Source organism: Callorhinchus milii, unplaced genomic scaffold (genome assembly GCF_018977255.1).
Source record: "Callorhinchus milii isolate IMCB2004 unplaced genomic scaffold, IMCB_Cmil_1.0 Scaffold8, whole genome shotgun sequence".
Taxonomy (NCBI): domain Eukaryota; kingdom Metazoa; phylum Chordata; class Chondrichthyes; order Chimaeriformes; family Callorhinchidae; genus Callorhinchus; species Callorhinchus milii.
In genome coordinates, this window is record NW_024704749.1 from 8067306 (window position 1) to 8211484 (window position 144179).

Sequence of the window (144179 nt, forward strand, 5' to 3'; positions counted from 1 at the left end):
CTGTGAATTGCAAATACGAACATTTTCTTAATCCCCTTTTTCACGCAGTGGCTTCGGATCAGCATCATGTAAGTGACTCCCCACTGCTGCTGGCCTCAGAGGTTGTATTCAGTGGAGCTGTCTCTATATTTCTATTCCCACACTCCGGGGGGGGGGGGTGGCGGGGGTTGCGGGGGGGAGAAGGGAGTGGAAATCATCACAGACACACTCTCCACAGATTAGATTAAACTCATTCCGCAAATCCTCTGGAGAAAGTGAGAGATGTAGCAGTTTCTCTCTCTCTCTCTCTCTCTCTCTCCCCCCAGCTGCCAGTTTATCACAAGAAGAAACGCCGGGGAGAAAAATAAGGCTCAGCGTTTTCGTAGCACTTCTTTTACGCTGATTAGGTCACTCTGTGTTGTCGTCTCATCGACAGCGATACATGTTTATAATAGTCAGGGGTCATTCCAATCATAATAATAATTATAATAATACTATCACGAATAATAATCCTTGCATTTGACATAGCGAATTAGCATGTGGTTGAGGCTTCTCAAAGTGTTTCACAGGATGTATTGTAAAGTGTAGTGACTGTGTGTTGTGTGGGCAAAACATGGCAGCCAATTGTGCACAGCAGTGTCCCATAAGCAGTCGTGGATTGAGCAACCACTTTTTTTTGGGGTGGTGTGGGGGGAAGAGATTATTACGCGGCAGCCAAATTTGGCTGGCAATTTTGGCTGGCAAACGCAGGCAATTTGGGGCTGCTCCAGGTGTGAATTGTCTTTCAAAGGCCAGAGCCCGTCAGAGCTCCATTAAACCCAATATCCCAAATATGTGCCTTAGGTGGTGTGAAACCGTAACCCGCACTTAGCCGATTCCTTTCATGTTGGATAAACATCTTCGAAACGCTTCACAGCAAAGCTGATAGGGATCATTGGGCAGGGAGAAAAGAGAGAGTTTGGAGCAAAACCGCAAGCCACCGAGTGAGGTGTCGGCACTCTTTTAAGTCCCAAACAAGGGGAATTGGAGAGAAATTTAACACTGTGCTTGTTTATGCAGTTGTGAAAGAATTCTGTCACCAGCACCTAACCCAGGTGTAACCTGATATCACAAATGCTTGTAAAGCGGACGTTCGCTTCTTTCGGGGCATGTTTTCTGTGAACTAGGAACGAAAACGTTACTGACTGTAATTATTCTTATAAATTAAATCACTTCCTCCGCTCTCCACATACCCCTGGCCCGGTTTTTAGCCCCTGATTTTTTTGTGCAAACTCGTTTCATGGACGTGGGATGCTGCCATTTTAATGATATTGACAATAATCCTTGTATTTGATACAGCGCCTTAGCCCATTAGTAAGACGTCTCAAGGCGCTTCACAGAATATACCGCAAAGTGTAGTGACTGTATTTTGTGGGCGAAACGCGGCAGCCAGTTGCGCACAGCAGCGTCCCCACAAACGGCCGTGGCGTGAGTGACCAATTTGTTTTATTTTAATTTGGGGGATTGTTGGCCAGGACACCGGGAGAGAGAGGAACTCCCTTCTCTGATTATTTTACACACGTTTGGTTGCTCTGAGAGGCAGTGTGTGGCTCTCTCTTGAAATGGCTGCAATGCTAATCCCACGATGGTGTTAGGGCAGAGAATTCCAGGATTTGGGACCTTAATATAAATTGGATTGTACTGGAACATCTGTTCAAGATTATTACTCGCGCATAAAAGAGGGAGCTTTAACAATCCCTAAGGTTGTGGAGTGCAGTGTAAGTGGTGGCTGTTAAAGCCAAGACATTTTAAAGGGCGTTAGTTAAACACTTGTTGAACGAGTGTTATAAGATGGTTTGGGGAGGGGAATTAAAATAAAAATTGTTGCGCATCAAAACGTGAGTTGCGACGTCCTCTCGAGGTGAAAGGCGGATCCAAATGTCCTTTATTTATGTTGAGTTCAGAAAGTTCTAATAGTTATAATCCTTGCATTTGACATCGCGCTTTTTATCACATCATCGAGACGTCTCAAAGCGCTTCACAGAATATACCGTAAAGTGAAAGCCTCACCATGAGGGCAACTCATCATTGTAACCACTTGGGTAGTGGCCTTGTGTCTGAAATTCCTCTCTACAGAGCGCTCTAAATGTCAATAATAATCATAATAATATTCCTTGCGTTTAATGCAGCTCCAACCTCCCCCTCCCCTCCACTCCGTGAGATCCAACCGTCTCAAAGCCTCTTTACAGGGCTACGGGTCTCTAAGCGCTCTGAGACGCTGCCCGGTGTGGAGGATGCTATGCAAGTGAGAGTTGTCGCTGTCGTCGTCGTTGTTGCTGTTGCCGTACGGGCGGTTCCTGTCAAGCCGGCGACTATGTATTTGTGGGCCAACGCGGCAGGCGGTTTGCGGTGCGACAACGTCCCACGGACGGCCACGAGGAGGCGAGCGGCCAGGACACGTCCTCTTTGCCATCCACCAGAACGGGCAGACAGGCCTTTGCTTTAAGGTTCGTTTCATCGGGAGCGTTAGATCACTCGGCACTTCTTAAACAATTTTGCTGACGGCGTTCTCTCTCTCTCTCTCTCTCTCTCTCTGTGTCTGTCTGTCTCTCTGCCTGTGGTCAGTGGATGTATTTTCTCCGCACAAAGGCACGGTAGGAACCCTGGGGTTTCTGTGCACATGTTTTGATGCAACGCAGGAAACGAAAGCCACTCATCTCGAGAGAAAAGAAATGAAACACAGCAGCGATGACTGGAATCCCATCAAACCCACAGCTCCCCTGGGACTAATAACCTCTTTCAAAATGTACAGCGGTGTATGTGCCTTGCCTTGTTGAAAGGAACAGTTCCTTGGTTAAGACTAAATTTCTTCCCTTTCATTCTTCTCCCCTCGCTCACGCTGAGTTGCATTCCTATCAGTCTCCAGTGAGCATTCTTTAGCTGTGTGTTCCTCAGCGAGTATCGGGAAGCAATTCAACCGCGAGAGGGGATTTATTTACTGGAGGGTTGTTGGCCAGGACACACACACAGACACACACACACACGCAACAACAACTTGCATTTTATAGCACCACTCACGCAGGCTGGTGTCCCAGAGAGCGCACACACACGCGCGCACGCACGCACACAACACACACACGCGCACACACGCACGCACACATACACACGCACGCACACATACACGCGCACACATACGCACGCACGCACATAACACACACGCAGACACACGCACGCACACATACACGCACACACGCGGACACACACATGCACGCACACATACACGCACAAACATAGGCACACAAACACGCACACACAAACACACACACGCACACACATACACACACACACATACAAAGGGAGAAAGTCGCTTCTCTTTTCGAATAGTTTGATAAGAACTTTGTTTAACTGAACAGGCAGATGGGACCTCAGTAGCTACAGACGCCCCCACCCCCTCACCCCGGGAAACAGCGCTCCCATCCCCACCCCCACCCCCCGGCCCCCACCCCCTCACAGTAATGAGCTGGTTTCTCATCCTAGACTGTAAGCTCAAAGTCTCCCATGTGGGGCTTGAACCTACAACCTTCGACCTTTTCGAGATGAGAGCATTACCCATTAAGCCAAGCTGACATCCTAATTAAATACAGAGGCGTGCCAATGATCCTCAGCAGTCTTTGATCCCCTCTCTGTGGCATCTGCAGGTTGTTGTGATGAGGTGTCAATGACAGGTCGGTGGGTGGCTGCCGACAGCCTTTAATCCTCTGGAGGTTCCTCTTTAGTCCCTTCCACCAATCCCACCCTCGCTCAGTGTGAGGTGACATCAAGCCCTCAATCCTTGTGTTTGGTCCAGCGCCTCTCAGTTTGGGAGGATGTCTGGGGAGCGCTCCACAGGGCTTACGGGAAGTGTGGTGTGTCCTGTCGCGACAGTGGTAGGCGAAAAGTCCTTGCTGTTGTTTTATGGCCCAGCAAGTTGTCGCTCTTGTTGTTTTCCAGCACCGTTATATATTTCTTCCTCACCTCGGGCAGAATTACACGCTCCCCCGAGCGAACCAATGTAGCTACCTAATTGCCCCCTTCACTGAAACGCTGGACACACAGGGTGTCGATACCCAATCTGCCGCTCTCGCTCAGCTCCCAGCGATAGAATAATAATCATAATAATCCTTGCATTTGAGCTAGAGCCTTATCACGAAACACGGCAGCCAATCGTGGGGCAAAACGGTGTCTCACCAACAGTCGTGGATTGAGTAGCCACATCTTTTTTGTGTGTGGAGGACGGGGGAGGGATTATTACCCACTAACAATCGGGTTCCTACTTACTGCCAGGAAGATGATACTGGATCAGCATTTGTGTGTGTGTGCGTGCGTGCGTGCGTGTGTGTGTGTGTGTGTGGTGAGGGAGCAAGAGAGAGAGAGAGAGAGAGAGTGCGAGAGAGAGAAACAGTAAGCATTCTTGGCATCCCACAGCTGGATGAGCTGTGATCGATGTGAGGAAGGCAGCTTTTAGAGAGCGTGTCAGGCTGTTGTAAAACCACTTTAATCTTTGCCTGGGAGGGAAGTGATGGGACTCTACAGCCAATCTTGTCAGGCTACCTTTGAAGCTCGTGAGGAGGAAGAGCGGGGAAGAGATCGTAAAAGTGTTTAAAGGACATAGAAAGATGAAATGGAACAGATTGGGGGGAGTGGAAGGAGAGGGAACTTTAGTTTTGGTTTCAGTTAACATACGGGCAAATAATGAATCTGACAACAGTAACCCAAATTAAACCCTGTGGCTTTGCAAGGGCAGAGTTCAAGTCTGTTTTAGATTCCGTCAAATCCGTTTTCCTTTGAATTCGGTTTTGTCCAATTTATTTCTTGCAACGAGCACAAACCAGAGAAGAGGTGGGGGGTGGGTAGTCGTGTCAACCCCCAAGCTCTTGGGTGCAAGAAAAAGTTGGGGGAGTTGTAGGGAATGAACAACTCTGCCGAGACTATTTATTCTCTCCTCTGTTCGATGTGCAGACATGTCATGTGCCGTGTTTCTTAATGGGATTCTTTAAGGAAGCTGTAGGTCCGAGCCCCACGTCAGTCCTTGAGCTCAAGGTCTATCTTGCTCCCCCTACCTCTGTGACCTCCTAAACCCCTACCAATCTGTCCGTTCCCTGCGCTCAGCGAGCTCCGGCTTACTTCACGTCCCCCGCCATTTCGGTGGGCTGGCCTTCGGCCTCTTTGCCCCCACCCTCTGGAACTCCATCCCACAGTCCTTCCTCTCTCTTGCCTACTTCAAGACCCGTCTCAAGACCCTCCTCTTCGACCGCGCCTTCGGTCACCCTCTTACCCCTACCCTTCTCCACCCTCCACTCCTCCTGATCACAACCACCGGCTCGGGTGCGGATCTCCGACTGTCCAGCGCCTTGGGACGTCCTCCTGATGTGAAAGGCGCTACACAAAGTGTAATTTGTTGTTGTTGTTGTTGTTGATAATCCTGCACAGGCACTGGGGACGTGTTTCACAGTGTTCCAGATGCTGAGCTTCGGAAGCCATGTTAAATCCGAGGTCCCTTCTACCCCTTCAGGTGGACGATAAAGAAAATATTGGGAAAGAGAAGGGAGTTGTCTGATAGACCCACAACCCTCAGATACACTGGTCAGTCCCTTCGTGCATTTTGCTGTGTGAAATTGGTTGTTGTGTTTGGCAATAAATACAGTCACTAAACCTGACTGCAATTCCCTGTGAAGCACTTTGAGACGTTTCATCAAACGCAAGGATTATTATTAAGTTTAGATTCACTGAATTGAAGGGACGGGGAGAAGATTAAGGCGAGAAAGTTGTCAGTGAGCAGAAAATAAGAATGAAAGGCTTACTGACACCTTTACTGTGAAATTCCAACTAACTATATGGAAACCCTCTATTGTACTACAATGCTGCGCAGTATTTTCAGAAGTTATTTATTTTCTTCACAGGAGGGCGAGAGCTACCTTCATGTTGACAGGCTGAGAAACCCTATCAAAATCGCCACGGAGTAGCACTCGCTTAAAGTACACGGAAATCGCAGGAAGCATCAAAGTGCCCGGCTATCCTGGACTCCCCTTCAAGAGGTACATCAGAAGTTACTCTTCACAAACTGCCTTTCTGATGGCTCCCGGCAGGTCTCAGCCAGGTTATTAAATGGGCCACATGTGACTCAGGAAAGTATAACTCGTACTATCACCACCACCATCATCATCATCATCATCGTCATCAACCTCGCAGACGTGTGTGACGTGCATACTTTCCCGCAGAGCAATTAACAGTACCAGGTGTCAGCTTGGCTTGGTCGGTCGGGGTGGGATGCCCTGGGGATTGGAGGGAAAAGTTGGCCGAATGTACGGTTGAAGAGATAGGTTTCGAGGAGGGTTTTGAAGGTGGAGGGGGGTATGAGTAAAAATTATATGGCCCATCCCATCCCATCCCATCCAGCTCCAGAACACTCTCCTCGTCACTACATCAAGCTGCTTGTTAAATGAGTCCCGTGTCCTGGCCTCTACGACCGTTCCTGGCAACCCGGTCCAGTCATTAATTCCCCTCCAATTAAAGAACGTGGAGTCCTATAGCTCAGTGGTTAGAGCACTCGCTTTGCAAGCGGGAGACCTGAGTTCAATTCCAGGCAGGTCAGGGCAAAACCTTGGGCAAGTTTCCTTACTCCACACACCTGATAATAATCCCTCCAAAACAAAACAATAATAAATTGGTCATTTTCAATCTACGACTGTTTGTGGGACATCGCTGTGCGCAATTGGCTGCCGCGTTCGCCCACAAACATACAGTCAATTCACTTTACAGTGTGTTCTGTGAAACGCTTTGGGACGTCCTCCCGAAGTGAAAAGCGCTATATCAAATGCAAGGAATATTATTATTATATCTGGCCGCACACTTTAATGTACCTCAAAACAACCTTCTCGTGTTTCACGCCCCCCCAGGCATATTTTAATCATCCAACAGAAATGAAAGCCTCTCCGTTAGGTACGCATTAAATAATTCAAATGAGAATTCACAACGAGCAAAAGAGTCAAACGTCGATCCTCTCCCATCACCGCAGACTCCTTGGCTCTTTCAAGTTCTCTCCTTAGATGAGCTCGAGCACAGTGTGACTGCATCGCGAAAAAAAAACAGCAAACTGCTGCTTCCACCAGCTACACAGCGCCACCGAATGAACAGTCGATTAAACCCCGGTCGGGGCCAGAGCGGGGAGAAAACAATCCCCCAATTACAACATTAATACGCCCCTTAGGTTCTCGGTAAAATACGCTCCAGTGTAAAACCGTTCCCGGATGAGAGGTGAGGGAGAGCAGGTGCCCAGGTTTTCATTCCGAACCTTCAATAAAGCAAAACTGACAAATTGGTAGAATTCTGTTTGGTACAATATCTGTAATACGCTGGAGATTACAGGATTAGCAGCGAAATGTCCTATTTGGTGAATCAAATTTGATACAAAAGCTGTATAAATAGTTTGGTTCCTTTCCTTTATAATAATAATAACACTAATAATCCTTGCATTTGATACAACGCCTTATCATGTCTTCGAGACGTCACAAAGTGCTTCGCAGAATATACTGTAAAGTGTAATTGACTGTACATTTTTCATAGTTTATAGCCCTGATCCTGCACTCACCTCGTGTGTAAAAGCAGTTCTTGAATGCAGCAATGGCCCATACAGACAGAAATGTACCTATGAATGTAGATACCACATTTGACAGAGGTTCCCGGTGAAGTTCTTTGAGATCTTTTGATGGTATGGGTGCTAAGTCAAATGAGAGGATTTTTATTAATGAACCCGACAACTAACTAATGTTTTACCCACAACTTACAGAGTGAATTACTTGACAGTATATTCTGTGAAGCGCTTTGAGACGTCTCGAAGACGTGATAAGGGGCTATATCAAATGCGATGATTATTATGATTATTATCAAGGTTTTCCACACGGATTTCCCTCTCTCGACTCGGAAATCCCTCTCTGTTTGAAGTGCCACGATGGGATCGAATGATACTTTCCCATCAACATTAAACAGGATGGAAAATCACTCAGTGGTTTTCAGGAAGCACGTTAACCTTGGCGGGCTCAGATAATGAGGAGAATTATCCGAGCTGATTTTTTTTAAAACCATTAACATCTGTGGCGTCTCTCTCTCTCTCGCGCTCTCTCTCTCAGGTTACAACCTTGGAATCTGTCCCAAGGATCCATTAGTGAATTTAAATGGCTTATAATCATAATAGCGCCTATCTCCCCCTTCCATTTATTTTATTAATTGGCCATATTATTTCTCTCTCACAATAATTCTCTGGCTGCTGAAATAATGTTCCGTTAATTTATTATTTCTTATGTGGTTATGGCAATGTTCATCGACAGATACACAGCTGCTGCACTTTACAGTTAAAAAAAGGACCCGTGAAGCGCTTTGAGACGCCGTGATGATGTGTTAAGGCGTTGAGTCAAATGCAAGGATTGTTATTTAACGGTGAGGACATCTGATTTAAAAAATGGTTCGATTGCCCTCTTGTGGGAGGTGGAGGCACCACAGCTGCAAAATAATAATAATATTACTCCTTGCATTTGTTCCGGCGCCTCGTCACGTCTTCGCCACGTCTCAAAACGCTTCACAGGATATACTGTAAACCGAATTGACCATATATATTGTGTGGGCGAAACGCGGCAGCCCACTGCGCACAGCAGTGTCCCGCAAACAGTCGTGGATTGAGTGACCAGTTTGTTTTGAATTATTTTCGAAGGAATTATTACCCCCGGAAAAGCTGTCCTCCAATCGACTAACGACTGGGTTCCTACTTACTGCTGGTAAGCAGAGGCGTGTGGAGTAAGGAAACTTGCCCAACATTTCGCCCTGGGAAGAGACTTTCACCTCCTCCAGCGTAGGAGTGAGTGTGAGAGCGCGGGAGAGAGACAGATGGGTTTCCAGATAGAGGCAGAATTAAAATCCATAGCAGGTCTTACTTTTCTAACTGTGTATAATACCCATGCTATAATAATAACAGTAGTACTCTATCTATCTGTTGTAGAGGCTGTAACACTGCCTACGTTCCAGGAGTTACAAATGACTTTGTTATGCTTTGTTGTAATATAGTCCAGAATTAAGAAATGTCAATAACATCTTGCATTTACACAGCGTCTTAAGAGTTTTACACAGAGTAACATGTCAGGAGCGCTCTTTACAGAGACGGAGACTGAGCAGTGGGGTGGGGGAAGCGAGAGTAAGCACGGTCAAAGGGTGGGCACTTTACCTATCACCACGTGAAGCAAATTAGCCATCTTCCAGGTTAAGACTGAACAAGAATTTGCCGTAATTTTGCAAGTTTCCTAAATCTTAAGGCAAAATAGTCCCGAAGGCTATATCGTGGACGGGTATGAGGACGGTAGTAACAGTAGCTGATAATCCAGCAGCAGATAGAACACGGTGGCATTTACCTCCGTTGAGTGAAAGACCCATCACATGTGGCGTATTAAATTACTGCTACACTGAGTGGTCTGCTGTTGTTTCACATCCTCAAACCACCCCCCACCAACACCCCCCCCCCACTCCTCCTACCACTCGCCCTCTCTACCTGCTATGCTCTGAGCTCTCAGTTGTGTGGCAGAGGCTGATGAGTGTAGGCATCGGAATCTGCCCTTCCCGCAGGGAGGCGAGAGAGATCGGGAATCAGAGAGAGAGAGAGAGACAAGCTCCTCGGAGCAGAACTGCATAACTCCTTCTGGGGAGACGTGGAATAAATATTTTCTAAGATCCTAATCCTCCAAAGGTTCGACGCAAAGGCTGACTTTTCTGCTGTTTCTCCAGACAAAAGCACAATGTCATAACAAATCATCGGCCTGTGTCTGTGCGCTCAGTGCATTTTGACAGTGAGGCCAATTTACTGAATGTCAATAAGACCCAGGGGATACATGCGTTAACCATCAGCCCACCATTTTCAGCAACAAAGCTGAAGGGTTTAAATTAATTTTTACCGTCATTTATCTCGCTGCTTGTCCGTCAAAGGTGTTGGTTGTTTAAACTGTGATACTTCAGTTGCAGGTTAGAAAACCCGTGAAAATCTACGTTCAATCGTCACAATTTGCAGCAGTGAATAAAATGCTCAATGGTGTTGAGAAAGTAAACCCAGAACAGCACTCCCTGATACGTTCAGGCAGCAGACAAAGAGGGCACAGGTTCGAGCTCAAGTTTAGGACAAGCACCAACCAACCAGTAAGTAGTTGATTACACAGAGAGGTAATGGACAATGGGATCAGGTTACCAGTAAAGGTGATAAGAGTTCAGGGATCATTTAAGAAACAGCTTGATGCTGGAAAGAGAACTTGGTTCGATGGGATAAAATAGGCCAGAGAATCTTTCTCATCCGAATCGCTCATGTGATCAGAGCAACCCAACATTGGCTGCATTTTTAAGGTGAAAGATTGCCCAAATTCTGGAGTAAATCTTGAAGGTGGTGGGGAGCGGGTAGAGGTAAGGGGGGGAACAGGCTGTTTGTCAGTGCCCCACCGCCATGATTCAGTCCACGTGGGTGGCCCATGTAATTGGCTCCTGAATATCCCACACATGCACCGAGCCTGGATTATATCACCAGGTCTCACTGTAAATGAGATGCATAATTGGTGTAAGGTATCAAGCCTCGAAATGTCTCACTTGATCTCCTGCCAATCTCCTTCCCTCCCACTCCGTTCCATTAATTCAACTCCTTTTGTGTCTTTTATTCATCTGAGCTCACATCTTCACAATTCTGCTTTGTGTCTTGTTGATGGGTCGATGTGTTCGTTGTTGCACATGCCTTGTGTATGGTTGTTTCGTGTGTTATTCAGCACATCACCAGATGAATTAAAAAAAATGGATTAAAAATCCTTGCATTTGAGAAAGCATCAAGTTGGCTTAAAGTCCTTCGCCGTTCATTGGGATCAACTATAATGATTGTATTTGTTGACAAATGCCTCAGACACAAACGGCCATGAAGAGAAGGATGAATTTATCTGGAGGATTGTCAGCCAGGACACAGGGAGAAACCTCCTTCTCTTTCCCAATAGGGTTTGGGATCTTTAACAACCACCTGAACAGGCAGACGGATCCTCAGGTTGTCATCTCAACCATAACGATAAGGTATTTGATAATGCAGTGCTTCCCCCAGTGCTGCACAAGGTTGTCAGCCTAGACATACAGCTTGATTCCTAACGTGGGGCTTAAACATACAACCGTTTGACCCAGACTCACGAGCACTGGATACTATGATCTGAAACTGACAGCAAACAGATCCCTCAGGACGCTTTCTTTCCTCTGGCTGCGCCAGTATAAATGCTAAACCCTTGGTTGGATTCCTGCCAGTGAAAATCCTGCCATAATTATTATTACTGGAAACAAGGAGGGAAGTTTAGAGGAATCGCCTTCACACATACTAAAGGCTATAAAGATATGGGTCGTGACCCAAACGGCTGTTGCCTTTGAGTCGATCCCATAATTTAAAAGATAAACGGGTTGCATACAACAATGACAACAACAACAAATCACATTTATATAGCGCCTTTCATGTTGGGAGGATGCTGGATGAGGCCCTGAATAGCCTCCTCCTGTGTTGAAAAAGCTGAAAAGTGTCCGAATTTCAATCATTGAATCCAATCAATCCTCCCATTCTGCCTGAAATATTCCAGAAGTTGGGAACACCAAATTGTGGGGCTGTGGGAATCCTTATAGAGCTGAGATCCAGAGTTTCAGTACCATCTATGAACCTCATCAGCCTTTGTGAGCCATTAACACATCTTTGCCAATTCCCCATTTGCTCCTCTGCCCTCAGAACATGACCGGCCCCTTAGACAGCAAAGGCTATTGATTGATTCGCAATGTTTTATCCCAGAGAAGGGGCTGAAAGATTCATTGCCTGTCAAAGCTCCCAGTTTTTTTTTGAAGTTTGCAGCAAATTAATATCCACAGCTAATAATTATCAGCTATTACGGATGAAACAGCTCATTCATCATTGCAAAGCACAATAGCCCGTCGATAGAATAATAGGAAAGAACACATTTTGCACATCAAACAGCCTGAGGAAATTGAAAGGAATATGATAAGAGGCGTTTTCAGATTCTGAGGGGGCACAAACAAGGCGAACAGGGAGAAACTACCGTATTTCCTTTTGTTGGGGAGTCAGTGCCAAAGATGAATAGCCTTGGGGATTGTGATCGAAAGAATTGGGGGCGAGGTGAGTGTTAGGGAATTTCCTCACTCAGAGAGAGGGATGTTGGTGTCTGTCGAGACCTGACCAAAAGAATCATTCAGAACAGAGCCGGATAAGTGACTGAGAGTGACAGACAGCTTCTGACAAATGGTGCAGCAAGATCTGCAGGTGCACAGTGTGGCTCCAATGTTGTGCGTACAGGCAAAGCGGGTCTTAAGATTGATCTTAGAGGGGGTGCGGAAGGGAGCAGTGAATTCACATGTCATTCAGTTGAATACGTTGGTCTCCAATTCTTCGTTAAAAAAAAAAGGGGACATAAATCTGGCAGGTAGGCACCACAGCAGATTGCTTTAACAAAATGTTCAGTAGAAGCCTGGACTGCGAAACTTCAATTTCAGTTCCAAAATGGTACTGATTGACCTGTGGCTTTGCGCTGATGAGGGTATTGGCAGTGCGGTGGTGATCAGCGCGTGAGTGCACTGTAAAGGAACACAATCACAGAATGTTAAACACTCCTATAGCAGAGAAAGAGCCCATTCAGTTGATTGAACCCATTCTACTTGTTTATTGGATCTCGGCAGATATTTTGGTCCCAATGCCTCACCCTTTCACCGTACCCTTTAATATCTCTATGACCCATATGCCCTGTATCTCTCTCTCTCCCTCAAACATCCCTACTGATTCCCAATCCCGACCCCCCACCCCCACCCACCTCGGTCTCCGAAACTCTGTCTGTCCAGCGCCTTGGGATGTCCTTCCGACGTGAAAGGCACTATACAAATGTGATGCTGTTGTTGTTGTTGATTCCACCTTCACTGCTTTGTGGGGCAGAGGGTTCCACTGAGTCACAACCCCGTGGGTGGAAAAAAATACTTCCTGACTTGAGTTCTAATTGTCTTACATCTGATGTTAAGGCTATTCCAACCCGTTGCAATGGCTCCATCACCAGAATAGTCACCCACTCTTCCATCTAATCGACTCCGAAGCCAGGAATGATCAGGTACTGTTCTGTTGACTGATATGAAGAGCTATGCACACTTGAGAGCGACTGGGACAAGCGCGGCTTGTGAAATTAATGCAAGGACACGCCATACACATTTCATCCGCTGGGAACAATCTGGCTTATTTACTGTTTTATTAACTATTCCAGAATTAACACATTTGTTCTTGCAACACAACATATTAATGTGTGTTGTACAGACATTAATGAAAGAATCTGTCTTCTTTCAGTATTTATGGTATACATAATTTTACAGGGGATAATTCAAGTGGTACGGAGGGATCAATCAATCACCGAGGCGACAATTTATACTCATTACAAAGCAATACTCTTAAATACATGTTCAGCTTGGGGGGAGAATCACTGCCTCAAACATCCACCTTTAAGAATATCCATTCTCAATTATCGTGAAAGAACTGGACACAGTTGACGGATAGATTCAGCACAAGATCACGTGCCACTCTGCAACAATCCAACTAAGGAAACACACCGTAGATTTAGAATTAAAGTTATATTCCCCTGTACATTACCGCCACCTGATATATTGAGGTAAAAATAACAATTCATGATGCAACACATCATACCACATTTTCTCTCCATAAATAAATACACATATTTATATAAACACACACGCACTCACATGTTATATATTATACAAACAAATATATATTCTATATGATATATAATCTATATATAATTTACACACACATATATATTATATACATATTTTCCACAAACCTTGCTTTTTTTTAAACCAGCAGCAGCATTCTCTGTCAATGTATGGCTTCCCCCAAATCAAAAATAATATTTCAGCTTCCTCTGGCATTATTTTGTATTGTAGGACCATCGAGGGGCTGATAAATGACCTGTACATTTTTTAACTTTGGGATTTTTCTGTATTCCAGCCTGATACATTGCCAGGTCTATGATAAGTGTCCAGAGTGCTGCCCGTTTCATCTCTCTAAATTACTTGGTGTCCATCTATCTTACGGCCGAGCTTTTTAACGAAGGCTATATTTTTTTTTAGTCCAAACATCAAGCCCTGACAAATAGCAGTCTGGTAGGATGTGGGTGAGTTATGAGTGTCAGAGCCAGTGCTGAAAGTTAATGAAAAGAAAGTTTCGGCCATTTTTCAGGGGCTGCTTTTGGTGGGACAAATTATGGCCTCTCTCTAACTGCAAGGTGCATTTCCAATATTCAACCCACTGGACACAAAGTCCCTACTACCGAGAAATAAAAGTTTATCAAACAACTGGAATTTTCAGTTAGGATTGTACCTTGTGATAAGAATATGAACATGACTTGACTACCATCTCAGGGTGAATGGTTGAGTAGACTCATCAGACGTCATTGATAATGATAATAATAATAATAATCCTTGCGTTTGATACAGTGCCTTATCACGTCTTCGAGACGTCTCAAAGCGCTTCACAGAATACACTGTAGAGTGTAGTGACCGTGTGTTTTGTGGGCGAAGCAATTGATGGGATTGATTCATCCATTGGGAGCTAGCTTCAACTGTAAACCTAATTTCCTTTGGTATTCTCCCCCCCCGCCACTCACCCTCCAACATACAAATGAAGGTGGAGAAATGGTCTTTCCTATTTACATGCCCACATTCAGCCCAACAAACCTGAATGGGTCTAATATTCCCCATGTAACCAACTGCTCTAGTCACATTCCCTGCTCTTTCCCCCACTGGGTCATTGCTGTTGCTATCTCCTGCTCTGGACCTACCTATCCTAATCCCCTGCTTTTTGCCCGTATCCTTTTATATATCCCTTCTCTTCAAACGTTTATCCACTAGTTTTTGAAGTGGATCCATGAAACCAGCTATCGCTCACGGTTTTATTTTTCAGATGACTCTGAGGTATTCACAAAAGAGAGATTAATCTGCGAGGGCAGGTTGCATTGTGCTGCTTCATACTGTGAGTCAGGAACTAATTGATTTGTGAACGTTTCTCTCAGGTATGTGCTTCTTAGAGACACTCAATACATTGTAAAACACATTGGAATGCTAACTCACTTTGGGATGAAAGTGGTGAGTACTTTCTGAACATTATCCACGGCTTTAGCACGTCAACAAAATATCCAGAAAGCTAACAAAAGGCGTCAGGGTTGAAAACATCCGTTTCAGGACAATTTAAAACGTGAAATTGTATGTCAGAACATTTAACAATTATCACAATAATAATCCTCGCATTTGATACAGGGCCTATGAAGTCAGAACGCTATAAAAGGTAATTGCTGTCAAGTAACTGTGTGTATTACTGGGCAAATGCAGAAGCGAATTTGCACACAGCAATGTCCCACAAACAGCCAAGAGGTGAATAACCAGGTTATCTGAAGAACTGATGGCCAATACAACTGGAGAAACTCCCTTCTCTTTTCCAATAAGAATTATGAATGTCCTCCTGAACAGGGAGATGGGACGTCTTCTTAAGGTCTGACCCAAAGGACAGCACCCTTAACAATGCGACATTTCCCTTTTAAAAAATAATTCAGTCACTCAATCCACGACTGTTTGTGGGACGCTGCTGTGCGCAAATGGCAGCCACGTTTTGCCCACATAATATACAGTCAATTCACTTTACAGTACATTCTGCAAGATGTCTCGAAGACATGATCAGGCGCTATATCAAATGGGAGGATTATTATTATTATGATTATTTTTATCATTAACCTAAATAATGAGCTCAGTGTTCTGATGCGGAGCATGAACCCTCAACCTTTTGACCTAGAGCCACTACTGACCGAGCCGAAGTGACAGCTGAGCAGAGTTGGTAATAATCCCTTTGTAGAATTTATCTTTGCATTGTTAAAACTTTACACAAACAGACGGAGAGTCTCTTCTCTCTTCAGAGTATCAATGATACTCCGGACTGGTCTTTTGTTCAAGGGATGTTGTTCCATGTTCAACCTTCTTGCGCAAGACAGTGCTGATCAATCTGTCCATTGGCAAGAATTCAGGGCTTGAATGTATTGCGTTGGTTAACAGCGTAAGACATCAACAAAGTGTTTGCTTGTGTGGAACCGTACAGAGTTATTTAATGGGTGTGAAATTAGAAATCGTTCATGCAAACCCACCCGCCTTACCTCCTGCCATTGACTCAGTCACTCTTCTGGAGTCAGTTAACCAAAGTGCCCACCAGATGGTGGTGTCAGATAGTGAAAGTCGCATTCTAATTGTACCGCTAACGTACCTTTCTTTGTGAGTCGCTTAATTCAAGCTCTAGAAAAAAGGTCATGAAAACAAAACGATTTCTGGGGATTTATTGATCGTAAATTTAGTCGGTTGGCAAAATGCGGCTGATTAACCAGTCTGACAAACTGTATTACTGTATAAGTGGAAAAGCTCTTAACAAGAACTATTGTTTTGAATGTGTTACCTGTTAATCCCTAGTGATCTAACTGAAGTCATAGTTACAGCCAATTTCAATTTCAATTGCACGTCAGCTTTCCACAGTAGTAAATCACACAGTTTTTCTATAATTTGTTCAGACTTTAAATGGGCCGGGGAAGGGGGAGTCCCAAGCTCTCTGGGATTCTACCTTGCGTGAAGGGCGCTATACAAATGCAAGTTGTTGTTGAGGTTTTTATTTCTTACCAAAAACTCAATTACACCCGAGGAATTAAAAACATAATTTGTTACACTTAAGTGTCTGAAAGCTAAAATGTTATTAATCAGAGACATTACAGCACAGTATGCTAATTTCTCCACTGGACTTCACAACAACGCTCTATAAATTCTCTAACCCCTTTTTTTTCTTACCCTTTTTATATTGTCTTTACAACTGTTTGATCCAATTCCCTTTTAAAATGTCTTCTGGCCTTAGATTCAATAGCTGCTTGAAGTGAAACCTTCTATGTTCTAATAGCCCTATCAGAATCCTCTCAAACTGCCCCTTAACTCTTGCCGTGACAGTCCTACATGTGATCTATCCCATTCCGTTCTCTTCCAATAAACCGCAGCCGCAGAAGGTTACAGATTTCGACCTTCTTTTCTCTCTCTCTCACTTTGCTCGCTCACAATCAATTCTGGTCAACACAGGTCACCAGCCTGGATGTAATTTGCAGTCTATTTGCTCGGGATCAAATGAGATGAATGAAAACACAGGCGATTTATATCAACCCTGTCTAATGTGCCTTTATAATTTATAAAATAGGCTCGTGTATGCTTTCAGAAACTTCCAATCTGCAGGAGGACACAGGAAAGTGCACTCTAGCTCAGGCTGCAGCGTATGCAATAATGTGCTCACAATTCTCATTGTTTCAAAGGAGAGAGAGAGAGAAAAACGACGCCAGTCTTCAGCAATCACAACACCTAATAAAACCCCCCTCAAAGATTTTGCTTCACGCACAAAAAAACAAGTAAAAATAAAATTCACCTGCACAATATCCAAAAAGAATAATGTGTTCTAAAGCATTCTTGATACTGAGACTCCAGTTTAGTTGGGGTGGGGGCATAAGTGAGGATCTCATGTTTACAGTTTATTACACCACAAATCTCAATAATAATAATCCTCGCATTTAATATAGTGCCTTATCACGTCGTTGAGACGTCTCAAAGCGCTTCACGGGATGTACTGTAAAATGGAGTGACTGTGTGGTTTGTGGGCGAAAAAATAATAATCTCAGATTAAAACAGATTCTTGACCAGGAGGTATGGCTAGAAACTTCTGAAAAGCTCTGACTGCCCAGTGAGTAAAGGCATGGGCCAGTCCATCACCAGGTAATGGGATTAATCCCTGGTCTGTGCTAAATTAGTTGATCCAGTTGAGGCTACAATTGGCTTCAAAGGGCTTGACACAATGCCGTCCCCCTTTAGATGGAAGTTGCACCTATAAGGACATTGAATGAGTGAGGGCATGATCTGCCTTTGCCATTCCTTTCCCGTCTATATCAGCAGTCGAATAGCCAATTGTTATCGCTCACATATGAATAGCCATTTGGGGCAAGGTGTCCGAGTGTTGGCGCTCATAGAACCTTACCCCAGTGCAGGTCAAACACCTTACGTATCAGAAGGAACTGTGAAATATCAACAAAGAAAAGCCCCTGAAAAAAGAGTGTTTTGTGCTTCGTGCTTCCTTCAAGCACTCTGAGATGCTGTCTGCATGAAGGGCGCTATATAAATGCAAGTAGTAGCTGTCGTCGTCGTCGTTGACCACTTTAACATGTGATGGCTGCATGCAAAACAACCTTAAACGTAATTAGTTATAAGAAATGCCCACTCCCCAATTCACATGTAAGTTGAAAGTATCGCTACAACATATCTCGTCCCTCCGCCTCCAATGTAATTAATGTCCTTCAGACACAGGTTCACATACATGGAGAATGTGAATGCTGATGGTGAATGGTACTCAGCTGAAGGGGGAAATGAAACGGAATCTAATTTTCCAGAACCATTAATAGTAAAAAAAAGACAAGGATTTTCCAATTGATATAATACACACAAGAATGAAACAATCTTTAGACTTAATTTAAAAATGACATCGGAAATATCTATTGGGCATTTCTATCGTTAGAAAAACAGATGCTGGTGAGGAAATTAGTCTACAAGCATAATGAGTAATTTCATTGCCGATGTAACAATTCACACTTGTGGATAATAAGATAGAGAAGTGGCTGTCACAACTAGAATGTAGGTGCTTCCTGAGGGTTAACTTTCTTCCCCTTGCTCTTCATCACCTGAAGACAACAACAACTTGCACTTATATAGCACCCGCCATGCAGGGTAGCGTCTCGGAGCGCTTAACTGTGAGACACCATGAGAGGTTTGGATGAAGAAGGCCCCTTCAGCACTTTGTGATCTCATCTTCCAGTATCCTGCCCCCACCATCATCCCACGACAGAACGGAGTCTTTTCATAAGAGTCCAATGTCCCGGTCTCAAACCAGCTTTCCTTGGTGACTGACCTCTGTTTACCTCTACATGTGACAAAATAGTTCCTGGTGTCTGTTCTGAAGCTCCCGTTGTCTCACAGTGTCCAGCCAGTTTGAGCTGCCTGCAAACTGTTTTGCAATGAGACTTATTGATTGAAGTTTGCTTCTCTCCATTGTTTTTGGAATGCACTCACTATGGTAGAAAACTAGAACTGCAAATGGCTCCATAACTGTGTCCAGGCCGAGTGATTTTACTACACTATCAGTTATACGCAGCTCAGAAGCGGTGGTTCTGCTATGTTGAGGATAAAGGAAATCAAAAGTGTGCGTCTCCATGCATTCCAACAAAGGAAACGTAAGCAAACTTCCGAACAGGAAAAGAAGAATCTTTTCCTTCTTACAACTGACGTGAACTGGAGTGAGGCATTAATCAAAGCACAGTTTTAATGCGCCAGAACATTGCACACACATCCATCATCGATTAATTTCAGATTAACTCAAGGGTAGAATCTTCACATTAACCAGACTTAAACCAGCTGCGGACGGCTTGTGCTCAAAGTGTTTCTGTTATGATTTGCACTTAGCAGCTCTCAGAAAGCTCTGTGGGGGTGGAGGGGTAAAATCCTAACCATTTCACAACTCTTCAAGATAAAATTGGAACAGTGAGCATTTGGACGAGGCTGAAAATTGTTAAACTACCTCTTCACTAATCACTTGTGGCTTTCAGTGGTGTGAAATGATGTTTTTGAACGGCTGAGGTCTGCTCGGAATCTAAACTGTGGAACACAGCACACTTCAAAGCACTTTATTTTTTTCCAAAAAGCGAACGAGCAAGGCACGATTACCAGGCAACCACATCTGTCTCGGTTGTGCCATTAAAGCCTTAGCGAGATGGAACAGGGAAAGGTGGGGTCCACCCACAGAGGAGAAACCTGAGCACAGTTAATGGGTAAAATAGGTGCCAAATACATTTTTAGAAACTTAACCAGTTCCAAAGAGGTTTCAAAACCTCCAGAACGTAAAGCGACATTTCACAGAGTGAGTAAAATCCATTGATGATTAACAGTCGGGTCCATTTCTGTGCAATAACACCCAATTTAAAAACTCCCAATTTTAATGGGATTCCGGTTTTGATAAATACTCATTTTGCACGTTTCTGAAATTGTACCTATTATATTTTGCCCACAAAATAGTCGATTCACTTTACAATATATTCCGTGAAGGGCTTTGAGACGTCTGAACAACGTGATAAGGCGCTACATCAAATGCAAAGATTATTATTATTATTATTATAATAAATGCAATCAATCCCACCTTTATACCACTGAAGTCCTGTGAAATCTAAGCATTCAAATTTGCTCCAGACAAGAAGAACATAGTGGTAAAAAATTTAATTGCTAGATTGAGCAATTAGCTTTTTTTTGTAAATAGAAAAAAAATCTCCCTTTTATTTTGCAGAAAACTTTCATTTTTGAATGGGTGCAAAAGCTCAGCAAAGAAAGTAAGTTACAACAGACAGGTGGAATTGGGGAATTTCCAAATATCTGTGATTCACTTAATTCGAAGCAATGCATGCAATAAATTGCAGGATAAGACCCAGGAACAATGATCCGTTCATGTCTCCTTAATAGAATTTATTTTTTAAATTGTTTTTATACAATGCTGCACCTGAGTGACAAGTAATATATATATATATATAATTATTTGAATATCTTTCTTAGTCAGAATCAGAAGATGGGACTATTTTTAGACTATTAATTTGATCCAATTGAATGGCTAAAATGGTTAGGGCAATTTGCCACTTGTATAGCGAGAGCTAGTTTGGCAGTCGGACATTAAACAGTGGGATGCCATCAAAGACAATATGGAATAAAGATTTGGGGTGATGAAATTACTCTGGACAACTTAATGGAAAAAAATGCTAGGATCCCTGATCAGGCTTTAAGTAACCAATTTCTGCAAGGATGCTTTCACGTTACGTGACAAATCGCAGATAAAAGTCAGCGCTGTGCATTGAATTGGAATTTTCTGAAGGTCAAACAAGAGAGCGTGCTGGTCAGCCGCTGAATCTTAAGTGGGTAACCTTTTAGCCTTAAGCCCACGTATAATAAAGGAAAGGAGCTTCTTTTTCTCTCACCCCTCTGACAGGCCTGTAACCTTTTGCACACTTTTCAGCACCCCCCCCGCCCCCATCCAATAACCCTGTATTGAAAAATGTCTATCCATTTGTAAAGCACGGTCTAAGCTGATCAGTGCATTCACAAATCACACATTTACAATACAACAAGCCGGACTATTAAACTCTTGGCACAATACACTTGGCTCACATACAGAGCAGAGCATGGTATCTGGACTTAGTTTTGTTTAATAATGTGATCCACAACTATTTTTAACTCTTTTTTTAAAAAAAGCCACCTTCAGCAAGGTCGGTAATGATTTAGTGGAGAACCTGTGACTTACTACTACTCATTCACCTCCACCATTCACGCCACAATTTGCTTTCCCCTCCAGTGTCACTGTCGACAAAGGACATGTTGCTCCCTATTGGGTCTCTTACCAGCTCCCACCCAACTTATAAAACAGTCATGTCATAAATGTTACATAACAGCACTAAGTGGATAGGTTATTTGCTATCATGACTAGTGTAAGTGAGGTCTATGCCTGAAAGGCAGGAACCCAAGTGTGTTGCACTAGAAATGCTCAGTTATCCCCCAATAATTAATACTTGGCAACCTGCAAACATCTATGTCTTCCATCAGACTGTGTAAGCAGAACTTGAAGACACAGGAAATATAAATGCACCACTGAGAGTACGCCAGAGTTTAAGTGTAGAAATCTATTAGTTAATTTGTATCTATCAACTGATTTGGATCTCAAACATGAACACTCTCACCAGCCTCTGCCAGACTCTCGTTTTCAGTGTCTTATCACGTTGTTATCTGTTGGGATCCACAAAGAATAGGTCAGAATAGGATCATCAGCCAGTCAGCCAGGATTGTGGTTGGATGGCGTTGCATCACATGGAACAGATCCAAGTTGACATCTCTATTCTATTAATTACACCCTAGGGAATTACACAATCCAATCTGTGATTGAAGTTTTGGGAGGGAGGGGTAAATTCAGAACGAATCTGCGGAAATACTGCTTCAGTGAACGAATAGTAAACTTTTGGAACAGGCTCCCTCAGGGAGACAGTAGAAGCAGAAAATGACGTTTGTTTCAAGAACAAATTAGATTTCTGCTGGAAAATAATATCTCAGGATACAGTAGATAGTATGGGACAAGGCATGTCAAGCGACTGCCAGGATGGTGGAAGGCGAAGCAGATGGGAGTTTGATCGTCCTTCTCCTAGCAAATTCTCACGTTCTTACTTGCGAGCATAATTTCACGCAAGACACGTTTCACTACGCTTAAACACGTAATATGGCCGAACCTCCCGCTCTGTGCTGCCTCATACAACAACAACAACCTGCACTTATATAGCGCCCACCACGCAGGGTAGCTTCTCAGAGAGTCTCACACCTCCGGCTCCGCTCTTCTACGTGACGGGAAGAGAGCCGGAGTTGGAGGTACGATTCATAATTAAATACAAAAATGTGCTATATAAATTTAAATAAATTGCTATAGAAATACAAAATTCATGAAATCCAGCCTGCATTTCTTTCTACAGAGGCTTCAATAGCGTTATTCTGTATTTAAATTGTAAAAAAGTGTAATGTAGCTTTTTTTTTGCACGCCTAATTTTTATTTTTTCTGGGTATAATTCTCAGGAGCGTAATTAATTTGGTTGTTCTCTAAGGGGTTTAATGCAAATGTACTCACGCTTCATCTCAGGCATTAAACCAGCGAATTGCCACTAGATGCCTTCGAAGGCTGGCATATGCTTCCTAAGGTTGGGCAACCAAATTAGCTTTTTCGGAGAAGTGTATAAATGCTAATTTGATATTAAGTAATCCCTCCAAAACGAAAAACAATAATAAAATTAGTCAATTTCAATCTACGACTGTTTGTGGGACATTGCTGTGCCGCGTTCGCCCACAAATATACAGTCAATTCACTTTACAGTGTATTCTGTGAAGCGCTTTGCGACGTCCTCCCGACGTGAAAAGCGCTATATCAAATGCAAGGATTATTATTATACTGTACGCAAAATGAGTTTTGATTAGCACCCCATATAACTAGTAGCATTTCCTTGCTTCTACCTATATTCCAGATCCCTTGTTAAAGTTCAACATCACATTAGCCTTTGTTTTATTGCTTTCTGCACCTGCGAGCGAGTTCTCTAATTTGTTTCCATCTGTGCACTTTTCCCTCTCAGATTCCTTCATTTATTCTAGATTTCTTTTTCAACTCGTTAATGAAAAAAACAGAAAGGAAAAAAGTTATCCTGTTCATTTTTTATTTATAGTTTATTTTTAAATTATAATAAATCTTGTACTTTATTAAAGTAATTTTAGTTTCAGAATCAGCAAGGAAATGAGAAGGGTTTCGCCAACTCCAAACAGATCATATATATATGGTCTTTGAATATTTCATAAGTATTTTATTGCTGACACGTCTGTAGAATTGGAGCAATAACACTTTAAATGAGCACATGCTTTACTAACTCCAGGCTATAGGTCTTGTAGATTCAGCAAATAATACATTTGTAACCCAGCTATAAAATAAATCCCAAATAAACTACGATCCCATGAATATAACAGTGATATGCAGTTTGAGATAACTGATTTTGTTCTACTTTATTTCTTAAAGCTGAATTCAGAGATGTGGTTAACAATTCATTAGAGAGATTTAAGACCAGTTCCCAGGATTTGCAGCTTCAAACAGCATAATTCATGTCTTATTAATACAGAATAGCTCATGTGTGTAAAAGAACAATAGCCCAAAAGCATTTGGAAACCAGAAAGGACGATGGTACAAGACTTTTGGGGGATTATCCGAATTTAACGTTTTCTTCCGTCAACAATCGACAGTTAGATCCTTCCAAGCAGTGATGGTTCAAGATTAAACATTCACCCTTACACGATGTACAAATAGATCCTCTCTCTAAAGGCTACAGGGATATTAGTTTCAAAATAATCTAAGGTTTGAAGCAAAGATCTGTGCACATTCTTAGGAAGAATAATAATTAGCTAAATGTCTTTGAAATTGGGGCAATGCGTTGTACCTCTAATCTCAAATGTGTATGTATGCCAAACGAGTCAAAATAAGATGTCTTTTTTTAAAAAAAACTATTGTCAAAGACAGAAATTGCAGTATGGCTTCATGGAACACACAGACCCAGTGTTCCCAGGGAAACAGTTTCCCAAGAGAGTTACAAAACCAAATGACATGTATTCTAGATCAGAAACTAACCTGTGATTGTTCCGCCCAGAAAAATGTAACAGGTCACACAATGGTATTTTACTCTACTAAAGTTCAATATTGCTGGAAAAGATTATAATTTTTGGTACAGTTATTTATTCATATTGTATTCACACAATACCAGATAACAGTAAATAAGCAGCCATTATTATACTGTTTTTTGCATGACATACATTTGAAAACACATAAATTATTGTCTTTTGTAAAGATACAATTACAAAACTCTACCAACCCAGAAGGCACAATTCTCCACCTCAAAAAACACCCATAAACCCGAGTTTATTAAATACAAAAATGTACACTGCTTCCTACAATAGAATTTTTTTTTACACATAGTGCAAAACAGAGCATTTTCACCAGGCAGTTTAACACACCATGTAACAATCATGGAAATATATTGCACTCATAAAGAGTCCTATTACAGCATTAATTGGGCAACGATGCTGAATTGATTACATATTTGTTGGTCATGTTGAAACATTTGTTCACAATTACATACTCTAAACAATTCCTTTATTTTCACTCTCAGTCTTTTTATATCGGAAGCTAATGTCTTATCCAGTGAGTTAAATGTATCAAGAAAAAAGACTTGTTACAACATATGAGCAGTGAACAGTACTAGTTCAATACCTAGATAGCTGTTAGCGGTGTCCAACACCAAAAGAATCAACACCTTCAAAAAGGTATTACAATTTCTTAAGAGATCTCTTCATTAACTGTGAGGTTTACAGGTCAGTCTACATATTCTGTGAAGTATTTGCAAGACACACAAATCATTCCTCTACCACCTGAAATTATAATGTGCAAAAGTGTACTTTAATTATCCTCTCTGAGACTCTCTTCAGTTTATACCAGTGAATACTGGCCACATATAGAAAACTCTCATCGATTCCAGGTGATTATTCACTGGTTCAACTAAAAGTTATCCACACATTCAAGTTGTGAATTGAGAATGGCATTATCGATCAGTGTAAGAGATACGCCATATTGATTGCAAAGTGGGAATAAATGACAGGTTCATAATTTCTCTGAAAGCCATATTATTGTCTGTGGCAGTTGTCAAGTCCTGTGCTCAAATTGATTGAGCATTTTTCTCTCAGGTCCTTCCCATTGCTTCATCATAGTATTTTGGACTGTACAGTGTTCTGGAACAGAAGGCAATAATTGTGCAAGTCTCAAAACACTATTCAGTGAAGATAATATCTCAGTTCTTTTTAAGTATAGAAATATATATCTAACTGGAGGAAAGAACAGCCAATTTTTCATATATTTGATGTTTGGGAACACATTACTTGCAAATCTGCATGGATGTACATTCAGAAGGAGTGGGGGAGAAGGATCTCATTACTAGTTATTATGTAACTTGTAGCAACTTACAGTTGTTTGTTGTGGGAATACAGTACTAATTAGAAGAAGTTAACTTTCCAAGTCAATCATTAGCTCAGTATCTGTTCCCAGCACTCCTCTCCTTTTGAAATAAACAATAGTAATAGGCTGGATTATATGACCCATAAATACTCTAAAGTAGATTTTCCAATCTCAATTGGAAACAATGCTATCTCCCAGTTTTACAATATCCTTTGATTGTAGCGGTAGTCAACCTAGGTTCTTGGCATGTCAAAGGTAGGTTTGTAAACTGAGTATAAAGATAAACTTAAGGGATAGATATCAAGGGAAAACCGATGAATAGTGTTGGGCGATGATTCGCAATAAATTCAATTCAGTGGCTCACTAAATGACACCTTGTTTTAATCTCAATGGTGATGTGGGGTTTTCATGCTATCAAGGAAGGAGAAAGAATATCGAAACGTACATTATTGCTGCACTGAAACAAGCCAACAGTTAAAGCTAGAAAAAAAATAACCTTCCTCTTGTTGAACTGCATTTCTTTCTGACATACATTGCAATGTTTACTCAATACTACCTTTGCAATTGATACAAATTGTGTGTATAAGAACCCTATACACTGCTCACTAAGTAACTGGCTGATTGTATGGGTATCAAGAGAAATGATAAATATACTGTTGAGTGGACAACAGGCATCATCATGTATGCCGCTGCACTCATCCACCATTAATTTTTTGCCATGTGACCCACAGATCACTTAATTGCTCTTCCCCCATCCAACACACAGATTGCCGAAAGAATAGAATCATATTCTTCTGCTTTCTTTCACTGGCTTCAAAATCAATTTGAAAAAAAAACAAGTTATTTCAATCGAAATAGATGCTACAGGCCACAAGAAAGCAGATGGGGGTGTACAGTGTTCATAAAGTTGGAGAAATTAAGATGTAAAGAGGGAAAAAAATAGGAACACCCAAGGAATGGATTAAGCCTTTTAAAAGCTCCAACACCGAAGGAATACAAAGCTGTACCACTGCAGACTAGACAGATAAATCTGATAGTCTGTCATGCAAATCTAATCCCATAGGAGCCCAGCCACTCGGGAGTAAAAAAATGACCATTTAGCTTATGTGACAGTCTAAATAATATTAAAGCTGCAAGTCATGAAAACAGTAAGTACCGTGCTGAAAATTATTCCCTTTGAAAATCCATTCTCGTAATTCTAAATAAAAGGTTAATTTCAAGGAAATAGCTCCTGCTTAGCAGAAGCTGGACATGTAAAATATTGCACTCCGTCATCACTGGTTGAGATGGTTTAAAGCAAGCCTGTAGTGAGTTTCTGGTAAGTTTCCTTTTCGGCTTGCCAGGAGTGGTACTCCTGTACATAGTCCTTGGCTTGGACCACGAGTCTCTCCTTTAAAGCAGTGTCGTTGATCAGTAGTCTTGACAATTCAACAAATTCCTGAGAAAAGAACATAGAATAGTTAGAATCAGAGAATGAAACAAGCTGACATAAGGGAGTCTGGAAGCTATCTATTCAAATCTTATGTTGAGTTTATATAGCTGGGAGCAATCCCACAACGCTTTCAGTAAGTCATAAAAGTGATTTGAAGTGGGATCCATACTTCCAGCTCTTGCCCAGGGCTAAGGACACAAAAAGCAAGCATAGAACTTTGTTGAAATGATTTTTNAAAAAAAATCATTACAGATCTGTTGTGTGACATCGCTCTTGATAACAACAAAAGTCAGATGGTCAAATTTTCAGATCTTTTAAAAAAACTCATGTATTTTCTCTCTTTTTTTTATAAAGTGTGAAGACCCGCGCTCTCCCTCACATCCTGAGAAAGGAACGTTAGATATGTACATTTACAAAATGTAATAAATAGTTCTGTAGCAAAATAACAGGGAGAAATACCTGCAATTATACATCATTATTACTATTATTATTATCATTACTTTTTGCAGGAAATGCAAAGCCACAATTAAGTGAGGTTGTCATCACATTATTCAACTAATGTACCAACAGCTTCTCAATAGATTTGAATTTAGTTTTATATACGCACGAAAAATAAGCATCAAGGAATATTCCATTACAAGATGTAGTTATCATAGTACTAAACATAATTAAAATGGTCTCTTGTAATGATACAGCATTTTCTTCTTATTGAAATGCCTTTTCAAAAGCACTGAACACACCCAGCACCCTCTCCAGGGCTCATTATAAAAGGTCTATTCTAATTGGCGACAGTGATGTTGGAATAGCCACAAAAGATATCCATCTTATTGATGGAACATATTTGCGTCATGTCTAATCAAATCTTTGCCTAATGGAGTTCCAGGACACTACTGCCAATGGTTAAGTGCTATTGAACGTAGGCTGTTTTCATTAGTGCAATTCCATCCAGTATTCAAGAGGCAATAATGGTTACAGACTATGCTCACCCAAGCTCAAGAGAATTTTACATCCACATATTACATTACATTCAATTGGCCAAAAATGTTTTATTTTTCCATTTTGTCATTTCAGAACAAGATGAGTAACCGTTAAAAAAAAATATTTGATAGAATTCAACACAGGGAAGGCTATTTGGCCCATCACGTCTGAGCTGGTGCTCGCTCCTCCTTTGGAGCTCTCTATTCAAATCTAATTTCCCTGCTCCCAAGGTGAGAAATCATTTTAGTAATTCTATCGCAGTTCATGGGTACCAATATCCTTGAGGAGATGCACTATTCTTGAGAAACTGTTTAATTGCAAAGATACAATCAATAGCTGGACTGACTATATTTCACCCCGCCACAAATCTTCACGCACTGAACAATGCTTTAGGAGGTTTTCCACACATATTCTTGCTCTGCACACCCTCTTGAACAGATATCAATAACAAGCCATGTCTCTGTGAAGCCCCACTGTTTAAGTGCATTGTAAAATCCTCGGTGTTTTGCTGCTGTATATGGATCAATTGGACAGGCATGTAGAATCTTATTGCTACCCTGATCAGAATATTAAATATTATTTGGTTGGCTAGTTTGCTTCCCAGTACTTTTTAAAAAAAAGTAAGGTTTATATTCACAAAGACTTATTTCCTTGATCAGCTTCAAACGTTGATTATTGATAAAAACACATAACTAAACCTCGTCACTAGATGGCATTGTGATATAAATGATTGCATAGTGTAGCTGAAATGTAGAAGGATGCCGATTGACTAGCCACAACAAGGACTCCATTTTATTATGGATAATTAATGGCGACATTTGCAGCACATTTATGAATTTCCATCATTTCAGCTGCACAAATCCTCCAGGAGACGGGGCGGAGGAAAACTCTCAGCTGTGCAGTCTCTGTGATTCTTGGAGTGGAAATTAAGGGCTGTAATTTGAAAGTGACAGGAAAACGTCTCTCACCCTCTAACCTCAAGGGGGTTTAAGAATGTAATCAAATGCAAAATCAAAAAATATTCACAACTGGAAAAAAAATTACAGCTCGCACTATTGCTAGATAATACATTTGAGTTAGAGAAAGTTTCTACTAATTGGCCAAAAATCAGCAACAACACTAGAATATAATCTACAGGGAATGGGAGGCAGTAAACTGCTGGGAGAAGAGAGGGAATAATGCATATGCGAGAATGACTAGAAGACTAAATTTGTGGATTATGTCACCGGACTGACCCTTTGTTTAGATTACTGCTTTGCAATTAATCAAAAGGGATTCAGAAAAAAATTCAAAATTCTTATGGGATAATTTTTGATTCAGAGGTAGGTCTGCTCTGGTAGTAAAACCAGCTGTTGATAACAAGTGTCTGTGATGCATGACAATGAACTGAAGGATATGAACAATGCAGATTTATTTAGAATCATGTAAATCAGGAGGCCAGTTGGACCATTGAACCCAAACGACACTCTTCATAGCTTAAGAAATATGTTGCAGTATGCAGGTAGCAAGATAATTTTGTAACTAGTACGATCAACACAGGGTATAATCTTAGAATTAGAGCTAAATCATGTGGAAGGGAGTTCAGGAAGCGTTTCTTCACAGAAGATTGCAAAAACATGGGGTGACTTCCCCAAATGAACATGGAGGCAGAATCGATTGAAGGAGGGATGGATAGATAGATATGGTATTAAAGGATGGAGAAATGTTGCGGAAATGGGATTAAAAGATCCACCATCATCGAATAAAATGGTGGAACAGCATCAATGGGCTGAATGGTTTCCGAATCATCTAAACCTAGTACATTATCCACAAAAGTACAATGTCATTACAATAAATAATATATAACCTTACTTCTACTTCACATTATTTTGTCCTCAATACCACAACCAAATCATAATATCGAAAGCAACAAACAATTTTGGAAATCAGTGCAAAAAGATACATTCCAGTAATATGCTGATTTCTTTCCATTTGATAACGGGCATAAAAAATGTCATAATGTCAAAAACATGCTGTGGCTACAAAAAGAAGTCAGGCTAGAAGTAGTAAAATTCAATTTGTACACTCGAACAAACAGATACCTGTGCAAAGGCTTGGATGAGTAAAGCATGAAAGCTTATTTAAAGGTACATTAACACTCTGGATTGAATTACGGCCTGACAAAATATACAAGCAACATTTCCTTGTAATATGCAATTAAATCAATCTTGATATTATTTCTATTCAAATGATATATACATTTTAGAAAGCTACAACTACATATCGCTGTTCCAAGTCATCAAACTCACTCAGTCCTGTGACATAATTCCTTGATATCCCCTCCAGTCAAAAAAAATACGACAGAGACTTACATATATTGGAAATTAATTCACAATTCTCCTGTTGTTTTGGGTGTAATCACTGCATTATAACAAAACAATCTTTGCCTTATTCTATATATAATTTACCTTTCAGGGTGTCCATTATTATATACTGTTATTTCTCTATTTGGGACAGTTGTGTGTTCATTCACATTACATTTCTATTGCAGGTACTTTGAAAAAAACAATTTTAAAGCATTTGAACAGCTCATGTTTCTGTGGAAACAATGCTGGCAGGAAGATTGTACGCATGGCCCAATTTTATGATGGGTAACACTTTGAAAGTTCATGTATCAAATTCAATAGGTCAGGCCTCAACTTTAATATTTTTTAAACTGCAACAAAATAATGTTTGGTACAATCAAGTGGGATAAAAAAAAGGTTTCCAGGTGCATTTTGAAAAAAAATTGATTTTGTAGTTGCACTACAAAGTGGTCAAGACCTCAACGCAAATTGATTTGAAACAACCTTTGTTGGCTGCCTGACTGAACACTATTATTTCTACCAAACTTTACCATTGAAGGTTTTGATGGACAAAAACAAATAGTTTGTGCAATTGCTTTCCCTTCACTGTATACTACCAGTACTATAAGTGGGATAAATTGCTTAACCCGTCGGATTCCTTCTGCCAATGGAAATTGTAATTCTGCCCAACATGAGTTTGGCAGTCTTTGTGTGTCAGGAATTAGCGCGAGTGCCTTGTTGGATGTGTCATAGTCCTCTAAGTAGGAGAGGGGATGAGAAAGTAAACTGATCCATTTTGCCCCAGCATGATTATTCTTTCTGTTAGTTTATTACTCCTACAGGGAAGATTTCTACACACATTCAGTCTGCCAACAAGGTAGAATCAACAGATGGATAAATGTGGATCTAATTTCAATAGTTACTGTATCTATTGGAAATACTCAAAAGTATTCCCACCTACTCGATGACCCCCAACATACTTGCCCTGTTCTTGTACACAGACTGCTTTACTGAGGAAACTGAGTACAATAACCAAGATTTATAACATTCAGTATGAATGTTATTTCTGGATATGTTCAACAATATCGCAATATTCCTCCCACCCACCTGAGCAAATTTTGTGAGCTCAGAAATGGTTCCATGTTCCATAGATTTCTTTAACAATCAGCATTGAAGAAGTTACACAAAGATCTATAATAGCTTTTTTTTAACCAGACTGAAAGCTTTCATTGTGTTCTATGTTGAAAAGAAAATCCAACTCCCAAATATTAGAGGGCAATTTCAAACTAACCTTTGTCCTGTTGTTTCACTGCAAGGTGTTTTTATGTAGCTCTCTGAACTGTCAAAACTAGCTGTATGCTGAGAAACCAGGAGAGAAAGTTTTACGAATCAGTCAAAAAGGAGTCCTGTAGCTCAGTGGTTAGAGCCCTCACTTCACAAGCGAGAGGACCCGGGTTCGATTCCCGAGTGGGTCAAAACCCAAGGCAAGTTTCCTTACTCCACCCACACGCCACTGTTTATCTAGCAGTAAATAGGAACCCGGTAGTTAGTCGATTGGTGGATCGCTTTCTGAGGGCAATAATATCTTAAAAAAACTAATAATAATTTGGTCACTCACACCACGACTGTTTATGGGACGCTGCTGTGTGCAATTGGCTGCAGCGCGTTTCGGCTACAAAATACACAGTCAATTCACTTTACAGTATATTCTGTGAAGCTCTTGGAGACGTCTCGACAACATGATAAGGTGCTATCTCAAATGCAAGGATTATTATATTATTATTAAATTAGCAATCCCCCACACAGGAGCAAGTTCATTTACACAGAAAGTGCAGGAAGATACAGCTCGCTCAGTGTACAGAACACCCAGCAATACATGTCAATCACGCCATTTCTTTTAAAAAGTGGTGGAGCTGAAAGTGAAAATAAGATTGACTGACACATTAGAACCGACAAGGTTGGTTATTTGGGACCTCAAACAGCATCGAGCACACTTAGTGGTTAAGCACTGATAACTGATTTGAAACAACCTTTGTTATGATTATGGTAGAATTCTCCCTCCTTCACCCACTCAACCCCATGAATGTTGTGAAAAGAGCAGGTAAATACAGGTGGCTGCTTTCTCCTGTCCCATCCTCTAGCTTGATTCACACAAGATGACATAACGGAAAATTATCTTGTCAGTATTTACTCTTCTCTATCTGTGTTTGGATGTACAATACAGATAAAGTGTCCCATTGGTCTATGAACATAAAAGCTAATCATTCAACAGAATCTCTTAATTCTATCGCATTTAATGTGCCAAAGCTTGTTATGTGATATATATTGGGTAAAATAAAACAGATGTTGTCATTAAATTGTCACTTTAGCAGTAACTGCAGCCTGGGTTCTATGTGACATTGTCTGCTCTAAACACTTGAAACTGATCCAAGCTGTAAGCCATTGCTATATTATTCATCCTTCCATAAACGATAGTCAAGGCACCATATCTTTATCCACAGGGAAGAGTTAGTAATCATTGCAAAGTGTATTGGAATCAGGTTCGAGACCAGCAAAGTAGTGGCTGGGCTCATGTTCGTTTTACTTCCATTTTAATACTGTTGAAAGCAAGAACAAATGACACTGCGATTGATCACGGTCGAGCACCAGCACAGATAGGATGCTCAAATGGCCATCCATTTCAATAATAATAAACCTTGGATTTGATATGCCGTATCAAATCAAAATGTCTAAACGCGCTTCACAGTAATCATTAAGTGAAGGGCCTGTGTATTTGTAGGCAAACGCAGCAGCTAATTTGTGCACAGCAACGTCCCCCAGTTTAACAGAGAGGAGGGGGTTAATCATGTTCATCGCTGGATATTTCATTAAAATACAGGAAATATTTAAGAATATAATATTAAAGGGAATGGGGAAAGAGCAGAAGAGTAGAATAGATTAGGTGCCACAACTGGCAAAAAGCACCACCACACACTTGATGGACTAAATGGCCTGCGCTGTTCGCCAATAGAGCCAGAGAGGGGGAGGGGCCCGGCTAAGAAGTTCTTTGAAGAGAAAATACTTTTTTTGGACTTTTCTTTCAAGCACTTCAGTAGTAATTCTGGGTCATGCTTCAAATCTAACTTTTGGGAAACACATCAGTAAAGATGCAAGCTGCACATAAATCAACCAGGTTCATATTTCTTTATGATCTAGTCATTACATAAATCTTAAGGTATTAATAGTAACTAATGAAATTGTCATCTCCTAAGTGCCATTAAATTTGAGAAAGCCATTTAGTCCTGACCGTAAACTTATCTTGAGGAATAGTAGTATTGTTCCCATTAAATCATTAGTTCTGAAAATTATAGCCAACATTCTAGCTTATTAGCATGTGAACCAAAAGCTTAGTTGGTATTTTCTACAAAAATTGCATCTGATTGACAATTAATTTTTTTTTGGACTATTACCAATAAATAAGATCTCTAAAATGTAGGTCAATGAAAATGCAAAATATCTACTTTAAATCCAAGATTTTGCACCGATTAAGACAATAATTTACAGATTCATTAGGCTGTTCACTCAGACAGGCTAATTTAAATTTTTTTCCACAAAATAAACCCCAGGAGAAAAAAAGTGAATTCGCACAAGTACAGGACTCCATTTGGTGTTAATGTTTTCTTTTGAACATAATATTTCAAAAACAGGTATAGAAATGTATACCTATAAAGATACATAAATTATTCACTTTACAGCGGTTTGTAGTTCTTTGCTGTGTGCAAAATAGCTGCTGTGTTGGTCTACAAATAGTCACTACACTTGATAACAGTTAGCCTTGTTGTCCTCCCAAAGTGAAAAGTTTTGTCTTGTAATTACCGTGAGCACTTTGGGACATGCCATCAAAAGTGCTATATCAATTGCAAGGTTTATTGTTTAAGTTATCTTGCAAACTGAACTGTCAAGTAAGAGTATCAGAAGATGGTACTGGTCTGACTAGGTAGGTTTTATTTGTAAAATTCTGTTGGAGACATGGCTGGAAAAGCCAAGGAGCTCCGCAGTAATCCAAAGCAATAGTGATGGCCAACTAACACATCGGCTGGATCAATGAGACTTGGGGAGGAGAAAATCCTGCAAACCAAAGCCACAACAGATAGGAAGGTCCAAGCACCTGGAAATATACTGCCGCTCTGTACTTCTAAACTGGGAAGTAACCATTATTATTATTATCATGATCTAATAGTACATTCTTGTAACATTTAAAATAGCTGATGATTTATTACTTCTAGTGTTCCCTGCGCATTGTTTCCCCAAGTACCTTTCTATGCAGTGATTACCATGTTAAAAAAGCATTGACACATGTGCAGATTAAGTAAAACAATGGGGATATATAGCAGTGATTACAACTGAGAGGTTCAGATAATATCATAAACCCTGAGAGCAAAGCTCAAGGGGGTTATGTTAGCCACCTGAATCCTGACATTCAATTACAAGTCTGAAATTACCCCAGCTAAAAGTTATTTATAATGTGCAGTTTCAATTTTGTGTCAGGATTTTATTCTGTTATTCGTTTTTTATAAAACAATCTGCAGCTAAGAGAGAAATTCCATGTCACATGTGATGCATTTTTATTTCATCCAGAGTAACTACTTTAGCATGGCAATAGTGGCAAAATGCTATCCTTTTCTATCCTCCAAAGGCAGCTTTGCACAATTCCACACACAAGGTAAGGTGGACTAAGAAGACAATAATCTCTTGCAAAAAGAATCAAGCATTCATTACTGGCACATAAAATGTTTATCTAACTTGAAGAACCACTTAGATTGCCTATCCATTTGAGGAAAAAGTAACTTGTTTTCTTGTGCTACAATTAAAGGAGTCCTTCCTCTCCCCTTTGAAAATTTCCTTCAAATGGTTCAATTTTAAATGGTATAGGGAAAGAGAATGGGATTACACTAGATAGACAGTGGGAGAAACAAGGACCAGCAAAAAAATGACGGCCAATTAGTCTCCTTCAGTTTTGTAAACTTTCTATCTTTCCATGACAGATTCCCAAAAATCCCATTGGTTTTGTGAATGCAGTAAAAGCATTTCCATTTATTTAGTGATGCTGATTAGAAATTATACATTCACATGTGAAAAAAGCAGTTTATGCATAATAGTTTCTCCTCCAGATCATACTTTAAGTAGACATTTCTGCATGCTTTACACGCTTATTGCATTTTATTATAGTTCTGCTTTACAGATCATTTGAGCAATTACTGATATTAAAGTTCCTAAATCTGTNAAAAAAGTTTATAATGCTCATTTTTAATGTGTTCCACTATTTTCAAGATCTGCTTTATCAAGATAAGATTTTAAAAAAGGAATTTGTTAACCAAATGACTGGTTTGTTCACAGTATGTAATGAATTCTTTAGCAGCCATTTATCAGAAACCTTCTTCATGCAAAACAATCTGCGCAACAATCTTCTGTTCACTCTCCCTACTTGCATAAATTAACACTTGGATTACACATTTTTTAAACTCCATTTCCAAATCGAAATTGCATGAAAAAATATTGAACTTACAATAATAATTTGAAAGATTGAACTAATAACTTAAAATTTATTGTTTTAGTGGCACAATACTTCCATTAAGGTTTAGCCAAACGCATAGCAAATTCTTCCACTATTTCAAACATGCCTTGCCTCTAGGCAAGCAGACACAACTACAATTTTCACTGTATAGTGTCTTTCAAGCAGAATGAACATCTCAAAGCGTTTCCTAATTATGAAATAGAGCACAGAGATCGAAGAGTCAGGGATCGTGATCGAAAGCGGTTAAAAAAATTTTTAAGACGGGTTTTGAAGTCAGTGATAGAGGAAGCTTGGAAAAGTGATTTTAGAAAGTTTTAGCGGTCAAGAGAGTAGTCACTGAAGGCTCAGCCATCAATGATGGACAGAGGAATGATTTCTCTTTTACACCCCAGGAGCAGCACACAGCAACATAAAACTGCAGCAACCAAAGACGGCTTAACAGCAATGCACTAAAACATTTCTTTTTTCAGTTTTCCACTTTTCTTCCTTTCTTGTTCCTAGGTTTCTCAGCCACTTTACAGCTAGTTGTTTATTTTATCTCCCACAACAAATTGGAATGATACATTTATGTAATTATACAGGGAAATGTCTGTAAGTGCTGAATATCTGTAAATAATTCATCCACCTACTAAAACAATCAGATCGGACGGCTCCTCAGAGGGACGAAGATAATGAAACCAGTATGTCTTACTCAAAATTAGGCAGCGACTCAACGGCAGTGTTTTTTTAAAAAACAACCACTTCGCTTAGAAGACTGAAAAGCAAAAGTCTTATTTTATAATTACTTGCCCAGGTTCACTACACAGCACTACACTACAACAAATGGCAAGAACATGAAGCCAGTATTTTGCAAGGTGTATCCTGTCCCCAATGTTAAGACCAGCAAACCAGTGACATTTTTCCTGGTTCCAATTGCAAGAGCTTTATGAAGTCAGTAGCAAAGAAGTATAAAATCCCATTTGGATGAATCACAGGATAACTCTTCTTGAATTTGCAATAATGTGATTTGGTTGTATCAGGTATATATATTTAATATTTATGTGTGCACACACTTTCATATTATTGCGTTGAGATCAAACCCATAACCAGAAAATGCAATTCATATATAGAATAAGACACAAAGAATATTAAATCAGCCTGCAGTTTCTATCCTATGCAATTCCATCTATTGTTATATTCAAAACATCTTGTCCAGGTTAGTTCTACCAGTCAGATGTATTATGTTAACTGACCTGAGGATTTGAGAAGAGAAGTCCTGTATGTTCATGTCTTATTAATTCCTTGTTTCCAGGTATATTTCTGGCCAGCACAGGTACTTTAAGGTCCATTGCCTAGAAGAGATTAAAACATTTCAATGTTTGTTTCCCAACAAGCAGGGAATGCACACATATTAATTTTGGATGGTTTCCATTTTAATCCCTTGTCTCCACAAGACTTCTTCCCACTGCAAGCAATTCTAATCACATCCCACCAGCTAAAGGTGTGACTTGTGTGGGGAGAGTAGGACCGTCAATTCATACAGCCTTCTGGAACTCTTGGGGTCTTGCTAATAATGGAGCTAACATTAATGTTCCCCCTCATCTGGGGTACATAAAATCAAATAGCATGTAGCCCTGGGATTTGTAGTTATGAAGCTCTTTGTTGAAGTTAAACGCTAAATGTTCTTAAATGTATTTTTTAAATGGATATTGTAAACAATGGTAAACAAAAGATTTGTGACTATTAAAGGAAGTACTGGACCTCTAGAATTGCAGAAGACATTCCCTCAGAGATGGAACTGTTCACAACAGCAAAAGAATCCTTCATAGCAGCATGTAATTCTTCCTGGGATAGCTCTGAAAGTAGGTACACGCCACAGGATCTGAAAAATAATCAGTCAGTCAGGCAGCTAAAAACATCATAAAACAAAGATGAACCATATTACATAACATCCAAATGAATTTCAAAAGCAAAGACATTTTACTTAATGGTTTGATTACTGTGATTTTGAAAAAGAGTATGTGTCAGACATAGTTATCTTAGAACAGAGATATCTCTAGTTGAACTGAATTTTGAATAAAAGTTACCTTTTTATTTTATCTTCCACCAGTTGGGCAAACATTGGGTCAATCTAAGAGAGACAATTTTGTCAGAAATGCATCAAACATTTCTCTTTAGGAACATAAGAAGTAACTACATTTATCTGTTTTTTTGATTCTAAACAACTATTGAGCATGACTCAATCGTCTGTTAACATCCTTCATTGCAATGTCCATTTCAAGTTCTGAGCTGGCTGTCCTTAATGACAAGCACTCTAAAAATGGATTACCTAGAGGTGCCCATTGAATTCTGCCGCAAATAGAAGTTGCCACCTTTCAGACAATATAGGTAATGGGAGAGAAACTGAAAGAAAAGTGAAAGGGAGGAACATAACACGTGAGTTGGCCTAATTACTGGGTCATTACATTTCTGAAAGAGGCCATTATGGTAATAATAATACATAAACAGTTGCAAATTATTACTTCGGTATCCAACCACAAAATGCACCAAAAACACTACTCGCACAAAACTAACAAGCATAAAGGAAACTTTAATCTGCAAAGATTGGATATTACACCTTGGTTTGAAATGTTGATGTGGAGGTACAAATGGGGGGAAAATAGCTGTTCAATGTTTAGAGGCACAGAAATAAACTTTCATAAATTAGACAAACTATTTCAGGCATACATTCCTAGTCAGAAGTTTAATTATTCATCTCATCCGAAGTCTGATCTTCAGCCTCATGATAAATAAAATTGTCCAATCAACGAATATGTTAGGTTTGATGAAGCTTTATAAGAATTATTTTTGGTATGTTATGGTTGGACATTTATGTAATTATTTGCAACTGTTTACATACCAATACTATAAGGGTCTCTGGAGTGGGGTGAGGGGGGGACCATCATTTTGTTATGCCCAAGTTTACCCAGTTTATAAAATACTTGGTAAGTCATTAATCCACTCAAACATGTCGTCTTGTTCACTCGTTGTAGAAATAAAATACTTTCCTAGGTTGACAGACTGATCAGATAGAACTTGGGTCAGTTCCTGAATTCATTTATAACAGTCAAGTGACCCAGTTTGCTTAAAATAGTCTCGGCAGAAAGTGGTTCATGTTAATATAATTTGTAGAAACCTCACTAAAACTTCTGCAGATTTGTGGAGGTTACTGAGCACTTTAAATGTATGCCGATTTAAACAAAATTTCTTAAGATGTATCAAAGGATTAATTATCACTGAGGGGAGGAGAAGAAAAAAAGACCTTCCGAATATACTTATAAAACTAATTCCTCCTCCTTGGTGAAAGTATTAATCTAGAAATTAACTACATTTATCCTACAAAACACGAAGTAGGCAGATGAGACTTTTCAGCAATAGCAAAGGAGACATACTATATTTTGTTTATTCAACCATACTGCTGCTCAACTTGCATATGTAATTTATATTTAATAACAGTATATGGTAAATTTGGTACACAAAATCCTTAAAATTGCTGTTAAAATATTTCCCTCTGAATATCCCCCACCCCCCACATCCATAAACACTGCTGGAACAGAACCAAGTGATGCTCATTTACAATGAATGATATTCATGCTGGAAGCTTTCCCTTCCAGGTTGAGAAGGCAAAGTCCTATGTTAAATTATACATAAATTAAATAAAAATAAATTAAATTTTTTTTCAGAAAATCTCCAAAATTAAATGTTAAAACAATTCACAATAACTTTAACTTGATAGATTCAGTAGTGAGTGCCTCATATATTTCAACAACAACTTGCATTTATATAGTAGCCCTCATGCAGGATAGCATCCCATTTCCTTCCCATTAACCTTTTATTGTGGGATCACCACACAGACCGGTAAATAAGAGAACACAAAATATTTGGTTGCTGAAGTACTGAAGAATCATCATTTACCTTCGGTCCAATAATAATCAAATACACCCACGGTTCCTTTTTGTGCCATTCTAGGAAAGACAAAGAATATTTTTGAAATTGGTTAAAACATAAATATATAGTTTCAGGGCTATCCCAGTCTGCAAATTCAGCAAATTTAATCCACGTACATAATGGATTTTTGCCACACGTTACTATAGCACTGAATTCTTAATAAGGAAGCTGCTTCATTTCTAACAAACTCTCATTCAGCTTCATTGCCCTTTCACTCTCAGATCCTGTTTTCTGCTGGTTAATGATCCAGATCAAATAGCCAAAGTCTTAGAATGTGCGATAAAAGGTGAGAATGAAATGCTGAGACAGTTTACTTCATTAAGTATAGGGCTTTCATAATATATATGGATGCTTTCTTTTTACTGAAAAGGATACATTAGAAGGTCAAGTGCTTAAATGGAGCCTGTAAAGAACGTGGCAGATTGTGACAATATTTTTAAAAATGCTTTTTTTTAAATAAAAGATTTTTTAAAAAAATATAAACTTTCTACCCCTTTTTCCTCCCTCCCTCTTATTGATTCTCACACACAATCTCCTCTCTGGGCAGGAAAGTTAGACAATACTGCCCCATGTCATACACTAAATCCAGTTCATCGCCCATAAAATGTACAGTCAATTCACTTTACAATATATTTTGCGAAGCGCTTTGAGACTCTCAACAAAGTGATAAGGCGCTAATACCTAATTATTATTATTATTATTATTTCTGTGCTTCCAACTTTACCTTGATTGCCTTGAGAGAGCAAAATAGGGTAGAGCTCGTTTCCTGAAATTCTAACCAGGAACATAGGCTGAGATTTAGATACCAAGGCTCAAACTTGTGTTCTTTTTAAATGATTACAGCTCAATCGTCAAGCATTACTGCTAATTCATCACCTTTAGTTCAATCATAATATAGTTCATCAGTTAAAATCAGTAATTTAACGTGAACTCAATAACATACAAAGGGGCAAAATCCATACATTACATAACAGAAAGTAATTGTATTCTGTCCCAGCACAAAGCAAGTGACCCGAATCTGCCTGACTTTTCATTTCAGCTGACCCACAATACGCTTAAGATTCAAGAGAATGGTCTCACTGGAACTACCCAAACATTAATAAATAGGTAACCATTAAAGCAATCAAATAATCAAGAGAAGAGCCTCTCATCAATTTTACATTGGGGTTGCTGCAATATAATTCTCATTAAAAAGAATGAAATTAATCTTGTTCTACAACACTGTGATGAGAGGTTACCCTCAACACAGTACAGTATTATGATGGAATTAATTTCTGTTCTTTTTAATTGCAATCGCTTGGGACCAGAAAAAAGAAACTCGACTTGTGATTATTAGAAACATAATTAAAAGTAGTTATTATTTTCCACCATTGTAGCTTTCCAAAGCTGTGCATTTTCTGTTTCCTCCCCCCCATCAATTCTACTCTCTTGAAAGTATCCCTCAAATCCTGTTGAGCCCTCTGATGCCTCACTGCCACTGAAGCCCATTCTACTTTAGATTTAGAGCTTTGTAAGTTCTGAAATTAAGTCCTGTGGAAAAGTATATTCAAATCAAGCAACTTTGACACAGTATTGTAAATTTTACCACTAAACACAATTTTATTACAAAGTGACGCTGCTATCTATATCTGAAAAACAAACTGAAGCTCCTTCAGCAATCTATTAAAAAGGTAGCAAAATTAAAGCAAACATATCCTGCACCATTGCCAGTTAAGGCTTTGAATGGTTTCAAAACTAGTTAGTTATTCAGCTAGCAGTAATTAGGACCCCGGTTGTTAATCAATTGGCAGATCGCTTTCCGGGGGTAATAATCCCTTCAAAAATAAATCATTATAATTTGGTCACTCTCTCCGTGACTGTTTGTGGGAAACTGCTGTGCACAATTGTCTGCTGCTTTTCACCCACAAAATATAGTCAATCCACTTTACAGAATATTCTGTGAAGCGCTTCGAGACGTCTCAATGACGTGATAAGGTGCTATATCAAATGTGAGGATTATTATTATATAAGCAGATATATTCTAGTATGTTATGTAGCTTCTGCCCACTAGTTCCTTCATCTGGATGTGATTGTTAAGTAGCAATAATAATAGTGACAATGTTTTAGTGACAAATGCAGAAGTTCCTTTGTAGAAGGAAGGTCTAGTCAAAGAAAACAAAACGTTCCATCAGTTCATCAATGTTGAAAGTATGGTTAATGTCTTGCCAGAAAAGTTTAAATTATTGTAGAAATTATATCTTAAAACCTCATCAGTATTACATAAAGGTTAAAAAGGGAAAATGCTCATTAAGATGCATTAAATTTCAATAAATTGTGGCAGAACGATAATTATGCATGTCGTTTTCTAATGCGAAAAGGACAGAAGTAGCACCCTTAATAAAACTAAATTATTAAACGATATGCAAGGCTTCCAGTCTGCACAAGTCCTTTCTTCAGACATAAATTACACTTGCAGAAAGTAATGAGCTTTTGATTAACAAAATCATTAATAAAAGGAGTGAACAAATCAGTGTGGATTATGCACATTTCAGTTAAAGATGCAGCAGAATTTACACCACTAAAGCAAAAACACCACCCCATTCAAATGGGGGAATTGATGATGTATTACACTAATACCTGAGAAAATGTCCACTAAATAAAGAGGATCTTTCACTTCTCGAAGTCCACACACCAAAAGAAAAACGTACAGATCAATATTCTCTTTTCGAATCCCTGTAAACAGAATACAGAAGACATGAGCTATTGAGAAAAATCAAATCAATCAAGATACAATTTCATTACAAAAAATAAGGTGTTAACTAGCAGCCAATGTTTTCCTCTCACAATTTTAGCATTTCTGTGGCATGTTTTTTCTCTATTTGTACATTTTATTTTAATTAATTGGATTACTTTATGATGAACTGTCAACTCAGCAATGCATTATGATTCAATTTTGATATAGAATTGAGAAAAAGGGAAATAAAGCCATTTCCAGTTTCAAAAGGCCAATTTTTAAAGAAATTTTCTGACAACAATCCTTGAAGACTGATCAATCTCCATTTTGTTCCTGGATATTCACCCTCTCATCACAAGCTTCTACCTCCAAGTAAACATCACCATTTCTTATTTTGAAGTGGAACTGCACTAAGATTTACACAGACGTTTCATTCCACAATCTACAAATTGAGATCCACAATCTATCATCATCTTTGATGTCACTTGCAGATGGTACAATGAAATGTACAATTCTTCATAAAAGGCAATCCACCTTTGTAGCACCTATGGTGATAGAATGAGAATTATTCACCTTTCTGCAGGCAAACCACAAGTCAGGAGGATGCACATAATGAAAATGAAATGAACTAGACAGTGATAAAGCAGCCATACCAGTGTACAATGAACTAGTTCTCTAGATGGAGGCTACATTTAGTGCAGTGACACTGGATATACTGAACAGTTAGTTATAGAGTAGATGGAGGGCATTGCATTGTTTTGCAATTCAACACCTTCTTCCCTGTGTCATCAACCAGATATTATGAGGACCTCGGGCACAAGATAACACTTCTACTAGCAATGGAAATGGAATACATCCCATATGAAAAAAAATACTGGATATATGGGTCAGAGGACTACATGCAGTAAATCAGTTTCAGGGTTCAGATAACTGGTAAACTACTCGAGCATCACTTTTGTAGCCATCAAAGCCCTCAGCTGGATTAGTACTTTGTGATATAAAGCTCTACCTTTTGGATGCAGTAGCAGGATGGCAGGATGGTATATAATAACTGTGAATTTTACTTTTTTAAAAAGATAATGACTGCCTGGCTTGATTCACTCAGAGCAACATAACTTTCAAGTATCCGTCCACATCAACTCTGAACTATTTCTATTTCACCTTCTGCTTAAATTCCAATCTTTAATGCCATGACATATTATTCTTAACCGAATCTAAGGGGACTTGTTACCAAATATAAATTATTCACACTTCAGCTAGAAGCATGATCAGTTGATCTACTCTAAACAAGCAGTACATTAAGTTATTTGAAGCTATAATACTCAAGAGCTACTTAATACGTGGTCAACTTAATATCTGCTTGCTATCATGAATTAAATGCCTTTCATAGTTATATATATTTTCAAAGTGCATAGAAATCAGTTATTAGACATTGTGAAGCATTGGTTATAGCTTCACCTGCCCACGTCCAAATATTTGCTGTAGGAAATCTAGCACCAAGTGAATTCATTTGTTCCAAATGAAGATGGCCATCAACAGACAAAAAAATTGTTCTTGAATTGGCAGATTTTTTTTTAGATGAAATACAACTTAAAAAATACAATAGTTCTGTTTGACATCTGTTTTGAGTGTGAAACATGTTCCCTCACTGACAAAGTTCACACTAATGAGCAACAATTGCATGGAACCTAAAAATCAGGATGTACCGTATGCCTTCTCCTATCTGGTTAGGAAGCTACTGCAATGGTCTATTTTGAGCATCCACTCCAACAGTGGGCTGATTTATATAAAGCTCCATAGGGGAGAATGCAATTATGTTTAATATGTACACAACTATGGCTATTTAGGTTACTGTTACTGCATGTGGGTCTAGGTTGTTATATGCTGAATTCAGAACAAAGCAACTCTGAACCAGACTTACTNGGGGGTAGGGTAAGATTAGTTTCACCTTGGAAATGACCTATTTATTCTCTGTGGGGACTGAAACGTAGATGTTGATTCAGTGCTGGATGTAACTGAGATCTGGCAAGTGAGACAACCCAATAACATCACACTCTCCAGAATCCAACTGTTCAATAATTTACATACAACAACAATTTGCACTTATATAGTGCCCTCCACGCAGGGTAGCATCTCAGAGCGCTTAAATTTACATACAATAAATGCAGGCTCACAATACAAATACATGGCCACACCCAAACATTTACTGGGCACAATGCTTATGCTAAATAGGAGTACGTACTTTGGATCTAAAACAAATATGTATTTCAGTTTGTTCAATTGAAGAAATACCATAAACAAGCAATGTTATCTCCTACAACATGGAGTCAGCATTAATATCTAACAAGAGCATAATCATTGTGCAATTCAGAATCTATTTGGACAGAATGAACAGTCCGCTCTATATCCGTTTCTCTACAACAATCAAGTTGGCAAAATCTAAAATAAACATTTCGAAGATATGATGAAGTAGCTTCCATATGTACAATACTGTCAATCATACCATGCAAACCACTGATAATGACTACATCATTGTACCACTGGGGCAAAAAAAAGGGATCGAGTCTGATGACAAGACAAATGAGAAGAGACATTTGCTCGTAAAACCAATCCACACTGAATAATTTGATACCAATTGTCAACTTAATTTATGAATTACATATGCCAGAGGATTATTGTTCCTTTTTATTGGCAGCAGAAATAATTTTTCACCCTCAGATTAGTATGTGATGGAGTGAAATCACTTCTGCAATAACTTTTTGTTAAACTGAATTTCTCTCATCTGGAAAGCTGCACTACAGAAATGACAAATTATGGCACTTTACATAAACCATAAATCTTAAGAGTTTACTTTCAAAACATGATTTACAGAGGAAGACAGTCACACAATACCTCAGGAAACAAACCTTAATGTCATAAACCGGGCAAGTCATACTATTTATCCAAGAACACATACATTTATATGACATATAGTGGTACTTAATCTGATGGGAACCATCAAAATATCTTTTCAGAAATATTTATTTAGTTTACAATCTTCAAATAAGACTTCACTGACGGGGGACATATATTATTAGATAACAACGTGTACTTAAGCAAGCTCCTTTCACAAAGGAACACGTCCCAAAGAACTTTAAAGACAATTGGGGAGAAAGGACTGTTGAGCAGAAACAGTGTCTTTCTCAAATATGACAAACCAAAGATGTGGGAAGAATACATGTTTTTATAGCTTGGCTAGTGGGGCTCGTATGTGATTTAATCACACCAAAACCATTCAAATGTATACGGGTTACAAGAACACCAAGTTATTTTTATAAAGTGTTTTATTAGCTATTGGCTCAAATTAACTTTCCCACTTGCTGAATTTAAGCAGTTGAAGGGGTCAGGACCCGAGCATGGGGGAGGGGTGAAGGAAGACAGAGAGGTGGGAGAGCGACCGAAGGCACGATCGAAGAGGAGGGCCTTGAGACCGGCCTTGAAGGAGGCAAAGGAGGAAGCGAGGCAAAGGGACTGTGGGATGGAGTTCCAGAGTGCGGGGGCAGAAAGGCTGAACGCTCGGCCGCCGATGATACGGCGGGTCGGGCGGGAGACATGGAGCAGGCCGGAGCACGCTGAACTGAAGGAGTGGGCAGGTTGGTCTGGAGTCAGCATGTCAGACATGTAGGAGGGGGCAACGCCATGGATGGCCTTGAAAGTGAGGATGAGAATCTTGAATTCGATCCTCTGAGGGATGGGGAGCCAGTGGAGTCAGACGAGGGTGGGAGTGATGGGGTCACGGAGCCTGGAGTGCGAGAGTACACGAGCTGCAGAGTTTTGGATGATGGAATTAGATTTTGGAAATAGTCAAAAGATGCACAAGCTTAAATGAATCACAAGAATTTTGCAGTTTTTGACATGACAATCAAGAACACATGAAAATGTCAATCACAAGAGAGTAATTAATTAGATAGTGTTACATTCACCTCAATGAGTTACGTTACACTGTAATCACAATCAGGTTTAATGATGGTCAGAATATACAGCAATGCACAGTAACTTCGGAATACCTGAATTTATTAAAAAGACCAAATCTGTTTCACATGGTTGCATGGATATTTTCTTTCTTCTACTGAATACTAAAGGTTAGAAAGTAACACAGGAACATAAGAAGGTAGGAGAGAACATAATTCAGACCAACTTGCCTGCCTCACTGTTAAGATATGAGATCATTCAATTTCTACCCAAAAAATGTTCATCTTTTAAAAACTAACATCATACGTGTATTTATAAATTACACAACATGAATTTGTGTTATCATATTACAATCATAAAAGTTATAAAGATTGTATTAAATAAAATGAAATCATTCAACTTGTCTCAAATAAATAGACACACAAGGTCTTTAAAAACGTCACAAAATAATACCTGAACTTTGAAGAAATTCTCTCCAGTTGAATTTTTCACAAGGATTGGTCACAACACCTGGATGTCACAGAAGGGAACACCACACAGAAAACACAGAGCAAAAGAAAGTTAAAGAGAGATTACAACAGTTTAGTACTTTATATTCCAACTCGCTTCCACACTCTAAATTTAGGCAAGTCCCTTTTCACAAATTATTTCTAAATTTGTTGGCCCAAAAACAATTAAAAGTATAATTCATTGAATTTTAGGAGGAAACTTTTTTCGAAATTTATTATGAACCGAGTGACAAAAACAGGAACAAGTTAAACTGGTGGCAGGTTAGCCTGAATTCCAGCCTTTTCTGCCTGCATTTCACCTTGGGATAACTAGAAAGGATTTCAAACTTGCAGTTCTGCGATGCTGCAGCTCACCCCCTCACCGGAGAATTATAGCAAGCCACTGATAGCAGTCATGGAACCAATGTCAAGATTATCCCACCCTCCTTGGGCAAAAGTGTGAGCAATAAAGAGAGAGAGAATAAAGAGAGAAAATGGGAAGGAAGAGAAGAAAACAGAATTTAAAAACATTGTAATTTAGTATCTGCATTTTGCTTTAAAAAGTTACATTCTCCAAGCTTATTCTTTGTTCAAAATAAGCAGTTTTTCTTTTTGAAACTAACAACTTGAATTACAGGTAGCAAAGACAACCGTAATTCATGACATTGATCAGTTCTGCACTTACTAACTTTTTCACTTAACACTTAAATCTTGAGCGACCCCCTCATGAATTGGGGTCATCGATCAAACAGATGAACTGAAACTCTTCTGTGGTTACTGCCAACGAATAACGCAGAGATACACTTTACAAGTCGGTTTGCTGGCTCCCTTTACCCATGACAATGTAAAAATGAAATTTCCAGGACTTTGCACATCAATAGTGCAAGCAGTGTAGTTTCATTTGGTTTGTGAATTGCACTGGACAGGCATTTGTACAATGCAATAGAATAGAAGCTCTTTGCAAATCATATTTTCAGTCAGTTAGCTTTTACTTTTGGAAAGGCAGGACACAAATTGATTTAACAATTCCTTTTCAATTCTAAAATGAATACTGAAATGTTCTCATGCATACAGAGACTTTTAAAATGTTAAAAGTGAAAAAACAGCTGTGTTATGTTGTACAATACTTCATCTTGATTATTAAGGTGTGAAAAATGTCTACATAAGTAACCAATCTTAGTTGGAGTTAAATGTGGATTTAATGTTTTTGCATTTTGTAAGTTCCACTGAAAAGTACCTTGGTGCTCAGAATCCTCATTATTGGATGGTATACCTTTGTGCTTGAAATGTGAGAAAAGTGTGGGCAGAAAAGGTGGGAGGTATCCTAATCAGAATGGCATTTTCAGGCAGATGAACAGTGACAGCTATTCACTGCCTTAAATACAGACACATGCACAGACAGACGCAAGAGTTAAAGTACTGAAGCAGACTCAACTGTAGCACACAAGCAAGTTTAAATGCAAAAAATACATTGGCCAAATGTAAAATGGACGCTTACACAAACTTGGGAGACAGTATCACACTTCTGGCTGAATAACTCTCCTATATTGAATTATTTGTTTTCAGTATTACCATCAAAAATCATAAACTCAATCACTAAAGAATGACATTTGACACCGTTCCCACTGTAGTATTTGATCCCAATGTTATGGCAGGAGCCATTTTNAAAAAAATCAAAATGAGTATCTTCAATGAAAGAGTTAAATGAAGGAAATGTTATAAAAGAAACACTTCATCCCGATTCTTGTAAATTCCCTTTGAGCACAATGGAAATTTCAATAACCCAGATTACATTTTGATACAATAAGAAACAAAAGAAACTATAGAGTCCAGTGAGCATTCTATATAGTTAAAGCATGCATTTAATAACCCTGAAATTAAATTTGTGATCTAAAACGATTTACACTTTTAAAAGCCCCAGTAGTACGTTATACTATGTGCATGCAACAGGCAACAAAAGCATAAATTGCACAGCACCATGCAGACAAGGCCACCAATCCTGCAATATGAAGCAGTTTGCAAACCTTACCTTGAGGCTGTACATGTATCTTACTGCTAGCGAATTGCTTAAAAATAGGAAACAAAATACAACATGAACTACATACTCTAATGGTTCACATATCACCTCTTCCATTCACCATTAAAATGGAAGCTTTGTGAGAAACCAAGAAGGTCTTAATAGCAAAGGATGGAAAAATGTTTTCTGGTCTTCTCAACGACTAAGCCTTTACATGGAGACCATGCAGAGCACTCTCCTATAATTGACTAACAGAGCTTAAGGGTAGAGTGATGCTCAGAGTGAAGTAGTCACGTTAAGTTTGGCCCAGCCTCTCTGATATCATAAACTTTCTTTTTCTGATGCTGACTGACTCGCTGTGCATTTCATGTTTTTATTTCAGCCTTTGTACAGTTGTGGAAGGGCTTCGTCTGGACTATTATATTACCAAGGAATATATTCCACCAGTCAAATGCATTAAGTAACAAAGAGAACACAGCAATACAACAATACTGTCTGCAGTTAAGGATTCTTTCACGTTGCTATTATTCAGCTTTTGTTCAGTATATAAAAGTTAGCTCTATCAAAAAATGCCTTTGGCACTATGTATTCAAGATAAACATTGCTGAGACAGCTGATCTTTCAATAAGCCAATAAATCTACTTCAATTTTGTGTTATTGACAGCTGAAGTTAATACATTAAAACTGCATGCTTTTATAAATTAGATGCTTTACAAAGGATGCCAAATATTGCTTTGAATTAGTCTTTAAAGTAGAGTGAAGTACTCCCAGACTGCTACAAATCCAAATCAGAAGCATCGTTATCTCAAATTGGATTGAGTGTGTTTCAAAACCCAAATCTCAAACTTTGGTGCTTCAGGGCATTCTGCATGGGAGAGTTTAACAATAAAGTACATTTTACTGTGAAACCAAAAGCTTGACTATTCAAGAACATGGCTGCAATACAAACTTTAGAGTTATAAGCTGGTTTGCAATAAAACGTTTGTAAAAAGAAGTCTTGTTTATTTATATTGCTGGAGGAGCAGATCAGCTTAAAAACAGGGAGGAGGATTTATACCTCCTCGCCTACTCACTCTCACCTAGGCTGAGGAAAGTAATATGAAGCTTATGTGAAGAGCCTTTGCAGCAGTACAATAAATAGATTGCAGGATTATGGAGGGTAAACAGACAGTTAAGCATGCCCAATGTCAATATATCTAGTGAGAGTAAGTAGGTGGGTCAATTACTTCTGTTTGTTCTACCTTCCTTTTTCTTCCATAATCTATTTTTATTAAAACTTTTCCCAATTCCACAAAGCCCCATCAGAAAGCAACTTTACTTCTCTTAACCGAGTTTTCCCTCTGTCAGCCAGATCCTGTTTCATGCACATTTTGTGAGGAACAATCAGAAAACTGGCGTCTCAATGGCTGTAAAATAGATCCATTTATTGTGTTTACAACTTGTCATAACGAGTTGTAAAGAACAACATGATCACATCACAGAAACAACCAGATCAATTCTTTATATCTTATGGATGATTGTATAAATTGGAATGAGTCCATGATGATAAAGTACATGTCATCCTTTCCAGACAGTTTTTCAAGACTTTCTTTCAGCAGTAGTTTTGGACATGTGGATTCTTGTACTCTATAAAATGAATTTGTAATAGATATCCCTGAAAATTGCATTATGCCAAAAAACAACTTGCTGCATACATCTCATACAGGGAGTATACACAGATGCAGTTCACGTAGAATTTAATGGAAATAAGGTTTGACAATGCTGATACCAACTCTTGAATGACACATCATTTACATTGCTGAGCTAAAACTACCCATCCCATTCAGGCCGTTACTTTACTATATCTTGGCCACATTATTTATTATTGCTTCTGGAGTGCTGTAAAACAATTATATGGCCTGCACTGCGAAGTGTTTATTACAGTTCTTTATAATATTAATATCAATATAAATAATGAAGCTTCCAATCCAGTCATTAAAAAACATCTTACTCTAAAGACCTGCAATTCCTGGAACAAGTATAATTATTATCAGTTTTCAAGACCACTTAAACTAAATCAAAGTTTTCAAAATTCTGTAAAAATTACATTTTAGTGCAGTGAAGGTGCTGCAATCATCCTTTCCTGTAGGCTTGGGAAAATGAAGATCAGCCAGGGCTTAGTTACTCTCCCTCCATGGTTGAATGAATCGCTTCAGCTGATTGTGTATTAACACATGAAGAGTGTGTGCTTGGATGAAGCACTGGAAGGCTCTCAGGAAACCAGATCCTTAACCATAACCTCCCGGAGGGGATGGGAGAGATTTGGAGTTGGAGGGGAGAAAGGTGGGGGAGCGTGTAAATCAAATCACAAGCAAAACCCACAAAACATTCTTTTTGTCAAAACACAAAGGTATCATTGGTGTAGCTGATACTATTGTTACCGCATGTAAAATGAATGTTTCGCATCAGATATCTTAAAGGGTAGAACCTCATAAGCAAGGGAAGCAAATCATATGCCAGCACTCACGGTGGAAACAAATCTACAGAAAACTGATTGTGTGTCAAAATCATTTAATTTTAAAGTTATTACTCTGCCTTATATTGGGTTCAATTTTCTGACATAAAAAAAAGCTTGATAATATTTGCTTTTAGAAAACAATTCATTTTAACTGGGCAATGGGATCATTTTTGTATCTATCCTAGTAATAAAAATATTTGCGAATTATAAGAAAGTTGGATTTTAGCTCTTGATCTAACATACTATAAGCTTACAGAAATAATCATAAATATGCGGTCAAAGTTACAGTATAAGGACATTTACCAAAATGCATATTACTTAATTGCTAAAACAGTGTATGGTTCCCATGGTGTAATTGGTTTGGTTAAAAATCACACTTGCATCGAATTGCACGCAATACAAAAACATACCCAATGTAGTTCTGCTGTTTTCTTTAACTGGTCTGTGAAAGCCACCAAAAACCTGACAATTAAAAAGAGGGTTTCAGTGAAGCTGGTAGAATGGTTTCACAATGACAAGTTGCTTCATTATGATCAATATATATGTCGACATATTAGGATAAAAGAACTTTAGAAAGTGTCAAACAATCCGGGAAAACAAAAAAGTAGAAAATGGAGAAGAAAATTTAACAAATGAAAATACACTGCAGACAGCTCTGATGTTAATAAAAATTCAAGTTTAAGCATCTCTCCAGGGAGCTGTCTACAGGAAGGCATCAGGAAACTATTTAATCAAATTGTTTACAGGGCAGATAACTCCACTAATAAACCCAAAAATATTGAAAAAAATTCAACAAATGACCAGTAGATGTCAATACAAAGGCATAAAGGCAAATCACTATTGTTCCCTCGCTGAACTATAATAATAATAATCCTTGCATTTGATATAGCGCATTTCACGTCGGGAGGACGTCCCAAAGCGCTTCACAGAACATACTGTAAAGTGAATTGACTGTATATTTGTGGGCGAACGCGGCGGACAATTGCGCACAGCAATGTCCCACAAACAGTCGTAGATTGAAAATGACCAATTTATTATTGCTTTGTTTTTTTTGGAGGGATTATTATTAGGCGTGTGGAGTAAGGAAACTTGCCCAAGGTTTCGCCCTCTGCCTGGAATTGAACTCAGGTCTCTCACTTGCAAAGCGAGTGCTCTAACCACTGAGCTACAGGACTCCACCTCTGAACCTCTGAAGAGTAAAATAATTTGTCTTGCTTGCAAAACCCAATCTTATCTACTATGTCTGCTTTAAAACTAACCTTCTCCAGCACTGCCGAATAGGGAGGATTTTAATCAGGCACAACATTATCTGAATTAATGAAGTATCGTTTGTTGGTGAAACAGTATTATTCAGGCACTCAGTACAGGTCTTGATGGAAAAACATGGGCCAAGAAAACATTCACTTTAATTATGAACAGTCCATTTTTATGAATACTAGAATCTCAGTCTCTTAGCAGATGTTCACTTTCTATGGGGTTTTGCATTAATTGACATATACCATATGGATACTTATTCTGCAAGCAAGGCTAAATATAAGGCTAATAAGGAATTTTTGGTTAGCCGGGTGTCTGACACATGCAGAAACCCATCACCATTGGTTTGCAGGGTTAACAGGATTTAACAGGAGCTGAGTGGGAGGATTCCCTGCCCGCAGTGACTGGTTGCCCTGACAAGTCCTATCTATGAGCCAGGCTGGCTGTGCTGGCCTCAGCTGTGCTTAGTTATTATTTGTCATGAAGTGCTGAGGGATCAGAATCTGTGATGGAAGAGGAAGAATAGCTATGTGATCTATGGAGTAAAATTGTAGCTTTCACTCTCAAACACTAAATAAATTAATACTATTTCACAGCTGGATTCTCTAATGGAAACTCTGCTTTGCAGCATTATCATAGAATCATAGAATTATACAGCACGGAGGGAGACCATTCGACCCATCGTGTCTGTGCCTGCTCTTTGAAAAGAGCTGTCCAAGTCAATCCCACTACTCCGCTCTCTACCCCACTATAGCCCTGCAAACTTGTCCTACCCAAATAATTATCTACTTCTCTCTTAAAAGTTGTTATTGAATAGGCTTCCACTACCCTCAGTCAATGCATTCCAGATCCGAACTCGCTGTGTGAAAAAAATGTCTCCTCACGTCCCCTCTATTTCTTTTAACAACTATTTTAAATCGGTGCCCTCGGGTTACCAACCCACCACTAGTGGAAATAGTTTCTCCTTGTTCACCCTATCGAATTCCCTCCTAATTTTGAAAACTTCTATTAAGTCTCCTCTTAAACTTCTCTGCTCCAAGGACAATGATCCTAGCTTCTCTAGCCTCTCCTGATAACTGAAGTTCCTCAATACTGGTACCATCCCAGTAAATCTCCTTTGCACCCTCTATAATGCCTTGACATACTTCCTCAAGTGTGGTGCCTAGAACTGAACACAGTACTCTAGCTGAGGCCTAACCAGTGTTTTATAAAGGTTCATCATAACTTTCTGACATTTGTATTCTATGCCCCGATTTATAAAGCCTAGTAATCTGTATGCTTTTTAACAGCTTTATCTACCTGACATCTCACTGCAGTCATCAGTATGGCCTCTGTGAGCGAGATTATTGCTGTAGTGCATATTTCACGTGGAAGAAAGTTTCCCAAGACCAATCCCCAGCCTCTAAATTAATAGACCAAGAAAACTATATTGCAGTCCCTCTTTATTAAAGCTAAATCAAGCTCCAGGTAGACTCAGTTATATTCACTGGGAGGGGGGGGTGTGTAAGCTTTGATGTTACCTGGCTTTTTGAAGCACAGCACGCATGACTTTAGATTTCTTTTCATCCTTGATATCTTCATTGATATCCGTTCCACCAAATATAGCTCCAAATGGAACGCTGCTCTCTGGAAAAAGTGAAAGTTTCAAATTAAATTTCATCTTGTTACAGTATTTCTTTCAAGTTCTGACCCGAGGATTCAAAATCTGCATTAGACAGTTAAGTAGAAAACAGTTCTTCCATTTTCCTCTTTTTTTTAATTTTAACTAATGGAAATATTACAAAACAAATGAGTATATGGGAGAACTGTATTAAGAGTTGTATCTCCATGCCACTGCATAGAGGAGATCTTATTCTATAATGAAAATGCTTGTCACTGGAGTGACTACACTCCTTGGAATCTCATCACATAACTCAGCACTTTCACATGTATGTAAAATATCATTACAAACTGAAATAAATAAGGTCAGGATCAAGGTTGTATGATATTCAGAAGCAATCCGTGGCTTTTGTACAATTATTTGGAGATCATAAAGTTAGGTTTCAAAGTAGAGCAGTTTTTAAAGAAATAAATGTAAGTAGTTAATTAAGTACATATTAGGAGGTTTGACATTTGGTTCTTTAAACCTGGTTTCCTAATATTGGAAATGAATAAACTAGACCAGGAACTCTAGTCAAAGGAGCAATTTGTGCCCCCTATGTGTTTGTCCGTCTCTCATTTTAAACTTGATTTATTTTCCCCATTAGAATACTGAACTTTTGTTAGAATTGTGCTTGGCTCAGCCTGCCTGGTGTATTCCAAATCTGCTGAACTGACCTATAAACACATTAGGAGAGCCACTAATGAATCATTGTTCAAACTTATGCAGCATAATTGACGCGTATTAAACACCACTGTTAGCAAGTGGAAAGAACACACAAAACAGATTCGATACGAACTGGATCGGTGCACATTGCAGGTCAGTTTATACAAACATGCACATTTTTGCTGAACTAACCATTCAGATTGTCTTTGATGAATGAATGGCCTCTGTATTCCTTTATGGTTGGTTATTGTGTGAACACTTTCACATGTTCTTTCCAAATCATTTATTCTTTCCTAGATTTACTACTTTTCTACTTTTTCCTCCTTGCCGTTTTTAGTCTACACCTGTTCTTTTCTAAGGCAACATCTTTCTAGAATATTTCTTTCAAAATTCAATGACATTAACACTATGAGGGAATTTAATTACCTCCCTTTTGTAAAATTAATCTCTCAAACTGTGACACTGTAACACCTCTCTCCCACCCACAGGCAAACTTAAAAGAAAAGAATAAAATAATGATAAAGAAATCATTGAACAAACTTTAAAAAAAAAGTTGCTCAGCTCTGCACGGGAAGGACTGCTCTTTGAAGTCCTTTGCAACATTAGACTTTCACTCCTTTGAGTTAATTATCCAGCAGTGTAAATAAAGGATCATCATTTCCTACACCTCAAGGGCTTGCATGATACTTCCTCCAGTGAGATCAAAAAGCTTCAGTTTTCTCAAGCACCTGATAATCAATTAAGCCAAAGATAATATTCTCTAGTTATGAAACAGGAACATAGAATCATAGAATCTTACAGCACCGAAGGAGTCCATTTGGCCCATCGTGCCTGTGTTAGCTCTTTGAAAGAGCTATCCAACTAGTCCCATTCCCCCACTCTTACCTCATAACCCAGCACATTTTTTTTCCTAGTCAAGTACCTATCCAATTCCCTTTGGAAAGTTATTATTGAATCTGTTTCCACCACCTTTTCAGGTAGTGCATTCCAGATCATAACAACTTGCTGCGTAAACAAAGTTCTCCTCGTCTACCCTCTGGTTCAGTCAATCCTACTCCGTGTATATCCGTGTATAACAGGGGGAGGCTATTCGGACTATCAAGTCGGTGCTACCATTTTATTAGATCATGATAGATCCTTAAATCCCAGTTTTGTGAGTTTTCCCAATATCCTTAAATATTTATCTTTCCCAACTATGTCCTCATCTCGCTTTTAAAAATCTCAATCGGGACAGAGCACTCCACATTCTTACAGCCCTCCTTGAAGAAATGTGAAATTGAGCTCAATATCAGGCCATCCTGCTTGGCTCCCGTCAATGCCTCCTCGCATCAGGCGCTGATAGCACCACTATTCACGGAAGCACTCTCCACCTCACCAAACCAGTATGGAATTTTGGTGTCTTGTTCGACCCTCAACCATCCTTTAAATCCCACATCTGTGCCATGACCTTCCCCCCTTATTGATTCAATTCTTCTAGTTTAATTGATTTAATCAGATTTTTTTCTTCAATTTATTTTCAAGAAGCTAAAACAAGGAGTTGTAAGATTCTGACCATGTGACAATGCATATTTATAAACATTTATGTAGCACCTTTCACATCAGGTGGATGTCCCAAGGTGCCTAAAACACTGCTTTACACTGGATACACTGCTGTGTAAAATTCAAATTACAGTATATATACATTCCTACTGAATATTAGTTGAGCTCAGTCTTACTCAATCTTCCATAATGTATCACATACTTTTTCAGAAAAGTAATAAACTCCTGGAGATTTACTGAAATCAAATTTATGCTTAAATTTAATCGGCAGTTTGTCATTTGTAATGCAATTTTTTACGCAACTTTTACAAAATTGAAACCTGGTACTGCTTTCTATAATGCAAGAGCTCCCATACCTAGTAGCAGTCTTCCTCCTTTGTAGAGATGGATGACCAACCCTGCTTCAAATTTTTCCTTAGAGATTAACTCTGAAACCTGAGAGGATGATTTAAAATCTGCAACATCTCTCAGAACACAGATGTGACCACTGTCTTGTATATATTCTCTGCAGAATAAGACAAAATCAAATTACACTGAATTCTAGTTGAAGGTTTTATTTTCCTAGGTAAACAGAATATTCACAAATTACAGTGTTGAAGAAAAATTTGCATACCCAAAGATTGTTTAGAATGCAAAATATGAAGCAATTCCCAGGTTATTAACTTATTGGAAGAAATGAAATTGCAAGTGAAATAAATTTCATTAGTTATATCATATTTCAAGTCATGAAATCTATAGTACCACAAAATCCCCCAGTGTGAGAACATAACTTAGCTACCGAAACTCTCTCAGTTACTGTTTATATTGAATCTGCATAAGTTAATGGGTCAGTCATGCAATCATCTGTCTCTGTTCCTTACTGAGGTTAGTGACTTCCTCCATGCTTCAGTCAGGAAATACAAATGTATGCATACTGACATGGAACAGAAAGATCCCTTGTAATATGGCAGTTGGGCATGCAGAGGGGTGCTGTTAATTATCTAAAGTTTCACTGAACATTTGGCGAGAGGTTAAGAAAGAAAAAGCAATTTTCCATGCCTGAACACTATTCAGTGATTCAATGCTGGCAAATACACGTGTGAACTGGATCAAACTCTGATGGAAGGTGTGTGTGCAAGGACTTTCCAGCGCCTTGGGGTGTCCTCCCGACGTGAAAGGCGCTATACAAATGTAAGCTTGTTGTTGTTGTTGTTGATTGAAATACAATTGCAGATCTCACCATTCACAGTCACAAGGTGAAACCACGTCCATCAGGATTCTGCATCAGATGGTTGTGAGTTCAAGGCCCAAATTTGATAAGAGAAGAGTTTCTCCTGTGCTCTGCTTAACAATACTCCAAATTAATGGGTCATTCACCTCATGGTTGTACATGGTACCTTGATGTTGCAAGTTTGCGTACAAAACTCACTCCCCTTGACAGTATTTATACGTGAAGTCCTTTGAGATGTTTCGCTATGATACTATTTCATTTTTTCTTAAAAAAGCAAGTTAGTTTACTGATGCAACATGCCAGTAGGATGCCACATGTCCAACCTTTTCTTCCCTTTTGATGTTAACGTGATACAATCAAAATCAAAGCAGTGCAACAGGAAAAGGAACATACTATTCTAGACCAGTCTGTGTTAACTGCTCCCCTAAGCGGTTTCAATCCTGAAAAGAAAATATTAGAATTGAAAAGTCTGAGCAATTTGCAGATCAAAGGTCCAAAGTTCAGGACAGCTAAAGTAAATTAAATACAAGCTGATGCCTTCATTTTTCTCTCCACCGTTTCGGATAAGAGCACTAACCTCCAATACATTGACATGTTTCTGACCTGATGAGGTTAATAAACATGTTGTAACTCGGGGAATAGGCAAAGAGTATGGAAGGACTGCGAAACGTATGAAGACACACGAAAAGAGAAATAGAAAAGAAATTCCCTTCCATCGTCCATAGAAGCTAAAATAAAAACCAGTTACTATCGACGGTAGAGGAAATCTACCTGATAGCTACTGCAGTAACTGGACTGTTCAAACTTCCTCCCCCAGAGGAGGGAATGGTCACTAAAAATCCAAGGCGACACGAGTGCGTATTCTTTGCGCGCTCGCTTTGCGCGCCCGAACGCAAGTGCTTATTTTCTTTAAAAAAAAGTAAGAAAAAGGGTGAAAGGCACATGCAACAAAGTACCAGGAAACTACATATAAAAAAAGAAAAGGGAACTGCGGTATGACCAAGTGTTTCAAAAGAAAACTGGTCAAGTTCCTGGAAATTAAAAATAGGATTGATCAGAAAGAAGTGGTTGGAGTGTGGAAATCCCCCCCTCCCTCCCTCCTCTCCTCCCCATCACAAAGAAAGTTGTTTGAAGAAGAGTCCTTTCTTTTTGGAAGGGAAATAAGATAAGTTGGATGAGAAGAGGAATGTGAAATAAAGGAGCGAGGGACCGGGCTCGTTGGGAGGAAGCCGGGGCTTCGATGAATTAAACAATAACAATAATAATCCTTGCATTTGATATAGCGCTTTTCACGTCGGGGGAGGACGTCGTCCCAAAGCGCTTCGCAGAACACACCGTAAAGTGAATCGACTGTGTATGGGTTTGTGGGCGAACGCGGCGGCCGACTGCGCGCAGCGGCGTCCGATTGAAAACGACCAATTTATTATGGTTTTGGGGGGTGTTTTTTGGGGAGGGGGTTATTATTAGGGCTGTGTGTGTGTGTGTGTGTGTGGAGTAAAGGGAACCTGCCCGGGGTTTGGCCCCTGACCGGCCTGGGATTGAACCCCGGGGTGTCTCGCCACTCCAGTGCTCTTAACCACTGAGCTGCGGGGACTCCCGCACACGGCCCTGTTTCTGCGATTGCAGCCCTCCGTGTGGTTGGGATGGTTTTTTTTTGTGTGTGTGTGTCAGTACATTAATAGGTAAAATAGCCGTCGAATGCCCCGCAGACGTTATCAAACACGCGGGTGGCGGTGCTCTCCGGTGGAGGTCGGGCTCCAGGTGAGGAAAGAGCACTCCCCCCCCCACCCACCCCCCCCCCACCCACACAGCCTCGGTGTGCAGCGCCTCTCTCACCTGATCCTCGCCGCCGTCGTGCAGTTGCCGGTGCTGGGGCTCAGGCAGGCGAGGAACAGCAGCTTCATCCCGGGGGGGGGGGGGATGAGGTGACGGGGAAGCCGGTGATGGGGAAGCGAGGGGGCGCTCTCCTCTCTGCCTCACCTCCCCCCCCCCCCCCACTCCTCCTTCCCTCCCCTCCTCCCCTCACGGCCACTGCCCCAACCGTCAATCACACCCCCGCCGCCGCCTTCTCCTCCGCGCGCGCACCCAACCGTCACTCGCACCCCCTCCCCCCGCGCGCGCGCGCTCCCAACCGTCACTCGCACCCGCTCCGCGCGCACGTGCGCGCGCCCAACCGTCACACATCCTGCTCCGCGCGCGCTCCCAACCGTCACACATCCCCCTCCGCGCGCGCTCCCAACCACCTCTCTCCCCCCCCCTCAACCGTCACTCTCCCCCTCCACGCGCGCGCCCAACCGTCACACCCCCTCCACGCGCGCTCCAACTGTCAAAGCCACGCCCCCCCCCCCTCACCTCACCCACCGCCCCACTCCGGTGCTGATAACCAACACCCTCGAAAGTGTGGCGTCGCACTCCGGGGGGTGAACGCTGAGCGATTTTTTTAAAAAATATATATATAATCTCTATAATTAATACTAAAAAAAAACCCTCCGCGAGAGGTGGGAGGAACGTCAAAAGGGCGGTGGGTGGGACGGGCTTCCCCGCGAGGAGGAGGTCAAGGGGCGGGTGGTGAGAGCGTCAGCGATCAGGCGCTGTAAACATCACGCGGTTTGGCGGGTCGGTCGCTTTTATTTCAAATTAATTTGAATTTGCTTTACCCCCACTATCCCCGAACCCCTCAAAAAAAAGTTGTAGGTGTTTCTCTCCCCCTCCCTCCCTCCCTCCCCCGCCGCCCCCCCCTCCCCCATCCCCCCATCCCCGCACCCGCGTTAAAAATGGGAAGCCGCGAGGAGAAAAGGCCGCTGCTCCGCCGCGAATCCAGCAGCTCGGGCTCGGCCTTCGAGGGCCGGCGGTTGGCCTGCGCCGCGGTGCTGGTGAGCGAGTCCCTGGAGAGAGCGGCCTTCTACGGCATCACCTGCAGCCTGGTGCTTTTCCTCAACAGCGACCCGTACTTCTGGCTCGGGACCGAAGCCAGCCAGACGCTGCTCATCTTCATGGGCATCAGTTACCTGGTGTCGCCGTTCGGCGGCTGGCTGGCCGACGGCTGCCTGGGCAAGTTCCCCGCCATCGCCCTGAGCATGGCGGTGTACCTGGCGGGCATGCTCCTCTTCCCCTTCCTCTCCTGCGAGTCGACCAGGAGCGGCCTGTGCGGGGAGTTCAGCAGCTTCCCCATCTTGGACCGTCGGTGTTTCGACGGCAACAGTACCGGCACCGGCGAATGCTCCTTCCGGCGGAGCAGCTATTGCGCACCGGTCGTCTACCTGGGGCTGGTCCTGGTGGCCCTGGGGGTTGGATCCCTCAAGGCCAACATCACTCCTTTCGGTGCAGATCAGGTATTCGATTTGGTCACTAAACCGCCCACTTTCGCCCACAACGTAGAGTCGATTCGCTGTGCAGCACGTACTGTGTGTGATAAGCTGCGAAATCGCAGGCCAGGGTTATTATTAATATGCCTCGGGATCTTAAACTACCTCCACTTGGCCACAGACTTTTAGGTGGGACAAGACCAAACTTTCCCTTCGCAAAAGTCTTGAGTTTCTTTGACAGCACTTGGGGTCAGGTGAATGTGTTTTTTAAGCCCCCTTTTTGGGGGACTTCAAGCCAACTAACTCACTGTGTGTGTGTGTATATATATATATATATATGAGGGTGATAATATTTTTTATAAAAAGGAGAGGGTGGGGGGAATGGTCTCCTCAATGAGGCACTGGGCTTATGCCATTGTTGATGGTTTCAGTTCATGAAGTCAGAGCAATTTGAGTTTTATCACTTTGGTAACATACATACTGTGCTTCCAAAGCGGAGAGCTTTCTGTCTGAGGAGTTGCCAACCATGACTACTCGTTCAGGTGAAAATTTAAAAATCCTGTGACACTATTGGAAAAGTGAAGGGAATTTCTCCTCATGCCTTGACCTCCTGATCAATCTGGAGGTGTACCTGTTCTCTCGATGTGCACTTGTTTGTGGGACATTGCTATGTACAAATTGCTACTACATATAATTCTAAATACCGTAACTACACTCGACACCAGAAGCACTTTGAGATGTTTTGACTGTCCAGTATATGTAATTCAATGTTATTCTGCTATAATACCTGTAATTGTCAAGAAGCATTATTTTTTTCTACAATTGTAATCTCTATATTTTTATAGAGTTTTTTTTAAGTTGCAAGTCCTAGTAACTGTGAAATATAGCCCCGCAGTTGTTGTTTGGAAGTATGTAACCAAAGTGGTAAACTCAAATTGCTCAAACTTCATGAACTAAAGCCATTGATAACTTGCAGTTTTTAAAGTTTAAATGAATCTAATCACAAGATCATGTTGGAAAATTTGGCAACAAAATTGGTACACTGTCTCAATGGATATTTTATTCTTGAGTTTATCATTTAAGAAATGGCTCAATGCTGTCATTAAGGGTAGTAGGGTGGGAATTCTAAAGGTATGAGGTCAGAAGTGCCAAAGGATCTTCTTCATCCCAACTAATCTTCTGTAATTCAATGTTATTCCGCTATATTACTTGTAATTGTCAAAAAAAATCCACAAAAACCAGAGCACTCTGAGTGGACGTGCTTATTCGATGAAGCTTTAATGGAGTGACTTTGAAACATTTTTGCAAAGAGCTGCTTGAATACAAATATAGTAATTTTGGATGGATCTTGTGAGTTCTAGTGCATGCACTTTAGTTACTGCATCTACCCTTTTAGAAGTCTGCAAAGCATGTGTTTAACGGAGGCTGAAAGGAGGAGTAATATGATGTTTTCCCAATCCTTAATTTTCTACTCCGGTGAAGCAGGCTATTGGCTGATGCAAGTAGCAGCTGCAATTTTAAAAAGTGACTGATTTCCTTTCACAAAATTGTGTTTTTTTTAAAAAACGTTATACCTATTTTATTTTAATTTCTTAGAACCTTATTTTGACAGTCATACTTGATCCTCAGTGATTGGTGCTGCATTGGGAATGGCATCTCAAAGACTTGTTTGTGCTTCTTGTTTTTAGAATACACTGATCTTATGACAATCATGTGTTTAACTTGATTTCATAAAGCGAGTAGAGCACTTTCAGGGTATCTAAACCTATTGAACCAAAACAGAACTGAAGTACATTTTCTAATTGCTGGAACACTTGTATTAGTGTTTCTTAGCAGGGAAAAGGATGTTTCTTTTATTTGTGTACCATTTAATAGTTTTACATTGTATTATTAAAGCTCTATCTGAAGCAGGAAGATAATTCAGCATTCATGGCTATTGACACAATTGTTTTCAATATGGGATTAGCTTGAAATTTAGATCTAAATATTTTTTACAGCCAAAGTAAAATAATAGAACTGAGTCCATATCCTTTTCTCAGAAACTGTTCTGGTAAACTGGGTTGGTGAAGATGGAGAACACTGCTCTTCTATGCTGCTATTCATATGAGATATTCAAGTTCTTTCTCCAATAATACTTTTTAACCAAACCCAAAAATGCGTTTGAGTGGCAAAATGGGTTAACGCAGTGTTCATTTGCCAATGCCTATGATACAGTATTGACTGGTGAGATTTGGTTGTAGTAGGTGCTGTGTGAATAAGATTGATTTGTTATAACATCCTCTGTGAAAACATGTCAAGGTGCTTTGCACCATGAGTTACTTTGAAGTTTAGTGTCTGTTGTGTCGAAGGTAATGAAGCAGTTTATCTGTGGCAGCACAAGCAGAAATGACCATTTTGATCTGATTTTAATGATTTTAGATAAGGGAGAAATATGGACAGGACAGTGGAGGAACTTTGAAATTGTGCATTGGGTTCTATTTACATTGCCATGAATTGCAAGAACAGACAGAATCTGAGTTAATATCTTACTCCAATACTGTGACTCCTCAGTTGTGCTTTGATTTATGGGTAGTCTCAATCCACAGCATAAAAGTCCCTAATTTGGCGTGCAGTTGGCAATCTCAGTGAGACCACAAGGCCTAATGTGGGAAGTAGAAATGTCACATTGATGCAGTATGTAGTGCTCTTCTGAGGCTAGGGCTAAGACGTTCCAATGCTGTGCAATCCTTGGAGCTTTATGCTGCATCTAACTCATTCTGTGCATGAGCTGCGAATGCTTGGTACTAGGTATATTAAGTGAAAAAAAGTGTTTTTTTCTTACCACTTACATCCTTCATCTTGAAAGTACAAAATCCCTTTAATCCTCTTAACTTTCTATAGGAAGATTTGATGTTCAATAGAAAGTCCCATTCTGAATGGATTTAGTGTTTCACAGCAGGTACAGAATAGTTTTAGATGATATCACTATACCTATTATGTAGTTAGCTGGTTTACTGCAGAACCTTCACCTTAGAGAATCTTCAAGTCTACCCACAATCTTGAGTTTGCTTTAATTCCAATAACAATTAGCAATTGACCAATGTTTAGGAGTAACTTGTGCAGTTACTCTGTTAAATGCTTCCAGTGTCATTTGAAAGAAAATCTATCAACTATGTTTTGTTATGCAGTGCATTATAATATGGTCCTGTTTGTTGTATATGTGGTATGTAGGTTGCTTCCAGCTGGTCATGAAATGTTTCACATTTTTTATTTTAGGTGAAAGACCGGGGTCAAGAAGCTACTCGTCGTTTTTTCAACTGGTTCTATTGGTCCATCAATTTGGGTGCAATTGTCTCATTGGGTGGCATTTCATATATTCAACAAAACTGTAGTTTTCTCCTCGGATACATCATCCCAACCGTTTGCTTGGGAGTCTCTTTCCTCATCTTCCTGTGCGGAAAATCGGTCTTTGTCTCAAAGCCACCGGATGGCAGTACCTTCTCAGACCTGTTCAAGATTCTGTCTTATGCATGTTTTTCAAGAAAACAAAGCAATGAACAAGTAAATGTCAGGTAACGATGAGAATATTTCTTAGACGTGTATGTGTTCGTTTTAAATACTTTTCTAGTTGTTGGATGATTGACCCTTTTATTTAGCGTACTTCTTCGGAAGTATAGTTAGCATTATGTTAAAAGTAGTTTAAAGTACTCCGCTATAAGTCATGCTGATTTGTACAAATGTAGCTGAAGAAAACAATTTATTGAAGGGATTAGCTGTTTAAATACTGCATTGTAAACCTACAGCATTAAACATAACATTTGTTTTGCTGTAATTGCATGTTTTGCTAGTTCCAATATGATATAATCATCTTACTTTGTTGCTATTGAAGAAATATTGTGAATTTGTCAATTTGTTTCAGCCACAGCCAAAATGGGATCTACCCACCAGCTCCTCAACCAAGCTTTTTGGATTTAGCAAAGACAATCCATGGTGGTCGATTCCCAGAGAATAAGGTGGAGGATGTGAAGGCTTTTGCCAAAATCATTCCAGTCTTCCTAGCTCTAATTCCCTATTGGACAGTTTATTTCCAGGTCTGATATTATTTTGTTTGTTGCTTGTGGATGATGTATTAATCCTGCTAAATATTGGTTAATATTTGAAGTAAGAGTTGTTCATTTATACCTTTGCAGAATGCTTGAAATATTAATGCGCCATACACAGTTAGGATTTGTGGAAAGGAAAGCAGTGTATGTAACTAATTCATTTCCATCTCCTTAGAATATTTTCTTTTCCTTTATAGATGCAGACCACATACGTTTTGCAGAGTCTGCACTTAGAGATCCCAACATTTTTTAATAAGAATTCTGGAAACGTAAGCACCTCATTCCTGAGTTGTGATCATAAGGTAAGATGCTATTCTCACCAAAATTTTAGATTGCTTGATAAGGTTGGTGCTACTGTAATCCTTTCTATACTCTGTATTTGTTTTATGTTCATTTGGTTTCCAAGTTGCTTTTCTTTTTATAAAGGTACGTTAGTGAGCATTACTGCTTATCCATACTTGTTGCTTCTTGTCTCTTCCTCACCTCCCTGTCCTTGATAAGAAAAAGATAGTCCTTCATTACCCTTCTATTTGCTAAATGTCTATAATGCAGGAAATTTGTGAGGTTTCTAATAGAATAGTATACATTACAGATTAGAAGGGGACTGTTGTCATTTAATCATGTTGTACAGTACCAAACAATACTCTGTTGGAGTACTGTACGATAAATAGCTGTTTAGTCTACTTTCTTTTTCTAGAAATGAAACCTAGGTTTAATTTTCTTGGAATGAGATTCATAATTTTTGCTTTATTTTATACTTTTAGTTGTGAAGGTGTTTTTACAGCCATGTTAACAGTTCGCCTGCCAGCATGTAATTCATTTGGAGCAAGACTCGCCACTACCGTGTTCAAATAAATGTTTGTTAAAATGTGTTTATCTTCTTAAGGAGAGTAAGATATTTGTCACTGCCCCAAAAAAGTTGCAGGAAGTCAATGACTATGGTCAGCAGGTGCACCTGCAGATTTGTTGAATTTGTGTACTATTGATAGAATTCACTGAATAGTCTGTGGTTCTCTTATGAGTTAACGTGTTTTACTTAAGTCAAATCCTGGTAATGCACTGCAGTAGGTTAGAGAGACGGATCCAATTATAACCACGGGACAGACTTAGAACAAATGGGAATTCATAGCCTTTTTGCTGTATACAGACTAATCCAGTATAGTCAAATTGACAGTAACATAATCGAGTCAGTTTCTTTGTCAACTTTCTCCTCATCTCCTCCCAGAAAGTGACAATGTAAAGCACCAAAGTCTTTACCTTTGTGATCTTGCTTGGGGACCAATATGAATGGCTGATGTCAGACCATCAACTTTCATAAGAACACAGTAGAGGGCCTTGTTCTATGGTTGAGATTAAATCTTGAGATGGAGAGTGTTATTTTTGGTAACATTTTCCTGATGCTGTGTGCTGAAAGTGTCCCTTTTTTTATCACTCAACTTCAACTTAAAATAAAAAATTACTATTGCTCTCCTATACACTATGAGACTAGTTTTATATAGTGTTTTTTTGTGATTTAATGCCTTGTCCTACTTTGTAGATGTCTGTTCACTAGTTATAGCCTTTATTCATGTAGAAGAGAGACCCACAGAACTTCAGCTGGTTTATGTTCATTAACTAACTTGATGCACTGTATCTTATAGGAGAAGGGTGATCAACTACAGTGGTTATGTTAGAATAGGGACGATTGAACACAAAGTCTTGGAAGCCAAGTTGCTTTGCTAATTTATACTTCATACTTTGCAGCATGTTGGTATTATAAAACAAAAACCCCTAATTTTAGTGATTTGTACAGTTGTGAGTCAGTGAATGCACAGATCTGTGAAATCTACATTTGCTTATAGTGATATTGGAGTGCTGGTTGCATAATCGTCTGGGCTTCAGTGGACCCTGGGGGAGCAAGCACAGTGTTTTCCTGGTCATACAGGAATGATATTTCAGTATTGGAGAGACTAAATGTGCGCAGCACGAGGATGTTACCAGGGATGAATGGATAGTTATCAAGAAAGAATGGAGGCTTGTAATTTTTCTCTAGACATAAGATGATTGAGCTGTTTAAAATTCTGAAAGCATTTGATAAGGTGGGCCTTAAAAGGCTAGTTCACTTGTTGGCGAGTCCGAAACAAGGCATAAATATAAGAGTGATTTAAAGGGGAATTTAGCAGTATTTATAATGTGGAACTCACTGCTGTAAGCAGTGGTTGAAGCAGAAATCAATTGAATTTATTTCTTGTATTTAAGAGGAAACCTGATGTATATGTAAAATAAAAGGAATAGAGGGATTAGGAGGGGTGGAGGCTGTTGTGGAGTATAACCACTGCCCTTGACAAGTTAGACCAAATGACCTATTCCTGTGCTGTAATGTTCAATGTTTCACACCCAATCATGTAATATCAACGCAGCATATTTGATCCACCAGTTATTTTCACCATCGTATAAAGAAATAATCAATATTCTGCTGCTTCTACATCCATAATGAATAGCTTTTTGCTTTGAAAAAAAATGACTGCATTCATTAAGAATAAACTGCTCCCAGGATTATTGTAAGTTATATTCTGTATTTCAACTTGCTTGTTTGAACTGCACACTGCAGTCAATAGATTAAGCCTGGTTCTATAACTACAGTACTGGAGATCAATTATTGAGCTCATTATTTTCTGTCAGCAGCAGGTAAGTGAAAAGTCAGGTTCCTTTGGGATGGCTTGCAGGCCAAAAGTCATGTAAACTCATTGTAAGTAAATTGTTCTTAATAATACTGAAAAATATTCATGCTTAGTCAGCCAAGTCGAAAAAAATCCCAAAGCATCATACATCAAGTAAATTTATTTGCAGAGAACTGAAGTTATTTAAGCAGGAGCTGAAAGGAAATTAAAGTGGGAATTGTTTTTTAAGTTTGAGTACTCAAACACATTCATTTACAAATGACATCAGTTGTTTAAGTAAGAGTACAAAATAAATTAAATTGGGATTAGTTGTTAAAGTGCCCTCTGGAAGGAGATTAATATTAAACTGTTGTAGCTGACCTAATGTATTTTAGTCCCAGTAGAAAAATGGCACTTGAAACTGTTTTGTTTGACTTAAATGTCTAGGGACTTTTTAAAAAAAATAATAATTGTCAGATTTGTAAATTAAACCTATGGTATTAGAATATAGGATTAAAGAGGAAAATACAAATCAAAATAACAAATGAGGGTACGTGAATGAAGAACAAGGTTTTGGACATGATATTTCATCAGGATGGGCTGCAGAAGCCCCCGATTGGGATAAAGTATCACATTGACAAGTTTAAAAACACATGACGGTTAGAAAATGATTACATTGGGAGGTAACTGAAAGGGCCATTAATGGATTGTAGCACAGAACTGATTTCAGGAATGCAATATGTGTAATCCTTTGTGACTCTTCTCAAACTGATACGCTAGTGTGTGTGGCTGTGATGTCTGCTTAAATGTAGAAAAACAGGAATGTTTCTTCATGGTGAGCGATTGAGGTTTGCAGTTCCCCTAAAGGAAATGAGGCCTTGGGAAATGCACTTTTATTTGTTTAGGATGTCATCTCAGAACTTTATGTGGCAACTAATATCAATAGATTTGTGATGGACTATGCAGAGAAATAAGAAATTACAAATCTCACATGTTCATTTTTATATCAGCCTTGTGGTGGCTAATTTAGTTTTGGGGGAAGTTTTATGACGTTGAGTGGTAACTATTTTTAAAACTCAGAACAGAAGTTGGCCTAGATCACAAACTGAGAGTCCAGTAAATAGGCTTTCCCTCCAGCAGAGTTCAGTGAGTTGTTGCTAACTGTTTTGACATTAATTTATGATGTTTTCGTACTTGTAGCTTGCATACTGTAAAATAGTTGTTTGGGTTTGAGGTTGCATTGTACATTGAGGATTTTAGTAACAAAATGGGTCTGAAAATATTACAGTCTAACTTTCTGTCTTGGCACATAAGTGGTTGCCCATGACAAAGCAAGCAATGAAAATTGGCCAAATTATGATAATGCCACACAAATAATAATTTGTTACAGTGCCTTATCATGTCTTCGAAATGTCTCAAAGCACTTCACAGAACATACTGTAAAGTGAATTGGCTGTATATGTTGTGGGCGAGAAATAGCTGGCAGCACACAATTCAGCCCGGCAGAGAAGAATTCAAAGCCGAACCAATAAGAGGGTGATTTGACTATCCGGATGTGCTGATGATGTCTCTATAAGATGCATAGAATTTTCTCTCATGCATGGGAGCACAGGAAAGCAGTACAGCCACAATTCTGACAAGTAGGGAAAACTTAATTTGCATGCATATTTTTAGGAGGCAAGGATGTTGAAACGAGCAGGCTTGACTGTACTTGATTTCTGTTAATGAGAAGCCTCTGTAAAGCTTGTTCACAATCTCTAGTGGGTATGATGAAGTTGTGAACTGTAGTATTGAGCCATTTTGTCTTTAGATTCAAATGGTTCCATCTGTCAGATTTTGAACCAGTGAGGCCTCAGGAAACTTCTATCACTGTAGTTAATGATCTTTTAATGGCAGTACTGTAACCATTTTAGAAATGTAAAAAGTCCTAAGTGTAAAAAAAAATGCGGTTCTATTTTGTAGTTCTATGTGAGTACATAATGCTGTTTTTTTTTCTCTCCCTCTTTTTGTTTAAATAGCACATCTCAATACATTACTAAAGACTGTCGGTTGTAAGCTCTCACAAAAGAGTAGGGCATGAAGGGAAGGAGTTTAAATTGTTTATTTAAAAAATAAAAATGTAATGTTTGATTTTGTACTGAGCTTGACAGAAAAAGAGAGAAGTGAGATTCAGCAAAAGAGCACAACTTATTAAAAAGAAAACATCATATAGTTGTTACCAAAATTGGGAAGAGATACTTAAATATAAATATACACAGATTTTTTAAAAACAGCCCAGATCACATTTTTATTTTAACACTTTATTATCTGGTGAGCAAGAATGCACTCACTGTTTAACACGGGAAATAAAATTGCTTTATGTTTGTTTGAATTAGTGCTTCAATGTACTCACTTTGTTCTTGTAATTATTCTTGTTCACTTGATAATCTGTTGTATTCCCACTTTCATTGTCCATAGCTTCCAGCAGCCTGGTTCACCATGTTTGATGCAGTGCTTATTCTGATCCTGATCCCAGTGAAAGACAAAGTGGTAGACCCCATTTTAAAGCAAAAAGGGATACTCCCATCGCCATTGATGAGAATTGCTTTGGGCATGTTTTTTGTCATGTGTTCTGCAGTGGCAGCTGGTAAGGAAAATCTTTTAAAAACAACCATATTTGTCTTTAGAAAAAGGTCATGGTGAATGTTATGAAAGGAGAAATGTTTGTAGAATACAATGCTAATTAAAATCTTGTTTTTAAAATAATGCCTTAAAGAACAAGAGACATTTTGGAAATCTTGAGGACTAAATATAAAAATAACAAATCTGTTGCAAAGCTTTTTTTAAAGTTTTTGTAATTTATTCAAGGAACTGCCGATAATATTTAATACATTATCAATTTCTCCGACCAAAATAAAAATGTAGATTTCCATCAAATGTTTGAAAAAATTTTTAACAATTAAATTGCCAATTTGGGAGATCCATTTTAAAACCATAGTAGTAATAATTCCCAGTGTAGTTATGTTACCTTAAACTACTTGAGAAATATATGGGGGAAAGGAAATGTTGCGTTCCACATACTCAGATGTTTAGTACTTTTTTCGGAAATAAGTACTGAAACTCATAGTGGTATGGACTGAGATTCATCATTTTAAATGTGGCTATTTTTATGTTAGAAAAGCCTATTGGATATGGAAATATTTGCAGTTCCGTAAAAGGAATGCGTTTCTCAACAGCTTTTACTTCCTCTTCTTCTGCCCCGAACCACACGCGCAGATGTTAGGATTTAGGTGGCTTTGCTGAAGGTCAAGGCTCCTTCTGTCTTGCACCACAGATGGATGCTTTTACCATAGTCATTGGATAGTAGTTTTAAAAGTTCTTCTCCCAAGATTGTTGTATTGTACCTCACCTTAATTCATATTGGAAGGTGAAATGTTGGAAGAAAAAGGCATTGTGCTGATTGCTGCCCTTTAAATAAAAATGTTGCCCTCACTCATGGCACGTCAGTAATCTGACTGGAAGTTGTCCCACTGTAGCCAGCAACCTTTGCATCTGTCAAAAGAGACCTTTGTGTTCGTAAGGCTAAAGGTAGATTCTGCACATTATTAAAATATTTATAACAGTTGTGAGATCCAAAGGTCACAGCTGTTGATGATGATGTATTTTGATAAGATTCTCTGTCTGCTTCATTCTAAGCAGATATGCTTATAAGATCACTTCAAGTACTGACACAACCACAAGGCTGCAACCCAAATAGAAGAAATCCTTTTTTATATAAAATGAATGCTAACAACCAATTTAACATGCAACCTTATTACAAGCACTGCTACAATTTAAAATTGTTCCTGTGAAGTGTGCAGAGAGGACCTCATCAGTTCATTTTTCTAGGGTCTAGACCAATGACAAGACACATTAGGAACTGGGTTAGCCAAGACCCAAATCGTACCTTAAAGCAATAAAAGAGATGACTTTAATCTCCGATCCCCGAAAAGCAAAACATGCACATCAACTATGATCCCAATCTACGTTGCTAGTGTTAGTTGTTTGGGGAGGGAGAAATTATAGCTAAATTCCAAAATTCAGCCATTGTTTAGAGATTTCTCCACTACCTGCAGCCCACGCCATAGGCTGTACATTCATCAGATTACAAAGGGTTGTACAACATTTAAATCTTGCAAGGCTTATGGAAAAATATTAACTTTAAATTCCAAGAATTTTTCACCAAGCAAATCTGGTACTACAAATGAAGAAAATATACCAAAACATTTTAATTAGACTGTCCTGCAGTTCTGCTGTATTATTCATACACGTAATTTTCTATTTGATAATAAAGTCAAATGATCCAGATAAACCAATTTATCTTTGTTGGGGTTGAACCCTCTTCATGTACTTTTTCCATTGAGTTTGCGTGCGCTGCACTAGGTGGCAGTCTACTCTATTAATTAACTTGTGTGCAAAGTAGTTTAAATATTGCATTTAGCTCACAATTCCCTTGAGTTACATAATTTTCTCGTTCTTTTGTCCCAGTTTCTCAAAAACAATGTCTTGGTGTCCACCCCACAGCAGATCTCCCACGCATCTTTGAATGTGCGATCTTACTCTCTTCCCTTCCCTCCCTTGACCTGTTTCCCTTTCCCACTCTGAAGACACTCCCATAGCTTCTTATATAGCTCATTGATTGCCAACCCCTTCCATTGATCTAGTCTTCCTTTTTGAAAAAAAATTCTAGTTTCTAAAGCTGGCACAATCTTCCATGCCCAGTTTTTACCTCTTTTGTATTCTCTTAACTGACATATTCCTATTATTAGCGCTGATGTGCATTAATCTATGTTAAATATTTCTGAAAACAATTTTCATATTTTTCTGCCAAGTGGTAAGTTCTTTGGTCTCAGAATATCTAATAAATAGAATCATGTTATTAAGTATTATGAGAAAAATAACTATAATCATAGAACATCATTGGTATTTTTACGTAAGTCTGACATTGCTAATGAAGTAGAAGTGCTCTTTTTGTTTCACCTTCGTGTTAAATGTTGTGCTTGTGACTTCAAGCTTCGCTCTCCAGTTAAATAGCCTAATTAATTCTACATAATTTGTCTCACCATTTTAAAAACTTGTATTCTATCCCTTCTCAATCTTTCCTGCAATGAAAACAAGTTTGGTTCCATTAGCCTCTCTTTATAAAACTTGAGTCCTAAATCGCAGAATCAATAGTCCTTGTCACTCTCCTCTGAATCCTGTCCCATACATCAATATCCTTTTGAAGGTAGTGTGCCCAAGTTTGCATAGTGTTCTAAATGAAGCTTCTCCAGTGATCTAAAACTGTTTGGGCTTCTTGTGTATTCTTGAGATATATCCCAATATTTGATTAACCTTGTTGTTAACGACTTCAGTAAATGGATAATTTTTAAGTGAAACAAAACACAAAATTTTGAAGTGAATGATCAATCAGCATGAGCAGATCTTCTTTTCCAAGGAACGGCTCTTCATTGGATAGACAGTTCTTGTTTCATTGTTCGTTACCTTTCACATCAGTCTGAAAATCTGTTTGCAAATGGAATATCTTAATATGTGAATATCTCATATTGTGAGAAAACAAAGTGTAAGATGCGAGGTATTCATGTCAGATATTACTGAAATCTTATGACCACCATTCCCTAAAAATTGCTTATTGATCCAGTTTCCTTTGAATGCTCTGGACTCCCTCACCCTTGCAGCTTGATGTTCTCAGTACGTTTTGAAATATTTCTTATAGTATCCTCTATTTTATGAACAGTAGGGATCCAAATCCGAGTCTGAAGGAACACCACTAGTCATTGCCCCAAGACAGAGAATTTTTCATTTATTATAACTTCCTTTTCTACCCCTCCATTAGCTCTTTGCTGTACAAGAGTTTAAATAAGAATGGCTCCTTTTTTCCTGTTATACAAGAATCTCTTAGAAAAAGTAGCGATTCAATTTATTGGCTCTTTCGGTTGCAATAGTTCACTAACCATTTCATTTTCCACAAGACATTTCCTTTTTTTTTCAATTAGTAATAAATACAGACCTTAAACTGAAATGGTTTTCCAAGTACATTTTCATAGTGCGAAACCTGGGGGATGATATGATTGCTAATGTTTCTAGCATGCCTGTTGAAATGAAACTGTTTTAAACTATTTCTGTGAAAATGGAAGGGAGTTATCTTGATGGGCACATAATCGCTGTCTGACTAACAAAAAAGGTCATTTTAATTGACGTTATTGGATTCCAGGGGTAACTGTAGAGTGCATTTTTAAGTTTGAGAAAGGTGGTTACTCAAACCAAATAAAGGTTTTTCTGAGGCTGGGGGAGGAATAGCCTAACATACTATTTAAAAATAAAAAGACTGGCTATGGAAGTGGAATGCAATGCTGTTCACTTCAAGGTCTGAGAACTGACTTGAAGCAGCATTTTCAACCTAGAAAGCTTTTGGTCCTTGAAGTACAGTAATTTGATACTTTTAGCTCTACATTAGCTCAATTTCAGAGTAGATTTAGTGGAAGTATTCTAATATTGTTGATCTTCTACGTCTACAATTTCATAATGTTTGGTCATATAATTACAACAAAAAATTAGCAAGTGAATATACAGTCCTATATTAGTCACTAAGGAGCAATTATAATACAACAAAGTCAAGTTAATTAAAACTGTAGAATTCAATTTTCAGCAATTCATTAAATTCAAAAGAATCTAGCCATTGGTTCCTTGTGCTCTGGCAGTTTAGAAGTGGAGTTCATCAGTAAATGTATTGGTGCACTAAAATTAAATTGACATTTTCTAAATTATTGAAACTAATAGAAATTCAAAGCCAATCTCTTTCATTCTTAATCAACTACAATTCAAGTCCTCTTTTTGAAAAAAAGATTATGAAATACAATGCCACAATGTAAAGCTGGCTAAATACATCTTTGAAAAGTTTTTGAAATATATTTGTACTATTTGGTTAATTTAAATTGAATTTGCACCAGACCATTTGCTTATAGGTGTTTCTATAAGCTTATACCCATTTGTTTATATCCTTATCCACAAAATAAATCAAATTAGCACTTGCAGTCTTTTTTACTTCTGTTCAGTCAATTCATTCTTTCAGAATTCAGTATAAATTTTGCAGTCAAATATTGAGCATTTCTAGAGGTTAGCACATTTAAACAGTATGCAGCTTTCAATTCAATGAATAATACATAGAATCATTCAGTAAAGGATACTCGTCCGAAGAGTAAAACGATAAAATGTTTTTTTTTCCTTGAAAATCAGAAGGATGGGGAAAATGTTTGTGCTTTTGTAGGGGCAAGAGGTGAATTGGAAGAATGCATTTGGAAATCATTTTGATCCTAGCTTGTAAGTGATTAAATAGAATTTGGAAAAGATTGGTTGGTTGTAGGGCATGTTCTGACATTATGTGACTAAGTGGCTCTGTTAAATTTTTATGAAGGTTTGCAACCCCAGTTTAAAATATTCGGTTCAGTAGGCTCTTTTCTCTAATTTATATGTGTGGAATTTGCAAAGAAGGATACCGTTTAATTTTGTATTCCAAGTTCTCTCATATTCTGTACACATTACTGGCATTGAATTGTAAAAGAGACAAAACTGAATATCCAACCATTTTTAGAACAAAAATATTGTTTCACATGTTTAAACAAGAAAGATGGGTTACATATTATAAATAGAAGCAATCAAATAAATAGAAGACATTTTTGTTATGTTTTAATTTTGACAGACTAAGCATCAGCAAATGTGTTTAACCATCCCATAATATGTTGTTAGAAGCGATTATCTGTTGGTCCTCAGGAATCATTTACTGTATGGAGGTGTTTTTATTGTAGACATATTAATATGGAAATAAATAAGGTTCAGCAGGGAATTGAAACCAGCAAAGTGTCTACACTCTTCTGATAATTTCCATATTTTCCATATCCTTGATTTTCTAAAGATAACTGAAGAGAAAAAAATGAGTTATCATCTCAAGATTTATTTTGCAGTATATGCTTTAAATAGAAATAATGCAATGTTGCGATTATGCTTCAATTGGCCCCCTTCTGTGTAGAACATGTCTGTGGTCTATATTTTAATTGTATTACTGGAAGGGTTTGAGTTTATGGCCAATATTCTGTTGTCTATGTAGACCGTTTAAGCTATTCCTCACTGAAACAATCTTTCCACATATTTAGTAAATAGTGTGACTTAATCCTTTCATATCTTTGTAACATCTTTCTGTTGTCTCAATTTTTTTTGTAATAAATGACTACAAATGTCATCTTTGTAGCTTTTTTTTCTATGAAGACATATTCTAAAACTACTGAGAATTGACAGTGATACGAATTTACTAAATGTCCATTGCTTGGAGGCAGAATTTTTTTTTCCTTCAGCAAATTCTGATGTCAGGATCTCACAAAAAATGTTTCGAATTGCAGGTAGCTTCACTATAGTGTGTGTTAGAAAATTGCCACTGTTTTACATCACAAGCTAAGCTTAAAAAAAATCAAGTCATTTAATATGTAAGCTTTCTCCATCATTAATTTAATTTTGTATACACTCATGCTGAGGCACTTCAGCTTTAAGACTTTTTCTACAACTAAATCCAGACTGACAGCCGAACATGGGGGAATATTTTCTAGCTACTGAGCAAGGCGTTCACTGCTAATGTAGCTTGCCTACGATAATCTGTTTTAATCTTGTGGTGTACAAAATCTCTAGTGTAAATTCTAGAAAAAATCAAGACAGGGATTTATGTTAAAATGTTTTATTGGTCTAATTATAGGGAAGAAAAGGCTATTGTACACTGTCTCCGGTATGGTTTTATAATCATTTTTTGTCATATTACTTTGTATGTGTAATGTAATATGGGAATGGTTTTTAATTTTTTATTTTAAAAAATAAAAAATCTGAAAATATGTAATTGATTTGTATAGTGCGGAAATCAAAACTAAACTAAGGAATTCAGGCCTGAAATTGCATCCTAAATATTTTCACAGGATTCACAAAATTGTATACAAGTATATTTTTCCTCCTTTTCAGGAATCCTTGAAGACCAGCGATTGAATAGCCTACGAAATGGAACCATTCCACAACAGATTGGAAATGTATTGTACAATGCTGCACCCCTATCAATATGGTGGCAAATTCCCCAGTATGTATTGATTGGGATTAGTGAAATATTTGCAAGCATAGCGGGTAAGTGTTGGTTAATGTCTCTATGCATTATACAACAGTCTTCTAAAAACTTTTTTTTTCCCCTTACGAAAATGCAGTTGCATAGAAAAAGCATCCTTTTATCTGGTTTTGTTCCATTCAATCTATCACAGACATCAGTAATCTTTTCTTTGGAATTTGAGGCCACAATCTAGGCTAATATTCCACACAGAACTTGGGGAGCTAGCTAGCTGCATTATTGTGAGGTGCTGTCTTTCAGATGAAATGTCAACTGATGTCCCATTTGCCTGTTCAAGTAGATATTAAAGATCCCATGACAGTGTTTGAATAGAGAAGAGAGTTTATTCTTGTGTCCTGAACAACAATCGTCCAAATTATCGTTCATCTCATGGCCGTCGCTGGGATCATGCTGGGATAAATGCTGTTGCAGTGGCTTACAAAGCACTTCATGGTAATTACACTTGAAGCACATTATGACGTGACAACGTGATGAGGTGCTATAGAAATGTGAGTTTTTTCACAATAGGGCAACCTAAGGGATTACAGTAGGCCTATTTTGTTTGCGATTAAAGCACCAACAATTTTAAAAGCACAAACTCTATATCGGCCTCTACATGCACTCAATTATGTGTATGTACTGAATTCCAATATTAGGTGTTTGTGTTTTAATGGTAGCTGTTCAGCCGTCGACTAATGTGATGCGGAGGGTGAAGTGTAAATGCCTGCTTCTCCCTTTTCTTGCATAAATAAATCTAACTAAAGTGTCTAGTGTTTGTTTTCTCTTTCTAGGATCTGACCCAATGGAAGCAGCAGTACACAATTATTAAATTGTTTGCCTGACACTTTTAATGTTTAAAGTAAGCTACAGTAAGCAAGTACTTACTTTTCTCTTTGATACATCCATATTATCAATCAAACTGTATACTGTCTCTTCGATTATCTCATTGTTCAATGAGTTTAAATTCTTTCAGGATCACGTTTTTTAGTTATCCCCATGAAGAATGTAATTTGTTACCTTTAACAAAACTGCTTGGTAATGACTGCATGGTGACATCAATCAGGTGCAATTGATTTAAAAGCCAATAAGACAGCACTGAATTCAAGGTCAGTGTTGGGTACAGAGGACCAAGTGGTGGTAGTGGGCTCACCTAGTAACATATTTGGAGAGTTTTGGTGTCCTGTTGCTCTGTAGTAACAAAGCCAATTACAGGTATCTTTAAGATACCTTCTGTAATTGAATCTGTACTCATTTTTCCAACAGCTGATTGTTAAATCATTGTGCACTGCATGTCCTTTGGAGCTTCTAACTTGTTTTGCAGCTATAACGTTTCTTTTCAGTAAGTTTATTTATTTTTTTAAAGAAATGCCTTGGAGTCTAATTTGAGGCAATTCTTAATTGAAATTTATCCAGGACCACAGGAACTCCTCTTCTGGAAGTAGATGGCGTCAGAGTGGAGTTTGCATGTGTTGGCATCACATACATCTGGTTACCAAATGTATTTGAAAATGACTCCATTTTAATTAATGCTGTTAGGTATTAGCCCTAATTTAGACTATCTTGTCAGTAAGCCACACTGAAATCCACCTATATATATATATATATATACTGAAGGCATTGGGTCCCTTTTCTGAGTAGATTAGTAGAGTAGAAAACTGCTTAAAGTACAATGAGGGGAAAATACTAAATTTCTGTTTATATTTTGGTGAAGCTCATTGCCAATTCTGCATTAAGCTGTCTCCTAGAGAAACCATGCCCATTGCTTAAGAGTTAATAATAAGAAAAGTAACTAAGAATAAATGCCTAGCTTTGTTGAACGTGAGGAGAATGTAGTCTTGTTAGATTTATCTAAGGGAAGTTGGTTAACAATGGATTACTCTAAAGGAAAGTACAAAGGGGGAATTGATTGGAAACATCCATTCTGAGTTATTGATGCTATATGTATGCCTAACAAATGCAGTACCATTTTCCAACTTTCTCACATCACTGAAAGACGGAACTGAAATGAGGTCGTGGACCCATGCATCAACATGTCAGAATCCACGAGCTATGCATCTTTGGAGAGTTCAGATGCTGTTAGGAGAGATGGATTGACACTTTGTACATTTCTAACCCAAATGTAAAAGAACATTATTTGTATTCTCTCTGGCACATATACTATTCACAAATAAATGCAGTGCTTTTCTCCAGGTTTACTTCAATTGACTATTTGAGTGATGGACATGTCTTGTTTTATGCCACAGCCATCATTAACCTCCTGCCATTTCAGGCACAGTTTCCCCCCCCCTCCCACCCCCACCAAAATACAGCTGTATTCTATTCTTGTGCCTTCCCCCTCTTCCCCCCCCCCCCCCCCCCCCCGTTCCACCACATACACACAGGAGTGGTTGGCTGCTGCAACTCAGCTCCTGTGCATTTGAACCTGTGTTAAGTTAACACAACTGATCAGGGACACGTGTGGCTCCCGGGACATGCTAGAGCAGTCTGTGTCAATCAGATACGAAACAGTGGGTCTCCACAATTCACAAGACTCGAGGATATTTTGATGATGGTAACATATAGAGTAATATATTTTCTCATGAGGGAGAAAGTGCTTTGAATAGGAAGTACGCTCTTCAGTTTTCCCTTTTCAACTGCGATTGGCTTTATTCTTCACCTACAAAATAGTGAGGAAGGTTATTAGAGGACGCAGAGAATTGGGATTAGGATGGATGGCTACTTGGAGAATCAACCACCCACAAATTAATGGGCCAAATGGCCTCCTTCTGTGTCACACATTTCTACCGTTCTAAGCTTGCCAGAAGAAAGGAAGTAAAGCTTCCTCTCTCAAATTTATGGTGCATTAGTAGATTGCAATGAAGTTATTTAATTGGCCAAAGAGTGGGCATTAATAATAGTAAGATCCTGCATTTCTTCAGTGAGTTTACTGCCACCATTCAATAGTTTCATCACATTTAGTTTCAACACACATTTTATCTGCTAATGGCTGTAATGAATATTCTGATATGTGTTTTGCTGGCGGGAGGGGCTGGGGGTGGAAACCTTGGGCAGATTAAAGCACTCTGCTATGTCTTGAGCTTCAATCAGCTGTCCACTCACTGTTGCCCAAAATAAAACTTGCTGGAAGATTAATTACTATAATGGTTATAACTGAAATCCAAATACAAAATGTGTAGAAGACGATATCATTCCTCTTCAGGTAGCTGTGCAGACATTTCAGTTGACCTTGGCACAAAAGCTCCCTGAACATTCTTTCAGACACTCTTGGCAAAGATTATAGAGCAAGTGTTTTTTTTTATTTATATATATATATATATTAGTACCTTCAGAGAATTGCACTTAAAGAAGCCTATTTTTTATTCTTGTTGATTCATTCTTTAGTATATTTGGTGAAAATCCATTTATTTTGTATTCTCTGCATTTCTAACCGTGCTTTTATAAGAATAATCCTTGCATTTGATGCGGGGCCTTATCACAAAACGCTTCATGGGATACACTGTAAAGTCGTGTGATTGTGTGTATTTTGTGGGCAAACGTGGCAGCCAATTTGCAATATCTCACAATAATAATGATCCTTGCATTTGATATAGTGTTTTCACATATTCTAAACGTCTCAAAGCGCTTCACAGAATATATTGCAAAGTGAATTGACTGTATATTTGTGGGCGAAATGCGGCAGGCAATTAGGCACAGCAATGTCCCACAAACAGTCGTGGATTGAAATGACCAATTTATTATTTTTTCTCTTGAGGGATTATTATCAGGTGTGTGGAGTAAGGAAACTTGCCCAAGGTTTTGCCCTACCGGGAATCGAACCCAGGTCTCTCGCTTGCGAGGCGAGTGCTCTAACCACTGAGCTACAGGACTCCACAGTAAAGCCATGGAGCGAAAAAAATCTCACTTTTGATCTAAATGTGAGACATTCTAACATTTGCAATAAGTTGTGTTTGAAGAGTGAACCTTTTTAACTTGTAAATAATTTTACTTTATTTGAAAGTTTCACTTATTTTGAATGTCTGCACGTGTTACTGTAGCTCAGTGGTTAGAGCACTCGCTTTGCAAGTGAGAGACCTGAGTTCAATTCCAGGCAGAGGGCGAAACCTTGGGCAAGTTTCCTTACTCCACACAGAGCCTAATAATAATCCCTCCAAAAACCAAAAACAATAATAAATTGGTCATTTTCAATCCATGACTGTTTGTGGGACATTGCTGTGCGCAATTGGCTGCCGCTTTCGCCCACAAATATACAGTCAATTCACTTTACAGTATATTCTGTGAAGCGCTTTGGGACGTCCTCCTGACGTGAAAAGCGCTATATCAAATGCAAGGATTATTATTATTATTACCACGTCTTTCCGATGTGAAGGGCTCTATACAAGTGTCATTTGTTGTTGTTAATAAATGTAATGTATTGCTCCTTTATTTCTAGTCTTCTGGAGAGCAGTAATTGAGAGGCAGACTAAAATCTTCAGTGAATGCAGAGTAGATTTTATAGTACATCCTTTTGATAGAGGAGGAAAAAAATGCTGCCTAGAGCACGAACGAGCCGTTTGGCTCTCCAGAGAGCATTAAATCTACCCTATCATGCACTTCAGGTCTCCCCACTTGTATCTCCTGGGTAAATAATCTGCAGAAATATTTCTGAATCCCCAAAGGTAATCCAGCCAAAATGGCATTTATAGAGTATTCTTCCATCTTTCCAATTGAAACCTGACCGTCCTTTCCTCACAAAACATTCCTCTCGCCCTGAGACCAGGAGCACAGAAATCGTGGTGTCCTGTGCAGATCTCGGTCTGTACAATCCCTTTAACTCTCTCTAAAGCAAATACGTTTTAAGATCTTGAAGGAGTTAATCGAAGCAGCATCAAAGTGCCTTTGTTGGAGTCAGTGTTCCATGTACAGAATCCGCTGCTCTGTCAAAAACCCCAAATCTCATATCTGCTCAAGGCTTTTTCATTTTGAAACCATGTAACTCTCGTTCTTAGGCTTGCAATTTCATTTAGTCTTAACATCTAACTTAATTTTGATGTAAAATTTAAGATGGCACAGAATTGTAGAAAATTCTTCAAGATAACTGGCTTCCAAACTAAGACTGGATTGAAGAATTTTTCGTAATGTTATCTGATCCTAAATTTTAAGACTAAATGGACTTGGAATATATTTTTACCTCTTATTTGCCTCTCGTCTTTTTAAAGACCCGGGTCATGTATTTCTCCCCCGCCACCCCCCCCCCCTCAGAGACGTTCAGCTTCTCCTTGAATCTTCCATTCCCCATGGGCATTGACCTAGTGATAGCTTTCATGACATCAGGTCTCCTGTGTCTCAGAAAGAAATTGCTTTGGCTGAACGATTGGAAATTGCCCTGTACCTAAAATCTTCATTAACATGTTTTTTAATTATTCTACAATGAGGTGGGTGAGATGTAAACTTGTATGATGCCGTCTAAAAAAATGCAAAGCCTCTATCTGTATTACTGCCCACATTATAACAACTCAACTCATGTTTTCTTAAATGTATCAAATCCATGTTGGGATGTCAGAGAGAGAAGATGCACATCACTTTAATCCATCGTAATATTTCAACACGGAATCCTCTTAGTTCACTCTTATTTAGCCAGAGACTTGTAATCTCTTCCTCCACGATAGGACAGCATAAACATTTGACTTCAAACGAACTGTGTTTGAGTTATTGAGAAAATCTATCGTTGTCTGCCATTAGTGAGTACTGTACTTTCTCTCGGCCAAAAGAGATGTAATCAGGGTGTTCAAAATTCTGAAGAGATTTTGATAAAATTGATCCGTTACTGTGAAGCGCTCTGAGACGCCGTCCGGCATGGAGGGCGGCGCTATACAAATCCAAGTTGTTGTTGTCGTTGACATGTGGGAAACCCATGTGGAAAGAATCTCCAAACTAAACTGCACAGAGTTCCAGAATTGAAGGTGGTAGCAGCCGCCCATAAAATCCCATTCAACCTTATAAGGTTCGTCGGTCTGGGTTTCTAAATAGCGATGAGATTGGTGACGTCACTGTGCATGGCGGACAGCTTCCATTGCGCTACAAGGTGGCCAAATTCTGAGTCATCAGGTCTCAGCAGATGTCACGTCCTGTACGCTGAGACATGGAGACAGACGACAGGCTAAATGACCTGGTTCTTCGGCTGCAAATCCTATGAAAAAAAATTCCATTTCAGATTAGTATTAAAAGGGCTTGGAACGGATACCGAGGGAGGCCAGTTTGTGGCCCGAGTTTGATTTATTTCACTGCACAAGAAATTGTGGTGTAATGTTACACCAATTATTTTTTATATAAAATACTGCTCAAGTCTGACTAATTTATTCATGCAAGGAGAAGAGATTTCAAAAACGCAATACATTTTAATCAACTTGCCCGTGATTCTGTTCCATTACATTTCTTGATTATATTTTAGATTTTTCTCTTTAACCAACTTGAAAAATGTTATATTGCGTGTTTCCATTGTGCTGCTCTTTAAGGCTGGTGCAGTTAATGAACCTGTGAACCCATATTTGATCTTGCTTCTCAGAAAAAGGTTTCAATAGTTATCATTTTGAGATGTTCAGAAGGCAACCAAGAGGGCAAACTTACATTTAAAGTATGTAGATGCAAGAGAATTTAAAAGGAAACTCTTGATTACAAGTTTTTTTCTTTAAATTGTATTTTTTTGGCACTACAGTTTTCTGCCAGACGAAATGTAATACTTCAAAATCATATTAGTAACTCTGCACGTCTGAGCTAAATGAAAAGTGGGAGCAACTGTTATTTGTCTGCTGTCTTGTGTTGTTATAGTCGCTTGTCATACTTAACCTTAGAATTTAATCCTGCTTTATTAAAATCCTACTTCTACAAGCAGCATGGTTATCTGTGCTGGAGGACCTGCTTATCTCTATGTTCTTGTAGCGAGCGATGTCGTACTCTAATCCTGAAATTCTTTTTCTGGTCTGAAATGCCAGCTGCATGGATTGCGCATTCATAGTGCAGCCCATTTCCAATTAAAGTGTTAAAAACATCTTGTTGTGCTTTACTGATGGTAACAGGAATTCAGAGTAGAATATTGAATTTTTTTTGACCAAGTTTCATGTATTGTTTTTAATTTGTAAGACCATTTGTGATCAAATAATGTTAGACAGAATATACTGTAAATAGAAAATTGTTGCAAGGTCAATTAGTGCAAAACCATGCCTGTTGCAAATGATGTCAACTGTGTAATCGGGAGGGAACAATACTGATGCATTATGTAAGAATTATAACTAGGAGATGGATATAAAGGAAAGGAAATTGGTTGACCAAAACCCAAATTGAACCTGATTGAACCACATTGCATTGAAAGTCAGAAAGTATAAAGGTTTTGATGCAGTCCATTTGAAACGCTTTCAGAATGTCTGCTCCTAATGAAACCTTAAACTACAAGTCATTCTGCTTGCCCCGATGAGCATGACTGATTTCTAATTGTGTAGAGGAGAAGGTTGGAAGTTCAACCCAAAACGTCCAACCCAACATCAGTGTGCAGCTTAAAAGCAGCCCGTTTTATTTATTAGGCTGACCTAATTAACCATCTGGGCATTGTCGATAATCATGTTTCTGAAAATTATTATTTGATAATTATTTGGGGAATTTCTTTGCTCTCAATGCTAGTATTGGATACAAGATAAATGTTACACACTGGTCTGAGTTTGGAAGCTGCTGCTACCTTAAGTATATTGTGTGTATGATAGTTTATTTCTTGAGTACTTGCATATACAGTGCCATTGTTTCCATCAGCAGTAAAGCAATGCTGAATGCCAAAGAACTGCATTACAATGCAATAAATCTTAGTGATTTCCCTGGGGATAGATTGCACAATGTATCTACCACAAGACATAATGGAATTGGGTTCAAAATAATCTACAATTGTAAATGCCATGTAAGTGTGTCTTTAAGTAAACTGAATTTCTAATTCATACTGTTTTGTGTGGGTGAATTCCATAATTTACACATGACAAAGCTGCAATTCTGAGATGCTTGTTTAGACTGAACATTCTGGTACAGTATCAAAGCCAGAGAAATTATTATTCACTTGATTGTAAAACAACGGAGGAATATTGCTAATGCATTATTCAGAGTGACAAGTGAAAATGGCTGTTAAAAAATCTGACCTGTTTTGATATCTGTCTCTTAAAAATGATTACAGCTCCATTGTTTCAATGAGTCTGCAATCTGTGTCAATCTTACCGATTTCTAAATGCCATTCACAGTGTTAACCTGATGTTGACAGCTCTGATAGTGAAACTTTCATGTAAACTAGTCATCCTTTCAGTATAGAAGAAAGATTTCTGAACCGGTATCAAATGTGTACTGAAACCAGAGCAACTTCCAGACCACCAATGAATGTGTGCAATTTAGTTCAATTCATTAGAAATGTGTTGTTTTAAGATTTCCATGTCATTAAAAAAAATGTGTTGCATATGCTATTTACAAATGAAGTATAATTTCATTATACAAAAGGCTTAATCTGTATAAAATTCTCCTTTTGATGGAATTGTGAGTTATGCATATCACTATGATCTGCTTCTTTCTTAGGTCTCGAGTTTGCCTACTCAGCCGCCCCCAAGTCTATGCAGAGTGCCATCATGGGATTGTTCTTTTTCTTCACCGGTGTTGGCTCATTTGTTGGTTCGGGGCTTCTAGCCTTGGTATCCATTGACTCAATTGGATGGATGAGCTGCCAGAGTGACTTTGGTGAGTAAACCTGATATTCCAGTATAGCCACATATTCCAGTAAAAAAAAATTCTTGACAATTGGATTTCTTCATATCAACCCATTAATACGATCACTACACTTTATAACCTTTCCTTGTGCAGCCCTTCAAGATATTTCCAGGTTATATGGGTGCTGTATAACATGTAAGGTTTATTTTACACTCCTCTTTTTCTTGGACCATAAGTATTCTTTGCGATTGACCAAAATACATGATAAAAATAAAATGAAACCTTTCAGCCTAGGAAACCAAATTAATTCCACTTGTGAAAGTATTCGCTTGTGGGTGACAATTGCACTGATGCCAGTGTCATCGGTGCATTCATTCCATTTTATTGTAAAGCAGTTTTCCAATGATAAATGTTTTGTGTTGGTCGTGTTTTGAAAGATCTCTGCAGCTGTCTCCTTAAGGCAGGTTTTGCTAAATTCTCATTTCTTTCATGATGCTTTTTAGCTGAACTCTTATCATTCTAATAATAATAGTTCAGTTGCCCAGGAGGTGTGCCTACAGCATGATCTATGATAGATGGCATACTTTTTAAATTGCGTCTTCATCAGGGTTATTGCACAATCTGTTAAAGCCAGTATAATGATACACTCTTAAAAATTCTATCAGTTGTAAGATGAATCTGAGAAGCAGACCTGCTTGAAATGTGTAACAGTAATGACTGCAGAGAAAGCTGATTACAGTAGATGAACACTAATAAAACCAAACAAAATCCAGAAACGATTAATTTCTGATGCATGAGTTTTTAAAACTGGTGTCCGTGTTCATTTGCACATGACACATCATGTGTATTAACGCTTATGATAATGCATATTCACACTTCATATGCTACATTTTCCTCCATTGTTTCCAATGTATGATCTCTGTAAATGCCTAATACTGATGTAGCTCTCAAAGTTACAATTTGTATTCCTAAAAATAATGAGCTAAAAAAGCAGTCTTAGTTTTGAAATAATAAAATATCATGGATCAATTGATCATGCCCAGATGGCCAAATATCTAGAACATATGGAAGAACTAATTAAGGACTAGAAGTAGTTATGTAATGAACATTTGGGGGAAATTTCCCAGGCAATAACATGGGCTGCCGTGCATTACATGGGTTGTAGATGAGCTCATAATCTGCATGAGCAAAGCTTGAGCAGTTCAGCCATGTTGTGAGAGACTTTGACCTAAAATATACAGGTTCACTTCACAGAGATGTTTTTATTGCTGCTATTGCTGGTAGTAAGTGACAGATTCCCGTGATTTCACTGCCTGACGTAAATTGCAGACATGGGAGATTTTATTTGAGGAAAATAGCTGCAGATAGTGTTTCAGCAAGTGTTCTTTTACAACATGTTTCAGCAGACACAAAACTCTGTCACAGGAGCACTAAAATTAATGAGGGAGAGAAGAAATTAGGAATTATGTGAAATAGTCAGATATATGCAATTGCTAGACTGCCATGGTCACATTTTTATCTGGGGAATCTTAACACATTCTGTCCACTAACTATCGAACATTTTATCCTATATGGGACTTCCTATTAGATGTACTGCTAGATTAAATACCAATAAACCATCATCCTACATTTACACCAATATACATCCTTTCATTCATACCAAGATGATTGCACTTTTCTATTGGAAACAATTTCTTTAGTTCAGTGTCTTCAGGAAATATTCACATGTTAAGGCCTACATGACTACTATGGTGTAATCTTCTGTAAATTAATAGTTTTTTTTACTGATAAATTACTATAGGGTGACAAACCATCTGCTTTGAGCTAGCTAGTCTTAGGCTGGTGACTATTCTAAATTAAAAATATTCAATGTTTCAACAAAAGTAACATTTTACTATTTCTTTATAAAACAGCTATTAAGTATTTTCACAGAATATGCTGCTCTCTTTTTGCATCCAATCTTATTAATCAAATGTTCCTAGTGACTGACCTTTTTCTGGTCATACTTGCTTTCTCTGCACTAATGGATATCGTTTTTGAAACAATAAGGCAGTGATAGATCAGACATTATGATGGTGATGTCAGGACATCAGTAACTTCACTAAGGTTGGCAAGCGAACTAAGTTAAAGCATTTTGTCACTGCTGTGAGGAAGTATGACAGAATATAATTTCCTTCAACCATTACACTGGTTATTTATAAAAAGGGTCATTACTTTCAAAATGACTTGCTGTATTTGCTGGCTACGTGTAGACTCGCTGTTCTTGTATTAATGTATTTTCTCTATCTTCCATCTGCATCAGTCTCTTGTAGCCTTGCTCATGATCGCAGGACAAATACTTCCTCTGTCATTCTGTGTCAGTGCATTTGACTTTGTTTCCATATTAGTGTTTGTGATTTTGACCTTAACAAATGTTTTGCTGAAATTTGTACTCGTTAAAGAGAGGGGTTCAGGGTTTGAGAATACGATCTGCTATTTGCATGTTTTTGGGATGGGATGAGTTCACCCTTATGAGCGGACGGAAAGCAGAGGTCAGACAGCCCTGTAGAGCTGGCACGAGGCATTCTTCGTCTCCCTGCTTCCTGAGATGCGGAAACAAACCTTCCCCAAAGTATGGTCCGCTACACTTCCAGAAACAGCAATCCCCGTGCAATCTGCAGCACTGCCACAGAAACCATGCTGCCACTAGCAGCAGCAAGCCTCAATGGTAAACACAAGGTACTTCTGCATCACTTGTGGAAGGTCAGGCTTTAAATTGAGTTTGACTGGTTGGGGGGTGGTTGGGGAGCAGAGACTTTCGTTCTTAAAAATCCAACAGGATATTCAATTAATACTTCTATGCTGAATGAAGAAGCAGTTAGGTTGCCTGTTGTTTAGCACTTGCTTCCGTTGTGCTGCAAAGCAACACATTTGTTTTCCTCTGCAAAGGCAACTTTCTGGATCATAAATGCAACTGAATGGTGCACCGGGAAATTATTGAAGCACTGACTGATAACTCAACCAGAGCCAGCAGTACCATTGGTAATTGTGTCAAATTCTCTGTCCTCGTGAAATATTAATGCAATTTTATTTGATCCTGACATGGGTCAGGAATGCGGGTGATCTCGACATCTAAGCGAGCTGTAATGTTTAGTGACTATTTAGCAAGCTATCACATGCCTTCTCATTCATAATGAACAGCACTTTCAAATAATATGGAGTTACCTGTCAGTCATATTGTCAAATGCTATATAAATTTCTGCTTTCATTCTCTCCTGCTTGTTGGGCTGCTAGACAGATTGATAGTAGACAAGCAGGGCTTCGAGACATAACTGGGTTTGGTTTGTGCAATAGAAGGCATCCTACACAGGAGCATTTAGAAATTGTGCTTTCTATTTGCCCAGCAAAATATTTAAAATAATTTATTGCAATTTACATAGTAAAGTCAATTTTGATTAGGTTAATTGATGTTTAGTTTCCACTTGGTTCACAAATTCTTTCCGATCATCTATTGTATTGTAAAAAGGTTGTGTGCAACCCTTTAAAAGATAATAATAATTCTTGCATTTGATATAGCACCTCATCATGTCATTAAGACGTCTCAAAGCGCTTCACAGAATATACTGTAAAGTGTATTTTGTGGGCAAAACACTGCATCCAATTGCACACAGGAGCAGTAATTATATGAATTATATGAACTGTGCCAAAGCAATTGAATTGAAAATAACTAAATGAATTTGATCAAAGCAACAATTAGGATTTGGAAGGTTCAGTTATAACGAGTGGCTCATATAGGGCCCATTTTAATTAAGAAACCTTGGTGGAGACATTTAACACACTGAAAAGAGTAGGCAAGAAAAGAAGGTAAGTTACCATTTTTGTATTCTTCTTAGAGTTCAGGACATTTAAGATACAAGGAGAGTAAATAGGACAAAAAAAACATATTCCAACAGACCAAGCTCTATATCCAGGCATAACTACTCCTGATGTGACGAGAGCGCTGTGCTGTGCTTTGGTGTACTGATTGTGTTTTCATGTTTACCCTATTTGACAAAATACCCAGAGGCTAATCACACATTTTTGGAGAGAGCAGTTTTTATGAAGCACTAAATAACGTCTTTACTGAATAAGAACAAACAGCTATCTGTGATTAACATTGGTGCAATGCGTTTGATTTACTCTGCACACCCTCGTAATAACCCTATCCTTGGGAGGCAAGTATGTAATGCACTGTAGTGAATGTCCCAAAAAGCTAAACTAACAGGAGAAAAATGGAATTATTATACAACTTCTTTTTTTATGAAATGCTCTATATTTCTTTATAGGTTTCCTATGTAAATAAATGCTCGTTTATACTGGATGTAGTTACCATTGTAATGAATATAATCAAGAGTATGTGCTTAAAAATAATGGGATTCTTGAGAGTGCCTCTGTGGCAATTCTTGCAAATATTTGAAAGCAGAACCACAAGTTAAATCACAAAAGCAAAATAGCTTGTTACTTTGCTTCCAAAAGCAACTAGTCAAGTGAAGGGCACATTGGAATGGAAAACCAGAAGTAAACTTATTCCAGTCCAATACAATCTTTATCTGGTTGTAGTTGCCTCCGAAGGACAGTAACAAAATCATTTTTAATTCTTGTGAAAAGAGCCAAAGACTAATAGTTTGTTTCATATAAACTATTCTATACTGCGTGGTATTCTGCTGGTGGGCAAATACATTCATTACCTTCTGATCTAAATTGTGAGCAGGTCTATATGACAACTGATGTGACTTGGCAACTTATAATTTTTTTTTAATAGGCCCAGCAAAATGCTCTGTTTTTCTTGTTTTCAGGGTTGCTAATGTTTATCATTAGTGACTTGGTTGACAGGTGATTCATAAAATAAGTTGTATTACAGATGGAAAAATTCAGTACCAGTAATGAAAATGGATTTTTTAAAAACTCTGTAGAACAGTGAGTACTGTGTCTTTTGAAGCTTGGTGAATAGAAGGCAATTTTCTTTTACTACATGGATCTATACATAATCATTTTTTTATGTTAAAAAAAGTGTAGGATTAAGAATACAGTGTGAGGGAATTAAGAGTATGTAACAATGCTGTAAGGTGATAGTCTTTTTTTTTGGCTTCTACACATTCAGCAAAGCTGTGCTTGTGTTCCAGCTGTAACACTGTTGGATATCTGTATAATCCAATTGTGCTGAATCTTTTTAAGCCTTGCCTTGTGGATTTAAATATATAATTTTTGGTTCCAGGTTTTCATTTCTTCTTCAGGACTAGAAGAAACATAAATGTACACCACAAATATATTTCTGCCATTGTTTATTACAGTGTGTGCATTTTACTGTATTAGGGTTCAGTTCGCTAATTGGGACTTGTGTACTAAAGTTCTTACCCAAACCAATAGGGATACACCTTTAGTAATCTCGCAGTCCAGCCCTGACTATGCCACATCTAGTAGGACCTACATTTGTTATACTTTCTGGTCTGGTGAAAAGAGGCTGTTTCCAAAACTGTACACACTATTTCTAGAACCAAAGAAAGAGTACACAGAAAAAAATTAACAATAAATTGCATAAAACAACGCAGCCTTGTCCTTGTCCTTGCTATTCTTTGCTTAAATTGCTCACCTACAATCTATTAGCTGAAATAGTTGCACTGCAGTTCAAAGGGTTTAATAATAATAATTTGGTCAATCCACGATAGTTTGTGGGACACTGCTGTGCCTAATTGCCATAAAATATACAGTCAATTCACTTTACAATATATTCTGTGAAGCGTTTCGAAGACATGATAAGGCGATATAATAATAAGGATTATTATTTATGTGGTCTAAATTTTTATTTGCTTAAGAATAAGAATGAAACAAAATCTCCAAAGCCTTTTAACTTTCAGGCAACAGGGTGTTGGTGAATAGGACCTTCACTTATGGCTAGACTTGGATTGCTCTGATTCAGATAATCACTTCTGACAAAAGCCTCGTGTCTCTGCAGACCCGGAGGGCTGCATGTAATTGGAATTACTGTTATATGTGGCTGCCTTAAATTTATCTCTGCTGCTTTCCATCTGAATTTATTGCCTGATGTGAGGGGGAAAAAATCTGCCTTATGTACTTCCAATTTGCGGATGAACACAATTATACCCACAGGCAGGTAAACACATATTGCTGGTTTGTGTTTCAGAAACGGTTTCTTAAAATGCAATTGGAGGAGAGGGCCATGGTATCTTTTCATTCTGTGCATTTTCAATGCCAGAACAGAACAGCTGTTACCTTTGGATAAACGTGACAACAATTTTATACTCTAATGTTCAGTGCAATTACTTTCTTGTTACTTCAGTAATTCAGGACACTTTGGATTTGTTCTATTGTAGTTGTATTTTGTCACAGAGAGGGCTTAAAAAAAAATGATAAACCTACTTGCTTGCAAGGCAATGCTCTTTCTGGTAGATGAATACAGAATTCGATCATTTCAATCAGTGGGCTAAGATCATCCAGACGAGGCAATTAGGGGTGAATCCAATCAACTGAAGTAATGTGCTAGTTTCAGATGTTCTAAAAGCCTAAGGACAGGATGCCCACTGTGAACAGCATTCTACAGCGGCAGCAAACAGCAGGAGTGTCCACATGAGCAGTTTGACAAGGTGAAGGGGGGAGAGGTTAGTTAGGGTTCCTGCTCATGATCACTATCCAGCGCCCCCTCGTCCCCGCCTTGCTGGAAAGTACACGTGCGTAGCTATTGGGTGAAGACGAGAGCAGTCTCTGCCCTCTGCTCACAATATCTCCATTCGCTACTAGTTCCATTGTACGCTCCCATTCAAAACTCGCACGTGAATAATGGCTGCTTGGGCAAGGCACCGGAAGGCAGCTGACACCTGCGGGGCTGAACCAGCCAGGAGTTGGCTCTTTTGGACACAGAGGAAGATCCGGGGGGGTCACTAGCAAGAAGAAAGAAACATAATGAGGCACTCTTAACTGTTTCCCTATACTTGCTTTTATCAGTCGAACAAAGGAACCATATTTTGCTGAGTATATTCTACTAATTGCATCTTAAATCAGAAAATTTCATGTAATTGGATTGTAAATAGACTGCATAGACTAGCTAACCTTTAAAACAAAGGTGAATATGTGCTTTCTTTTAAAAGCTTTAATGATGTTTTGGCTTGAGTATTGTAGACTAGGAATGTACAGATGGTTTGATTTAATTATAGCGTATATCATGTGCATAACAGTTACCGGCGTATCACCAGGAAAGAGAATAAACGTACTCTGATCTTCAATCTCAGAACTGCGATTAAAAAGTCATTGTGGCACTATGTAGCACTTTGCTGTATACTTATAGTACTAAGGCTAATTTCTTTCCTTCCTTGATTCATGTGAAATTCTTGTTAAGGTTTTGCACATATTTTATCCTCGTTGGAAGACTGACAACTGTAACACTACAATATTATTGGATCTTGGCTGCCTACTTTAATTGTAAACATCCTGTGTAGTTTATACAATATTGGACTTGGAGTCAAAGATTCTCAGTTCAAATCATAGTGGGTATGTTCACCCTTTTAAAGTTGATAAAATGAGGATTACGTTTTAAGCTTTCCTTCCCCTAGGGCTGAAACCAGCCTGAAAGAAAGATGCCTGCCAAACACAGGTCTCCTTGGTTGACCAAACTGGCACATTGATGAGGCTTTGGGCTGTAGACTTGTACTACCAAATAGTTCAAACAGTTAGCATGCTCCGAGCTGCTTTTCTCTATAAGATGTCCTGCAGATGAAGAAAGTGACAGATCGTTGAAGAAAATGTAAGAGGGTCTTTTTTCTTACTCGAGAGCAAAGCGCTCCTGTTTTCCAGCTCTCTGGGACGCTGATGGCAGAAAACTCATAAGAGCAAAATAAAGGTACATGGTGCACCACTGCTCAATAGCTCAGAAGTGGAATCCTCTCACTATACAGAATAATTATTATAAATGGGGGAAAGAATACAGCAGAGTCCTTCTAACAGTAAAATGGGCCACAAACTGATCCCTTCACCAAGTCACTCAGTGATGTGGGAGACTGGTATCTTTTCAGATAATCTCTCTGTTAAGTAGGTTGCACTTTACATTCCTTGACAGGAAGAGAGTGATTGGATCCTTATTAGGTACATTGCAGAGCAGCACACCGGTCAACTGCTCCCACCCGCCCCTCATTCCTTATCCCGTTGCCTATTAATTTCTACGCCGCAATCCGGGGCACCTCCTCACACATTAATTTAAGCATTTTCAGATGCCACCCAGCTAAAATGGCCCCTGATGAATTCATGTTCTTCTACACACATGCTGATAAGTCACACGTGAACAATGTAAGGCATGCAGATGTTTAGACATTGTCACATTTGTTCCTCTTTCCCTCTCCCCCAAATAGACAAAGCAACAGCTGTTAGGATCTCTGTATGTGTGTGAGCTCTTTAATGTCCCTCTGAGAAAAGTGATTGCTTTTACTGTCTGTCTTATGGCATTCACTTGAACATTATTTTTACCCTTGATACTAGCTATTGTGTGCTTATCTTGATGGCTTGAAAGTTGCCATTCTGGTCTCAACTGTTGTCAGTTCCCTGCTGTTTCTCATTTATTAAAAAGATATTTTGAATTTGCTGCTGTCGCACACTGTATTTATGCGAGTCTCGTTTCAGCAGTTGAAATATTCATTAACTGTTTGTAGTACTGGGGTTTCAGCAGGTTAGTCAGAAAGATTCGTTTCCAGTTCCATTGGAATGCAACTGTCTTATCCACAGTATTTAGGGCTGGATGGTCTCTAGGGTTCCATCAAGTGTGCACTTCACACCCTGAAACTATGCCCTCTTGTCCGCACCAGTTATCCTGGCTCTTCTCACCAATTAGACAATGAAGGGGTTCATCTGACCACTCTCTTGTCTATGCTTCAAGAGAGAGAGCCTCAAAGAGAAAGAATGAAAAATTCAAAGTTATCCAAGTACCAATGAGTGTATCTGAAATGGTACTTATGAAATAAGATGTCACTTAATAAAACTAATTAAATAGTCTTCACACTTAAACGTAGGATTGACCTCAATAAACCACCTTTTGTGCTGCTGTCATCAGAAAATCCCCTTTTGTGTGAGAGATAAATCGATTTCAGAGAGTATTGAATAGCCGAGACAAATGGGAATCTCTGACAGACACTGAAAGATCTTTTCCTTTACTGTCTGCATGCATGGAGGCGATGAAGTTAGATTAGTAGTTTTCTTCCTTTTAAATCTAGAACTCCCATTTTTTTTAAACATTACAGTCTGCATGTAAAGCGAGTGCCCTGTCACTATATACACCATCCCATTTCTGTTAGAAGCAAAGGTTCACAGAAAGCCACCTCATCACTCAACCAGCCATCTAAACCAGGCATAATTCTGGTAAATATTTAGGCATCTTCTGAAAGAAATCCAGGATAAACCACTGTTTTAATAATTCCATTTCCTGCATAATGACACGGTGGAGCTGTCGACGGGCAATATGCAGGCTCTGTGCAACCAACAGTGATTCTGAAGATGTAGCCATGAATTATGTGCCGTTAAGGAACATTCTTGTTTTCTTGTATTTAAATTGAGTTTTTCAGTTGTAACCCACATGAACAGCAGAGTGGGGTTGGAATTCAAATTGTAGCACAGGAGGCCTTTCAGACTAATGGAGTCTTGAAGCTCAGTGGTTAGAGCACTCGCCTCACAAGCGAGAGGACCTGGATTTGATTCCCAGGCAGGGCGAAACGTTGGGCAAGTTTCCTTACTCCGCATGCCTTTGTTTACCTAGCGTTAAGGAGGAACCCGGTTGTTAATCAATTGGCCAGGGGTAATAATCCCTCCCAAAAAATAATAATAATTTGGTCACTCAATCCATGACTGTTTGTGGGACGCTGCTGATTGCAATTGGCTGCCGTGTTTCACCCACAAAATATACGTTCAATTCACTACAGTATTTTCTGTGAAGCGCTTTGAGACGTTAGATGATGTGGAAAGGCACTATATCAAATGCAAGGATTATTATTATTATATTATCATTGAACCTATGCTGGTGCTAGCTCCTCTGTGGGATCAACCTACTCTAATCTCAATTCCTGATCTTTCCTATACTATTTATTACAAGACCTTTTGGAATGCAATTTTGTGAAGGAAAACAATCATGCCTCTTGAATACTAAAACCAGTTCAATGTATCTGAATCTAAAACGATTTTGACCAAAGTCAAAGAGATGAGTTTTCAGGTTCTTTTTGAAGGCAATAGTGAGGAGCAGCAAGATCAAATAGTTTCGGGAGAGATTCCAGAGGATGGAGTGATGGCTGAAGGCTCGGCTCCCAGTGGTGGTGTGAAGGCAGGAGGATGAGATGATAAATAGACCAGAGTTACAACAGATGGTAAATGCTGGCTTGAGATACCTGGCAAATATTCAGTGATAAGTCAACAGTTGCGTTTTACTGGTTGTTAGACCTGCTCACGAGTTCCACATTCAATGATTCCGAGTCTATATGAAGGGGCATGAACCACATCTGCTGGATGCAATGTTATTGTTCTTTTTAACTGCTAATCGGTTTTCTATGTTTAATTTGTACATATTTCACCTAGATTCTAACCAAATCTAATGATTTTAAGACAATTTAAGACCAACCATTTTTTTTTTTCCTTCCCAGGTAATATCAACAAATGCCACATGGAATACTACTTCTTCCTGTTGGCAGCCATACAGTGTGTGACGCTGCTCATTTTTATTATTGTCTCTGTGACGTACGACAGCAACAAATCCAAAACCAATGTTCAGTCTGTCAACACCAGAAGCTGAGACAGATTGGAGCCGTTTATCAGGTCAGCAAGTAAAGTGGAACCGTTACTAGCAACACATCATGTTTGCCAAAGGATTTGTAGCTGCTCTTGTCATTTATGCAAAGAAGGAAGGAGGTGTACAGCCTCCCCTGGGCTCGCTTCATAGAGACTGAGTTGTTAAGCCTGGGGGTTTTGTGCCTGAATCACGTCTGCTTTATTTTGCATATTAGTTTGCACTAAGTGTAAGTTCAGCATTTCCTGGCAGGCACTACAGATTGCTCAAAGCCATTGCATTTCTGTGGATAAGCCAGCATTCCTTTTAGTCCTACAATTGAAGTTGCTAAAAGCACTGATGGAACTCCATGTGGCAGTCAGTGACTCATTCTAGTAAAATGTTTTGTAGTTTTCAAAATTCAGCAGAACATTGTTTTTATTATTGTAATGTAAGTGGATATTATGGCTTTATATAGTGATCCAGGAAAGCTACTGGACTAATCTTTACTTGTTAGTATTGTTAGACTGTCATTTCCAAGGAGATAGGCTGATTATTTTTATCATTTTGTATAAAAATACAAGTGGAACTTGCAGCTTTTGAGAATTGTTTTATACAAGTCAAAATGAATGAAGAAATGCCATTAACTTTGTAACTAACTAGTTCCTCACTGATTACAGCCATGGATACCAGGGTTGGTCTTGTACATCACTGGAGTTGAAAGACTTGGAATATGTTAACTGCTGATCATATGAACCCACTGAATCATAGATAGTGTATTGGACACATCGCTCAAAGAGTTGGTGGCTGGCTTTAATTGTACGTAATTTCTTCTGACTTTTTTTAAAATACATTAATAACGGTATTCCTGTTTTAACCAGGGTATCAGGCAGACTAAAGGACTAGATTGGCCCACCCAGTCTCATTTTTAAATTTTATTTTTTATTGAGAATGAATTGAACTCCAAAGAAATGGGGAGCTGATGTCCTGGAAAGGCACATTGTCAGAGAATTGTACTGTGTGATGCCAAACTAATGTAGATTCACTTTAAAAGGAGAGCAGGTCCCTTGCCCTGATGGCTGAAAAGATCCAGCCAGATTTGCCGTGTGTGTGTGTGTGTGTTTATTGGACAGTAAAATGATTCCTTCTGCAAACATGGTTTGTAGTGGGAAATACATTTTTGTTGCGGATTTCTTGGTCCTGTTTATTTAACTTATGACACTGACTTCCTCCTGTTTTTATGTTTTTTTTTCTATGATGCTAAAGAGCGATATTTATATTCATTTTAAATGTAGTTCAGCTGAACTAAAAATCCACAAGGAGCAGTTGCGTGGTGTGACTTAAGTTCTGGATAAATGTCAACAATTTCTAAATTAAGCGCATTAAAAAAATTATTATGCAATACTATTTGAGTTGTTTTATCATTCCACTGCTCATCCATGTACCTCAAAATTTATCATTAACTGTAGCTCACTACTGACAAAATTCCCACAGATTAATATTTAAACCATCTTTCTGATTAACAACTTTCTGAAGCACAAAGCAAAATAAATAAAAAAATCAGAGCATGTGCTAAACTTCCACCTTCAAGCAGTGCATCCTTGGTTTGAGTCTGATGCTGCATCGATGCGTAAAGAATTCCTCAAACTGCTTGACTTGTGCTGGTCTGTCAGCAGGAAGCTCAACATAACCTAATGTCAACAGGCATTAAACAGGAGATTGGGTGCAGGACTCTGGCTTACCAGAAATGTAATTCCACACTAGAAAATAATAAATGCAAATTGCATAAGTATCATGCAGAGTCCTAATGCATGAGAGATTGCAGCATCAAAGTTCCAGTGGTAGACTCCTCGATTACAACTGAACCAGATCATGTGGTGTTGATAGATTTGGATCCCTTCAATCAGATTGAAAGAACTTGGGATGTATGTATGGATCTCTCGACCCTGTTGCTTTGAGCATTTGTGACCCAAAGAAATTTTTTTTTCAAAGCAATGAAATATTAGTTGGGTCTGGAATGGGCACAGAAGGGGTAACCCACGATCACCTCATTTGGGTCGATGCTCAAGATCTAAGTGGTTTGACCTTTCTTTCTCCCACGAGCTCTCATCATGGCTTTATTTATTCTCCAAAAGATGAATTTTTGGCCCACCAGCTCTTAGGCAGGCATCTGGTATTCCTCGTTCCATCTTACTTTCTTTTGAGATACAACGAGTTGCCAAATAAATAAATCAATAAATCACAGACCCCCTTTGACGAAGAAATAACTTTTCTGCTAGTTTCGAATGCAAGGCAACAAAGCATGTTCCAGCTTGTAGCAGTTACCTTTATTGGATTGTTACACATTAAGGTGTTGCCCTTTGCTGAAAGTTGAAATTGGAGTGCAGCACATTGAAACTAAAGGTATTTTAGAAAAAAAGCACAATGCCTTCTACAAGCAATTTACTCCAACATGATCCAAAAGCTCGGTGCTCTCAGGTAATTTACTTTTTACACTATATCATACCTGACTAAACAGATTCCAAATACACAATTCTCATTCTGGTGCCTTTCACAAGCTCCGTGTTCTTCCCCTGAGCTCGTCTGTTTGCAGCAAGTTGTCGTTTTGGCTCAGCCCATGCCTTTGTATCAGACGGGTACGGGTTCACATCCTACGTTAGGACTTGATCTCACAATCTAAGCTGACAGTCCAGCGCCGTGCTGAGAATGAACTGTTTAAGTTGCCATCCTTCATATGAGGTGTTTAGTTGAAGGCCTGCCTACCTGTTCAGATAAATGTTGAAGTTCCTGTGACACGATTAGGGGGAAAAGACTGGATTTTCTCTCGGTGTCTTGTCCAACATTCCGCCACCTGCATTGAGCATTCATCTCTTGGCTGTTTGTGCAGTTTTGCTGCTGTAGTTGCCTTAAAAAAACCTTGCCTGTGAAGATGATAATAATAATCCTTGCGTTTGATATAGTGCTTATCACGTCTTCGAGACGTCTCGAAGCGCTTCACAAGATATACTGTAAAGTGAATTGACTATGTATTTCCGGACAAAAATATCTAACGAAAAGATGCTCTAAAAATGCAAGTTTGGGCGTGACATATGATTGGATTTTTAGATGTTGAGAAATAAGAGGAATGTGAACCCATGGAAAAGACTGCTGGTCATCAGACTGTGCCAAAGTGTTTCTTTTTTAAAAAATCCTACAGAGTAATCAAACCCAAATTATGAAGCGAAGGACCTATTTATTGGATTGTAATAAGAGAGGTTTGGCCCATTTAATCTCAAACTTCCAGAATCCCCACCAACTCACCTTCCCATTAATCCAGTGGTTACAGCAAAGAATTAAACTGAGCCCACATGTTGCGTGTTCATTCTAGTTCAGAATTGATATTCACAGATCAGCAGGTGGAAGCATATTTTAATGTGAGTTGCTTTAATTATTATTACTCTGTTGGACTCGTGTTTTCAAAAAGAAATGTAAGACGTGGGTAAGACTGGCTGTCCCTGGCACACATCCAATCCTCTGTTGAATTAAATGTTTTTTCCGTCTAAAGATGTGAATCCATTCTCCAGATGTCCTTAGACTTCACTGTGGGAGGACTTTCTCCTCGTTATAAATCTCCTCGCTCACACGAGCAAACCGTAAGTACTCTGACAGCTAAAAATGTTGCACTGAACTGAATCTGTTTTCGACACTCAGGAGAACATGCTGCCAGTGCAGTAATTTAATTTTCATTTGCAATGACTTGGCTCCAGCCCAGGCACTTTGCAATTATGGCCGTTTATGAAGATTAATCTTGCACTTTTCATCAGATACAGCCGACCATTCACAATTGATGGACTAAGCAAACTGCCTTGCACAAAACTCTTTCCAGTCCTTATCTCTCGCTAGTCCAGTGCTTTTGAGACACTTGGATTAGTCATTTTACTCAATGACTGAGCACCACAGCTAATTACAGTCTCCCCTGATGTGTTTGCCTTTAAAGTGAATGAAGAGTCACTGTGCCAGAAAATAAGCTGTCGTTTTTGTGGACACGTTTTGCCCTTTCCTGTTTGTGAGCTGTGTTCGAAGCAAGCCAGCAGGCGAATTGTCCTTTTGTTTTGTGGCGGCTGCTGTGAAAGTGGAAATGTAAAAGCCCCTTACAATACAAATCCTGGAATTAATGAGATCGCGTTGGTGTGTAGTGGAGAAGAAGAAAAGGCAGTTTGCACTTGACAGCTTTTGAACTCATCCCAAGCAAAAGCTTCAGAGTTAACAAATTAATTAATTTTTGCTCTCGAGGGAGATGTTGTAACTAAAAAGGACAATTGGCAAGTGAAACATAAGACTTCACATCTGTTTCAAACAGGAAGTGTAAGCAGTGTCAAAGCCCATCCTCTGGGGGTGGAAGCGTGGCTGTGCACTGCTCACATCCTCTCGTTTAAAATAAAAAAACATTAAAATAAGGAATTGTTTTTTTCTGAGGGGGTGTGCGAAAGCACTTTTAGAAAATGATATGAGAACATAATCTGAGATTTTTCTTCATTTGTTTTATGTAAAAAGATTATTATAAGATGATAATCCCTTTTAAACAACTAAATAATAATAGTTTGGTCACTTAACCCACCATTGCTTGTGGGATACTGCTGTGCACAATTGGCAGCTGGGTTTCGCCCACAAAATATGGAGTCAATTCACTTTACGGTTTATTCTGTGAAACGCTTTAATGACTCTTGAAGATGTGATGAGGCGCTGTATCAAATGCAAGGATTATTATTATTGTATCGGATTTGCCACTGGTGCTGAAACACCACGTTAATCTGAAATAACTGATGTGGAGAGACATTGCAGTTCCACCTCTGTGTTGGAATCCAGGAGGACTGACGGGATCGAGATTCAATTTACATATCGAGCGCGAAATAACATTAGGGTAGCCTCGGCCCGGTAAATGGTGGAATCAAAATAAAACTGCCCACCATTCAGCACAAATTGGCAATCTCTCACCAAAGCCGTGAATTCAAGAGCATTATTGGGTCAGAGCAGAGGAAGATCATAGGCGTAATAATCTTGTTAATGAGAGTGGATGGTGCTGCTCACTTCTCCAAGCTTCCTCAATCGCCAGCAATGACTGATGAGCAAAGAACATTTAAGACAGCCCTGCTGTAATTATTTACTTACTCAATCCCATTAAACATCTTCTACCTCTCCTCTCAGACATTTCTTTTCAAGAGCACTTGCTTAAACTTCTCGAGCTTAAAGTGCATATCTCAGCATTTGAGATGGTCTTTGAATTTTGGAAAACAATCTTAAATTCGTTCTGCATTTGGACACTGCGGTTCTTTTTGCGCTAATGTGTAATTTTAAGGGCACAAAGTTTTTAATCCTAAAAACTATTGGAATTTCAGGCCTTTGGTTTCAGATTTTAAGGAAAGCTTGTCATTCAATGTGTCCCTGTGAACTCCAAACTCTTCCAATTATAGAGACATAATTCCAAACCAAAATCACTGAATGAACAGAAGTGTTTTGGGGCTGGAATACGAACACTTAGTCACCTGGAAGCCATTGATAAAAGGGTTGCAATGGATGCTTTTTTTTCCCCCTACCTCTCAGGTCAGGCTGTTTCCAACTTAGTTGATAAGAATAAATGAGAAATTTTACCCAAGGAAAATTCTAATTACATTACAGGCTTGGGGCTCCTAAGAAACGTTTGCTGTTGAATGTTGCTTCTAACGTATTTGAAATTTGAAGCTTTCTGATCTTGTACATTGAGTTAGACTTTTATGGAAATTTCAACCCTTCCAGCTATCTTAATATTCCAGCTGGTATTTAGCAGTTTATACCATGTTCTTAGTTAGAGATACGCGCAGTTTAGCTTAAGACGCAGATTTGTGACTCTTGTGTTTAACATTCACGAACGTGAATTTTAATAAGGTGGCTGAACCAGTGACCAGGTCAGTAGTAGCCCTGACGCTGTTAGATTTGATCATTTTGAGAGGTATCAGTTCGGGCTGGATGTCTTTTTCAAAGACTTTGGTGGTTGCTTTAAGATGTTAAACCAAGGTTCCGTCTGCCTGTCCAATTGGATGTTAAAGATCCCATGGCTGTTCAAAAAGAGAAGGGAGTTTTTCTTTCCTGGTGTCCTGGCCAACAATCCCTCAAATAAAATCAATCACTCACTCGCTCGCTGGCTATTCGTGGGCCATTGATGTCCGAAATCATGATACTGCATTTATTTGTCTACAAATCCACAGTCACTCCATGTGACTTTTGAGAATTCCTTCCGACATAATGAGGCACTATACCAAATGCAAGGATTATTATTATTATATTATTAGATTGTATATTACTCTTAAGTATGATATAATTTTCGAGGTGGGAAAGGGAGAGCTCAAATTAAGACTTCCCAGTGTCAGCACCTCAATTTTAATTAATCTTTAATAATTCCACAGTCATTAATTTTAACTACCTGGTAAAGAAAAAGTATTCCATTCAAAACCTGGATCACACCAAGGAGGACAAAGTTCAAGAGTTAATGGAAGCAATCAGATGCTGGCGAGGCCTGTGTAATAAATAGAATTTGCTTTAAGCCCGAAACTAATACCTTCCAATTTCAGATGTGAAATGCAGTACACATACCTCATCCCTAAATCCTTTCTAAGTCCTGGATCCCATGCTGCTCATCATTTGCCAGAGAAAATGTGCCAGAATGCTGTTTACTGGGCTGTGTCATACCATTTCACAATCCTCCTCTGCACGCAGGCTCACCTCAAACAGTGGCTGCAGCATTTGCCTGCAAATACAGTCACTGCACTTGACCGCGAGTCACTTCGTGACCAGGCAAAGCCCCACATTCAAATGGCAACTCCTACGGTCGGATACGAAGGGCCTAGAATTCAAGCTGAGACTCCAGGTTTGTCCTTTCACACAGTTCTGTGCAGAGCAAACACTGGGTTGTGAGCAGATGTTTGCTTCGATATAACGAGCAGATAAGTCAACCGATCTGTTTTTCAGTTTGTTTGTCGACACGCTGTTCTGTTGTCAAATGCACTTCACGAGCATTATCTGCAAAGCGATTTCCAATAACAGGGAGACAAAGGGGAGCATCTGAAACCATCAGCGGCTATTATTTTAAGAAACGGGATTGTGGATTCTTTGTGATATCTCCTTTCCCCTCAGAGTCAACCTCTCCGTGAGACNAAAAAAAAAGAAGCACGTTGGGAATATTTAGATCTGACAGCGTTGCTCTCAACGCACAACAACTGGAGGGGCCGGACGGAGCACGTGACGGCGCAATTTGCAGAGCTGGAGCTTGCTGTTCAGTCTGAACGTAATAAGCACAAAGCAGTCATTATCCTTTGAAAGTCTTCCATTCTTCTTGACGAAATGAAATGTCTTTTTGCAGATTGCCTCCCGTCGGGGACCTTAAGGCAATCAATGAACGCTGGAGAACGGAATTTGTCCACTTTATGCCCACCGACCGTTCGACAGGCTCGCGCACCGGTTAGGCCTGGTCGATTGACGCACGGACTCCTCCTCCTCGCGCCTATCGAAATCTGCTGTCGGATTCACTTTGTCCTCTCCCCTGAAGATCTCCCGAGCTGAAGGAGCTTTTCACAATTATCCTCTGTATGCCCGCTCACGGGAACGGGAGTAAGCCATTCAGCCTCTCGAGCCTGTTCCGCCATTCTATAAGATCATGGCTGATCGTGTACCTCAACTCCAATTACCTGGCCTTGCCCCACATCCGTTGATATCCTGACCTAACAGATATCTGTCCGCCTCAGTCTGGAAAACTTGATCCAGCATCAACAGGGAGACAGAACTCCAGCACCCCACTACCCTCTTGATGAGACTCCAGACAGTAACGTACAGCAGAATTTTCGAGTCCTGTCGATCCTGCAAGAACTCTGCTTCCGAAGCCGATAGGACAGGAGCAGAGTTCCCGCCACTCTCCCTGACGCACTTTCCAGAAGGCATTCCTACCCAAGCAACTCAGATTTCTTAAGAATGAATCTGTTAAGACATTCTGCAAATTCGACCCATTTGTTACCGTTTTCGCCTTTTTGCAAAAAAAAATCATCTGTGGTGTGCTGATTCCGAAGCGCAATTCCAAACCACAAATAATAAATTGGTGCAAATTTAAAGGCATCTGAGCCTTTTACATTTTAGCTGTGCTTCAAGTTAATCTTTCCTACAACAACTTCTAGTTACTCGGGGATAATATACTGACTGTCTGGAGAGCTGATGGGTATTTTGCATCACGGTGAGCAAGATAATCAATGGGTATTCTGGATCCCACTTGCCTGTAATGTTCAATGAGTAACAACAGGGTAAATCTTCAGAATTTTATCTTAGGAAAACGATTAGAGAGGCAGACCTGGAATTATTAATCTATTTCTCGCCCTCAGTGGCGTTGCTTTCTGCTCAGGTGACATATGGCCATTAATTATGGCATTAGCACTTAAAGCAACGCAGACAGTAATATACATCAATGCTCCTGACCTTTAAAAAATCTTTTGCTTACAATATTTTAGAACCTTGTTGGCACCTTCTGTGAAAATATTTTATATAGTTCTTTGTGGTGAAAGAAATCTTCCTGCCAGAGGTGTGGGACGATGACGGCGAAAGGATCAGCTGAGATTTATTGGATGGGTAGTAGGAAAGATCATTTCTCCAAAATCATGCATGACTTTAAGACAATTTTCACCGATTTGCTTCATGTTCATTTTACACTCATTTTACACATTGTACACAAATTGTTCTTCGTAAGACATGACTGGAATAACCCTTCGATCACAGGCTATTGTGTGCATATTGTTTTCTATTGTGTGCATGTGTGTGCGAGTGCGTGTGTGTAACTCTGTGAGAGTGTGTGTCACTTTATGTGTGTACAGGGCTGATGTGCTGTATAATGTGAAAGGGAAGTGTACTATGATTACCTAAAGGAATCAGTATTTGCAACTGAAGTCATTCTCAACAAAGCCTATTAGGAAGCACTGCAATTTAGACCCCTGTTTTCTTCACAACAGAGACTCAGAATGCCTCACTGTGCTTCCCTTTAGCTAAAGAGTCCCAAATCATGTGATTGAAATGGTGTCGTAAGAGCTGTTATTGTGGTATTTATTTTCCGTTAAGGAAAGATGAGCCATTTATTTCTTTGCATATTCCGCAAATTAAATGGTCAAGGACAAGGGAGGACAAATGTCATTCAGGAAATGTCATGTCTGTGTAATTATTACCCTGGGGATCAAAACAATATGGAGATTCTCTTATTTTATCCTAATGATATTTGCTGCCTGAGGGACATATCCTCTGGCTTTAATGGCCTGAAACTTTGATGAGAAACCCACTTACTGCCAACTGCGTGGGGGTTGTTGATCTAACTGCATCAATATTAATGTCAAGATTCACTTGCGAAAGGCCTTTTTCTACACCAGTAATATGAACTTAATTCTTATAATAATTCTTGCATTTAGATGTAGCACCTCTCACGGTGAAATCTCCGGAAATGAAATTTGTGGAGTCCTGTAGCTCAGTGGTTAGAGCACTCGCCTCGCAAGCGAGAGGACCAGGGTTCGATTCCCAGGCAGGGTGAAACATGAAGCAAGTTTCCTTACGCCTCACGCCTCTGTTTAGCCAGCGGTAAGTGGGAACCCGGTGGTTAGTCGATCGATGGATCGCTTTTCAGGGGGTGATGATCCCTTAAGAAAAATAATAAATAATAATTTGGTCACTCGATCCACAACTGTTTGTGGAGACGCTGCTGCGCGCAATTGTCTGCCGCCTTTCACCCACAAAATGCACAGTCAATACACAGTCAATACACTTTACAGTAGATCCTGTGAAGCGCTGTGAGACGTATTGGCACTGGGGCTGTGCCACCCTGTGGTAATGCCAAGTGCACTAATAATTAATAAGTCACATTACAGTCGATGAATGGGCTAATACAAGCGTACAGGCACGTCCTGCTTGTAATATTTTTATAATTAGAAAAAGTGCTGTACGACTGACTACTCACACAGATTACTGGGTTTTCATTTCTCCTCTGTTTGCCTCTGGTCCAGGGAGCCAAACTACACACAGGTCACACATTAATTTGCTTACATTGCTGGGCTGTCTTTCATCTGCGTGCTCCACTTCCCTTATATGCTGCGATCCAATTAAATGCGTTCTGTTCAGCCGAGTGTTTCATTTGAACACACAAACACCACATGTGGAAAGAGTGGAAAGCAGTTTGAATCATATTATTTTACAGCACAGAAGAAGGCTGTTTGGGCCTTTGTGTTTGTGTTAGCTCTCTGAACGAACTCTCCCTTTAGTCCCCTCCTCTCCTATCCACTCCCTTCACCATCTTCCTATTCCCATATTTGTCCAATTCCTTTTAAAAAAGATATGACGGATTCTGCTCCAACCAGTGTTTTGGTTGATGCCAAAACCATTGAAGCCACTCACTGTTTAACGGAAATAGTTGTGTCTAAACTTGTAGTCCTTTGTCAAAGCTGTTTGAAGCTTTCCTGCAGCCCAGTGACATTATCAGCACAATGCCATACGTTTCGATACGAGTGAGTTTTTATTAATTTTCCTGATAAGTTCTGCAGCTCAACTGAACCCGTGCTGCAAGAAACCTTCTATTATTTCTGTCATCCCTTGTGTGCCAGTTATTAAATGATTTTACATTAGGTTATCTGCCGGCCTTCATTATTTATTCCAATGGAAATCTATTACAGGCCTGAACATATTATTTATATAATATATCGCTTTCCCTGTTCCATTACAATTATAAAAGAATCTCATATCTCGGAAGAGCTGAAGCTCTTTGAATGAATACTGACTGTGGAACTTGAACAATCCCAAGCAGAAGCACTTTTGCCAAAAACCCAGACAACTCACTCTCGACAATATTAATTGACCCATCATTCTGAACAACACGACTCTTTAAGTCTAGACTTTTTTTTTACAAGTGTTCAGAATTATGACCGGTTTTGGTAAAGTAAATAGAGAGAAACTATTCCCTCTGGACCTTAACTAGAGAGGGCATAAATTGAAGCTATTTGTCCACTTAAATCCAGGATCCTGGCCTCAATCATGTTTCCCCAGGAATCTATTCTAGAGGTGTCAACTAACCCGGTGTCTGTGCCCTCTAATACGTTTCCCGTTTTGATCACCAGATAAGCAGATGAAGCCCTTTTGGCCTATTTGATCCCTTTTTCACCCACAAAATATACAGTCAATTCACTTTACAGTATATTCTGTGAAGCGTTTTGAGATGTCTCGAAGGAGTGATAAGGTGCAATATCAAATGCAAGGATTATTATTATTATTATTTGCTCTGATGTACCAGCCTTCTCTACAGTCTCCTACAGCTAAGGCACCAATTTGTAGCTAGGGTGTGAGAAGACTTTAGTTTTTCCGGTGTGACTTGGCTGAAAAAGTCAGCTCCTCTCAATCTCTGCTCTCACACTTTGCCTCTCCAACATCCTCAGCTCTTGAGGCAGAATGAATTACCATATTCAGAACAGTGACATGTGATGTTCCACTGCAGTTGGAGACCCCCGGGAAACCGGGCTTACTCGCAATACCTTACAATCAGTGTAAGAAAGCCTTTATCTTCTTTCCTTGGGCTGGATTTAGAGACTAGAGCAGCAATTCTAATTTGGCTTAAGTCTTCGAATCTCATTGGAAGTGAAGGAGATACGTCAACATAAGCCGGATAACCTGAGACTGATTAAAGAAAGTGTGGATTAGATTCCCGCCGACAGTAATCATGAATGGCATCTCCTCATCTCCTCGCCCCTTCCCACCGCTGATGGCTCACTTGTCAGCCTGACAATCTGCTGATTGTGGATTGTAGACCTGAAATCCTACCTAGCGCTGAGCAGGTTAAAGGGAGGAAATGAACCGAGGTGTTCAAAATAACGAAGGAAGACAATAAGCTATAGATGTGGTTCGCTCACCGCTCTTGTAGAAGGATCCCGAGCAAATTCCTTTGCCCGGTTGGTAGCATTCTGGGGTCTTGGTCAACGGGTCGTGGGTTCAAGCTTCACCTCAACAACAACTTGCACTTATACAGCGCCTTCCAGGCAGGGTAGCATCTCAGAGCTTAACACTGACGGAGCATGACTTTGAGCCGGGACCGAGGGAGGAGGTGGCCGTAAGCACGGTCGAAGAGGAAAGTTTTCAGGCGGGCTTTTAAAGAGGGGAGAGAGGGGGCAAGGCGGAGGAATTGAGGGAGGGTGTTCCGGAGTTTTGAGGCTTGAGCTGGTCCCGCATTCTCTTCCACTTATAATTCCCTGTGAAACCACTTTGAGACATATTAATCCTTGTATTCAAAATTGCGCCTTATCACGTCTTCGAGACGTCTCAAAGCGCTTCACAGAATATACTGTAAAGTGAATTGACTGTATATTTTGTGGGCGAAACGCGACAGCCAATTACGCACAGCAGCGTCCCACACACAGTCGTAGATTGAGTGGCGCTTTGAAGGAAAAGCGACTAAAAAACGGGTTCCTACTTACCGCTAGGTAAACAGAGGCGTGTGGAGTGAGGAAACTTGCCTGACGTTTCTCCCTGCCCAGGAATCCAACCCAGGTCCTCTCGCTTGCGAGGCGACCTCTCTCACCACTACGCTACAGGACTCTACACATGACGTGCACTGAATCACAGCACTAACTCTGATACACTGGCTGACCAGATGTCAACTCTGATGCATTTGTGCCTGCAGCCAGTTGGATTTACCCAGAAAATATTCAGCTTTTGCGCTGAGAAAGAAAGTTCCTTCCTTTCACAGCATTTCCACGCTAATCCTCTTAACGTCATGACCTCGGAAGCTGCGTACATTAACAAGCAGCCTTTGGCTGGGTTATCCCTCTCCCACCCCACTGCCCTCCCCATCAATACCAAAGCCTTATTTGCCTGTTCAGGTGCAGGTGAAAGCCCCTGTGACACTATTGGAGATAAGAAGGGAGTTTGTTTCTCCCAGCTTCGTAGCCAACAAGCCTCCAGAGTAATCAATCATTTAACTCGCAGCTGTTTGGGAGACATTGCTGGGCCCAAAGTGACTGCCGCATTTGCCTGCAAACAAATACAGTCACCATCCTTGAAAATAATAACGGCGAAGCACTTTTTCCGGCTTATAACAGCACAGCGAGCAACAGAGCAGTTTTTCTTCCAACTCTTAATTTAATGAAATTATAAACGGGCACACTTGGAAGTAAATAAACAAGGCGGTTAGGCTGTTTAATTAAAGGTTATGTGTAATTAGGGGACAAGGACACTGTGGGTGTTTGATAATATAATTCAGTCTGTGTTTTTTTTCTTCTCAAGAGCAATTTCATGCAAGTCACACAGACACAGTTGAGATAGTTGCAGAAAATGCCAGTCGTGAATTTTTTGCTTTATTAACAAAGCTGCTGAGCGTGAGTGTGTGTAACAGCAACAAATCAAGTCAGATTTCACCTCGTAACACAATGACCTCCTACCCCTGAGCGCAAATCCATTGTATCCTTTGTAAATGACAATGTGTTTAGACAGGGGCTAAGGGCAGAGAGGTACAAAAAGCGACCGGGGTGGAGGTGTTCAGAATTACGAGGGGGTTTTGAGAAGGTAAATGGCGAAGACATGATTTTTCACTGCTCAGTGAGCCCGTACCTACAGGGCATCAATTTAAGATTATTGCCAAGGAAAATAACAGGAGACGTTAGGAGAAATTATTTCACCCAGATGGTTATTAGGACATGGAACACTGGTTCAAAACTGCTGGCTCAAGCAGAATCCATAATAGCTTTCAGAAAAGGAATCGGAGAAATATTCTAGAAAGAAAAATAATAAGAATAATCCTCGCATTCGATGTAACCTCGTCATGTCTCAAAGCGCTTCACAGGATTTTAATGTGAAGTGTTGTGACTGTGTAGTTGTCTGATTCTGTCTCTTTCCTCCGAGCAAACACCTTTTCTCTGTTCCTTAACGAAGTATCTGTTAGCTTAATACAGATTGGATCATATTAAAGCACACCTTGGGATTCCTATTGAGGAAACCCATTCAGACAACGAAGGGTGAAGGAAACTACCAGCGCGGGGAGATCCCGAAGCCCGCACAAGTCTCCAGGAAACAAATGGATGAAACGCATCCCGTGATTTAGCCGCTGGAATCACAGCCTAATCTCACGTCCTCATCATCTTTTTGAAGAACTCTGCTTCCAATTGTGGAATTGCTTTCAGAGAAGGTTCAGTCTCTCTTGAGGAGGCAGGCGACAGCAGCAGAGAGGATAGAAATCTTTCACCCTCTCTCTCCATTAATGACCGATTTGCACTCTGTCACTTTGTCTTGGTTCTGGCTTTTGCGGATCGGAACGAAGCAAGGTTTGCGCGTCTCAACATTTGATTGAAGGCCCTTTTCTCGCAGCAAAGCATGGTCCACAGTCCACTTCCTGATCACAACCTGTGTTAAAAATACTATGCTGACAGTTTAGTGATGAACTGACTGATGTCTTTCTAACTAATCAGTCCTAAGCTCAGGAAGGCTAGACACTGCCAGACAGGTAGCCTCTGCCTGAGTTGCCTTTGCTGCACACATTTCGCCCAGGATGATTTTCTTGGTTAAAATGATCTTGGTATCCTAAAAAGGGGCCAACATCAGTTGAGGTGGTCAAGGGCAGAATCCTCGAGATGGTCCAATCTGGGCAAGGGTTTGCTGAGTTCATTAAACCAACCAGGCAAAGTGTTTGTTTCAAGCTCTAAATAATAATAATAATATTAGTCTTTGCATTTGATACACCGCCTTATCACGTCTTCGAGACGTCTCAAAGCGCTTCACAGAATATACTGTAAAGTGAATTGACTGTATGTTGTGTGGGCGAAACGCAGAAGCCAATGGCGCACAGCAGTGTCCCACAAACAGTCGTGGACGGAGTCACCAAATCATTATTATTTTTATCCCCCTCTTTTTTTAAGGGATTATTACCCCCGGAAAAGCCAATCGACTAACAACCGGGTTCCTCCTTATTGCTAGGTACACAGAGGCGTGTGGAGTAAGGAAACCTGCCCAACATTTCGCCCTGCCCAGGAATTAAACCCGGGTCCTCTCACTTGCGAGGCGAGCGCTTTAACCGATAAGCTCCAGGAATCCACGTGATTAAGGAAAGTGAAACACGTCACACTGCCCTGTGAGAACTCTGATCCTGTCCTACCTCATTTGCAAACAAGGTCTGATTTTCCCGAGACCCAAATCAAATTATTCGCCGGCGTGACGGCAACAGAGAAGATCCTCTTCCAATTACGTTTCTCCCAAGATTCAGAGCGAGCACTAATTCTGCCCACAGTCTTGCCAAGCTCTTTGTAACGTACACCCTTGTGAATTCAGATGTGACGGCGAAAGATTGCTATGGAAACATCTACAAATGTAGGCTTTAAACTATGACTTTTTCATGAATACCGCATTCATTTCAGGGCAGACTCTCTCCGCCGCCAAGCCCTCGGGTACCAGGTTCTAAACAGATAACACAGTAAAGGCGCATTACCTCCTTGCCTTTCCTCCTGGGCTCCAGTCAGTTCTTTGGTGTAATTGTCTGTATCTGCGACTGGTTCAATGGGCCGGTTAGATAGCGGTACCCATGTGGCCCGAGATGAATGTTGACTTCAAGCAAACGTGGGCTGCAGACTTCAGTAAACTGACCAGCAAACGTGCGTACCAGAGTTCTGCATACGCTCCGAGGGCAGTCTTTTCTGCACGTGCTGAATAGAACAAGTAACATTAGGCGCTTTCCCTAAAAGTACTCGGAATTAAGAAACATTCCATGGCACGGAGTCCCGTGGCTCAGTCACGAGAGCACCCTTCTGGCAAGCCAGAGGACCCGGGTTCGATTCCCGGGCAGGAAACGTCAACAAGCATTTGTGAATTCAAATTCTACAATGAAAGTTAAAGACTTAAGGACAAAAGACAAAGTCATGCCACCATTTAAATGTTTTGCTCCCCGTACACACATCCCAATTGCTAATGAGAGAACGAAACGTGTTCAATCACACATACCACTCCTTTCTGAATGACACATCTATCTTGATCAGTACCGTACGGAGATTTAATCAGTAAAATCAATAAGTGACAGCCACGACCAGAGAGATGGGACAAAAACACGATTTACTTCACAAAATCTCACACCAACACCTTATTTACAGCGGTATTGATATTATATAAAGATTTATTATACTTCAAGTCAAAAATATGGACAGCGAGAATTTGTATTGCTTAAAACTACTGATAGTTCAACTCTAAAGAAAAGTTACAGCAACTTCTACATCTTTAGAATTTTCCTTTCATTCTCCTTGTGTGAATTCACATCACGGTACATTCTGCGAAGCGCTTTGAGGCGTCTCGAAAGGTGTGATAAGGCGATATATCAAATGCAAGGATTATTATTATTATTAATATTATTATTATTATTATATGACCTACTGGATCACCATAATTGAAACCCAGAACTTCTGTGTCAGGCGACATGTGCCTTTATAGCAACTTATCACTTTTGCCGACTCGATGTGTTTTATGATCATTACTGTCGGGAGGTGGGGGGTGGGGGGGGGGATTGATTTTCATTGGCAAATGCTGCAGCCATTTTGCACACAAGATCCCTCAAACAGCCACATTGTGAATGACCTATTAATTTGGTTGGCCCGGACACACTAAACTCCCTTCTCTTTTCGACAAGTGTCACAGGATCTTTTAACATCCAGGTTAACATCTCACCCACAAGACTGACAACGCCAAGCCCCTTTAGGCGTCCTCCCCTGGAGTGTCATCCTTAGCCGAGACAGTCAACTAAAGTCTCGACATAGTGGTTTAAAACCATCAAACTGCTGACCTTAAAGGCAAAACTGAGTCAAAGCTGTCACATCCAGCCTGCGGTCGACTGAGCTTCCATTAAAAAGTGCTTTAAATCCGATGATAAGATTTTTTTTGAATTATGTAGAATCTTCCTGCAATTGACCCGAGCCATTGTTATACTAAAACGCCAATTCTCCTCGTTCCTACGGCTAGCACTTGGCAGCCGTGCCCGAAAGACACTGATTGCAATCACGATTCCGTTTGTCTTGCTCATTTAACCCCCTCACGACCCCTGCTCATTCTGCTGGAGGATCGGAGACACGCAAAGTAGCTCATAATGAGAATCCCAGGGAAGGAGACGAGAAAGGGAATGGGAAGCGTGAAGAATTCCAAAGGCTTTGATTGCGGCCACCGTTTTTGATGGTGTGATGGCTTGACAATTGACAGAGATTCAGCGCGATGGAGTTTGGTGCTGAGAGTGAAATGCACAGACCTGTGTTAATTACAAGTACGTTTCAATCAATCAATCAATCAATCTCCATGCTTGACATTTGAGATTCTCGCACCACGCTGCCAGCTTTCCTTTTGTCCTTCACAGACCAGATGCCACATTAAGCTTGCCCGCTGACTAACTGTCTGCCTTACACTCACACCCATTGCAGATCAAGAGCGGCCTGCAATGGAAGAAAGAAGTCGAGACCATTTGTCAAAGGCAGAGCTGTTATTTTCGGGCTGGTGTTTTCATTAAAGGGAAAAACAAGAGATCGATCGATAAGCAGACTCCACAGTGCTACGACAAGAGTTTCTTTTAAACGTAGCTGTCGGAGAATGTCCCTGAAACAATGAAGTTAATAATAATACAATACTAATAACTTATTCTCCCATGTAATAATATTAATAATAATAATCACAGCTAGCGGAGGTTACTCAATGTGCAGTTACATTCTATAATAACAATAATAATATTAATTCTTGCATTTGACATAGCCCCTTATCGTGCCTTCGAGACGTCTCAAAGCGCTTCACAGAATATGCTGCCAAGTGAAATGGGGGTGAAACGTGGCAGCCAATTGCGCACAGCAGCGTCCCCACAAGCAGTCGTGGATTGAGTGACCAAATTATTGAAGGGATTATTACCCACGGAAAGCAACCTGCGAATCGACTAACAACCGGGTTCCTACTTACTGCTTGCTGAACAGAGAAGTAAGGAAACGTTTCGCCCTGCCCGGGAATCGAACCCGGGTCCTCTCGCTTCTGAGGAGAGTGCTGTAACCACAAAGCTACAGGACGCCAAAATTAAATAAGATAAGTCAAAGAGGCAGCAGCTCTTGTACTGCAGAAAGCATTGACGACAGGACCGTTAAGATACAAATTGCTCAAAATACAAACGGTAGCATTTTGCCCTGAAGTGCTTAGTGTTTGTTGGCAGATTAGAAATTGCAGGAGAGGGCAGATTCATCAATTTGTAGGTTGCAAAGCCTGGAACACCTCTGCTCTGCTGAGCGATTAAAGATTTATTCCTCAAGGAAGCGAGATCAAATAACTTACGACACATAGAGTCATCAGAGAATCGGTCTCTTCTCCCCTGAATAAAATTAACATTTCCGCCAGCGTGAGGTGACTTGGTTTGTAATCTGTCAGCTCAAACTCATACAGGGGACAGGTAGGGGGCACTGGCTACTTAATATTATTATTATTATGCTTGGTAACAATAAAAAAAATAGAAATGTGGTCACTTAATCCACGACTGTTTGTGGGACGCTGCTGTGCGTAATTGGCTGCCTGGTTTCGCCCCTAAAATACAGTCACTCCACTTTACAGAATATCCCGCGAAGCCCTTTGAGACGTCTCGAAGACGCGATGAAGTGCTATATCAAACGCAAGGATTATTATTATTATTATTAATATTAATATTATAATTAAAAAGGTAAAACGATCACCCACGGACAGAACGAGCATTTTAACGCGGCGAGATCAGAAACGAACCGTTGAGAAAGTTTGCGGCTTCACGGATAGAAGAAGTGAGACAATTCTTCGAGTGGTCGCAAAGCCCTTCAGAGAACACAGCGTAAAGTGAATTTGACCGTGCGCTTTGTGGGGGAAATACAGTCGATTCTTTTTTGTACGAGTGCTTCGAGACATTTGGCACGGTTAAGGTATTTACTATCTGTGATTATGACAAGTCAAGCGAATCAGTAAGCACCCGCCCTATCCTAAGTGTGGAGGAGGAATTTGACAGTAATGGGTACTTTGCCGTGATTCCTGACTGGGGTGAGTTGAACAAGTAGGAGGCCCATTTGTTGGAGGCAGAAGAGAGAGAGAGAAAAAAACAAATCAGAAAGGTGGGAAAAGACTTCATTAATTAACGAGAGGTAATTACACGGTTTACATCCTTATTTTAACAGTGTTAATTATTCATGGGTTGTCTGTTCCTCAGTCAACATTGTACGCGTTGAGTTCACACAGATAGACTCTCAACCCTCGAGGGAAATTCTTTTTATTCTTGCGAAAACAAAGATGGGAACCAAAGGATTTGGGTTCTTTTCCACGCGTGTTAAAATATTGGCGGACCCTCTGAGGATAAGATTCTCGCTCCTACTCTATGATATACAGTTTCAAATGCTGATGTCAAGTGTGTGCCCAAAATAGCAGAGCAGTTTTCAGCTTTGCGAACCGAGCCATCTCCATTAATTCCTCGGAAAGAGGATTAGATAGATGACTCGGAATTTTAATGCGTACGGGAGGAAGTAAGAGAGTGGGAACCGACTGAGGTGGCTCTTGCGGAGAATGACACCGGTGAGGTTGGATGGGTCAAATGGCCTATTTCTGCGCTCAAGTATTTTAATTCTCCGAACACTCCATCTCTGTTGCGTGGTATTGCGTTGCTTAATATATTCAAATTAAGTCCAATTAGGGCAGGTAGCGACACAGTGGGTGGAATCAGTTTGGGTTAGGCTGCTGTTGAAACAATTTGCTTGCCCCTGTCTGCTGCAGAGAACAACGTAATACATCAGTGACATAATTTTTTTCTGGTAATTGCAAGTTTCAAAACTACCGGAGAAAAACTTTTTTATTGAAGGAAATACACTAATCAATGATTATTTTTGTCTCGCCTTTCCCATTTGTTTTTACAAGCGCTTGACCTGTCTTCCAGCTTCAGTGGTTGAATTGTGTATATTGCCAATTGATTGGCTATATCTTCTTTATCCTGATACTTACGGTCTCCTGAAGCAATCAGCTCATTGCCGCGTGGGCTATTTTGTGTGGCTCCAATCGAAATAGATAAATTATCTCGTAAAGCAACTACCACATCTGATTGTTGCCTTCTTCACCAGCAATTATCAGAAGGTATTTAAATTGACTGAACTTGGTATTGATGGCCAGATGTTATTTTTACAATCAAATGCGCCTTTTTTTCGCCCACAAAACACGTAGTCACTCCACTTTATAAATATTCCACGAAGTGCTTTGAGACATCTCAACGACGTGATAAGGTGCTAACTATTTACAGATTGAAATCTCTCTCTGTGCAGCTGGTATATAAAACCAGTTTCACTATATTCAAACATTCCATCAAATGTAATTTCTGTAGGTGAGATATTACAGCTGTTATTGTGGCCAGATAGTCAGACTACGTTTGCACATTAGCATACTTCAATTAAGCGTGTGCATTTATTATAATAATAATCCTTGCATTTGATGCAGTGCTTTATCCCGGGATCCGTTACTGTGAAGCACTCTGAGACGCCGTCCGGCGTGGAGGGTGCAAAATAAATCCAACTTGTTGTTGTTGTTGTTGTTGTTATCACGTCTCCGAGACATCTCAAAGCGCTTCACGGCATACACTGTAAAGTGAATTGTCTGTACATTTTGCGTGCAAAACACGGCAGCCAATTGCGCACAGCAGCGTCCCCACAAACAGTCGTGGATTGCATGATCAAATCTTTCCATTTTTTTTAAGCGATTACTTGCCCTGGAAAAGCAATCCACCAATCGACTAACAACCGGGGTCCTACTTACTGCTAGTAAACAGAGGCGTGTGGAGAAAGGGAACTTGTTTAAGGTTTCGCTTTGCCCTGGAATCGAAAGCAGGTCCTCTTGGTTGCGAGGCGAGCCTGCTAACCCCTATGGTACAGGCTCCACTGTACATACTGGAGTTGGTATTAGCATAACCTGAACTGGACCACTTTATAAATTATGGTACAAATGTCATGAATCAGATACTGTTAAATCTGACACGCTGCATAATCAGAGAGCTAATAATCAAACACAAGTCAGCATGATTAGTGGGTTGTTGAAGCAAAATGAAACCTCAGAGAAAGAGTCAGACTAGTTGTCCTTTTCACATTTGATGAGAAGGCTTAGATAGTTTATCAAGAAACGAGGTTAAAAAACAAGTCGAAAGATGGTCATTTGGGGAGAATAATTTATAATTAACCAGCGGACCCAGATTTAAGACAATTGGCAAAAGAACCAGATTGGAGACGAGGAGAATTTTTTTTCTTTTACAGCCTGAAAAGCTGGTGCAAGCAGAATCCATAATAGCTTTCAAAAGAGAATTGGATAGGTACTTAAAGAGGAAATATTTGCAGGGCTACGGGGGTAAGAGCGGGGGAGTAGGATGAGTTGGTAGCTCTTTCAAAAAGCCGGCACAGGCACATTAGGCCGAATGGCCTCCCTCTGCGCTGTGAGATTCTATGATTCTATGGTTCTATTTCTATGGAACATATGGTTTTGTAAGTCATTACGATTCAACATGTGTACGTTGTGATAACCTTCTAGGTTCCGAGCCTTGATGGCTTCTGTGGTGTGCGCAAGCTTGATAAAGCAGATTGACTCCATGACTTTTGATCCACCATTCGGGTAACCTACTGAGATTGTTAACTACCCTCTGTGTTTAAAATCTGTCAGATATAAGTACGTGACAGAGATATACATATGGAACTAAGGCCTGCAGTACAACTGACAGGCGTCACATCACAGAAGGAAGAAAAATAATAAAATTCAGATTAAAACAGTACAATGTAATATCTGGATTCCCCAAGTTCAGAAGCGCGAGGCTTGATAGGCACTGACAGGAACAGATTGTTATCTCTCACTCCCTGCGTTCAAAATCTATCTCAAACCCCATCCAGTCCAGTGCAGTTCTGGAGGAACGCTGCATTGTTGGAGGCTGTTTTTGGGGGGAATCAGACAGTGAGTAAACTGACGTCCCATCTGCCTGTTCGTGCGGATGTTAAAGATCTCGTGGTATACGACTCGAAAAGAAAAGAGTGTTTGCCCTGGTCAACAATCTCCCTCAAGTAAAAAAAGACATCATCATTCACTTCATGGCTTTTTCTGGGCAATTGCTGTGCGCAAACTGGCTGCCACATTTGCCCACAAATAACCAGTCACTATCCAAAACTCTGCAGCTCGTGTACTCTCGCGCACCAGGCTCCGCGGCCCCATCACTCCCACCCTCGCCCGACTCCACCGGCTCCCCATCCCCCAGAGGATTGAGTTCAAGATCCTCGTCCTCACCTTGAAGGCCATCCATGGCATTGCCCCCTCCTACCTCTCTGACCTGCTGACTCCCTACCAATCTGCCCGCTCCCTCCGTTCATCGGGCTCTGGCCCTGCTCCATGTCTCCCGCCCGACCCGCCCTACCATCGGTGGCCAGGCTTTCAGCCACTCTGCCCCCACACTCTGGAACTCCATCTCACAGTCCCTTCGCCTCGCTTCCTCCCTCGCATCCTTCAAGGCCGGTCTCAAGACCCTTCTCTTCGACCGTGCCTTTGGTCTCCCTCCCACCTCTCTGCCTTCCCTCACCCCTACACCACCCCTCCCCCATGCTCGGGCCCCGACAGCTGACTGTTCAGGACTTTGGGACATCCTCCCGACGTGAAAGGCGCTCTATAAATGTAATTTTGTTTGTACAAAACCATCAAGCTCTTTAAGATCTATTAGTTCTAGGGTGTTTTATCGACTGCAAGAACTAATATTATCATTCAACCATGCTTTCTGTCAGCATAAATCACTTCCCATTTGTAATTGTTGTTCACCTTGTTTCTTAAGCTCTTTGAGACATTCTTTTTCATACCTAAATGAGACTCGCAGAGTGTTGGTTAGAGCACTTGTCTTGCAAGCAAGAGGGTAATAATCCCTTCAAAAAAAAGTGGTCACTCGATCCACAACTGTTTGTGGGACGCTGCTGTGCGTAATTGGCTGCCGCGTTTCACCCACAAAATATACAGTCAATTCACTTTACAGTATATTCTGTGAAGCGCAGTTTCCAGGGTGCATTGTAAAATAAAACAACTAATTTTGCTGCTGACAATCGCGGTTTCCTTAGCGAACGTTTCCATAATTCTCATAGCAAACGTTTTCAAGGTGAATTGCTATTTGTGTTGGTTATTCAGGGACATTCTTTGACAAGATATCGGAATGAAGTAAGTAACATTAATTTGGTTTCCTTTGTCAGCAGGACGAGCCAGCTGGCTGTTATCAAGGCACTGAGAAATTCTCATCTTGACCTCAATTAATTTCATTTCAATAATACTGCAGATTATTGAGGACATCTAAGGGTTTGCATTATCATATCACCGCATGAGGCCTTCAGAGAGAACAAAAAAGATGCCTGGGGGCCATTATTAGTGTAACAAAAGTAGAATAATGATCGCAAAACGGACCCTTGAGGAAACTCCATTCGCAAGAGGATTTGAACCAATGTTTTGTTAAACGCAGCCCTTTGAGATCGATTGCCTAGATGTGGAAAGTGTCCGTTGGTGAAGGCCATTTTCCTCTCATTGTTAATATCACTGGTGGCGAATGACGAGAGGAATAGTGGCGATCGAGAGGCACAAAACGCTTCATGTTCTAAAAACAGCTTTGCCTTTCTCGGCTGGCAAATTAGCAATTAGCCAACATATTGTTAAAACAAGCAATTAATTCATTGATGCCCAATTAAACTGAAATCCTGGCAGTGAGTAGGAACCCGGTTGTTAGGCGATGGGCGGATCGCTTTCTGGGGGTAAGAAACAATAATAATTTGGTTCCTCAATCCGTGACTGTTTGTGGGGCACTGTTCTGTGCGATAGGCTGCCGGGTTTCGCCCACAAAATATGCAGTCAGTTCACCTTACAATGTATTTCTGAGAAGGGCTTTGAGACATCAAGAAGGCTTTACATCAAATATCAGGATTATTATTATTTTAAAATTTATGATTCTCGGCTGCTCATGAGGTTTACCGATCACAGGGGGTGTTTAATCTTCCTCGGATATGTTTGCTGGCTGGAGGCTCAGTTCAGCACAATAACATGAATGGCTAAGCTAAAAGAATTTCACTAAGTACCACATGCCAAAACAAATTAAAGCACAGGCTTCTGACTATTGTTTTTCTGTTGCAGAACTGCGCTTGTTTATAAGACACTAATTTACAGGTTTATTTAAGAAGCAACAAGAAGAACAACAGATTACATTTACACAGCGCCTTTCACGTCAGGAGAACGTCCCAAGATCACAGAGGCAGGAAGGAAGCAAGGCCACGGAGGCCTTTGAGACGGATGGGAGAAGAGACACTACAGTGCAGGAGAAAGACTGTCCACAACAGACTAGAGCCATGGGTGTCCTCAAGCCCATACCGTCTTCTCTGGACCTTCAGGAGAGTATTAGTCGAGGCTTTGCCTTGTCTGGGAGGTAATAACAGACTGAACCTTTTACTGGCAGATGTTGTCAGTAGTCAAGATCACTGTCCCTATAACAGGGAAGATGATTGCCATTTCTAACAGTCTGGACTCTCAGTTCTCTCTGGCAATTTAGTGGGCATGAACTTAGGAATCCAGCAGGTGACGGAAGCATACTGAGCCTGAGGCAGAACAGGAGCATCGCGCACTTTCTCCCCTGAGATTTAGTTGATCCGATCATCATCCAGATTTTAATGCACTGCTTGTGGCTCCGAGAGAGATCAAAGATCAGAGCAAACTTACAACGGAATTGTCTGACATTTCATTATCTTCGCTTTCCAATCTAGCTGTGAATGTTGGTCCTGTTGTTAATCTTCCGTTTGACCCACTTCAAAATCTAAAGTTAATCATTTCTGCATCGCCATCACTCAACACCATTTTTTTTTCTTCCCCCACCAGCTCAAACGAGCAGTCAGCTGACTGCACGACTCCAGATTTCCGCGGGTAGGGAGGCAACGCTATGTTAATTCCTGCCTGACAGTAAAGGATGGCATTTACAGTGAACACGACATTGATAGATATTGTTGAGCTGGGCTCTGCTGTTCTGAAAGTCAATGCGTATTGTTGCATATCTGCCCTGATTGTGAATCAAACTGTCATTCTATTGTTGCCGGAGAATTACTCGATACTAAACCTATTGTCTCCCCCACCGACCCTTCCCCCCACTCTCCCCCGCCCCCTCTTCTAATTTTCCACCGAAAGGACGCTTTTAATATTTCCTCCAGAACGTTCCATCACCCGCAGCAGATTTATTGTCTAAGGGCACCCTGCACTGCCAAAGTTATAAAGATAGATTAATTTCCATTGGGAAAGAATGGTGAGGAAGGAACTCTCGTCTGACAATGCTCTCCATTTCAAATACATTTTTTTTTTGCTGTGACAGTGGCTTTGAATCCCTTGTTTTGCTCTTCTTTAAAACAAGTGCTGCAGTCCTCGTACCATTCATCATGATCTCCCTGATTTATGTCGGATGGTGGCATATTCCTAGCCGGTGCCTCTTGAGAAGTCAATGTATTCTGTATGCTTGATTACCTCCCCACCCACCCACCCACTCACCTCACCTCATCTCCTCTCGTCTCATCTCACCTCATCTCAGCATCAAGGAAATGCAAATCCCCCCACGAACAATCACACGAACGTACAAGACCAAAAGAGACCAGTGGGTCCACCTTGACCTGCACTGTTCGTTAAGCAGTAGCTTGAAAAGCATCTCTTCCCAATAACTCTTCGTTTTCAAATCCCTTCAGCCCCTGGCACCTCCCTACCTCTCCGACCTGCTGACCCCCCACAACCCACTACCCGCTGCCTCTGCTCGACTGGCTCCGTCCTCCCACTTCCCCCCCCCCAACACCCACCCGTTCCCCCCGCCCCACCCCACACCACCGCTGTCAAGTGCTCTGGGACACTACCCTGCATGAGGGACAGTGTGTAAATGCAACTTGATATCGATGAGATTTGAGAGTTTCAATATTTCTTTTTTTGCTCTTGAAGATATTAATTCTCTCTTTTGTCCACCTTTTAAATCAGGCGGGAATTAGGTATATAGTACATCTTTTATTGGATGACCCAATGTACGATAGCAGAAAGCACTTCTAAAACTTTGCAGTGTTTCCAATTGCGGAATCAAATACTTCTCAGACTGATTTCAGGCTTGTCCTCTGGGTAGAGGACATAATTATAACTCTGAGAGGAACATTCTGATTGCTGGATGTTTTACAATGCTGCAATAGGCAAACCTGATATTGATTTCAAAGTGATTTTATGTTCGTTTCATTGTCTCTAATCTATCATCATCCACACTATTTAAGGAAAAACTCCAGCAGCTCGCAATGTTGAGAAGAAAACTTAATAAGCCTTGCATTTGATATAGCACCTTATCACACCTTCAAAATGTCTCAAAGCGCCTCACTGAATATATTATAGAGTGAATTGACCTTTTATTTTTCTGGGGGAAAATGTCCCTCAAACAGTCGTGGATTGGATTATTATTATTTTTTATTTAAAAGGATTATTACCCCTGGAAAAGCGATCCGCCAATTAACTAATTGTTAGTTAACAATTAGTTGGGGGGGGGGGTAATAATATAAGCTGGGTTCCTACTTACTGCTAGGTAAACAGAGGGGTGTGGAGTAAGGGAACCTGTCTAACATTTCACCCCGTCTGGGAATCGAACCCAGGTCTTCTCGTTTGGAGGCGAGTGCTCTAACCACTGAGCGACAGGACTTCCCAAGCTAACACTTAAATCGAAATTGAGATAAAAACAAACATGCCACAGGTTATTTCTGATATTACTAGAGAATCAAATTTATACTTCAGAAACGAACAGTAAACATTATTTATTCAGCATTTTATCTGCATATGTGCTGAACCTTTTTATTTCAGATATTGAAAAAACAAAATCAATTTTGTATTCATTAAAGCTGCACTGTATAATTCTAATTACATCCCAAATTACAATTACACATATTATATTGTGCTTGCTCTAATGAATTCATCATGTAGCTGTAAAAATTTGGCACAGCAATAAATATAATTACTGTGAAGAGGAAAGAAATTACCCATCAATTGCTTTTGTAATAAAACTCAATGTCTTAAGAATTCGAACCATGAGACAAACTCTGGTTTTTACCCTTGGGGTTCAAATCTCTTGCTCCTAACACTTAAAAGGGCAATTGCAAATTTCATTAGTTAATTAAACAAATAATCAATTACCTTCCCCTAATCTTCTACACAAGATTCTACATGAGATACAGAAAGTAAACCTTGAACAATACTTTGATATGCTACGTCAGCAGGTTCAGCAGTGTAAAAGACATTTCAAAGACAACAATTTTTCTTTGCAAAGTGTAATCCACAGCTGAAGAAACCAAGGTTGTTGTACAGTTGAATTCCGTGATGATGATGATGATGATGCTGATAATAATTATCATTGCATTTGATATAGTGCCTTATCTCACGCCTTCCAGGCAACAACAACAACTTGCATTTATACATCGCCCTCCGTGCTGGGCGGTGACCCAGAGAAGTCTCAAAGCGCTTCACCGAATATACTGTAAAGTGAATTGACTGTATATTTTGTGGGAAACACGGCAGCCAATCGCGCACAGCAGCGTTCCACAAACAGTCGTGGATTGAATTATTATTATTTTTTTACAGGGATTATTACCCCCGGAAAAGCGCTCCGCCCATCGACTAATAACCGGGTTCCTGCTTTGCTGCCAGGTAAACAAAGGCGTGTGGAGTAAGGAAAGCTGCCTAAGGTCTCGCCCCACACGGGAATCGAACCCGGGTCCTCTCGATGGCGAGGAGAATGCTCTAACCACTGCGCTACAGGACTCCACACCATTTTCAAAGGCTCAAGCAAATGGGTTGCAAGGGCATTGGCTTCTGATGCTATCCTTTAACAAATATGACATGAATCCTCCAGCCAAAGTACGTTGTGTCTGGCATTTGACTGACTCTGATTCGCTGATTTATTAAGGTGAGAGACTCTACGAGATACTTTGGCACTGTGATTATTTACCAGCCCGTAATATCTCCTTAATCGTCAAACCTTCTGACAAATTCCAAATGAGATTGCATTTTCAATCCCACTGTACTTTTACAAAGTCATGTTAATGGATCCCGTAATTAAATGGCAGCGATGAATAATTGCGACATTTATTAGCGCTGCCTTCATTTGTAATGGCATGTTAATAATTTCTAAAAAATGTGATAAAATATTTATTTTTGACGCGGAAGACATGTTACGGAAAGTCACACAGGTATAAAGGTTGTGAACTGACTGGGACTGAGGCCACACGTCATATAAGGAAACGGCAACAATACAAGGCTGCAGTTAGCGCATCTATCCAACAAGCAAAATTCCCATCACCTTCCTTTTGCACAAAATGTAAACTTGCATTGAAAGTCACTTCTCCCAGCAAGAAATTTCCATTTCCAAGGCTCATACCAGGTTCGGTCCAACTCCCATTTCATCTTCCCCCCCCCAAATAAATCTTTGGTTGTCAGAAAAATAATACGAAACGGTTTGCATGGGAAGAGAGCAGGGCAACGAGATTAAAATTGGCAGCCACACAGACATGATGGGGAAAGAAAAGGGAATGGGATATCCCGTTGGGGGAGCTGGTCAGCACCAGACAGGCACAATCAACATTATCGAGTAGTAAACCTATGGAACAGACTCCCTCGGGAGATGGTGGAAGCAGAAAGTGTTGTTTCAAGAAGAAATTAGATAGATTTCAGTTAGAAAATGTTCTTATCTTCTTATGATCAAGAGAGAGTAGGACTAGAGCAGTGGTTTTCGAGCAGTGAAGAAGCCTTTGAAACGTTCGCCTATGCTGTAAATATTCTACGATTCTCTCGCAAGTTCTCATCCGGACTTCATAACGCCACTTGATAGGTTTGCGAATCAAGTTTGTGTTTGTGCCCAAAACAAAACAAAATCTGACAGATTAACAGCTAACATCAAACCACTCCTTCCTTAATGAGCCAAACCAGATCAAATCAGATCAAATCAGATCAAAGCATCTCACGCATCCCGAAAGTTTCCTAACCCGCTCTGTTTATTTTGATAAACAACGTGAATTATTCACGATGCGTTCGTTCTGTTCCTGATAAGAGGTGAAGAAATCTATCAGCCGTGTGATATGGGTTCCAGAGCTTCTTCCCAATCTCACGCTGCCCAAGCGAACAGCCCTGATTATTTAACAATATAAAGACAGTGGTGTGCGGTCACAGATGGCAGTATCGTTTTGAGCATAAGTGTACTTTTTTCTGCCAGATGTTTGACACAACTCAGTGCGCTTCCTGAAAGACATTTGCTTAAAAGGTGGGCAATTTTTTTAAAAAAAATACATAGGTCCCTGGCCCCTTGCACCTCCTTTGTGGCCTTTCATCCACAGGTGACGGAACTTCTGCTAAGAGATTCCTGCCTCTGTGAGTTGGCGCAAACATTTCTATGGGCATATTTATCATTTACCGATTCGGATGTCGCTGTTTGAGAAATGTCATGCAGAGGAACTTCTTTTAAGTTCGTTTTATTTCCCACGTGTGGTTAGTGAGGAATCTGCACTCACACACGCTGACGTGAAGGTTGCTGAGGTGAGTTCCTGAATTATTGACCACCTGTTATGTGACTTCAGTGCGTTTAAAACGTTAACTTGTTCAAGTTGTTGAATGACTACGTGCACAACGTTAACACATCTGTACCTTGGACATCTTCCAAGCCGCACTATTAAAAGCATAGGTTCTTTTTAACAACTGCAGAAAACAGGGTTATAATAATAATAATCCTTGCATTTGACACAGCGCCTTATCACGTCTTCAAGACGTCTCAAAGCGCTTCACGGAATACATTGTAAAGTGTAGCTACTGTATATTTTGTGGGAGAAACGCGGTACAAATAGTCATGGATTGAGTGAGAAAATTATTATTCTTTTTGGAAGGGATTATTACCCCCAGAAAAGCGATCCGCAAATCGACTAACAACCGGGTTCCTACTTACTGCTCGGTAAACAGAGGCGTGTGGAGTAAGGAAACTTGCCCAACGTTTCGCCCTGCCCGGGAATCGAACCCAGGTCCTCTCGCTTGCGAGGCGACTGCTCTGACCACTGAGCTACAGAGCTCCAAATGAAGTCTAAATTTAAGAATTTTTCAAAAATTTAGCAATCTTAAATTTAAAGACAGTGGCTGCACGGCTAAGACCAGGCATCAAATTGTATCTCAGAGAAATTCTCCCTTACATTGTGTGACATTTGGAATTTGATGAATGAAATGATTCCTGGCGTCTCTCAGGAGTGAGATAATACTCCAAACCACGTGCAAGACCTCTGCCTCTCAGACCAGTTAGCAATTTATTCAGTTCCCCCGTCTTTTCCTTGTTTTCCTGACTCTTCTGTTTCCTCTCTGTTCACGGAGTCCTGTAGCTCAGTGGTTAGAGCGCTCTGTGTGCAATCGGCTGCTGTGTTTCGCCCACAAAATATACAGTCAATTCACTTTACAGTATACTCTGTGAAGCGCTTTGAGACGTCTCGAAGACGTGATAAGGCGCTATATCAAATGCGAGGATTATTATTATTATTATTAATATTAAATGCAGTATTCCAGTTAGCACAGATATAACCAAAGTTAAAGGACCTGGGAGCTGAAATTGATGATGGGGTGACCTACTGTTGCTACAATTTCGATTCTCGGTTCAACAATTATCGCAAACAATTCAATGATTGATTTATTTGTTTAAATTCATTAAAACGAGACACTAATGAGGTGGAAAAACATCCCTTCCAGTCCACATGGCTCGAATTGGCCACGTTAATGGGCTGAGCAGACTGCCTATGTTATTTCTGCTCGCCTGACCTTGACCTGACTTTGCAGACAGGAACTGGCACAATGACATTCATTATCAAACTCCTCAGTGAACCTGACACACAGATAGATTAAGGGGAACCCGGTGGATCAGGAAAATCACACCCCCGCTTCCAAATCAGCAGCCACCGATATAGATTGAATACTTGATTCACTGACTTTTATATTAAATATTCTTCTCGACGTTCATATCAGAACACAAATGCACGTGAACATTACTTTTTTAAGCCGTCCAAAATGTCAACTTTTATAACATTTGGAAAACCGACACACTGGAAATTTAAAGCTAAAACGTTTCCGTTTAATTGACTGTTTTAAGCCCCGACTGAAGCCGGCGCACAACATTTGGGGAGATTTTTTTTAATGCAGATAAACACTTTCTGCGGCATTATTGTTCTTTGCAACCTTTCCGGGGTAATAATTCCTTCCAAATAAAATAATAATCATAATAAATTGGTCACTTCGATCCACCACTGTTTTGTGGGGACGCTGATGTGTGCAATTGGCTGCCGTGTTTCGTGCCACAAATATACGGTCGCTACACTTTACGGTATGTTCCGCGAAGCGCTTTGAGGCGTCTCGAAGACGTGATAAGGCGCAGTATCAAATGCGAGGATTATTATTATTACGTACAGGCAAATATAGTCGACTAGTTTACAGTCAGTGATTGACTGACCGACCTCGCCTTGTGCAGTTGGCTTGGAGTCGGGAGAGGAACGAACCTGCAGTGGAGACGATACGTCAAGACATCGGAGTGGTCGCATTTCTCAACCCGTGGGGGTTTAATTAACACAACGTGGGGCACATTTCTCGCCTTCGATCCTCATCCCAACTTGAATTTATTCGCACGTGGAATTTGCACGATAGCGCAAGAGAACGGAAGTAAATGCGTGGAGAACGCTTTCAAAATAGTTATTAATTACGGGGTTCGCGGTTCACCTCACGGCGCTGTTAGTGGCGAGGCGTAACAAGCTGCAGCGTACTTCGCACTTGCTCCAGCGCAAACGTAGCGGGTAAAAAAATCAACGCCGCCTACTCCCCTGGGCTCCTTCGAATACTGTGGTGAGGTGGGGCGGGGGGGGGGGGGGAGGAAGAGGAATTGGGTGGCTCAAGATCTTGCAAAGATTTTCTTTGTGTGTTTTTAAAAAAAAAGGTTGTAATCTTTGCCACCGTTAAAAATTCAAGTCCTGTATAAATCAAGCTCCTTGCTTCACGTCGCTACACTGCTGGGAGCGATATTAATTCATTGCCAGCAGTGAAGCACAGCGTCAGTTATATGTCAGGAATGTGCACCAGTCACTGCACAAGATGTTGCGTATCTAGAAGGCAGAAATAACTCTTTTGTAGACTATTTAAACAACTTCTGTACCCTGGAAGATACTGGACAAATCATTTCAATTTCTTCCATTCCCAGTGAGCTTTGTACTTCTCAAAGGGGTTGGAAACTCTTGTGATGGAAGATGTGAAAATCTGCCGTCTTATTAAAGTCAATGCATCTTACATGTGGAGCCCTGTAGCTTAGTGGTTAGAGCGCTCACCTCGCGGGAGAGAGGACCTGGGTTTGATTCCCGGACGGGGCGGGGCGAAAGGTTGGGCGTGTTTCCATACTCCGCGCACCTCGCTTCACCTTGCAGCACGTAGGTCGTTAGTTGATTGGCAGATCGTTTTTCCAGGGGAACTAATCCCTTAAAAAAAAGAATAATAATTTGGTCACTCAATCCAATTCACGAGTGTTATTGGGACGCTGCTGTGCGCAATTGGCTGCTGCGTTTCGCCCGCAAAACATACAGTCAATTCACTTTACAGTATATTCTGTGAAGCGCTTTGAGACGTGATAAGACACTTTATCAATTAATCTATACTTTATGAATTTATACTTTATACAAAATCCTCTTCACCTGCCCCACTAATCAGTAAGAATATGTAACGTACAGAGGTCAGAATAAGCTCCTACTCACTGCAAAAGCTGTGAAGTAACCGAAGCACATTTTGGCAGGAAAAAAACTCCAGCAAAAAAAAAACCTTGATTTTATTTCAGCCACGCACCTTTGAAGATGCTAATTCCAGTTTCCGTACTTATTAATATTTCTGTCTTAAATCACTGTGCTCTGTGCTTTTCACAGCATGCAGCAAAGTGTTTATTGTAAACTCAAATTGGGTTTGAAAGCTCAAATTAGATTTGTAAATGTTGGCTGTGAATGTAAACAGCAGTCAGTTGACATCATTTATCATCAACATACCAAGGCAATCGAAAAACCTGAAGATATTAGCCCACGGTTTTTAGGTTAAATTTCATGCCCAATTCTCCAAATCACATCTAAAATTGCAAGAATAATGTTTTGACTTGCTCAGGGTAAAGCACGCATGATTCATCCAAACTTGGCTGAACTCAAGGATCATGTAGCTTCTCTCGTTAAAATAATAAATAATAGTAATAATCCTTGCACTGGATACAGCGCCTTATCACATCATTCAGACGTCTCAAAGCGCTTCACAGAATACACTGTAAAGTGAATTGACTGTATATTTCTGGGCGAAACGCGGCAGCCAATTGCGCACAGCGGCGTCCCCACAAACAGTCATGGGTTGAGTGACCCAATTATTATTTTTTTAAGGGAAAAGTTAGCCCCCCCCGGAAAGTGATCCGACAAACAACTAACAACCGGTTCCTACTTACTGTTAGGTAAACAGAGGCGTGCGGAGTAAGGAAACTTGCCCAAAGTTTCGCCCTGCCCGGGAATCGAACCCGGGTCCTCTCGCTTGCGATCGTGTAGCTTCTCTCGGTTATCCTAATTTCCAATCGACATATGTTGCTACTCGGGAGCAATCAAAACAAATCACTATTTCCGCAAACATTACATTGCAGAAATTGTTCGAATAGAACTAAAACAGGTGTATGAAGTGAGGCTGCAAGGAAGTATTGTACGATGTTTGATGGGATAGCAAAGGGAATGAATGGTCTGAGCTGCTGTATTACATAGTATGTTGATTTTTCTTCCTGTTCCTATCAATCTACACTTAGAATTTGACTGAAAGTTGCAAACCAGAGCTACTGCACTGTGTCCTTTCAGCACAAAGCTGTCTGATCTAATGGCTTGTGGTGTGTGTGCGTGTGCATGAACGGATAAAACAATGCGAATCCACTATTTCCTGATTCGAAATGTCGTCCGATGAACTGCATCAGCTGTAATTAATGTGAACTGTCAGCATTTCATGTTCCTTTCTTCAGACGAGGGATCACAAGTTTAACCCTAATTACAACATCCAGTACAATAAAATTATTACAGTGGAATCTGTCATATCAGAAGTAGAGAGTTGTAAATATTCCGGTAGCTTTTTCTTAGCTTTTCTTTTGGTACATCAAAAGGAAATAAGGATTTTTTTTTACACACACTGCAGTAATATCACTTTCAATTAGATCCTGGGTCGACAGCTGAGGTCAATTCGGGTCAATGCACGTCTCAAGTCTAAAATGCCTCGCCTATCTATGTCTACTGTCGTGCCACGTTTCGTCCAGAGGACGTACAGTCAATTCACTTTACAGTATAGTTTGTCAAGCGCTTTGAGACGCCTCGAAGATGTCATAAGACGCTATATCAGATACAAGGATTACATAAGAACGTAAGCTTATTATTATTATTATTATTATTATCTTCATCATTGCCATTTCAGCATACGGGCATCAGAGTTCCCCTTGGTGATTGGTGTTCCTCTTGCTTTCTGTAATCAGTTTCGAGAGGAAAATGGACAGGATTTCGGTGTTAAAGGCGGCTTTGTGAGATAGAGGGAGTTGATATTCGAGAATGAGACTGGCGAGAGGAACCATACATCTGCTTTGCAACAGAGATTTTCAACACTGAAGGAGCCCATTCGGTTTACAACGTCTGTGCAATTTCTGTGATACCGTCTAATTATCAGAAGTTTATAGGCAATCCTGAATGACCTGCATAACCTCTAGAGATTTCATTCAATGGCTCTATTATTGAGAATTATGTCCTCCACAAAATTCCAATTGTCAAAGGGCGGTGAATGTATGGAACTCACTACCCCAAAGGGCTGTTGACGCTCAGTCCTGGAACATATTCAAGACTGAGATAGATAGATTTCTTATTGCAAAAGGGATTAAGGGATATGAGGATAAGGCAGATTTAGGTTATTAGCTGGAGTTAGATTAGAAGATCAGCCGTGATTGAATGGTTGGGCAGGTTTGAAGGGCCGAATGGCCTACTCCTGCTCCTACATGTTATGTTATGTTATGTTAAATGATTATATATTCCAGTTGGTCCCTTATTGTAATAATAATAATAATCCTTGCATTTGACATAGCGTTTTTCACGTCTTCTAGACCTTTCAAATCGCTTCACAGAATACACTGTAAAGTGAATTGACTATGTATATGTGTGGGTGAAACGTGGCAGCCAATTGCGCACAGCAGCGTCCCACAAACAGTCGTGGATCCAAGTGACCAAATTATTATTTTTTTCTCTTGAGGGAGTATTATCAGGTGTGTGGAGTAAGGAAACTTGCCCAAGATTTCGTCCTGCCGGGAATCGAACCCAGGTCTCTATTGTACAGACTTTTTACCCACTTATTATAAGCAAGAATTTTATTACAAAGCAATATTGTTAGGAAATGATCCTTTCACTGAATCTTATTCCATTCCCCAGTCCCACTTTACACTTGAACACCTCCTGTATTACTTTTGGAGTCTGATAGGCCAGTGATTAAAAAGGTATAACATGATGAATTCAGCACTACGTTTGATTGATAACGATACTGATGTAATGGTACATTTTTCATAGATCAGTCATAGAAATGTCAGCCATCCAGTGATAACTGCACCCTTACAAACAAAACAATGAGCTAGTGCCAGCACAGGCAAGATGATGATGATGATAATAATAATAATAATAATAATAATAATAATAATTCTTGCATTTGATATAGCGGCTTATCACATCTTCGAGACGTCTCAAAGCGCTTCACAGAATATACTGTTAAGTGAATTGTGAATTGACTGCATATTTGGTGGGCGAAACGCAGCAGCCAATTGCGCACAGCAGCGTCCCACAAACAGTCGTGGACTGAGTGATCATATTATTATTATTATATCTATTTATTTTTTGAAGGGATTATTATCCCCGGAAAAGCAAACCCCAGTCGACTAACGACCAGGTTCCTACTTGCTACTAGGTAAACAGAGGCGTGTGGGAGTAAGGAAACTTGCCCGGCGTTATGCTTTGCTTGGGAATCGAACCCAAGTCTTTTCGATCACGAGTCGAGTGCTCTAACCACTGAGCTACAAGGACCCCGACTTGTACCATTCGATGTGTGAGCAGAGAAGTAAACAAGATTACACTAGACCGACAGTTTGTGCTGTGCCAGCAACATTTGTATGGAAGTAAGCACCTCCTTGTGACAGCGCGTATGATTGATTTCAAAATCTGTCATCCAGTACATTAACCAGTCACAGAGGAAAGTCATGAAAGCCTCCGACAGAAAATAGGAAAACTGCAACTGTAAAAAAAAAGTACACACATCATCAATAATGCAGGTACTCTGATCAGTAAACAAAGCACAAGAAACAAAGACGGATCCTAATAGAACTGGGAACGAGACAATTAGCAAGCTTGAGTTCTTTGAACCCATATCACGATTAAATGATGGCCACAAAATAATACTCAAGGCATTTCTGGTAATAGCCAGGAGGTGGGGCAGAGGTGCAAACACGCCAGACGCGAATCGGGAATGAAAGTGCGCAGTACAAACTGGGGTGGGACGGCAAGTGTCGAAAGCAAATCATATCAAATCGTCTGAGACCGCCTTGGAGAGGTTGTGTTGGCAGCACGTTGATTTGCACCCCTGCACCGCAAACACAGTCGGTGAAAATCAATTCGGACTCCACTTCCAAATGCACCATATAATAATACTAATAATAAATAAATAATAACAATAACAATGCTTGCATTTGTTATAGCGCCTTATCGCGTCTTCTGGACGTCTCAAAGCGCTTCACGGAATATACCGTAAAGTGAATTGACTGTATCTTTTGCGGGCGAAAAGGCGGCAGCCGATTGCGCACAGCGGCGCCCCACAAACAGCCGTGGATTAAGTGACCGAATTATTATTATTTTTTTAATAGGAGGACTCCTATCATCAATTCAAGCACGGAGTTCATTATGCAACGGTTATATGTGGACACGATTTAACACGTCATGCTTTAAACTTCTCACTTTGTGCTCAGATTGACGACAATTTGATCCGATTGTCTCACCTTTGTTTTTCAGATATGTGCCTACGGCAGCGAGTGACTGCAATGATTCCGATATCAATTTTTTTTATGGAATAGTAATTCCAGACACTTTAAGTCCATATCCTACAGTCATTGTTAATTACAAAGTCCCCACATCATGACAGATTTATTAAACGCTCGTGGCAACCAACAGATTGCTGGTTTCATTATAACTACAACGAAATATAAAAAAAACAGAAGGAAATGCACGGAGACTGAGTTGGAAACTCTGGCAAGTCATAAAATCTTACAGCACGGAAAGAGGCCATTCGGACTTTTGAAAGAGCCACCAACTCATCCCATCCTTACCCCATAGCCCCGCAAATTTTTCCTTTTTAAGTACCTATCCAATTCCCTTTTCGCCAAGCAAACGGGAGCAAAACAAGAACTGGTAATGTAGAACATTTTATTTGTAACACCAGCGGTGCAGTTTAACTAACTGCACAGCAGTCATAAATATTTGATCAAAAATAACTCTAATTCAGAAACGCTCACTCAAGAGGAGAATCCTAAATACGTTATTGACTGCTTTGGTGATTTCTAACTTGCAGCGAACTTGACTTTGAAGTGGAAAGTCAAGTTGCACGATGGAATTTGTTATAAATCCCGTGCAATTCAATAAGTCGTTAAATTGATCAAATCACATAGTCTGGGATCTAGATAAACCCCTTATTAAAGTTAATAATCAGATAGAAATAATAGTAAAGTACTGACATCAACGGTGAAGAATTAATCAAAACATAGGCTCTATTACATACAGTGAGAAACAGAGCTCGTCCAGATAAAGTTGTATCTTTGAAGCGCTTTGAGATGTCTCAAAGATGTGATAAGGCGCTATATCAAATGCGAGGATTATTATCATCATTATTATTGTTATATTATCATTATTACCATTCTCCATCCTTTGTATTCCCATCAGAAAGATGTCAGCTTGGCTATCACAACCATGTCTGCTGAAGCCAAGTCGCTTCTTATTTTATTTTAATTAAAATTGGTAGCTTTTATGAGTAAATTGGGTCTTTCCTCTAAGGATAACTGCACATAAACTTTAGTCAAAGGTCATTTATTCCTCGAATCAATATGTTATGTCTTCTGGCTTAAAGGCCATGAATAGAGAATTATTAAAATGCATTCATGTTGAGATCTTCTATTTAACCGGAATATTTGAAGGTACATTTACTCATTCAAATAGCTGTAAGGATTTAAAGTGAAATGAGTTTCAGTGGGTTGTATCCATTTGTTAACAGGTGTAAGAGCCCAGAGAAGAAACGGCCCATGAGCAATAACTACCGATTAAACCATCATATCAATGAAGGCACTTATAATAATATAATAATCCCTGGATTTGATATAGCGCCTTATCACGACTTGGAGACATCTCAAAGCGCTTCACAGCATATTTTATAAAGTGGATTGACTGTGTATTTTGTGGGCTAAAATGCGGCAGCCAATTGCGCAGATCAGTGTCCTACGCAGAGACATGGATTGTTATTATTATTTATTTACTGGGGATGGATTATCCCCCCCCCCGAGATAGCGATCTGCCAGGCGTGCGGGTGGAGTAAGGAAACTTAAGGGAATCGAACCCTGGTCCTCTAGCTTGCGAGGCGAGGGCTCTAACCACTACACTACGGGGACTCCACTTAGGGGCCTTGGAAAATAGAATTCCTAGGCCGACTGGATGCGAGGATAGACACTCGTAAACGTACTTCACGTCCTCGTACGATCTCGTGATCTGCTTTGGCCGCCAGCATTTGATCACAGCCCACGCAGTGAGCGAGACGATTCACGGGAACGCAAAGCGAGAACGGGAAGGAGCCCTCGACAGAACTCTCCTTCCGAAACGTTTGACAGCTACGTTGTGGGGGATGAAGAGACAACTTTGCTCTCGCTGCTCTATACCAGCCTGGAACTTTTTAATTGAGCACACTGGGTACAAAAAAAAAGTACAAAAGTGTAACGTTCCCAAGGCAATCGTTTTCTTGTTCTCCACAAAAATGGACTCAAACGAAAAAACGTACGAGAAAGAAAAATAAAGGACAGTTCAAGTTCAAATGTATTAGGAATGCATGTATTCACAGAGGTTTGATGTATAATGTGCTCAGATTTGTATGCAGAGAGGAACATGCTCCCCAAAGCACCACTATGAAAGTCCCAAACTGGTGTGTTAGTTTTACAGTAAAGTTATAATAATAATAATAATAATCCTTGCATTTGATATCGCGCTTTATCATGTCTTCGAGACATCTCAAAGCGCTTCACAAAATATACTGTTAAGTGAATTGACTGTATATTTTGTGGGCACAGCGGTGGTGGATTGAGTGACCAACATTTTTTTATGATTTTTTTTAAGGGATTATTAAACCTGGGAAAGCGATCTGCCAATCCACTAACAACTGGGTTCCGACTTACTGCCAGATAAACTGATGCGTGTGGAGGAGGGAAACTTGCCTAATGTTTTGCTCTGCCCGGGAATTCAACCCAGGTCTTCTCGCTTGCGAGGCGAATGTTCTAACCACTGAGCTACAGTGGAAGTAACTGTGATAGATCTACAACTCATAAGCGACGGAGCGAAATCCAACTGAAACGATCGGTGCCAAAGAACCGCCTTGTGCTGTCTCCGTCATGAATAAATGCGTCTCACAAGTCGAAACATCAAAGCTTTGTGAGCTTTTAAAGACCAGTTTCAGATCAAAAGGTAAGCATTGCATGGTAGAGACTTTTTGCCTTTTATTAATTTCCATAACCTTAGTAGCTTTGCATACCTGCAGGGAACAAAGCTAATTAAATTTATCTAATTAAACTTACGATCCCTTAGGGAAGCCAGAGTTAAATACAGTGACTTTGTACCTGTGTTCCACATCTGCAGCTGCCTTTAGTTATTACATTTTCAGTCCTTTGAATCATTGTTTAATAATTCTTCTGTAGAATACTTATGATCCCAGTTTGAAATCAAGTGGAGGAAAATACAGCTCTGCTTATAAAATGCCTCGTTGGGGATGTATTATTTATAGTTACAAATTTAATAGTAATTATTATCGAAAGACGCAAAACGCAGTTGTCCTGAAAATAAATCTAATGATGGAAATACTCCATTTGTATGTGTTCGGCACATCCGTTCAGCAATTAAATGGTAGAGCACAGAAAATACGGCTATAAATATATATCTGTTAGATCAATTCGAAAAGCATAACACGTCAGAAGAGTTCAGGTTCAAAATAATGCCAATCCTGAATAATCTGCGAAGGCCAAAATGCACTGCTCTGTCTCTGTGCTGGACATTGAGGATAGTGCTTTTTAATACTAATAACCTTTGCATTTGATACAGCGCTTTATCACGTCTTCGAGACGTCTCAAAGCGTTTCACAGAATATACCGTAATGTAAAGTAAAATGTAGCGACTTTATATTTGTATATTTGGCAGCCAATTACCCACAATTAGTCGTGGATTGAAATGACCAATTTATTATAATTATTCTTTTTTTGAAAGAATTATTACCCCTGGAAAAGCAGCAAAGAACAATAACGTCACCACTTTTTTTTTGCAGGGATTATTACCCCCGGAAAGCAATCCGCCAATCAACTGAGAACCAAGTTCCTACTTACTGCTCGGTAAACAGAGGTGTGTGGAGTAAAGAAACTAGCCTAAGGTTTTGCCCGGCCCGGGAATCAAACCTCGGTCCCTCTCGTTTGCAAGGCGAGTGCTCTAACCGATACACTTACGGGACTCCGCTTTTTAATTTCACTCTTATTACGGAAAAAAAGCTTCCTAAAAATCTTTGAAGGATTTGCGAAATGTTCAACGCGGTTCACCATAAATGCATAATTAATAAATCTATCATTCGATCTAGTGCTAGACTGAAAAAAAACAAAAGCTACCGGATGGTGAAGACTGTCAACACGGTATCCTAATTGCCAGCACTACAGTGACGCAAAGCTTGACAGACAGCAATATCAATGGCAAGCTGTGAGGTTTTGGCTGGTTAGACTCCAGCAGTTACCCCAACAAACATTCTGGGGTCCCCAAGCCTTGGCTCTTGCCAACCTGCGCCTAATGCTCTCTGGAATTAGATAAGCAGGGGGCGTCCCTCCAGAGAGAGAGAGAGAGAGAGAGCGCCCATTCCATTCCAGCAATCCATCTCTGGGATTTCCACGTGTCGGTGGGAAGCATGGAATTTCTCAGCTTGGTTTGGAGGCTCCTAAGCAACGGTGATGGGTTTCCGCACATGTCAGACACTTTGACCCCCCCCCCCGGAAAATTCAGAATGAGACATTAAACGGTGTCAAGAAATGCTACGGATTTGTATCCACAATTTCCACAAGTGTGTTATTATTGCAGCAAATTTACACAGCGCCTTTCGCGTAAAAGAAACATCTCAAAGTGCTTCAGAAAATAAGATCAATTAGGAACGAAATGTTGTACAGTAAGCTTCCAGAGAAAGGCGAGCCTTTCTTAATGTGGGTGGGTCATTGACCTCACCCAGGCAACGGCATGGACCGTTCAAATCAAAGTTCCTGAGCTTCATTCACTTGGGTCTCCAGGCATCACTGAATATGCCAGATATCTGTGTGCTTGCATTTGGGAGTACCTTTTATCCTGGGTGATGTTGGCAGTGTGAATTGTAGGCATGTCCCTGCTTAACACTACGTTTTTTTTTCTACAGACCCTACAGGATAAAACTAGTCCCATAACAGACAGGGAGCAAAATATTCAAGACACTGTTGCAACTTTTACAGTTTGTCCGTCAGCAAAATAACAAGAGAAACCAATTACTGGGAAGGGTTCCATCTCGGAAATCAGAGCCACGGGAACGGTAAGCAAGAGCTTTATTTATTGCTAACGCTGCCAATTCAAACCGTTCCGATCTCACAGGGTTAAACAGGAAGATCGTAAATAGACAAGCTCTAATTAAAAATAAAACAACAAATCTGAGTGTAACAATTCATTGGAAATCTAGTAGTTGGAGCTTGGAAGCCGAGGAGTGTTTTTTAGGGGGTCAGCCAGGTGTCTGATACGTGTAGAAACCCGTCACCGTGCTTAAGAGTCTACAAGCCAAGCTGAGATTTCCGTGCATCCCAGTTCCACATGGAAATCCCAGAGATAGATTGTTGGAATGGAATGCGCTCTCTCTCTCTCTCTCTATCTCCCTCTCCAGCTTACCTAATTCCATACAGTATTAGGCGCAGGTTGGCAAGAGCCAAGGCTTGATTGGGGGGGGGGGGTGGGGGGACCTCAGTGTGTGCGTTGGGGATAACTGCTGGAGTCTAACCAGCTAAAAACGCACAGCTTGCCATTCATATCACTGTCTGGCAAGCTTTCCCGCTGCTTATCCAGCTGGGATCACCCTGCCTGTTCGGGCTTTGGCTTGCGGGGTAAACCGGAGCTGAGTGGGATGGCTCCCAGGCCTCAGTGACGAGCAGTCCTGTTCATGTATTACAGAATAAAATATTAAAATAGATCAAACTATAGGGTAAAGTGGACTTCCGTATCTTGTATTTTACTAAAGCAGTGCTAAAGTAATGAATTTTTCATGTTTATGCAACTTTACTCGGATACCGCAGGCTCGCCCCACACAACCCCATCACTCAAGCAAATTGCAGTACATTTGAGATAGAAAGGAAGTTTGAGTGAAGAGTGAAGAGTGGAGTGAAGAATATTTCATCTTAAAGGCCTGCGATTCTATTTGCATGATTGTAGTTTATGATTCTACAACATTGTGACACAATGAAATTACAGTGCATTTAGCTCAAAAAGCCATCTCGCTAAATGAAGTGATTTAAAGTGGCTTCGTCAAAGCATTTTCCCTCTTGAAATGCCAGATTTCCATAATCTTTGTGTATCGACTCGGTACACACTTGTGAAATGAAGATGGTTTTAATTCAGGACTTTAATCAGCTGTTGCTTATGAGCCAAAGTCCTGTAGCGAGTGTTTAATATACGGCACAGGTTATATTTAATTAAGATGGTGGTATCACATCCTAGCATCTTCATTTCTCAAACGTTTCATTTTTGGTGATGAATTTCCCCCAGTCCTAAAATGTTATGAAAATGTCCCTCCGACATCAGTTCAGTAGTTAAATAAAGTGCATCATTAAAACCTGATTCACAAAACAAATAATAATAATCCTTGCATTTGACACAGCGCCTCATCACGTCTTCGAGACGTCTCAAAGCGCTTCACAGAACATACTGTGAAGTGAATTGACTGCATATTTGGGGGGCGAAACGCGGCAGCCAGTTGCGCACAGCAGCGTCCCCACAAACGGTCGTGGATTGAGTGACCAAATTATTATCATTTTTTTTAAAAGGGAATATTGTCCCTGGATCAGCGATCCTCCAATCGGCTAACAACCGGGTTCCTACTTACTGCTGGGTAAACAGAGCCGTGTGGGGTAAGGAAACTTGCCCAACTTTCCATCCTGCCCGGGAATCGAACCCGGGTCCTCTCACGTGTGAGGCGAGTGCTCTAACCGCTAAGCTACGGGAATCCACTTAACCTATTTTCACGAGAGGTTTGAATCAAACCTGACTTGTTTTATGAAACATTTGTTATATTATTATTAATAAGCTGTATGTTCAGAAGTTGAATACCATATCTACCGAGAGACAGCGCAGAAAGTTACAGGGTCACTTCCCATCACCCACTATTTGAACCGCTTTCACGAAAGCAATCACGTCAATTGCAGTGGAAGATTTTAAACCGTTCTGTGCAATGAATGGTCCGAGAATATTACCTGAGATGTTCAGATGACCTAGTATTGATGACTGAAATGGTAGAGGGTCCTTGAAAAACACCAATCAAGATACTTTAGAAGCTGGGCGAATTTGAAATGAAGATGCTTCTAAGGAAAGAAAATACGATCACAATAATTACTGGTAAAAGACACACAGCCAGACACCAACAGCATGATAATTGGAATATGGGAAGTCAATACATTCAGGCACCTTGGGAGTAGGGTTATCGAGAACGCCAGGCACGGCAAGGACAAAGACAGAAGAATCATATTTGCAATTGTTGCCTTGCAAAAAATCTTAACTGATTTGCAGAAGCACTGTACTTTGCAATCAATTGAAATAATGATCATCAATTTACTTGTCATATCCAGGACAATTAATGAATAGAGAGAATATACCCTTAAAGGGAGGTCACGCGATTGACAGAAACTACTGATTTGTGGAGTCCTGGAGCTCGGTGGTTAGAGCACTTGCCTCATAGGCGAAAGGACCTCGGTTCGATTCACCAGTGGGGTAAAACGTTGGGCAAGTTTCCATACGCCACACGTCTCTGTTTGCCGAAGAAGTGGGTAGGAATCCAGTTGTTAGTTGATTGGCGGATCCCTTTTCCGGGGGTTATAAGCCCTTCAAAAAAAATAATAATTTGGTCATTTCGATCCACGACTGCTCGTGGGACACCGCTGTGCGCAATCAGCTGCCGAGTTTCGCCCTCAGAATATACAGTAAATCCAATTTACAGTATATTCTGTGAAGCGCTTTGAGACGTCTCGAAGACGTGATGAGGCGCAATATCAAACGTAAGGATTATTATTGTTACAATAGCACCGTGACTGGAAAGTTGTGGGTTTGAATGCCAGTGTGTGTTCAGTTATCTGATCTCAGCTGGGGCAGCAGTTGTGTTGCTAACGTTGGCTCCTGAATCCCCTGGGCCAGCACACACAGGCTCAAAATAACTCAGAAAAACAGAGAAATTTAAATAGTAAAAGTATTGCTGTTTAGGGCAACAACATCCATCTTCTCGGGATCGTTTGAAAAACTGGCAATATTGTTGGGTTAAAAAAAAAAGTCTTATTTCTTTCGCAGAAATGTCATGGCAATGATTGCACACTGGCTGATAGTTTCATAAAATTTCAATTTTAAACAATGGCAGTGCTCTGATTAAAGTCTGAGGTCAGGAACTCGGAAAATTGTACTCATTATTTTTTCCCCAACTATTTTGCATTCTGCCAAGTAGCTGTATGTAGTCAATCTCCCGTCACTTCTTACTCCTTTGTGTTCTTTGGCTTTTTATTTTCCTAACCCTCAAAGTACACAATCCTGGGCCGATCAAAATATAAGTCAAGTCCTGCAGTTCAGTGGTCAGAGCACTCGCCTCGCAAGCGAGAGGGCCTGGGTTCGATTCCCGGGCGGATAAGGGCGAAACATTAGGCGAGTTTCCTTACCCCACACACAAGCCTCTGTCTACCCGGCAGTAAAGTAGGAACACGGTTGTTAGTCGATTGGCGGATCGCTTTTCCCGGGGAGTAATAATCTCTTAAAAAAGAATAATAATGTGGTGACTCAATCCACGGCTGTTTGTGGGACGCTGCTGTGCACGATTGTCTTCCGCGTTTGGCCCACAAAATATAGTCAGTTCACTTCACAGCACATCCTGTGAAGCGCTTTGAGACGTCTCAAAGACGTGATGAGGCGCCAGATCAAATGCAAGGATTATATGTGATACGAGTGATACTGCGCCTGGCTTCGCGCCAAGGGGAAAACGGGGTCATTTTGTAGCGATGCTGAATTCTACAGCAGCTGCATTTCAATGCTGGAAATCACCTCCAGACCCTCGAGGATTTTACAACAGTCCTGAACACGGGTGTTATTTTCAAATGAAAATAAATGGTTTTGTTTTTATTGTATTTTTTCTGCTCGCTTTATCACCAAAGTAATTGCTGCTTTCCCTATCTCTGTGCTTTGCGATTTGACCTCAGTATATCATACCAAGGATGGCTCAACCAAGATATAATAATAAATAATAATCCTTGCATTTGATAGTAAGGTGAGTGTGGAATAAGGCAAGTTTCCCTACTCCACACACACGCCTCTGTTAGCACCGGTTGTTAGTCGATCGGTGGATCACTTTTCTGGGGGGGGGGTTATAATCCCTCCAAAATAAATAACAGTAATAATAATTTAGTCACTCAATCCACGACTGTTTGTGGGACGCTGCTGTGCACAATTGGCTGCCGCGTTTCGCCCACAAAATACCCTTTACAGCATATCCTGTGAAGCGTTTTGAGACGTTTCAAAGACCTGATACGGCCCCTGTACCAAATGCAAGGGATTACACAGCAACAACAACAAAATGGCATTTGTATTGTGCCTTTCACGTCGGGAGGACGTACCAACTCTTACGTGAGCTAACACTCTACAGACGAACTGGGCCACGTACACTTATAGTGTCAGAAGGAAAAAAATATATATTAAAAGGAGCTTTTTACAAAACTGACACCCGAGAAATATTTCAGAACACAGCAGTTAAGTCAGAAAGCATCCTGTTACTCCCCATTAGGTTGGTACACAAAGCCGAGCTCAGCCATGGTACAGATTGCTCATTAGCACTGAATGATTCACCTTCCTCCAGAGTCTAGATTTAAACCCTTTCTGACCTTAACACCTTCGAGCGAGGGTCTGTGAACTTCTGTGCCTCGCAGTCTTCCCGATGCATCCCTTTTGAATTCATTTGTGGGAATTAAGGCACCGATTTAATGCTCAGGTGCTGAAATCCATTTTAATTCAGACGGCACGCAGAACAACAGCAGGATTGCAATTAAGAGCGACGGATGGAAGGGCACAGATATAAATGTTGCAGCCATTCCCTTTATGTGAATGCCACTAATGTGGTCCATTTTACAATAAACTGTGTTCCCAACTGAAACAGCTGGCAATTAGAGAATATGCGACTGCTGCGTCAAAAGGAAAATCTTGACAGACCTTTGACTGGGGAATATAAATTGGCAATTTTACCATATGCATCAATTCCAATTTAAATCTTTTTTGGAGCTTAAAGCTGCGTCGTAAACTGCCTGCAATATTTGTTCTGGTATTTTTAGAGCTGTCAAAGCAACATGTATTTGCAGGAGAGCGCCTTTGAGTTATGGCTTGCGTTCAAGGGATTTATCATCTCTTGCAAAACACAGGAGCCTCATTGCATTTTTATACATATATATATATAGATTATTATTATTATTATTATTCCAAGGTACGTTTGGGATATGAGGGCAGTTTCCAGCCTGGGTTCTTGCTGGTTAGGATCCTGTTACGTTTCAGCCCGGCACACCTCACAGGGAGCGATAGCTCTCCAACCCGCTTAACTCGCCAACCCACTGCCCACCTCCTCCGCTCGACTGGCTCTGGCTCCTCTGTCGCTCCGTCCTTGCCCCCTTCCTTCCCCGTCTTCAGGTTGCGCCTCCCTCCCACCACCCCCCCACCCCCCAACCTCATCGACTGGGCTTACGGTCACCTCCCACTGAGATTCTTTCACCAGATGAAATAGTTTCCCCGTACAATGCAATTTACATTGATTCAGTGGCTCTCACTTCAGGACCTCAGTATACCATACCAAGAATGGGCTGCCGAGTTCACCTACGAAGTGCACAGTCACTACGCT

The 144179-nt window shown here is 40.1% G+C and overlaps 2 protein-coding genes across 8 annotated transcripts; one reads left to right on the plus strand and one right to left on the minus strand.

Annotated features, from left to right (window-relative positions):
* Positions 1-24461: 24461 nt before the first annotated feature.
* On the minus strand, positions 24462-59914 carry glt1d1 (glycosyltransferase 1 domain containing 1). 2 transcript variants are annotated; one of them, XM_007902190.2, is made up of 13 exons: positions 59815-59914; positions 57125-57273; positions 54445-54550; positions 52081-52132; positions 49186-49222; positions 47122-47178; positions 46764-46832; positions 42621-42716; positions 39972-40021; positions 38105-38148; positions 37779-37899; positions 37271-37369; positions 24462-27188 (listed from the first exon to the last, which is right to left on the minus strand). In XM_007902190.2, exons 1-13 carry the CDS (start codon positions 59880-59882, stop codon positions 27042-27044), a joined length of 1095 nt encoding a protein of 364 aa, XP_007900381.1. In that variant the 5' UTR covers positions 59883-59914; the 3' UTR covers positions 24462-27041. The 2 variants fall into 2 exon arrangements, with proteins under 2 accessions (XP_007900381.1, XP_042193091.1); XM_042337157.1 differs by lacking the exon at positions 46764-46832 and having other exon boundaries at positions 59815-59912.
* An 892-nt stretch (positions 59915-60806) lies between these two features.
* On the plus strand, positions 60807-98024 carry slc15a4 (solute carrier family 15 member 4). Of its 6 annotated transcripts, none has more exons than XM_007902195.2 (8): positions 60807-61310; positions 64539-64834; positions 65182-65353; positions 65563-65667; positions 70462-70630; positions 77020-77175; positions 85727-85885; positions 96499-98024. In XM_007902195.2, exons 1-8 carry the CDS (start codon positions 60972-60974, stop codon positions 96645-96647), a joined length of 1545 nt encoding a protein of 514 aa, XP_007900386.1. In that variant the 5' UTR covers positions 60807-60971; the 3' UTR covers positions 96648-98024. The 6 variants fall into 6 exon arrangements, 5 of the variants coding, with proteins under 5 accessions (XP_007900386.1, XP_007900383.1, XP_007900382.1 ...); XR_488505.1 differs by lacking the exons at positions 85727-85885; positions 96499-98024 and adding exons at positions 77451-77605; positions 77944-77962 and having other exon boundaries at positions 60922-61310; XM_007902192.1 differs by lacking the exon at positions 96499-98024 and adding an exon at positions 77944-78011 and having other exon boundaries at positions 60922-61310; positions 85727-85756.
* The last annotated feature ends 46155 nt before the right edge of the window (positions 98025-144179 follow it).

Coding starts and splice junctions, on each gene's coding strand:
- glt1d1 (XM_007902190.2), bottom strand. CDS start 59,882: ATGAAGCTGCTGTTCCTCGCCTGCCTGAGCCCCAGCACCGGCAACTGC. Junction 46,833..47,121: donor AGAATTTCTTCAAAGTTCAG/GTATTATTTTGT, acceptor TCTAACCTTTAG/TATTCAGTAGAAGAAAGAAA. Junction 40,022..42,620: donor TTTAGTGGACATTTTCTCAG/GTATTAGTGTAA, acceptor TGTCTTTCCTAG/AATGGCACAAAAAGGAACCG.
- slc15a4 (XM_007902195.2), top strand. CDS start 60,972: ATGGGCATCAGTTACCTGGTGTCGCCGTTCGGCGGCTGGCTGGCCGAC. Junction 65,668..70,461: donor TCCTGAGTTGTGATCATAAG/GTAAGATGCTAT, acceptor CATTGTCCATAG/CTTCCAGCAGCCTGGTTCAC. Junction 77,176..85,726: donor AATATTTGCAAGCATAGCGG/GTAAGTGTTGGT, acceptor CTTCTTTCTTAG/GTCTCGAGTTTGCCTACTCA.